Genomic DNA, 130,367 nt, shown 5'->3' with positions numbered 1-130,367 from the left:
TGGAACACACAGACAGACAGACAGACAGACAGAGTGACACACAGACAGACGTTCCTTGCATTAATAGATAGATACAGTAGCCACGTGTTTCATATTTTGTATTCTTCATCATTTACCTTCATGAGTCTGCATAGATTTTGGCATCATTAAAGACAATTTAATTATTATAAATTGAATTGAGTTGGGAAAAACAGCCAAAAAGTGCTCAAAATGTATGGGAATTCCTTCAAGACTATTGGAAACCCTTTTCAGGTGACTATGGGCCCAACCCCAATGTCCGGACTCACGGACTTTGGTGCGCGTTCTCACAAAATTCGTTAGGGCTCAATCAAGTTGGTTGAGAGACTGCATTAATTTACTATTGAGACCTTTTCCAAATGCATGTACAGTATGTGTTGAGCATCAGCAAAATCATCAGTGAATATTAGCATAGCACTACAGGCTTACAGAACCATAACATCAACGGTACATACTGTACCAAATCGTGAGTTTTGTGTACTGTTACATCCCTATTAGCTACGGTATTCTCTATAGTGTTAAGTAATTCTAGTAACAATACTTAGATGAGTAGAGTCCAGAGGGATCAAATTAACCTGATTTTGACTCTCCAGAGGAAGTGCTGAGCTTCCACTGCTTAATGAAATTCTTGAATTTCCCCTTGGGGATCAATAAAGTATCTATCTATCTATCTATCTATCTGAAATTTCCCTGGTCTTAATCCTTGAGCAATGATGCAGCTGTAAAGATAGGCAGTCACTGAAAACAAAAGAAAACAATGTGTACAAAGGCAGTGAAGAAAACCAGGTGAATACAGGGCTTGCTGAGTGTGAGACAGGAAGTTTAGGCGGAGGTTGACAGTGTGTGTGTGCTTGACTGTGGTTTTGTTGTACGTGACCTCTGAGTGTCATGAAAAATCGTGAACTTTTCAACTAAGGTTGTGTGTGTGTGTGTGTGTGTGTGTGTACACATGTCTGTAGGCATGTGTCCGTATTTAGTTCTATGAACATGAGTCTGACCTCTTTTTCAACCCTGAGCTTACAGACTCTGGATGCCTTAAAATGCTCTTCTACTTATTTTTTTGAGTGTTTTATGCCTTTTCATTAATAGTTGCAGTACAGTGGAGAGTGACAGGAAGTGAATGGGAGAGAGAGCGTGGATGGGATCCGGAAAGGACAATGGGGCGGGAATCGAACCCGGGTCAACGGCATACGGTGCAGGTGCCCCAGTCAGTTGCACCACAACTGGGGCCTCTTCTACTTTTCTGACTCTTCTTAATCTGTGATGTCTCGTTGGTTAGGATGATGTATAATGCTATAATGCAATAGTTTTGGGATCTTCAGTGTCTGCAGAGTCATGTGTTCACCTCTAACCAATTAGTTATCCTTACGGAGTCAAGGTTTAAATTCAATATAGTCTATTATTATTTTTTCTATTTTCAAAACTGTTTCTGCTAAGAGACTTTAAACATACAGTAGTCTATAAACATTCTTGAAAAAAAAAAAACACAAAGAAAACATCCAGTTTTAAAATGAAACCATTGGTTGTATTACTTTCTCTTTCTCTATCTGGTTACTGACAGTGGTAGCAGTGGGTTGTTTAGTCAATTCCACTGTTGCAAATCCTGCTTCCTAATTCAACCATAATTTACTATTGTTGTAGTTACCATTCAAAAGAGTATTGATGGAGCAGATTACACCAGATCTACCTCTTAGCTGTCCAGAATTAATAGCCACCTTACCAGCCAATCAGAAAACAATCCTTTTTGTCTCCAAGGGAAAAGTGTTTATAATGCTGTTGAGGAAGCTCTTGGCAATGAATTCATAATCAAATCAGTAATTGTAGGCTATACAAGGCATTGCCACAGGCACTCACTCAAATGTGATCAATGTTAAATTGTTTCTTTTGTTACTCACTTGGTCAAGTCTTGGATCTTGGTCCTTAGGTGAAGATTGTGGCTCAGTAACCCGTTGGAGTCTCCACTGATGGCTGCAATGGCCCTGATCTGGTCTCACTCTTGTACTCTTATACTGTGTGCTTGATACTGAACTTAAGTAGAGGACAGTGTGTGACCAAGGGTGTGAAAAGGTAGTTGACAAAGGCAGAAAAGGCGCGAAGACATGAGGAGAAAGAGTGAGAGAAAGAGGAAGATAGAGAGAGAAAAAAATGACAGAGAGAATGTTTACGTGCAGGTTTATAGCGCTGAATCTGTGTGTGGTTTTGAGGTCTATGTGTGCTCTGTGAGTAGAATATTGTGACAAGAACATGTTAGCAGTTAGAAATGATCTCTAATGGTCTGCCTGAAACAAGGTACACAAGAATGAGAAAATACTCAGCAAGGTTTCAGTAGTGCAGTTTATTAAAACAAAAATGGCTAAATGCAGAAATGCTTCTAAATGCAATACTTATTGTCTACGAGGGACAAGTGCTTACAATGCAGTTGTGGAAGATCTTAGAGTATAGGAATGAATTAACATCAATAGTTGTCGGCTATACTGGAACTTTAGAAAAGCATAACCATGTGCGTGCATGAATCTACATGTAATACAAATGCATCACACTCAAATGTGATGGTGGGGGGCTTAGGGCGAGCCTGGGGGTCCAGCACTGATATTGGGCCCCCAGATAGACAGATGTGGGAGTGCAGCCGGTGCAGTGTACCAGGGAGCTCACCAATGCATGGACTCTTTTCCGCCATTGCTTGGGCCCATCTCTCAGCATCGTGATCCAAGATTAAATGTTAATAATAGCTCTCGAATTTCTTTTTTTTTTTTCGCCTTAAAGGTAATGTGGGGTTTTGGCAGTTGTACCACTCTCTTGCCCTATAGCTAGTAGTCGGTGACCTTATTTGTATGTGTAATTTATTTTTTGTGTTGTGTTTAGATTCATTCAGATGTTACATGCAACATATAATGTCATTAGTAAATAGAATATACCTGCAACTTATTGCATTTCTTTTTTTACTGTCAATTTTAGATTTTTACTGTCAATCAATCATATTAGTTTCAAGATTCAGTTTGATGGCTAATGTCGCAAAGTTAAGTCAGAGTCTGCACAGTATGATGGGAGACAAACTGAAAAACAGTTTAATTTGAGTCAGTGCCCTCCCACCGAAAACAATGGAGTCTGTTTGTCCATTTATTTTGCTATCTATGGAAGTAGTAGGCTGTGGGGTGCACTTTCTGTGACGCGTTTGTGGAAAGTCTGACGGCTGCGTAGCAATGTTATACCCTTATCAAAAAGTCAGAATTTGGAATAAATAGGAACCTAGGATTGGAATCTTGACAATCATATCATTCCAACCAGACTTAGATTGTTTTTGGGTGCAATCCTATAGCATTCATAAATCCTATAGGATTGTTGCTATTGGAATCCTATAGGATTTTGGTTCCAAAATCTGATTGGATTCCAAGAGGACTTTTTGATAAGCAATTGTGTGGTAATTTTGTGTAGGTGCCACCAGGTATTTGCTGTTTTGGTTGATGCTTTTCTTGATTGCTGAATTCTTTCACACCAACATATGGGCATTTGGGGGCGTTTTGGGGAAGAAGCCTAACCAGGTAGGCTATGGCATGTTGTTGGAGGTACAAACAAAAGCTTTATGAGATCACAGCAGGAGCTGGCTCAAATGTTATAAAAGTATTTTGTCGTGTTTAGTTTTATAATTAAAGCACAGTTTTTAGCTATTCATGTGTGTTCACTTCTGGCTCCTTGGCAATTATGTAGCTATAGGCTATAAGGGGTTCGTTGACATCTTTAGAACACTAAACATTGGAGGTATCAAATATTGAAAAAATGGAGTCAATTTTTTATGTTAATCACTCCTATGATGTATTTCTATTGTATATTCCAAGCAAAGTGTTTCGAAATTCACTGATGGTCAAATCAACCAAAAATCCGATATTGTTTGCACCTCCAAGTGGTCTGTGATGTAAATTTGTGTGAAATTATTGTTCTGTGGCTATATGGTATCTGTGTTTCGGTTTCGGATGTTGTGGGTATTCAGAGGTGGTATATGACGCTCTGCTCTGGTTTTGTGTGTACTTGCGGGTGTGTTTATGTGTGTGTGTGTGTGTGTGTGTGTGTGTGTGTGTTTGTGATGCGGGGGATGGGGGTGGTGGTGGTGGGTAGATGGGGGGTGTTACGATATGGAGGGGGCTAGTTGACAAAGGCAGAACAGGTGCAATAGACAAGAGGACAGAGAGTAAGAGAGAGGAGGAGAAAGAGAGAAAGAGAAAGAAGACTGAAAGAGAGAATATACATGCAGGTTTATAGTGCTGCATCTGTTTATGGTTTTGAGCTCTACGTGTCCTCGTGAGTGGAGTATTGTAGAGGGGGAGTGGGGGTTAGTGGACAGTGTGTGGCAAGAGTCGTTGAAAATGTAGTTGACAAAGGCAAAACAGGCGCGAAAGAGATTAGGACAAAAAGAGACAGACTATAAGAAAGAATGTTTACGTGCAGGTTTATGTGTGTGGTTTTGAGGTCTAATTGTCCTCTGTGAGTGGATTATTGTGACAAACCAAGAGCATGTCAGCAGTTAGAAAGTATCCCTAATGCATTTGCATTATCAGGTTGACACAATAGAGCGATTTAGAAAATATTCAGTAATGTTTCAGTAGTGCATTTTATTAAAACAAAAAAAGCTAAATGCAAAACATGCAAGCCAGGAGCCAGGACTTTGTATGAAGACATGTTTTTATTTTTCGTGTGTACCCATACAATAGACCTCTGAAGTTTGGAATCGATTACAATTGCATACAGAGCTACCTCTAGGGGTACAGTGCACCTTCATTTGGACTATATTTCATGTTTTATGGCTGATTTCCCCATAATCTGCAGTACAGTACATTTAAACTTATGATGTCAATTAATGACATATCTTCTGTTTACAGAACATATAACAGCTACATGCATTTTGAAACGTATAATTATAGGCCTACATGTTTCAAACATTATACATTTTCCCTAGTGCATAATCCTTATTGAGTATAAACATTTCCTTAGCAAGTCTAATTGCAAACTGCAAAAACTTTGCAATTGGAATTCAATTTATGATAGCATCATCACAAACTAAACTATTTGGAACATAAGTATACAGTCTAATACGATACAAACTGGACAGTGGACACTTTATGCACTCTTTACAGATGCAAAATCCATGACATGCAACTTAGCAGCTGCAATACCCCATCTCAGCTGCATCACTGACGACTTGTATCTGAAGAATACATTTACTTACACTTCTTCAGATTGATAGAAAGAAAAAACAGAGCGCGAGAGAAAGAAGAAGACTGAAAGAGAGAATGTATACGTGCGGTTTATGTGCTGCATCTGTGTGTGGGTTTGAGCTCTACGTGTCTCACAGGCAGAACAGGCGTGAAAGAGATGAGGACAGAGAGTTAGAGAGTGAGGAGGAAACAGAGAGAAAGGAAGACATAGAGAAACCATTTATGCTGCATCTGTGTGTGGTTCTGAGGTCTACGTGTCCACTGTGAGTGGATGTATACAAACCAAGAACATGTCAGCAGTTAGAAAGTATCCCCAATGCCATTCTCAGATTGACACATGAGAGCTGCACAAGAATGAGAAAACACTCAGCAAGGTTTCAATAGTGCAGTTTGTTAAGACATGAACTAGAAAGCACAAACCTCCGCCAAGCGCAGCAAGCTTCCTGGATCCAGACGGCTCATTCCCAAAATGGAATTGTTTCTTCCTTGGGTCATTTCGAAAATTTCATCGAAATCCATCCATAACTTTTTAAGTTATCATGCTAACAGACAAACCCCGGTGAAAAACATGACCTCCTTGGTGGAGGTACTGTATAATAACTAAAAAATGCAGCAGGAGACAGGCCTGTGTATGACCATTTTTATTTTAGTGTGTACCCACAGAATAGACCTCTGAAGTTTGAAATCGATTACAATTGCATACAGTAGTATACCTCTAAGGCTAGCTAAAATGTCCGAACAGAAGCACCAGCAAGTGGACTGGCCCTCACAACACAACCGGCATTCCGAGACAGCCATCTGCTGCTCTGAAGAGGGGAGGAATGGCAGTGATTTCCTGGTAGACCTTTTCACCAGTGCACAGGTTTTGGCTGATTCCTGATACTTCTGGACCTTAGTGCGGTCTTTCACACAATTGATCATTGCATACAGTTAGACTGGCATTGGGTGGGATTATCTGATGCACTAATGGTTTACATCCTACTTGTCTTAACAGAAGGTTCTGTGTCTCTTTGAACAACTATGGGTCTTCATTTTCTTATATGGTGTATCACAGAGTTCTGTGTTGGGATCAATTCTATTTTGCTTATTGATACTCTCCCTATGGTCACATATTCCAGAAACATGCTGTGTCTTTTCACTTCTATGCAGATGATACACATATTTATCTTCCACCTACATGTAGACCCTCAGATCAGGCTTAACTCACTGAATGACTGCCTTAGTCATCACTGAAGAAGTGTACTGTTGATATGTTGGGGTGGGTATGTTGCAGGTCATCAAGCACAGGCTTGAGGTGTGCCCAGATAGCAGGAGGAGCCTTGTGCCTTGATGGAGATATGGTGGTGAAGCAAGTTGGTTGCTGGTTCTGTCCAACGTAGAGGACACCTGTGTGGAGGACGGCCTGTTCGTGAGATGAGCCAAAGTGAACAGACTGTATCTCTGCCCCATATCTGCAGGTGAAATATTCTGAAAAATCAATATGGATAAGACACTCCTCTGCAGACATGTTTTTCTTGAGCTCACGACAGTAAGCATACTGCTGTTTGATGTTGAAGAGATGTCTCCGAAACCTTAAGAGGAGTGAATGAAACTCCACTAGTTGTGTCCTGCGTCTTGTTAACCTCATCCTTCAGAGTGACTTTTACTGTTTGACCTTCCTCATTTTTTCTTGGCTTTTCTTTGACCATCCACTGGAGAAAGACAACGTTTTCATCTGCAGCATACAAACTTCACATGGGAACTGTTTGGTTCTTGCACAGTTCACATTCACCGTACATACACTGCTTATTCAAGGAACTACAACACAAACTTTTGACTAAATCTTCAAGCACTGACGATTCAATAAGCTTTATTTGTTTCAGCTTCTCTGCGACAAATGTCAGGTTTTCGTGAAGCTTGCATATACAAGTGTCCCGATCAGCAAGGGAAGGGTGAACCACCCAGAAAGGACGGAGGCGGCAGAACATGGAGTATGACAGCTATTTTGTGTTCTCTGCAAGAAATGTCCTGTGCAGATTTTTTAACGTGTCAAGGAGGAACCTCTTCTGCATCTTCTGTTTGTTCTTTGTTTTAGTTTGCCTTTTGCCAGTGGTCATTCTACATCACGTGTGAAGAAATCTTTAAAAAAAAACAAAAAAAAAACAGATTATTTCTTAACAATGTTACCTGCCACTATCTAGATATCATTTGCCTCTCTCTCTCATTTTTTGCCTTTTTATAATGTTCCTTTATTTGAGCAATGAGTGCTGTGTGATGCAGTACAGATCTTCTGACATCACTTGGTACAGCTGTAGATTTGGTCTTCTTTTCTAAACGTTGCCGCCTTTTTTTGTACTTTTCTTTGGCCCGCTTCTCTTCATTAAGAGATTTCTGTAATTCAGCTACCTGCTTTCTCAATTTGTCTTGATTTTTTCTTCCCCTCCACAGATTGTCTAAAACAAACATATAGACACTGTCAGTTTATAAGCAGTAGAAATACATAAATACTAAGTAGTTGTTGAAGAAAGAGTGTAGAAAGTTACCCGAAATGATCATATTTCTATGCACTATTGGGGTCTCTCTCTCTCTCTCTCTCTCTCTCAAATCTACAATCACTCACACTCTCTCAAGCACATAGACACACCTGAAAGCTAATTCCACATGATACATATCTTTTCCTAACCTTGTGGGCTCATGCGATATCAAGAAGTCAATGACCTGCTTACTCTCCAAGACTTATAACTGTATAGTTTTAATCACTATGTAGTAAAATTAACATGAACTTGTAAATACTACTCCTAAATATGTCAGTGGGCACCGGAGAAAAACAAGATCATTGTCAATTTTTGAAACTTTAACATTTGAAAATTCCTCGTACTTTTAGTTGATAGGCCTACTATAAAGCCGTAAACAACAAACATTTACATCAACAAGAACATATGATTGGTATTTCGCAATATATATTAAATATGACTAAGATTTAATAGCTATTCAACCCTGTAACAGCCATTCAACCCTGTAACATTGAAAAATGTGATGGGGTTGAATGTGATAGGGTTGAAGATTTTGTGCTAATCTGTTGCTAATTCGGGATGCTAGCAGCTACAGTACCAGTGTGCCACATGGCCTTATTCATTTAAACATTGTTATACTTTATAGCTATAAAAACATTTCTTTATAAAAACCCTAAAAATATGTGAAACTTTGACATGTTGTCATTTGTAGTCAGTAGTTTGATAAATGTTCTGAAAGGTTAGCCTAACAGTAGTACATCTTGGGACACTAGCACTACTTAAATGGCACCGAATCTGTAGAATGACTCATATACGTCATGCTTTTTACATTTTCATTATTTAAACATCTAAATCAATGCATGTATTTATACATGATATTGTGGCAGATCTGGGTGTGTAAATGGCACTTACAATGACCAGGATAAATGCTTCTAACTAGAGGTAGTGAAAATGCCCTTAAAACAGCCAAGGGCTCATAGGGTTAAATGTACCTACATCACGTCGACGTAGCCTACGCCACATTTGAGACGTCATTGTTCTGCGACGATGACATGTGTCCCGCGCACAAATCAAATGCGTGTGTTGTTCTACTGCTGGCTCTGCTTATTTGTGCAAAAGCACGTTAGCGAGGTGGCGTATTTAGAAACATAAAGTAATGGATTTACCCTGCCCAGACTGGATCAGGCACGCGGAACAGATTTGGAGTCAGTTGGATCCTGAGCAACAAAAAAAGTTATCCGTCCTGTCCGACATAGACGAAATATTTGTTTTTGGACAGTCACAGACAACGTAGGTTGTTACAGTTTCAGCCTCAGTGACAGTGCTCATAGTTTCCTCCGATGCTGAGAAAGACCAAACAAACTTTTCACTTATCGTAGGCTAGTTATACAGAAATGGCATCTACTAGTAGGCTAGTGTGTGACAGCTAACGTTATTTTGGCGATGAGGATGCTGTTTGTTCTCTTGTTTATAGGCCTATTCGTATTTTGAAAGTGTTTAACTCGAATTTATTCGCCAGCAGACTTATTTAATTGAATCTTTATATTTAGATCTCCTTTATCTTCTTGTACCTGAAAACTGTTATCTTGTAACTTATCCAGGGTCGAGGATGTCCAGGTCCTGTCCAGTATCAGCATCACCTACCCCGTGCAAAAGTGCGCTCAGAGTGCTGGGCGGTGTAGAGAGAGAGGCAACAGCAGTTTCAAAGCTAAAGACTACATGGCAGCTTCGCTACACTACTCACAGGTAGGCCTATGGTTGCTCCTTCCCAACACACTTGTAGCAATAAACACCGGCACGCATCCTCTGAACCTATAAGACTCCTCTAAATGTAAGCCTATGGATGAATGTATGGATATCAGTCACTTTTCAAGCCTTTTTTGTGTGTTAATATATGAATACTAGTGGGGGGATGCAAGTCTTTAACTTTGTTACAGCTACAGTTTCATACCCAAAGACCCATTATGTGTAGGCCTGCTGTCTAAAGCATTATCAGTTTACTGGAAATACATATAAATGTTTTACCTCCAAAACATGTCTGCCATCTTCCTCCTGTGTACCCTGGTGAACTGCAGGGTTTGTGCCACGCCCCGGAGGACTCTGAGCAGCTGGCACTGTGCTATGCCAACCGATCAGCTGCCCTGTTTCACCTCGCCTACTACCAGGTGGGTACACAGTGACCTGTATGATGTCATTGGTCCGGACTCCCCAGTCGAGGCAGGAAGCAGTTGATGAGGTAGAGAGATGGAGAAACCTGTGCGGTCAGCACACCATAACACCAGCACACCATATCACCATATCCTAAGAAAACCCACCGTAACACCACCTCTTTAAGACAACATACAGTATGTGGTCTTAACACCATATCCTCATATCCTTAAGACAACTTGTGTGGTTATAACACCATAAACCCATAAGACAGTATACAGCATGTGGCCATACCACCATAACACCATAACATAACATCCTAAAACGACATGTGGTTATAACACTTTCAGAACACTGTAGCACTTTCAGATTCTCTTCAGCTGTATTTATATAGCTCCACAGTGTAGCAATATATCTCATAACACATTAACACCTTTCACTGCCACCAATTCCTTGTCTCAGGAATGTAGAGAGTGCTGTTGAGGTGTATGGTTGAATGGTGTTGTTTTGGCCTTCTTAGATTTGCTTTTACATTCTGCCACTTAGTCATTACACCATCCAATGCTTACGGCTTTGTTACACCACCTGCAGTATTATGACTCCTGATGAAACACTCAGGCCCATTGGTTTGCTTCGTAGTGTTGTAATTTAAGTACATGATCACAGATTATCCTCTTAGAGAAATATATTTTCTGTGTCATGGGTCCATCACAAACTTGAAGAAGAGTAGCTTTGCGCACATTCCACCTTGCAGGAGCAGGACAAATGGAGAGTAGCTTCAAATATACTTTCAATGACTTGCACACACAAAAACAGGTCTACCGCTTAGCCGCTCTTGCGCGTGCCATGGTCAAAGTTGAACCATGTTGAACTTTGACTGCGGCGCAATGTAAATCAGAACACCTTAACCAAGAGCAACCTAGCGGTGAGAACAGCGCATGCCGTATGCAGTGTGGTCGGGCCTTTATGTATTTTGTGGTGGTTGTGCAGGACGATGTGTGTGGTTTCAAGTGTGTGGTGTCTGAGCGGAGTCTCTCCCTGTGTGCTCTCAATTTTGTTATTGATATTTTAGGCAGCACGCGACAGTAAACAATTTGACTACGGTGTCTGCGTTGTCCAACTCGATAGCTCAGTTGTTGGACAGCGCGATGGTCTCTGGTTATGTTAGCGCAGATTGAATAGGTGGTGTCGGCCAACTCGATAGCGCAGTTGTTGGACAGCGCGCGATGGTGTTAGGTTAGCGCAGGTTGACTCAGTAGCGCAAAGTGCAGCTGAATGGGTGGTGTCTGTGTTGGCCAGGCTTTTGATTTGTTTTGGCTCTCCATACTTGTCTGCAGGAGAGTCTGGAGGACATCGAGCGAGCGCTGGCACACGGCTACCCCTCTCAGCTACAGCCGAAGCTCCTCACCAGGAGAGAGCAGTGCCAGGCCTCCATACGGGCACAGCCGCAGCCTGGGCAGCAGCAGACAGGCATGGCGGCGCCAACCGTCATCGCAGCAGGAGTGAGTCTGCACGTCAGCCCGGAGAAAGGGCGCCATCTGGTGGCCACGGAGGGCAAGTGCGCTGGAGAGGTGCTGCTGGAGGACCAGGCCTTCAGCTGTGTGCTGATCCCAGGAGAGGGGCTCATGGGTGGGCCGGAGGGGAGGACCAAGAAGGGGACAGATGGGTCAAAAGGGGCATTTGGCACGGAGGACCGCTGCTGCCACCGCTGCCTGTGCCCGACGCTGTGCCCAGTGCCCTGCCCTAGCTGCAGTTACTCGCGCTACTGTGGGCAACGGTGCCAACAGCAGGCCTGGCAGGAGCACCATCGCTGGGAGTGCCCCCTGGGGGCAGAGCTGAGAGCCGTAGGCGTCCTGGCTCAGCTGGCACTGCGGGTGGCACTGAAGGGCGGCCTGCGGCAGGTCAAGAGGGCACGAGGGTCAGAGGTCAAGGCTAGAAGCCAGTCAAAGCAGGAAGTGCCTGAGGAGGTGAAGGAGAAGGAAAGTGATGATGAGAAAGAGAACACACACGCTCACGACACCACAGTGCCCTCTGCTGGACAAACCAAGCCAGTGCTGCCCAGCAGTGGCTCCATGCAGATGTCTGACCTCTGTGCGGGTTGCCATGGTGATGCTTATCAGCTTGTCTACAGTCTGTTACCACACATGGAGGGACACGCCCCAAGCCTGCGATTCCTTTACGCCATTACCGTAGCAACACTATCAATTACTGCAGCAGGCAGGGCCTCCTCCATACTCTTGGGGAGGCAGGGACTACGGGAGTGACAGCTCTGATAGCCAATCAGTATGTGAGGATTCTGCGGCTGGAGAATGGAGTCCAGAATTGAGCATGCTGGGAGCTACAGCTCTGAGACATCTCTTACAGCTGAGGGCGAACGCCCAGGCCATCATTACTGAGAGAGTATCAGGTGAGAACACACACACACTGCTGATGGCCATCACCACTGAGTGTCATGGTAAATAATCACACACACACATACACTCAAACATACAGGTACTGCCAGGAAAGTGTTTGAAATAAAAAAGCTTAGCGCTCTTAGACATCTCTTCTTTGATCTCTCTCTTTCTTTATTCCTCTCTCCCCTCTGATCTCTCTCTCTCTCTTCATTCCTCTCCTCCCTCCACTCTCTTCTCTGATCTCTCTCTTCTCTCACCTCACAGATAAGTGTGGAGCGGCGGTACAGGCCAGCCAAGAGATCCGCGTCGCTACGGCAATATTTCCGACTCTCAGCCTCATGAACCACGCCTGCCGACCCAACACCAGCGTGACCTTTGACCCGGGGTACGGTGGTGGGGGCGCCCCAGATGGGACCTCGTCCCTCACCACGTCTGCCACAGGGGTCTCCGTCACAGTCCGCGCCGCCAGGGACCTGACTGCTGGAGACGAGCTGCTGCACTGCTACGGTAGGGCAATTAACCACCAGGGGCAGTAGAGGGTAGGGCAATTAACCATCAGGGGCAGTAAAGAGTAGGGCAATTAACCATCAAGGGCTGTAGAGGGTAGGGCAGTTTATTATCAGGTGTAATAGCCGGTAGGGCAATTAACTACCGGGGCAGTAGAGGGTAGGGCAATTAACCATCATGGGCTGTAGAGGTTAGGGCAGTTAACCACCATGAGCTGTAGAGGTTAGGGCAATTAACCATCATGGGCTGTAGAGGTTAGGGCAGTTAACCACCATGAGCTGTAGAGGTTAGGGCAATTAACCATCATGGGCTGTAGAGGGTAGGGCCAGTAGTGTTTCTGTTAGGAGGATCATTCATAGATACATGGATGTTTCATAGCACCACACAGGAATGGTAGCAGTCAGAGCGCTGTTCCTCCTTTAAACAACCTGTATTGTCATCTTGTGGACATTCACTCACTGTTAGTTAACCCTTCGAGACTCAGGTATTGTCTCACTGGTACTTAAACCTCTGAGATCACCACCCCAGCCCTCCTTGAAATTCTCCTCTCCTGTCTGGTGCCTCTCAGGTCCCCACTGCAGCCGGATGAAGGTGCAGGAGCGACAGCGCCTCCTCCTGGAGCAGTACCGCTTCACCTGTCAGTGTGAGGCCTGCCTGCAGGACCTGAAGTCACCACCAGAGGGCTCTCTCACCACAACACATTACAAGTTTCCCATATGTGCCAAAGCTCTGCAGGTAGTTGTTGGGCTGCAGTGTGTATGTGTGTGTGTGTGTGTGTTTGTGTGTGTCTCTGTGGGTGTGTGTAGTAGGTTCAATGGAGATACAAAATACAAAATATTTTTAGCAAACTGTAAATGATGTTCATATAGTATAGTATAATAGTTTAGTGTTCTATCTTAACTTTATACTCAATCATAATGTTTTTTTGTTGTTATATTCATGTTGTTGTTGTTGTTGTTCCTGTTCCTCCTGCAGACAGGAGCTGGCGGTTATGTGTGTGTGTGTAAGGGCTGTTCAGGGCAGCTGTCCAGCAGGGAGGCGGAGCAGACCCTGCAGGTCATCACAGCACGGCTGGATCAGGCTCTGGAGCTGCTGGACCTGGACAGGCCAGGTGAGGACACACTACTGACCTAATTAATTACTGACTTACTTAACTACTGACATACTGTACTTAATTACTGACCTATTTAATTACTGACTTATTTATTTACTGACAAACAAATTACTGACTTACTCAATTACTGACCTATTTAATTACTGACTTACTTAATTACTGACACATGGGTGGCAGCAACACACAAACACAAAATTGTTTACGCATGCCCCATTTCAATCATCCATGTTCTCTCCTTTAACTTTCTCTCCCCCACTATCCCTCTTTCTGCCTTCATCTCGCTCTCTCTCTCCTCTATCTATTGCTCCCTGGTGTCTCTCTCTATCCCTCTCCTGTCTGTCTGTCTGTCTCTATCCCTATCCCTCTCCTGTCTGTCTCTCTCTCTCTCTCTCTCTCTCTCTCTCTCTGTCAGACGAGGCCCTCAGGCTTCTCCAGCAAGCTCTGAGTAGAGCAAAGCGCCACCTACTGGAGACACACAAACTGCAGGGGAAACTCTCTGATACCACTGCCAGAGCCTACGCAAGCATGGGTGAGTTACTTACACACACACACACATACACACACGCACCACACACACACATACACACACTCTTTCTGTCTCTCTCATACTCTCTCTCTCACACACACACACACACACACACACTCACACACACATTTTTTCTGTCTCTCTCACACACACACACATACACACACTTTCTGTCTCTCTCATACTCACACACACACACACAGACACACACACATTTTCTCTCTCACTCTAACACCAGGCTCGGACTGGCAATCTGTACAGTCGGGCAAATGCCCGGTGGGCCGGTGCACATGTGGGCCGGTGGACTCCGAGATTCTTTTTTTTTTTTTTTTTTTTTATGGCAAAATGTTTAAGTTATTTATTTGCGGCCCGTCATGTACAGATGGTACGGGTTGAGAATGCTCCTTTCTTTCCCGCACATCGGGACTCCCGAAGCATCGGGACTTTGTTTAAAACTGCAACCGCAAGGGGGCAACATAAGACCGCCCTAATAAAATGAAGGTTCGGCTCATACCGGAAAACACGGAAAAACCCGAAGACAAGCGGAGAAAAGAGACATCACACTCGGCATGTCAGATTGCAGTTTCAGAGTTTTCGAATGTTTTACAGCCATACCTCACAGCTGGCTCTCTCACTCAACATAGCCTATAACTCAGTCAGTCCAGCAGAGATGCCAGAGCAACGTTTGGGTCATTCGAGAGGGAGAGAAATGCTCCGCATATCCGTCTCATTTAATCCGTCTCATTTAATCATTAAAATGAAGGTGATGACTGGCGAAATTATAATCAAACGACGTTTCAATAAACCATTGTTGAAATTAATGAAAATGGTTTTAGACGCCTTCAATTCAACCTGAAAGACTCGATAGGCACTTAGATTAATTCATTAATTCATTACGGTTACAAGACCGCATTTCCGTGAATAGGCTATTATTGTCAAGGCGAAGACGAAAGAGATGGACAAGATGGACATTTAGGCTACATTTATGCTAGGAATACTAAGAAATGTGAAGGCCTATGCTATTTTAAAACGGAGGCATGTTCATTTTAACCGGCGACGCTGGGTAGCTTACCCAGCACTTGTTATCACAGATTTTGTCCCCACCACTTTTGACAACTGAAAATAAAATGTATTTAACAGAAATATCTTTAATACATGCCTATCATGTCACTTTACTTATAACCGTAGGCTACATGCATGGAGAAGATCGCGCATTTTGTAACATTGTAACAATGGACGGTCAGATATGCGATAGGGCAGTGAGGGTGATTCATTGTAACCATCGACTAGTAGGCCTAGCTCCGCAAAAGAAGTTTCTAGCAACTTAGAACTATATGGATCTCGTAATGCATGTTCATGTTGATTCAGAGATAGACATAGACTACCGTGGGCTACTGTGCGTCAATATAACAGCATTTTGTCATGTGGTGAATTAATGACTAACGTCAGTTTAACATGTCAGAACTTTTGATCGGCGTTTCAAGTGCATGCCACGAATAAATGAACTCGACTGAATCCTTTATATTTCTTGGCTAAGCGCGAAGGTAATGACACTCGAACCATGGCGTAATTGGTTGAGGCATTTTTATCACACGTCAGCGACCGGTGCTCAAATCCTACTCCACGAACCACTCCGGAACCCATTAAGACAATAGGCGTTATTTTATATAAAAAAAGAAAGTTTTGCGATTTTTTTATGATTGCGATGTCTGCTGAAAAGAAAAGTTAATATGTGAATTCGTGGTTCAGCGCACACACACACACACAAATTTTTGCATTTACATAATAGGGCTCGGGCACACGCCTTGCATTCTAGGAATATCGCCGCCATTTGGTAGCGCACTGAACGTAATATCCATTCAGAATTCAGATGCACAAGACAAGAAGCAGAAATATAGTAGTCTAGCGATTTATTCTTTTCCTCTTGCGATCGTGGGTTGCACTGTTACACCCCACTACACAGCAACATACGACCAAGAAGGCAAAAACTAAGTAACAGGAACACACGGCGGGAGTAAATCCATAGTAATCCATAGTAAACTAAGGAGTGAAGCTGCCAATGTGGCTGTGCCCGCGAAGTTTTGATGTCATGATCCCGAGCCCTAGTGTCAGGAAGTGTCTGTCGAGAGAGAGGGGGAGGGAGGCAATCGTCCTCAATGCCGTATAGGTAGGCTATAATGTCTAGTGAACTGGTTAGACAAGTGTGGGGGAGGGGGAATGATCGCACAAGACAATTGCTCTTCATGAAATGGGTAGTCTCACAGGTTACGGGCTGATGCGAGCAACCCCATACAAAAGAAGGCCTTAAGTTAACGGACTGTAGGCCCGTTTACATGTCAAACATGCATTAAATCTAAGAAACGAAAAACACAAATATCATGGTTTGTGTCGTAAACAGTTAATGACTTCGTGGCCACTATGCGCAACTGCATCGCGCAGTGAGCTGAAGGATAGGAGGACCGACACTTATTAACACAAAGCTTTGTAAAGCACTAACAACCACCCCTCAAAGTTCATTGTCCATAAGTCCAAACAATAAGCATAAAAATCCGACAATCCAAAACGATAACGAGATCTCCCAGAAACGAAAAACAAGTTTGTTGAGTAGCCTAGTCCTTCCAACAATCTCAGCTTTTGCGTTTGTTAGATAAAAGGCATCCTGTCCTGCTGTATTCCAATGAGGAAAAATCATCCACAAGGTAGGCTAAGGGTCACGGTAATGCAGCATGCAGGAATCTATATACGCACAAAACGAATGAATGGGTTATATCGCCCAAAACGAATGAATGGGTTGGGAGAGTCGTCTGGCTGTGTCAGCAGACTGCAGTCGGTCTCGAGGGGTTACATAGCGCACGTACTTGAATTTTAATCTGAAGAAGACCACACGGTCGAAACGTCATTCCTTTGTGCTAAAGAAAATAAAATCAAATCAAAAAAGAAGGATTTCAAGTGTGCGAACCTTTTTCCATTTTTTTTATGATTTACTCTTGTTCTGCACCTTGACCGGGGATGCACAAACTTTTTTACTACACTTGAATTTTAAACCAACTCTTCTCTAGCCTATATCCTATAGCCATACTTTAATAATCAGATGTTATGCTCATTTTTGTAGGCTACACCTCACCGGCAAGCACGCACGCAAATGCTGCTTTTGCACATCTACAATATTGGCCAGGCTATATAGAATGGGCTTTTAGGACTGTATTTTGCCTTCGTGCAACTTTAGTTGTGCTCAATCTAAATTATTGTCAGTAAGGATAGGAAAAATTACCAAATGGCGAACCTCGAAAATTATTTAGGATATAGAGCCGTGTCCATTACGCATGCAGTTATTTTTTAGGCTATTGTTTTATTTGAGTGTTTTTGTATACCATGGCAAACATAGTTGAAACGTTCGCTCTAAACTTATGTATTTCCAATCGGCTTTCACAATTAGCTACAGCTGCGCGGCGCGGCGCAGATGATCTCCTTGAAAACTTGTAATGTCTTTACAGAACTGCTTTCACTTCCCCGAGTCGCGAACGCAACATGCACAACAACCGATATTTAGCAAACACATGTATTTCCAGCTCTCAAAACCGATGAGGTCCAGATCTCAGTGGCCTCATAGCTGCCTACAGCCATGCATAGTAAGCCTAATGATAGCCTAATAGTTATGACATTAATAGCCTATTAATGACCTCATGTCGGAATGGCACGTTGTTTGAAAAAAAAAAAGTTAAATAGGCCTACCGCCGAGTGGGGATATGTCGGAATGAACAGCGGATACCGGCTGGGTTGTAAAACATTCGAAAACTCTGCAACTGCAATCTGACATGCCGAGCGTCTGTTCAATACGGAATAAGACTTTAACGTAGGCCTACTACTTAGCCGAAACGTGAAGAAAAAATACGAGGACTGACCATCTCGTTTCTCCGCGTTTCCCCCAATAACAAATTTGCCAAACACAATTCGGGAGAAGCAGCGGACAGGAGCGCCACCACAAGCAAGCACTTCTAGCCCAAATTAACATGGCAACGTTGCCTATGACTAAAGTGTCTAAGTAGGCTAGTCCTACTAATATTACATTTGATTGGTAGCATGTTTGTAGCGCGCCAGTTTACCCATCCCCTACATCAAAACAGCTTAGAATCAATCAAAGAATCAGCTGTGTCGGCGTTAGGCTGTAGGCGATTTTCTATAACCATTTCAACTGTCAATTTCAACAATGGTTTATTGAAACGTCGTTTGATTAATTTCGCCAGTCATCACCTTCATTTTAATCATTAAATGAGATTAAGGAGTCGACTATTGACGGATATGCGGTCTTCATCATTAAATGCAGCTGAAATACGGGATGAAACTTTCTGCCACCTGGTGGTTGTTTGGGTACATTGCCTTAGCCTCGAAAAAAATCGGCTTGACAGCCTGCGGGATCTCTTCGGGAGTCCCGCGGGAGAAGGTGCATTCTCAACCCGTACCCACTGTATAAATTGCTGTAGCCTAACATCATTGCTATGTAGTCCGCTGACAATTATGGCGGGGTTGGTGCTTCTTTCATTCATAGGTAGGGATGTAACGATACACTCAACTCACGATTCGATATGATTCACGATTTTTTGTTCACGATACGATTTTATCACGATTTTTTTAATTTTTATTTTTTTATCAAAATGAGCTACAGACAAATTATGACCAGATAAAATGATCTTTTATTCGTAGGAAAAAAATCTTAAAGGTGCTTTCTTTACAGAAACTCTGTAAAACAGTTTGTGTCCTATTTGTGTTTGTGCTACAGAGACTTTGCATCATCATCTTAAACAACAAAACACATGAAAAATATCTCCTTTCTTTAGAAACAGTCTCACAAGTAAACTAGTGTTATTCAATATCTTAAATAACAAAAGAATATAAAATCTTGACCAAAAAAAGAGGTCCTTTCTTTACAGAATCACAGTTTTTGTGTCTTATAAAACAAAGTGCAACTGAGGTAGTTATTCACTTAAAAAACAAAGAATAACTGGATCCCACAGTATAATCCCACATCAAAATAATAACATCAAAACATAAAATCTCTTTAAATAAACTAAGACTGGCTTGTGTAGCTTCAAACTTTCAGGTTTCTCTTGAGGAAAATCAACATGTCAACATTCTCAGGCCGAAGCTGAGATCTCTGTGAGGTTACAACATCCCCAGCGGTCGAAAAGACCCTTTCACTAGGGACAGAGGTGGCTGGTGTGGTGAGGTAAGCCTTTGCTAGAGGTGAAAGCAGTGGGTAAAACTTACTGTTCTCCTTCCACCATTTGAGTGGGCAGCTTGTGAGGGAAATAGACATTTCACTTCTGTACCTGACAATTTCTGCCTCAATCCCACACATGTGATTGGTCTGTGCTGCCCCTACACTTTCTGTGAAAGTCCCTTCTAGGAGATCTTCCAATGCAGTCTTCTTGAGAGGTGGTTGTTGAAGGTCTGCATCCACCAGGTTTGCCTGGTCAGCAGGCAGCTCTGCTGCATGTGTAGAGGCATCGCTGTCTGTTACACCTCCAGTTTCCTCCACAGGGGAATTGGTCTGTAAACAGCAAGACAAGAACTTAGTAATATATATATTATATTATTCATATGCACAATTACTTTAAAAAATAATATATGTAGGCTATATGTTTAATGATATAAAGGCAAATAATTGTGCAGGAGAGGAAAACAACCCCACAGGGCTTATATAAATTCCTCCCCTCCAATACAAAATAACTTAAACAGATCAACCATTAGAAAAAGGAAAAGAAGCAGAAAGGGGAAAGAGACAAGGAAAAAACACAGGAACTGAAACACAGACCTGGCTTTAACGCAAAAGCAACACTAGTACTACTATTAGTAATTGAAAGTAAAATAAATAAGTACCTGGTGCATCTGCACAGCTTTCTCCTTCACCCTCTGGTACACATGCTGGCGCTGATCTTCGGTAAGATGAGGTAGAGAGCGGAATCTGGGGTCTAACGCAGTGCAGTCCAGCAGATGGTTGTCCCCAGGCCCAGTGTATCTGTCTGATAAATTGTTGAAGATAGCGTTCTTCATCATGCTCAAAGTGATGGAGTCCTCCTCCTCAGGCAACATGCTCTGCTCAATCGTGTGCTTTAAGGGCACAATTAGAGACACTGTTGGGTTTTGTTCATCACTTAGCACGGTGGTGACTGTCTTCAAAGGTTTGAGAAGTTTCACGATGTCCTCGGCATCACGGATGTCCGAGTTTTCCAGTGTGTCGATTTCGCGGGCGTTACGACGGACTTCTGGGCTAAGCAAAGCAGCAGCCACAGCCGGTTGCAGGTCAACATATCTTTCCAACATGTCCAGGCTGCTATTCCAGCGTGTGCTAACGTCCACAATTAGCTTGTGCTCATCCGGGCCTAGCAGTAGTTTTTGCTTCGCAGCCAACACAGCAGTGGCTGTCGGGCTTCTGTGGAAGAAGTTCACAATCCGCCGGATCCGACCCAGCAAGCGCGCGACGCGCGGCACCTTCAAACCAGCCTGGGTGGCTAAATTTAAAGTGTGAGCGAAACACTTGATGTGCGGTGCCAGCCCGGCTTCCCTCACTGCCACATCCATGTTTCTTGCATTGTCGGTGACTACAGCGATACCTTGTTGTTGCCTTTCCAGCTGCCATTCCGCCACCGCCCCCTTTAGCACTTCAGCGATGTTAGCCCCTGTATGTGACTCCAAAAGAGGTCGCGTCTGAAGCACAAAGCCAGCCAACTCCCAGTCGGCATTGATCACATGAGCAGTTATAGTGATATAACTCTGCGTGGCTCTAGATGTCCACCCGTCGGTTGTGATAGACACAGTATCAGCCCTCCGGACAATCTCAACCACATCAGCTCTTACCTCCTGGTAGAGTTTTGGCACGACCACCTGGCTGAAGTGCTGTCGTGACGGGATGCGGTATCTTGGCTCCAGCGTGTTCATCAACAGCCGAAAGCCCTCATTTTCAACGACGGAAAACGGCCTCAAATCTTTTCCAATAAAATAACCAATTGCCCTGGTAATTTCTTGTGCTCTCGCGTTGTTATGGGGGAGAGGAGATGCAAAGCCTCTCGTCAGGGTGGTTTGCCCCCTCGGCAAATTTGGCAGCAGTGGCGTAACGTTACTTAGCTTCTCACTGTGGTGGCGGCTAATATGCTGCTGCATGTTGGTCGTGTTGCCACTATATGTTAGCAGTCTCTTGCAGTATTTACATGCTGTTTTGGTTTTGTCTGTCCATTTCTCACCGGTGGTCTTAGTGTATATAGGGAATCCAAAATGCTGCCACGCAGGTGATTTAAAGCCACTCGGTGCATCTTCTAATTCGAAGTTGTCTACCGTCGCCATGTCTTCCCTCGTTCTGTCAGGCCTACCTACGTAGTAACGTAAGTCACGTGACTCGCATTCGCGAATCGCGATTCATTTTTTCTATCAACCGGTGCGAATCGTCACGCATTTGTATCGATTTTTAATCGTGTCACGATACATCGTTACATCCCTATTCATAGGCTATCACTCATTGCAAACTTTGTCCGTTATCTAGTGGATTTCATTGAAAGTGAAAGCAGACTGGTTGATCTGCGTTCTGAAGAATGTTTGATGCAAGTGTTCGATGTGTGTGATGCACTAGGCTATTTGTTTCTTAGCAGAAGCCATGAAACGTTAAAGGTCAAATTATTTATTTAAAAATACATCATTTAGGAAGTTGTTGTTTTTTTGTTGGCTTTGCTCGCGTTCGCGTCCAGTTTGACTTGTCAGGATTTTCCGATAATGACTACAATCTCGTGATGCTGATAGCCTATATTGACTTTTATTTTCTGTGCGTGTAAACTATAGTGTAGGCTACTGTGCTTGAAACTGTGGCAGACTAGCCTAGGCCTATTGGTTTTCATCATTTTAACCACAAAGCCTGTCTACAGGTATACTAAATTGTTTAGCACCTTGTCATTTCGCGTTTGTCCAGCCGTTCACCTCCGTGCGCCCCATGTCATTCAAAACATATTTCGGGATAGTAGTAGTAGGCTACTATGCGAAAACGTATGATGATAGTAGGCTACTAAGAGATTAACACTTTGGCATGCTTGGCAAACATCAGTCTTGTACATAATATTGAGATAAAGTTTTTAGTGGAAAAGTAGCCTCGGTCCAGGAGAAAAATGGCAGGGCCCAATTTTGTTCCCAATCCGACCCTTTCTAACACTAATGTCCTTCTGCAGGTAACTGGTGTGAGGCGGCGTCCCACCTGAGCCGCAGTGTGTCGTGGGTCCGCGGGCAGTTTGGAGCGGACAGTGTGGAGGTGGGACAGCAGCTCTTCAAACTGGCACAGCTGCACTTCAACGGGTCAGCGAGTGTTTTAGCCTGGGAGGGAAACAGCTGATTTCCTGGTAGGTAGCAACTTTGAGTCCTGCTTCGTTACTGTTTGCTTTATGGCTGGCTCTAATTGTGTATTTTATCATGTTTTGTAGATACTGTGGGTTTGGGGATAGCGACCACTGCTGTTTTGCCACGCTTTATTATCTTCACGACGAACACTTTGTTTGCGTTTGTAACACGCTGACCGTGAGGACGCCGACAACTCATTTTAAAGGGCTAAGTGCCAATTGTCTTTTGTCTGTGTGTTTGTGAATGTGTGTGCATTTTACCGTGTGCATTAGTGATGCGCGGGTTAAGGATTTTTTAACCCCGCACCAACCCAACCCATCGTGACAGCCAATCCGCCCTGCCCGACCTGCAAAATTACGCTCTGATTTTGAACCCAACCCGACCCAACCCGCGAAATGGGAGAGAAGATATTCTCATAACATTGTAACCTAGGAACTATTAACGAGGGATTTTGCTAACCTTGTAGGCCTAGGCTACTGCTGTTTGATTGTCCCAAACTTTTATGCATAGGCTAGCTTTGGCATTCACGGAATCTCAATCATGGAACGGCAAAATGTTCCAAACAACATGTTTTTACTCTAGTTGAAATACAGAGGGAAAACAACCTCAACATTTTAAACGTGTATACGTAGGCTACTACATATCCCCTCTTCTTGCTCTCCATCTCCACCTCACACACACACACACACACACGCACACACAACAGGCGGCCACAGCTGGCCACATGATAAAGCCCGAGAACATATAGACCACCACCAACCAGTGGCAAATGCTGCTCTTTGGAAAAGGGCAAGCTCTGATAAAAATGGTAAATTATTAAATTAATATTATTAAGGTGCTATATTGATATATAAAATGGCTTTTAAAATTCAAGTAAACATTAGCATAATATAGACAAGCTACACAGTTTATTTAGCGAGCTATGCTGCTACAATTAAGCCGAAACGGAAACAAAAGCAACAAACTCTAACTCTAAAGTGCAGAGGCTACCATGTGACACACACACTTTCAGGAAGTGGACCCCAGGAGCAGATGAGGCTTTGAGAGACTGTTTTGAGTCCACTGACTGGAATGTACTACAGAATGGTGATTTGGAGGAGGCCACACATTGCATGACTGACTACCTGAACTTCTGTATGGATGTTGTTGTTCCCACAAGAACTGTGCGCTGCTTTCCAAACAACAAGCCTTGGATAACCAGCAATGTCAAGGCCCTTCTAAATAGGAAAAAGATGGCGTTCAAAGAGGGGAACCAGGCAGAGCTGAGGCAAGTGCAGGGGGAGCTCAAAGTCAGGCTGAAAGAGGCCAAGGAGGATTACAGGAAGAAGGTAGAACAGAAGCTGCAGGAGAACAACATGAAGGAGGTCTGGGATGGAATGAAGACCATCACTGGACTTCAGCAGCTCTGTGGAGGGCGATCTGGACAGGGCGAACCAGCTAAACCAGTTTTACAACAGGTTTGATTGCCCTGCTTCAGTGGACAATGGTCGTCCACCATCACCATCACCAGCACCATCAACTGCTTCAGTGGACAATGGTCGTCCACCATCACCATCAACATCACTAGCACCATCAACTACGGACACTGCTCTTGCTGGCTTAACTGCCCAACTCACACCTCCCCCCTCACCCCCAGTGCAGCACGTCCCCTCCTCCCCTACCCCCCGGAGTGACCAAGACCTTGGTAACTCCTCACCCCCTCCCCTCTCCTCCCCCCTCATTATAACGGCAGATCAAGTTAGAGGACAGCTGAAGAAACTCCATCCCAGGAAAGCAGCCGGACCTGATGGACTGTGTCCAAGACTGCTCAAGGCCTGTGCTGCTGAACTGGGAGAGCCACTGGAGCATATCTTCAACCAAAGTCTACGTCTCGGGAGAGTCCCAACACTGTGGAAGACATCATGTCTTATCCCCATCCCCAAGAAACTACATCCACGTGAGCTGAATGACTTCAGGCCAGTTGCTCTCACATCACACCTGATGAAGACCCTGGAGAGACTGGTTCTGGGGATACTTAGGCCACAGGTGCGCCATGCACTAGATCCGTTACAGTTTGCATACCAGGAGAAAGTGGGCGTCGACGATGCAATCTCCTACCTCCTACACAGGACACACTCTCACCTGGACAAGGGGAAAAGTGCTGTGAGAATCATGTTCTTTGACTTCTCTAGTGCTTTAAACACCATCCAACCCCCCAGATTGAGTGACAAGCTCCTGCAGATGGGTGTGGATGCTCATCTAGTATCCTGGATTGCAGACTACCTGACAGAGCGGCCACAGTTTGTCAGACTGGACTGCCTCTCCAACACTGTAATCAGCAGCACAGGTGCTCCACAGGGAACGGTGCTCTCTCCAGTCCTGTTCACCCTTTACACGTCTGACTTCTGCTACAACACGGAGTCATGCCACATGCAGAAGTTTTCAGACGATACTGCAATTGTGGGATGTATCAGGGATGGGCAGGAGGAGGAATACAGGAGCCTGGTGGAAGACTTTGTGCAATGGTGCAGACTCAACCACCTACAACTCAACACGACCAAGACCAAGGAGATGGTGGTAGATTTCAGGAGGTCTAAGCCTGCTCTGCTGCCAGTCACCATTGAGGAGGTCAATGTGGAGGTGGTGAACACATACAAGTACCTGGGCGTACATCTGGACGATAAACTGGACTGGTCAGTCAACACTGAAGCAATATACAAGAAAGGGCAGAGCAGGCTGTACTTCCTGAGGAGGCTGCTTTCCTTCAATGTCTGCAGCAAGCTCCTCTGGATGTTTTACCAGTCTGTTGTTGCCAGCGTCCTCTTCTATGCTGTGGCATGCTGGGGAGGAAGCACTAGGAAGAGGGATGCTGGGCGACTAGACAGGCTGGTAAGGAAGGCTGGCTCTGTTGTGGGAGCTGATCTGGAGTGCATCACTTCAGAATCAGACAAAAGGACCCTGAACAAGCTACACAGCATCCTGGACAATGACTGTCATCCACTCTGCAGCACTATCATACAGCAGAAGAGCTTGATCAGGACTGAGGAAGTCATTTGTACCCAGGGCCATACAACTGTACAATGCTTCACTGAAGGGAAAAGGAGAGTTGGACTTCTATGCATAGTATATCTGCACCTCCACCCTCTTATACACTTACATGGCATGGCTTACCCCATACGGCCATGTCTATTACCAATTGATCTTAATGCCTTAAATGAAACATTGAGGAAATATTCAACCTTTAATGACATACATTTTCTTTGTGAATGAATAATGTATTGTACATAAATAAATGTTTTCCTTAAAATATAGGGGGTCATAAGTATTGGAACGCCCATGTTAAATTCCCATAGAAGATTTTTATTTTTATTTTTAAAGGCCAGTTATTTCATGGATCCAGGACACTGCACCCTGATAAAATCCCCTTGGCCTTTGGAATTAAAATAACCCCACATCAAACCATACCCTTCACATACTAAAAGTTTGGCATGCTTAATGTCAGTTATTAGCTGTTAAGTAATTAGCTGGTTTGAATGAAAAATGAAATTAAGCATGTTTTTCAATACTTTTGGAGGGCACTGTAGGCATATAATTGACTCTTTTTATTTAACAGGTTGATACAAAAAGCAATATTTATTAATCAATCATGGGAAATCATGTTTGCTGTGTAGGCTAGTCTACAAACAAAGATGAGCTCTCAAAATGAGCTCACCCAATAAAGTACAATCTTGGGTTCAAGGTCATCACAACCAACTAGAATGCATTTTCCCGGTGGGAAAGTGCGAAGTGTGCTTGCTCCGACGCGCCGCGACAGCTTCCCGGCAGGAGACGCGACCGCTCGCCCTCAGGTCAAAGCGCCAAAATTTGGCCAAGACGTGAAGCTGCTTCGAGTTTGGCGGCGTTGCCCTCGATTGCCGAATTCTTACACTGACGTGAAGGGTTGCCTAGGTTCATCAGTGGTATGTCCCACAGCACCTCCAATGTAAAAATGTGGATGTCATCCCAAAGACGTAAAGAGATATGAGACAAAATGCATTTTTGCTAATTGCGACGCCCCCTAGTGGCCAAATTACACCAAATTTACTGAGGCTACTGTGGATGGTGTCCAAAATCATCCCACCAAATATGGTCTTGACACCTCAAAGCGTTTCCGAGATTTGACCTCACTTCCTGTTTACAGGCTTCGCCATCGAATTTGATTGGCTGCCATGGGGCGAACGCTTTGATGCATGGAAATTAAATGTACACCTCTAAGGTCTGTAGACCTTGTGTTGAATTATGTATGAGTTGTTCACGTGTAGCCAGCATGAAACACGTAACCACTGAAAGAAGGGAGGAGCCTAAGGAACTAGGCATGTTTCTAGAACAAATACGAGTAATGTTAGGAGTATTGCGGGAACATCTGCTGTTTACTCACTGTTGAGTAAGTTGCAATGTATTATAGCCTCAAATTGATGGTAGAATAAACAGGACGACTCACCTGTTCAAATGGTGTAATAGGATCAAATTTGGTGTTGATATGTCAAAGCGACCAGGCTGTTACTGTTTAACGTTTCTGAATATGAAATTGATTTTGGATTGGTTGCATGTGATAAAAGCTATGCCATTTCCTGTCCAGACAGCATTCATATTCAGAAATACTGTACACCGGCAACAAGGCACACAGACACACACACACAGACACACACACACACCTCTTTCAAACAGAAGCGTCAGTCCGTTACATCTGCCTCTTGTCCACAAACTGCATGTTGCTGAGTTGACCCACAACGGCAACGAAGACTTTCACACAAACACACACACACACACACACACACCACCCCCTCAAACCCAAATATCTGTGTGTTACGTCTGCCTCTTGTCCACAAACTGCATGTTGCACAGTTCACCCACATCTACCCACAATTCTTTGATTTATAAATAATCCCTGCATTAAAAAACTGCAATGTGTCAAATCTTAATATATATATATATATATATATATATATATATATATATATATATATATATATATATGTGTGTGTGTAATACTGTATGGGCAATTCCATGCAAAACTGTCAAGTCCATAACCCCACACAGCGTCAAACTATGATGTGGATGATGATTTCTTAAAAGTTTACCATTTCGCTCTTCTTGTTTGTACAACATATTCAATGATATTGTTAACTTAATCATTTGCATTATATAAATGTAACCTATTTTTCCACCCTTATGTCTCAACATATACTGGAGTCACATTCATAAACATAAACAGGATCCTAGGTTCTCAATTTGCTGGACTCGCTGTCTACCATAAAGTTAAATAATAGTAATAACAGAAGAAAAGGTAAGAAGATGTTGATAGCGTGATTAACTAGTGTGGTGCCTCCACTGAAGAATGTCTTTACCACTGCCCTGGTGGAAATATGTAAATCCTCAGAAATGTCAAGTGACTAGAGTTACTTCTACCGGCTTTGATATAGCTTATCCTAAATGAAATACTATGCATAATGCAACCATCACAAAACATTTATTGTATCCTTTGTTTTTAACTCTTAGAATTCAGTTCAGTATGACATAATAAAATGAAAGTACAAAAATAGTTTTTAAACCCCTTTTTAAAAGTTCAACCTATCACTTTCAATGAAATCTCAATTAAGGATTACGTAGTTCTAAATAGTAACTGTGTGGTAATAATTCACCTATACCACCCATAGCCTAAATTAATTAAATGTTTACCATGAACAATAGTTAAATGAAACACACAGTAATACTTTCTATAACACTTTGTGTTGGATGTAATTAATTGGACCTAGAATTGTTAACTGCTATAAGTGGGCCAAACTTCCCAGTTGGTCAGATAATGGAGAGCAATCATACAGTCAAAGGAGAAAAAATAGATACTACTCTGCTGTGAGAAAAGACATATGTATTTACATATAAACAATCTCAGAAGCCTAATAATACAGAACATGCTGACTTAATGTAAATAATAAGTTGGAGAAGTTATGTGGGGATCTCTATGTTTAAGAATTGTACCCTATATTCCTGCATATATACAGTGCCCTCCAAAAGTATTGGAAAACATGCTTAAAGTTAAATATAAAATCATCTTTTGGAAATTGATCTTAATGCCTTAAATGAAACATTGAGGAAATATTCAACCTTTAATGACATACATTTTCTTTGTGAATGAATAATGTATTGTAAATAAATAAATGTTAAATAGAAGGCCAGTTATTTCATGGATCCAGGACACTGCACCCTCATAAAATCCCCTTGGCCTTTGGAATTAAAATAACCCCACATCAACACCATACCCTTCACATACTAAAAGTTTGGCATGCTTAATGTCAGTTATTAGCTGTTAAGTAATTAGCTGGTTTGAATGAAAAATGAAATTAAGCATGTTTTTCAATACTTTTGGAGGGCACTGTAGGCATATAATTGACTCTTTTTATTTAACAGGTTGATACAAAAACAAACCAGGAAACATGACTGGTTTTCTAAAGATACAAAGCTTAATGCTAATCGGTGAAGTGTCCCTTTAACTGAAATGCACTTTATTTTCATTAGCAGCATAAGTACACTTGTTAGATATTTGCTGACCTCACCACGGGACACAGCATTGAATGAAGACATAGTGACAGAGTTACAGTAAGGCCTAGCACACCAGTGCCTGTGTATTGTTGGAAGAAGCTGAATTCCATCACAATTCTAACTGCTTAGAGGAGACAGTGCAGGACACACTGGAGTGATGAGGAGACTCAAAGAATCCTAACTCAAATAATCGTCTATAGCTTAAAGTTGGATTATTTTGTGACACCAATATGGCAGTTGTTTAGCCATTTTAACACTTCCACCCTTTGCTAGCCAGATAGTGTCAAATGCCAAAGCAATATTTATTAATCAATCATGGGAAATCATGTTTGCTGTGTAGGCTAGTCTACAAACAAAGATGAGCTCTCAAAATGAGCTCACCCAATAAAATACAATCTTGGGTTCAAGGTCATCACAACCAGTTATGGTTGATAAGATGTACTGTAACTTCCTACATAGGCATATAAAACACAAACAGTGTTATAAAAAAGCAAAGATATATGCAATGCTATCATTTATTTTCTAACTGGGGTTCTATACCTTATCTAAAACCATGAGATTTATTCCCCTCAGAAGTTACTGATCAACCTCTGGCTCAAGAAAGACTGATTGTCAGGTTGGCATATGCTTTTTTTTTTTTTTTTTTTTTTTTTACTAAAAAGCATGCCCTCAATTTGAAATCCTATAATCCTTCAATTCAAAATTAAAATGTAGTACAGCATTGCATTGTGATAGGCACTTTGCATATAACTGTAGACTCGTACAGCATACACAGCCCGACAGGTCCACATTTTGCACTACACATGAGAATGCATGCTTATTATATGGTAAGTACAAAGTAGAAATTGCAGTCTACAATAATTTAGTTCATGATGTATTTCTGCCTCTGATTAAATAAATGAATGTATATTCCATAAGTGCTGCAGCTTGGGGCACTATTTTCCCCCAATAAATCAAAAGAAATGTAATGATATAAATGTAAATAATGTTCATGCTTCCTTGAGAACATGTTTAACATGTACTTACACTTTGTTACAGTAGGCAACGTCTCAGCATGTGTGTAGTCAACTAAAGCCTTTTTTATTTACAGAATGCCTACAGCTGTGCATGTGTGCATTAGTTACATAAATGATCTGCTCTATGCAATATTGTATAAAAATAACAGGCACTATTTTCACATAACTTGACTGAGAAGCATAGGCCAAGGAAAACCCATTCATGTTTTGGAAAAGTTTCAGGGTCGCTTTACCTCTGCACCTCCCTTCACCAAACAAAGACGGCATGTAGGTTTGCCTTTACAAACATGTTGGCATAAAATGTGATCTCTTTCCAAAAGCAAATAGGCTAGATGTTTTCTCTTTTGGCAACATCAGTTCAGTAAACTATGGTGATGCAAGATGCAAGGATGGGATGCCATTAAGACTCAACACTTTTGATGACTGCCCTGACACTGTTCAACATGTGTTCCTGGCATATAAGGAATCTTGGTGAATCCCTATAAACCCTTCAGTGTTCTTATTTTACTGATGATTCTTAGCCAGCTAAAAGTACCTCAGAAATTGTTTTTGTCTAATAATGGTTACAAAACTGTAAAAATATGAAAATTCTGCATGAACATAGACATGACCTCCGTTTAACACCTGTGGCAGAGGTCCTTTATTTGCAATCATCTCATGTCATTTTCATGATTCATTAGATGGTCAGATAATGGAGAGCAATCATACAGTCAAAGGAGAAAAAATAGATACTACTCTGCTGTGAGAAAATACATATGTATATACATATAAACAATATCAGAAGCCTAATAATACAGAACATGCTGACTTAATGTAAATAATAAGTTGGAGAAGTTATGTGGGGATCTCTATGTTTAAGAATTGTACCCTATATTCCTGCATATACAGTGCCCTCCAAAAGTATTGGAAAACATGCTTAAAGTTAAATATAAAATCATCTTTTGGAAATTGATCGGTAACACTTTACATTACGGCTCGCTAATAAGGTGGTAATTGTATGGTAATTTCTATGTAATTTCATGGTAACAATCCCTTGTTACCACTTATTACAAGTAATTTCCATGCAGTTTCTAGTGCAATTACTCTGCAGTTTCTAGGTAATAGCAATGCAAATAGCATTAATTAAGGTGGTCATTTCTATGGTATTTTTTATGTAATTTCATGGTAATAATATTTTGTAGCCCCTTATTACTAGTAATTTCTATGCAATTTCCAGTGCAATTACTCTGCAGTTTCTAAGTAATAGTGATGCAAACAGCTTTCATTTTAAGTTTAATAAAATGGTAATGATTTAACACTAGAAGCGCCGCGCCGTTCTGATTCACTTATACCTAGAAGCGCCGCGCCCCGGTCATTTGACCGCTTTGACGACCTACTAGAAGCGCCGTGCTGTTGTGAACTACTTAAAGCGCGGCGAGGCGGTCAAATGACCGCTGAGTCCTAGACTGGGAGTCTTTTACTTACACATAATGATCGCTAGATGGCGCTTCGTGCACGAATGAAATCCTTTGGTCATAAATTCAGTTTGCACTAAGCCATGTGTCATTCGTGTCAGACCGTGTTGTTGATAATCTGTGGTTGTTTGTTTCATTATGACATACAGCACGTTTGAGTTATCTGTTCATGTATTTGTGTTGATTTGTGTTGTTTGAGGTAAAAACTTTGGAAGAGTTCTTGAACAAACCTTAAGCAAACTTGACTTTCAACTAAAATGCTCTAAAAGTGAATGTGGCTAGTTCTAATTCACTCTCCAAATTCACTTCTATTCATTTAATAGGTAGCCTATATGTTCGCGCTGCAGAAAATGATCGGACCTGGTCACCTGGAACAAAGAGCCTAACAGTCTGGTTTCAATTACACAGTAGCCAGGATTTCATGCCGCATTTTACAGGCTACCGTGGCTACTTTCTAAAACAACTTTCATTCATTTAGGGAGAAGCATCTTAGGGTCTAGGCTAGCTACCTCGGAGGGAGGGAGATAGAGAGAGCTATGCTGAGCAGGCATAGGCGTGAGAAGTAGCATAATTTAAAATAATGAGTGAATGATAATCTCAGTTTTGCGAATGTGCAGGCTATGTTTGCGATGTCTGCTGAAAAAAAGCTATAGGCCTATCGTTTCTACAATTTAAGCTAACTTCTATGTGAATTCGAGATTCAGGATTGAAACACACATTTTCAAAAGTGTGAACAAACAGGGCTGTAGCTCAGTGGTTAGAGCTTCAGCTTGAGCACCTAAGGATTGCTGGTTCGATTCCCATCATATTTATGGCGGAAGTCCTTTTGAACAACGCATCAATAAAGTAGGCTATATTCTATTCACACACGCACGCTGGCGAATTCGAACATTCTGAAACGCGCATTTGCGATGAAACATTGCGCATTCTTCCACGAGTTAACAGCCAGCCTACAGCCTAGTAGGCCTATGCAGGGGACAGATAGATGGGGTGGGGGTCGGGAGGCAGTTAATTGTCCTCAATGATGCCTCGGTGATGTCTGTAGACTAGCCCTATCTACCGCTCTGGCCTAGCCTAGACTACCTCTTTTCGACCAGGGCTGTGCCGGTGCTGGTGCCGGTGCTGACGTTGAGCTGGTTCTGGTAAAGCACCGGCACCAGCACCGGCACGCATTTCCATAGGGTTCAGCACGGAGCAGAATGTTAATAGAGTTGAGTGTTACTATGCCGACGCACGTCTGAATCAGCTGCACTGTAAAACCCAATTTGCTTGTTTGTTTTCCTAACTAAGTTTTCCTTTTCAATACAACACAGATTTGTGCAAAAAGTTGTTTTAACTTAAAATAATCAATTGAAAACGTCTCAACTACATGGAAGTTCACTCAATGAAAAGCCATGCTATGTTAACAATAAATGTCAAGTTGAGTGGACTACTGCCAACTTGTGCGGCATCACGTGTAGCACGTTTTGCGTCTTGCGTCATCATTTAGTGTCTCCCTGGCGCGCGTTCATTCGGTCGGTGCAGAAGGAAATGGATGGAAATTCGTGGAACAACACCACCAGAGACTGATACCCATCATCGTATTTTTGCAAGGTGAGTGTAAATGTTAACTTGCAAGTAAAACTTTACACGTTTTACGTTTTTTACTTGATGAAATTGTCATCCGTGTTGCTCGTTGAAAACGGAACAGCAAAACGTAGACTGACATTCAAAGTATAGCTAACAGCGTAGCAGATCGAGTTAGCTGCTCTAGACATTATTCGTCGAACGATTTTGAAAGGAGAAATCATTAAGCCCAGGGCAGGATACCGTTTATTTAGTTTACATGCGGTTAGCTTTCTTTAGGACACGGTTAGCTAGGCCTGAAACATGACGCTCGGTGTACTTCAGAGTGGGATATTCGCCAGGTGGCACATGCGTTTCAGCCACTTCACACGCTCGGTCCTCAACCGATAGGGTCGCCTGCAGCGTTGAGCAAGTTCACACTTCAGTTCAGTTCAGTTCGTTCAAAAGAAAATTAACGAATTCACGTTCATATTTCACCAGTTCAGTTTTGAACTAGTTCATGTTCAATTCATTAACAGTTTCGTTTAGACACCGAGGAAGTCAGGGAGTGAGTTCAAGTTCTTTAGTTCAAAATTATGTTAAGTTCAGTTCAAAGTTGATAGATAAATTAACTAGTTCATGCTCAACACTGGTCGCCTCCTCGTAGAAAGCATGGGGGTAATATAGTGCATTTTTTCTGTGTTATTTTGTTGTTTGCTTGAGGAAAATATAACATACTAAACTATCATGCAATATCTCCATCCTAATTCTGTCTTACTTATCTTTTTTCAGGTGTACAAGATCAAGTTACAAGCGTGAATGCGGTGGACTTGTAAGTTGTGTACCTACTACTCAGGAAATCACAAAAGAATAATTGAACATTATAGAACCAATCATGGGCATTATGGAAGAAATTGTCCTTTGCCCTGTATCTACAGTGACTGTCCTCTAGTTTTCCGATCACAGGAATCCCTTATTAAAGCTACCTGGGTATTGCTTGCAGGAGGTTGGATGGTGGTGACATGACCAGTATGATAATGCATGATAGCTGTGTTAAGCAACAATTGCTAATGAACAAATGCTAATGAATTTATAGTCATGAAGACTATAAAATGATAAATATCAGTGCTATTGAATCCCTCGGCTTGTTATTTGCTTCTTTTATGCCTACTAGAATGAAGCCGAGTTTGCTCGCCTCACCACTGTTGACCTGAAAGGCTGTCTCTTTGCTGGCCTGGACAAGTATCTGCAGAGGTTGGTGTGGTGGAGCTGAAGAAGCTGACAACACTGGATACTGATGTAAGTAGGCTTGCGTGATATTTTAAACAATATGTTTTTCTGTTTAAACAAAAGTTATTATAGTAAATATTACTACATGGTGTTGGTTCAGTAACAGGCGTTGGTTCAGTAACAGCCAGTTCCTGTCTTTCCAACTCTTTAATAAACAGCATATGTATTTTCACACGGGTCAAAGGTGTCATCCAACCAGAAAAAAAGTGCTTTATCAGTTTCAAATTTATAGTTTTCCAATTTTGTCTGCAGCTTTCTTTGTTTCATGACTTATAATTGCACTAGTTTATCCTTGTTTATCCTGTATCTGTGTCAGTATTTAACACTTACACACACACACATACTTTATTTACTGTTAAATACTCTCTTCTGATGCTATCTGATTGAAGCTGTTCCATTGATTGTGTATTGTCAATTGTTTTTAGTGTTCCAACCAATGGAAAAGGACCGTCGTGCTGATGGGGCTCCCCCACTACCTCAAAGATGTTGCGTCCAACTTTTACAAGAAAGTTCAGGTATATTTTATATTTTCTGTCAATGCAGATCATCCCCAAATTCTTATGGATTTACCCTTACATGTACATATCCTGTATTTAGGACCTAAACAGCGGGTTGGGACCAATCAGGAGTAAATAGCCCTAACCTAATAGCGCTAATGTGTATATGTCCATACCAGCATGGCCTCAATGTCGTTGTCCAGGCTTCACATAACTTCTGTGGCACATAAATTAACTCAGTAGCTGGCTTCAGGTCGTCGAGCCAAGTGGCCTAACATTTTGGGTGGGCCAGAATTTAGGGGTCTATAGCCCCAAGTGGCACCAGTTAGCACCCACACCTGAAGGTGCGAAAGGAATTAACATCGGCAATTTGCTTGGCTTTGGCTCGATCATCTGAAGGGGGCTAATGAAAGCACTGCTCATTTCACACTGGGCGTTATTTGTTTTGTTTTTTAAATAATTGCCTTTTAAAAATAGGTTTTTAAGTACTCAATAGCTCACGTTGCGCTTTTTTATTTATTTATTTATTTTTTATCAATATTGTGAAGTGTTGTGAGCTTGCAGGTCAGCTATTTTCACTAGTTTGGGTTCCGGGGAGAATGTTTAGGAACCACTGGTGTCTCATGCTTAATGCCGTTTTGGCCACAACAAAATAATCAATGAAGGTTTATTTTATCACATGTTTATCCATTTTTTAGGCCACAGTTGCTGAGGAGGACAAAACGAGAGGAATGACAGTGGGCATCCTCATGGTGGCAGATGGGAATGATACTGTTGGTTTCGCTGTGGTCATTGAGGAAGAAATCATCCTTCCGTCGCTCAGTGATTTTCCAACAGCAGCTGTGGCACTTCTAATGGGTCTGCTCTACGCACTGAACATTGACTACCCCAAAGATACAAGGTACACATTTGAAGTCATTCAGAAGGTGCTCATGGACATTGGTGGAGGCCATTGCACTGCGTTGGTTCATGGCTTGAGAAACAGACTCTTCAGGAAAACCATGTAAGCTTAAAGCAGAGTTTAAGCTTTGGCCAAATGTGAACAAAATGTGAACTTGATTGAGAAATGGACTCTCTTGTTATTTTTGTTAGATGTCTTATAGATTGTGTACTGCAATTGACAATTTAATGACTTGTGATGCACTTTTTTGATGCACTTTTTTATTCTTTGGTTAATTGCTCTATTTGTAACTGGCTGCACATTGTTTAATGCCAAAACATTTGTTTAAGATGTCACCAAAATGGAAAATGTTGCCTTAAATTTATATTACTTGTACAATGCAAGATACTTTCATCACCTGGCCTTGTGCCTATGGCTGAATGGATATGGCTATACCCCCAGTGTTACTATTTGTTAAATTAGTGTTTCTTTCAATATGCAATGGAATGGTTATTTGTATGCATTCATTTGTAACCACCAGATTGTCATTACACATGCTTTACAGAGGTCGTTAAGCTGTTTGAGGGCCTACAGCGGAGGGTGATGATGAAACTGGAGATGATGGAGGATAAACTCACCAGGGTGGTCAACCTTCTTAACGAATGTGGACGGGTGGGGCCAGTGGGCGTAGAGGAGGATCCCCTGGATATCTTCCAGCAGCCACTGGAGACAGTAGAGGGTTTGGACCAGTTGTGCCACCGTCTGCAGGAGGGCACTTTTAGAAAGAAGACAGTGAGCAGATTTTTTGTTTGTTTGCTTGTTTGTTGTTGACATTTCCTTACATGACATGATATTTATTCACATTACAGGTGTTTCCCATCTCACAAATGCTTTCATTTCTACAGATTCAATATCTAAGCTTGCAGGCTGGTGCCACTCTGGGGGAAGGTGTCCGGAGGATGCTGAGGAAAATTGGCACCAACTCCCTGTGGGCACAATTTTCATATAAGGGGAGAAAGGGGAAAAAGGCCTTTCAGCCCCTCCTTATAAACGAGGCCATGATAAGTAAGTATTTGCAAGCACTACTGTACTTAAGTACTAATGCTGTATTTATGTACTCTACTGCACTATTATTTTTCTCCACTTCTAATTCAGTGCATTTTTTGGATGAGTTTAGTACTTTTACTCTGATACATTTATGCAAAATATAGAGCTGGAAAAGAGCTTTCAAATGACATAGGAAACATTTCTGTGTGACTTACAGTAAAGGAGATACAATCAGCCAAATGTGGTGCCCGCCCCATACAACTTTCTTAGTCTGAATCTCCCTTAATATGTATGCAAGAAATGTGCCTATTCATTTCTGTGGGTTTCTCATTTGACTAAATCAGCATGCCAGTTTCGTTAAAATCCGTGACGATGAGGTCCGAAAGTGTCCTGATTTGACACGGAATCACCCATGTGAAAAGTTTTAGACCATAGGCTTACCAGCTACGACGTGACTGAGTTATACAACACATAATTTCGAGCAATAAAAAAAAACACCAGAAAAACTAAGAAACAAACCTACAGTAGCCTATTTATTTCGAACATTTGCACACTAATAACGAAACAATGATCATTACCATATCTGTTACCATTGATGACCCTTCCTGAAATGTAGATGTAATGTCTTTCCAAATCTAAGCCCATTTTATGCGGAAAGTTGCCTAGACTGCAACACGATAAAACCAATGGATGTAACAGCGCACTTCCAGATTGTAAAAGACGCACCGACCACGCTGTGACCTCGTGCCAAATGTTTTTATTGGTTTATTACCTAGCCTAGCCTACAAGCAGGCGAGTTATGAAAAATTGAGTGTGAGGTATAATTAACTTCACGCAAAAAAAAAAGATCTTCTTGGAATGAGATGGCTAGCTGTAGTAGCGTTTAGTCCACTGTCTTTAGCCTAATTTAAAGATGGCTCTTTCTTTTTTTTTTTTTAACCGACTAGCGACAACTTTGGTCGGTTAAGGTGGATACGGTCAACCATCGGTCAAACAGTCACCGGTTAACATCCCTACTAGCAACCATGTAAATGTTTAGATTATAGCGATTACAGACATTTCTAAAATAACATCCAACTAATGATCTATGAACCTATGTAATTATTTCAAAACAGTGAATGGATACATACCAACGATGCTACTCTAGACATATGTAACAGAGGTCGTCTCTCCCCTCCCTCGATCACTCTGCGTTGTATGGCGCGAGCCAGGCGCATCACAGCTCCTGGACAGTTGCAATAGAGCGCACGACCAACAATTAAAGTTGCACGGTTTACAATGTACAGTTTACATACAAATATTCAAACAATTATACAATAAGCTATATGGCATACCTGAGATATTGGGAAAACAAGAAATTAATCAGGCATGGAGCTAGCCAGGCGCATCACAGCTCCTGCTGCCAAACAGATCAAGTAAACCACCTGTCTCAGCTACTGCAGTAGCACGCTAACCAGCCTACTACACCTGCAGCCCGCTAACCGGCTGCAGCGATAGGACAAATATAAACGTTGCAAAGTGTGCACGGTCGGGACACATTAATATGCATGTCATCTCATGTCTCATATATAATAAACATCACACTATGATAGATGCATAACAGAAAATTGGAAAACAAAAGACAACGCACACATGAAACTTCAATAACACACATACCTCTGCCTCAGGACAGTTGCAATAGAGATTATACAACTTAAAAATAAAGTATAATTAACTAAACTACAAAATAAACTATAGTTTTAACAGCTTATTTCAAAACATTGACCGTAACATGAATATACAGTTAAAAACACTTTTAACAAGCAGTGTACGCATCATCATCATCTTAATCATTACACAATGGTTAGTGTAGGCCTATTTCTTAATTTGGCATCTGGGGCATAATTTTGGGATGATAGGATGGCTGGACAAGTCATTTTAAGGTCTGCTTATGAAGGGGTTCTCTTGGTTCCATGGTTGTCATGTTTGCTTGACACCAGCTTGTGAAATAGTATTAGAACAATAGGTAATAGGTTTGGCTGCCCATTGTTTCATGTGTTACTATTCTAATATGTGTTGTTGTAATGTTGTCTATATTACAGAAGCATGCAATAAAGTCCACACTAAGACAAGGACCCGGCTCATAGAGGACTGCATTGCCGTTGCCTTGAAGCACGCCCCAGACTGTGTGCAGGGGCATAGGAAGGTACGTTTGTAACAGTTACTATCTAGCGGTAATTGTTCACTTAGCCCTGCAGGTCTTCGCGTTAACTTGTTTGCCTTTGAAACACAAGCCCTGCAATTCGACGTGGCCTCTAATAACTAGCCTATAGATACTGTAACCTATGTGATGTCGACAAGCATGCTTTTCGGAACAACTTTCTTTCACAGCGTGAATATTCTTACCTTTTCAATGACTTCTGATCCATCTTTTTGAATTTGTGTAGAAGCCATGTGCAGGTCGCCAAGAGGCCCGCCACGAGGAGGAAGACGGGCAGCAACAAGAGGAGGAGGAGGAAGAGGAGGAGGTGGAGGACGACGACGATGATGACGACGACGTCACAGATATCGAGGCTGGGCGCCAGTCCAATTTCTCCTTCAGTTTATTTTGAATGTAGCTACAAATAAATATTGGGGGACAAACTACATCTGGACTGATTTCTTTAAGGCTAGCGAAATATTCTGGCTACGGATGTATTTGTAAGATAGCCTAGAGGTAAAATAAATAGCCTAACTGAAGTGCTATATAAGGCGGCTTAAAATGCCGTCAAAAGCACATATTCCTTTTGAATTTAAAGTCACACAATAACATTACGGTGACAACTAAAGGACGTCACCGTCACGTCGCCAGTAAGTCATTTGAACGTCCTACATTAACGTCACAGGGACAACAACAAGACGTCCCCTAAAAGTCTCTATAATGTCCTGGGGACGTGCTGTTGACGTCCCGAAAAAACGTCCGCGGGACGTAACGCGAACCCTACACATTTACGAGGAGGCGACGTTCGGCGGGGACCTGTAGGGGACGTCGCCGGGACTTTATTTTGTTTGCTGGGAGGGCCTTCAAGGCCTTCTCTGAAGGCCTAACTATTTCCAAACGAATGAAAAATAGTGTCTTTAATAACATTTTACTTAACCATTTATTATGTGCTCCTGCTTCTCCTTCCCCGATCGTTCTCGACTACTACCGCTGTCGGCTGTGTGATTTGATTGACAGACTGTCTGAACAAATAGCGAGAGTGTGCGATATATTTTCATCCAATCCCATGAGTTCCCTTGTTAAGGCCCGCATCAGGCCTTCACAAGGAATCACTGCGTTTACGGTACCTAAGCAACCATTAGAAATCATATATTTGGATTCGGGTTGATTGATGGCTACATCTGACTAATTAGCCAATCAAATCGACCTATTATGGCGAGGTAGGCAGGTCTGACTGCAGCTAGGCCTGCAATGTTCGAAAAGAATACCCGGAATCGTTCATCACAAATGTTAACGCTGTTTGAGGCGTTTACTGTCTATGGCTTGACGTGAGGAACATCTTGTGCCAGTGTCAGAATCAGACTGGACTTCAATGGATAAATAAATGTGTCATACTGACATGACTATGGTTATAGTTATGAATAGTAAATAAACCATCATTAAGCAAAAATAATATATAGTGTCAGCTGGACTAGCAGATATCGATAGTGCTACACATAACGTCAGCTATAACTCTGCACGTAGCTGGTCACTATGCAGGAATTGGTAAGTTTTGTTTCATGTTTATTTCATAACATAAGACTTGAAATAGATGCTTGTTATCTGGCCCTTTACTATATAACAAACGTGTTTTAGTGCTGCTTGGTTACGACTAGATTGTTAGCTTGGTACGACTAGATTGTATGCTAGCTTGAAGTTGTGTGCGAGTTGATGAGACTTTGGTGAAGCTGTCGGGATCGGCATGTCAAACTGTAATTTGGTTCCCTGCTCTCCAAGGTCTGGTTTACTGCCAGTCTACTGCCCTGCTAGTTTAGTCCGACTTTTGATCTCTTTGAGTTTTGTGGAAATTATTGGTGACTGTAGGATAGCCTAGCCCTGTAGTTCCACATGACTAGCTTTTGAGTAATCGGAGCAGCAGCGAAGCAACCTAAAATAATTGCACTGTACACGCTAGCTGCTACAGCTAAATAGAAGAGCTCTACAAACAGTCTGAAGCAAGTAAGCCGATAGCCTAAATATTTCAAGTAGGGCATAGTCTGCTCAAACCCATGCTGCTGATAAGGATAATGGCCAGGTCCCAATAAAGATGTTATGTTTACCAATAAACAATGCGGAATTCAGCTCGGACGTATTTGTTTATGTAACGAAAATAGTGATACACCGACTCGCGTTAGAAAGAGAAAACGTTTCTCTCCCACTGTGAAATGCAGGGAAATTGCACATTTTAACCTTGTAATGTAAAAAAAAATCTCCGGGGGTATCCCCCCGTAACGCCCCCCTAATTTATTTATTTTTTGCAAAAAATTAGTCATTATTGAAGGCCTAATTGCTGAACTCACGGTCCGCCACTGCATTTGTGTGACGTTATTTAGCTTGGATTTGTCTAAAGTAGATTGAAAATAAACTATTTACTATCTGGTTATACCATTGTTGTACCCACTAATAACGTCTGGTCTGAGATATTAGCTGTCAGTGAAACTATTTTATACCGTTAGCCTGCTAGCTTACGTAGGCTAATTTAGTTTAACGTCGGCTTTTGCTAACGTCATTCCGTAGTGTTAACCAAAGATTCTAGAGTGCTACGCTCATTTTTAAACGACAGTTCAGTATATTTACTGTTACCATGGTGCCACGACCCTTATTACGTAACGGCCCCAACTCTGGGACCAGCAATTTCACGGTGCCGTGCCGGTGTTCTGTCAATCTGAGCTACTTGTCGAGATGAGCTACCGCGCAAGCGCACTTGAAAAATCCGTCAAAATCGAATGTAAACAGCGAGGATGTGGATAGTTAGTCGACTCAACATGTATAAATGTCTACTACGTCGTCGTGTAACGATGATGTAAAAATAAATAGCGAGGTAGGCGATTATTTAAAATAAATGACTGATTTCCCATCGTGTAAAATGTGTTCTTGTTAGCTAGCTAAACTAATCGGAATAACCCATCATAACATTGCTAAAGGCAGGGATGTCGTGGAAGATAAACGCAAGTAGCAGCTAAACGTAGTTTATCCACAATTTCAGAAATAGTTTATCCACCTGTTGTTGTTTATCTACCTCTCAAAATAGTTTATTCACCAATTGCAACTTTTCACATTCAAAAATCACACTGTGTTATCCACATTAACAATATACATTCATATATTTTATTAATCAATACCACGTGGTATTGTTATAAACATCGAACAATAACCTTCATCAAACATGTTCTGAAAGCCTTTTATGAAAATCTGAGCCTACCACATGGCATAGTCCACCTTTCCATGAGAATTCATAGTTTACCCACCTGCATTTTACCACCACACCTTTGGCACCATGCATCGCAAAATGAACTATAACCTACCTTACATTTACAAGATTTGGGAAAGATTATTGAAAGATTGTAGTCTTTTGAGCAAAGCTTGAAAGAGAGGTGTGGCAAAGTGGATGGTTTTGGTATATTTTGCTACATGTCGACTACGCCACCTGAGGCCCTTCCCCTCAGAATATAAATTCTTTGAGACTGGTTACTACTATGTTCAGCTACCAGGCAACACAGGTTCGGGGTCACAGAAAACCAGAGAGGCATGTGTTCCAAAAATAAACTCTTATTTATTTACATTAAAAAACATGAATGAGTTCTCTCCAGTGTGGGTTCGCTCAAGTCAGTAATACGCTCCAGTGTGGGTTCGCTAACAGCAGTAGTAGGCCTACTCTCCAGAGTGAGTTCGCTAAAGTCAGTAGAGGTGACTATTCAGGGAATGAGACACTCGTGAATAAAGCACGTCAATGCACAGCACTCAGTTGTCACAGCAAACAGTGTAAATCACAATCACTACACACAGGAAAGGGTGACAATCACGACACGCAGTGAAACGAGCTGGAATAGCCTCCGTAACTGAACTGAATTCGTAGTCACTCGGTAGGTAAACAGCACACACCTGTCGTCACTTCAGTTAATCAACTTCGTGGCTTAACACAGCCGATGCAACAAACGGAATGAAACAAACAAGACAAACGCAAAACAAAACAAGACAAAACAGCAGCGTTCGTCGTAACTGGGACCAAGACGCCTTGATGTTGCCGCTCCCTGTTACGCCCGAGATCTGCTACACAAAGAACATACGATTAAACCCACACAAGTTCACATATTACTTTAAAACGTTTAACGTGACCTACCGCTCTGCTGTGGTCCGTCATAAGGCCCATATGTTCAGCGACTAGCTGCACTCCTAAACCCCAATGTTTGAGTTAGCCAACTGAATAATAAATAAACATAGCCTACTACAAACACACTGCCAATGACCTACCAGGAAGTCGGTGGAAACACAGAACCGGCCAGAGGAGAAGCCAAGACAGGGAACGGTGAAGGCTGGAGTCAGGAAACGATGTAGCTACGACATCAGCATTCAAAATAAAAGCTAAAACTTTATAGCCGTTACCCCGTGCTGATTGGCTCACCTCCAATTGCCCAGAGCCACTCAGAAGGGCACTGGCAAGCTAACTTAAAGGGGCATGGACCTAGTCCTGCTACATTCTACCTGGGCTTCTTGAATCGTCGCCCCGACGATTAACCTAAAATAAGATGTACCCTGCACACCTTGGAGAAGGGGGGAGGGGACCAGGAAGGCAACACGACCAGGCCCCGCTAATGGCTGTCGCCCTCATGGCGACCCATGACCCAAAGGCGTAGGTGGGGAGCTACCCTGGCTACAGCGCTGCATCGAGCCACACGCTGTACAAAATTTGGGAGGGGGAAAGGAGGAGAGGGGGTACCAGGAAGGCAACAACACCAGGCCCCGCTAATGGCTGTCGCCCTCATGGCGACCCATGACCCAAAGGCATAGGTGGGGAGCTACCCTGGCTACAGCGCTGCATCGAGCTACACGCTGTACAAACTTGGGAGGGGGAAGGGAGGAGAGGGGGTACCAGGGAGGCAATAACACCAGGCCCCGCTAATGGCTGTCACCCTCATGGCGACCCATGACCCAAAGGCGTAGGTGGGGAGCTACCCTGGCTACAGCGCTGCATCGAGCTACACGCTGTACAAACTTGGGAGGGGGAAGGGAGGAGAGGGGGTACCAGGAAGGCAACAACACCAGGCCCCGCTAATGGCTGTCGCCCTCATGGCGACCCATGACCCAAAGGCGTAGGTGGGGAGCTACCCTGGCTACAGCGCTGCATCGAGCTACACGCTGTACAAACTTGGGAGGGGGAAGGGAGGAGAGGGGGTACCAGGAAGGCAATAACACCAGGCCCCGCTAATGGCTGTCGCCCTCATGGCGACCCATGACCCAAAGGCGTAGGTGGGTAGCTACCCTGGCTACAGCGCTGCATCGGGCTACACGCTGTACAAAATGGGAAGGGGGGGGGGGGGAAGGAGGAGAAAGGGCACCAGGAAGGCAACGGGGGACGGGGGACAGGGGACACACAACCCAACCGAAACTGGCCATGCACCAACCCGAGCCTACCTGACTCCTTCTTGGTCCAACAAACAGCTGCTGTTTTGTCTAAGAAAAAATAAAGATAAACCAATAGTAATACGACAAAGCAAAGACACAAAGTTACATAAGACAGAGAAAAAAAAACACTGGAACACACGTCTCTGGCTTTGCTATGTGATCCTCTGCCAACTACGCCAAATGTGGCAAAGTGGATGGTTTTGGTATATTTTGCTACATGTCGACTACGCCACCTGAGGCCCTTCCCCTCAGAATATAAATTCTTTGAGACTGGTTACTACTATGTTCAGCTACCAGGCAACACAGGTTCGGGGTCACAGAAAACCAGAGAGGCATGTGTTCCAAAAATAAACTCTTATTTATTTACATTAAAAAACATGAATGAGTTCTCTCCAGTGTGGGTTCGCTCAAGTCAGTAATACGCTCCAGTGTGGGTTCGCTAACAGCAGTAGTAGGCCTACTCTCCAGAGTGAGTTCGCTAAAGTCAGTAGAGGTGACTATTCAGGGAATGAGACACTCGTGAATAAAGCACGTCAATGCACAGCACTCAGTTGTCACAGCAAACAGTGTAAATCACAATCACTACACACAGGAAAGGGTGACAATCACGACACGCAGTGAAACGAGCTGGAATAGCCTCCGTAACTGAACTGAATTCGTAGTCACTCGGTAGGTAAACAGCACACACCTGTCGTCACTTCAGTTAATCAACTTCGTGGCTTAACACAGCCGATGCAACAAACGGAATGAAACAAACAAGACAAACGCAAAACAAAACAAGACAAAACAGCAGCGTTCGTCGTAACTGGGACCAAGACGCCTTGATGTTGCCGCTCCCTGTTACGCCCGAGATCTGCTACACAAAGAACATACGATTAAACCCACACAAGTTCACATATTACTTTAAAACGTTTAACGTGACCTACCGCTCTGCTGTGGTCCGTCATAAGGCCCATATGTTCAGCGACTAGCTGCACTCCTAAACCCCAATGTTTGAGTTAGCCAACTGAATAATAAATAAACATAGCCTACTACAAACACACTGCCAATGACCTACCAGGAAGTCGGTGGAAACACAGAACCGGCCAGAGGAGAAGCCAAGACAGGGAACGGTGAAGGCTGGAGTCAGGAAACGATGTAGCTACGACATCAGCATTCAAAATAAAAGCTAAAACTTTATAGCCGTTACCCCGTGCTGATTGGCTCACCTCCAATTGCCCAGAGCCACTCAGAAGGGCACTGGCAAGCTAACTTAAAGGGGCATGGACCTAGTCCTGCTACAGAGGCATTAAAATACAATCTTTCCCAAATCTTATCAGTGTAAGGTAGGCTTAACTTCTTGAGTTGAGACAAGAAAATGGACTCGATGACAGTTAATTAATACAATTTTATTGCACTCTTTAAGTGGTACAACATCTCGGTAAACCAGCTCAAATTTGCCAAGATCATGGAGCCTAATGGGTGTCATACTTTTGAAGATGCTCTGCAACTTCTGACTATAAACACATCTCAGTGATAGGCCAGAGATATTCACCTTTAAATGTTGTAGCAATACCTTCACTTTATCATGAGTAGATACATATTGTATTACTACATTGGTACGATCTTATCCAAATAACACTTCACTTGATGAGTTAAGCATGGCATGCTTTATTTCCACGTCATTTGTGTGTTTGTGTGTGTTGTATTGATGAACTGCCTCAGCAGCCTCCATCTGAAGGAAGGGAGGCATCATCATCACCACATAAATAAAAATAATAATCTTAAAGTAGTACAGCAATTCTTTGAAACCTATTGTGAAATAACTCAAATTAAACAATTATGAAAATAGCATAATCAAAATATAATCATTATTTTGCAACATTCAGTTTCATTACAATGCTCTCCTTTTGTCTCAAGTTGTCTTGTGCATTATCTTTTTACATGTATTTTTTCCTGTTGGATTATATTTAAAATTCAACTAAAACATTTTTAAAAATTGCATTTTGAATATGGATGATAGTTCCAAAATCACTGAGTAATCACATCTAATAATCGTGATCTCAATATTGAACAAAATAATCGTGATAATGATTTTTACGATAATCAAGCAGCCCTATAGAGCGTAGAGCAATATATTTCATCACTTAAGATTTCTTAAAAAAATTGTTAAAATATTGTTATACCGCTAACTGACAGCCATGAGTACCTTGACGATTTGGTGCAAGACTAAAAACGTTTATTAGACTATACGTTTCCCCTCCTACCGAAGCAAGTAGGACACCTTTTGCACTACTTCTGCTTGACCTATCCTTTGGAAACTTAGAAATCTAATGTTAAAACTTGATTTAGAATTTCGCATTCATCTCCAGTAGGGTTGATTACTTTTGTTTAATGGGCTTTTCCATTTGGTATGTCTGGTCCGAGTCATCATCTACTTCTTTGGCTTCATGTTCTGAGTCCTTGGGCTTTTCTGTGAAAGAAAAATATACAATTGGTCACCTTGAGTGGAACATTTTCAAGCTAACTCACTTTATTTACACCAATTTGCTAAAAGTCTTTATGGAGTAGTTCAACATTGATGGTGACACCAGCTACATTAAAGAACTGTGCAAATAAACTTGCTCCAACTCACACTAACATCTTCAACTTGTCTCTTAACAGTACAATGGTACCTGCATGTCTTAAATCTGATCATCCCAGTGCCCAAGAAAACTAACATAACCTGTCTTAATGATTATAGGCCTGTTGCACTCACTTCTGTTGTCATGAAAATCTTTGAACGTCTAGTAGTCTAGTCATTTTGCACACATTTCATTCTACAGCATCTTGATACTTAGTCCACCTATGCCTGTGTACTGTTCATTGACTTTAGCTCAGCTTTCAACACCATCCTGCCTGTCAAACCTTCCCATCTCCATTAATGGCCAAGTAGTGGGTCCCCTCCTTCCATCAGAGATTACACTTCCTCCGCCAGCTGAGGAAATTTGGGGTCGGTCAAGCAGGCGTGATCCACTTCTATCAGGCTACCATCGAAAGCGTACTCACCTTCTCCATCCTGCTCTGGCATGGTATGGTAGTGCCACCACCAGCCAGGACAAACAACGGCTTGAGAGGGTAGTACACAGGGCCTCTAAAATCGTTGGCTGTAGTCTGCCTTTTTTTTCTTTCCAAGAAAGCCGTAAACATCATCTCTGACCTCTCCCATCCAGCACACCATCTATTCACAGTCACCCAGGGAGAAGGTACAGTAGTATCAGATGTAAAACATCACACTTTAGGGATAGTACCTATTTACAAGCTATTCTTCACCTGAACATGCACTAAGCACTCACTTCATAACCTGGTCTTCCTCACTTTACACTTTTTGCACAACTGAACCTCACTGCTGCTTTCTCTGTAAACCATGCACTTTTCTATGTGTGTTAAGTGTTGTTGCTCCCTGCTATACTCAATAGCATTGTGTTCGGCTGAGCAGCCACATCTAGGAAGACTGTTGGTTGTTCCAAAATGTTCCAGTTGAGAATGATGGAGGCTACCATGCCCTTGAGCATTTTCGATGCTGTAGAATTTTACATCTTCAATATGAATCCTTATATAAAGATATGGCTGCCTCTCCTAATAATGGGCAATGAATTCATTTAGGCACAGATGGACTCTAGTCAACTTATGGAAGCATCTCAGGGACGATTGATAGAAATAAAATGCACCAGAGCTCAATTGCAAGTGTCACAACAAAGGGTCTGAATACTTTCCGGTTGCACTGTATAATACTCACCATTTTCAGACGAGGGCATAACAACAGTCCATCAGTTTTCGGAGCACATGGAAACCTGAGGAGGGGTGCTTCTTGTTTTCCTGCCATTTGCCTTTGTCCCCCTCTCAGGATTAATACCCACAAGACACCTAAAAAGATGAACACCAGATATATAAATCTGTACAGCATAATGGAAGGGAGTTGAGACTAAGCTGGAATCAATTGGAAGTGAATTTGTAATGTTAACACACTTCTACACAATAAAATGAACAGACATTTTAACTGCATTTATGTTTTTGAAATCAGGGTTGTATGAAGTAGAAGTATTGTGTTGTGTAGTACTATGCAGCACTACGTAGTTATAAGCAGTACTATGCAGGATAGTACTGCTTATAAATGTATACTGCACAGTACTACACGACACAATACTTCAACTCCATACAACACTCATTAAAATATAAAGGATAGTACTGCTTATAACTACATATTCCTGCATAGTACTACAACACAATACTTCTACTTCATATAAGACTATACTACACTGCAGCAGCATCATGTTCCCCACGACATCTCCAGACCCTTTCATGTCTGTCACATGTGCTTAGGGTGATCCTGCTCTCATCTGTGAAAAGCACAGGGCTCTAGTGGCAGACCTGCCAATTTTGCATTCTATGGCAAATGTCAATTGAGCTCCACGGTGCTGGGCAGTGAGCACAGGTCCCTCTAGAGGCCATCGGGCTCTCAGGCCACCTTCATGAAGTCTGTTTCTGACAGTGTGGCCAGAGGCATTCACATCAGTGACCTGCTGGAGGTCATTCTGTAGGGCTATAGTAGGGCTCCTACTGTCCCTCCTTACACAAAAGAGCAGATACTGGTCCTCCTACTGGGTTAAGGACCTTCTGCCACCCTGTCCTGCTCTCCTAGAGCAACTGCCTGTCTTCTGGAATCTCTTCCATGCTCTTGAAACTAAGCTGGGAGACGCAGCAATCTTTCTGGCAATGGAACAGCTTGGTGTGCCATTCTGGAGGAGTTGGACTACCTCTGTAGGCTCCAGATATTGGCTTATGCTACCAGTAGTAACACTGACCCTATCCAAATGCAAAACTAGTGAAACATCAGTCAAAAAGGATACAGATGAAAAAATTACCAGTTGCCACCACCTGTAAAACCATTCCTGTTTTGGGGGTCGTCTCACAGTTGGCCCTCTAGTACACCTGTAGTAAATGTTGTTGACATTAAAGCAGGTCAACCTGATTCACAACTACCTCTGTTGCATAACTGGCCAAATCAATATCCCACAAGTGTGACTGACTTGATGCTATACTCCTATGAACAAGTGTTCCCTTTATTTTTTTGAGCAGTGTATATTATAAATATATAGAATAGTACACTATATATAGCACGCACACACACACACACACACACACACACACACACACACACACACACACACACACACACACACACACACACACACACACACACACACACACACACACACACACACACACACACAGGTTTGAAAGTGTGACATGAACTCACCTATGGATGAATTCATGGGAGCACTCCTCTTGATATTGCAGATTCATAATGTAAATTATGTAAATGATTCATCTGAGAAAAAGAATGCATCATATATTCATACAATAGATGGAGATAGAACCAATCACATTTCTATGGTTTCTATGTGCACCTTAAGACTTGCATGTCTTAATTCATTTGCCTATCTGGAAGCACAGCATGGAAGGTCTACATTGGGTATGTCGCCATGCATTTTGGTATGACTCACATAAGAAATAGACGGGGTATCTGACATGTAGCCTAAACATCTTTCCTGTTGCATGCCGCATGAGCTCAGGATACCATACACATTTTATGCAACCACCTCTGCGAAGGAGAGCCAGCTAGGCTACTAATAGCTTTACCTTTCTAAGCTGTCAACTGAAGGACTTCAAATAAAAATAAAATAAAAACAAGGGGGAAATGCATGCATACGATCAACACAGCATCAGACAAGATCCGTTTGTTAATTTGACCTCTGGTTTAGTAGGCTACTGATGAGGGCTAACGTTTTGGGCATAGGCTAGCTTTGTTTACACGTGTCAGAGTAGCTAGACGCAAGTCTACATCATTATTACCCGCTTTGTGATACTGAATTAAAATGTCTAACAGCTACACTTAACAACTACCCATACATTTAAATAACATCGGGTTGCACTGAAGAAACAGAAAGTTTGATCGACAAGTGAATAACGATAAGGCATGGCTTAAGAAGAGCGCGGTCTTGGCTAGCTGAAAGCTTCATTTCAGCAGGGCAACATTCATTCAGAGATGTTGTAAACATGTCCAGTGTGCTTTGAAACGGTGTATTATTTCTGGTTAAATGACGGATAAGCTCACCTGATGCCTCGATGTCGTCGTTTCCAACAGATCGTTTAAGCAGCAAGTTCCACAGCTTCCCCAGAACCAAAGCCATCGATATCTCATGGCTTTGCCAAGAATGAACACAGATAACAGGAAGTAGGCTAAAATACTGTACATAACGTGGTAAATATCAGCGTTAGAGGTTATGGTTGGAGCCTGATTTAACACATTACTACCAATGACCGGAAAATCCTGTTTATTTGTAAACGTGCATTTTTAATGTTGGGGTTTGGGTGTAAATGTACATAAAACATATTATATTATTATATAAATGGCCCTAAATCGTTTGAAAATACGAAATGGCAGTGCCACTACTGTAGGTAGCACAACTTGATAGGTATTAAGGTAGCTGTGGTGGAAAATTCCACGCTCCTGGACTTCTCAACAATTAGCACTCTGGAACCAATTAACTCTTGTAAAGAAACCAATTATCACTCTGGACCAAGCATCCGAAGGAGACCACGTAGACAGAGACTTCCCAACACTGAAGATCTTTATTCACTGTATCACAATGATATTACAATCCAAACAATGTCTGAACTGCACTACCAAGCAATAGAGTGAAGGCGGCGCTACCAGCTGGTACCTCGACGAGATCGATCTGAAGCTCTGGCTGCTCTGCTCTCCCTTATATTCTGTTCAGAAGCGCCTCCTTCTGAGAACGTCACCAGATCTTGTTTAGCCAATCAGAAAGGGCAGAGAAGCCAAAGGATCCAATCATAATGGTGGAAAGTTTCACCCTCCTCCATTTTAAAGAATATGAGCACACCCCTCATTAGGTCACTATGTTGAGTCATAGTTGTTTGCACTCTTTTGCTATAGTTTGGGTTTTCTGGTTCTTTCCAGTTTTCCAGTTTGCATCTATTTTACCCTTTCAACCAGCTGGCACATTGCCCTCACTCCTGCTTGAGTGGAGAGTCCCCTTTCTTCTGTTTCACTCTCACCCAAGACACGTCTGTACATGTCTGGACATGCCTGCGCATGCCTGTACACGTTGTTCCATGTTGATCCTTTGTTTATAAGTATATGGTATTAAAGGTTATTAATGTATCTTATCACTCTATGTTATTCAAACAATATAAAAGGAAAAAACACCACATATTCCCCCCTTTGAGGCTAAATTAGCCTCACCCATGAACTATGCAGCGAAGCAGATTTAAACATATGGGCGTGTCGTGAGCCTTTATATGGTCACGGCGCCCTATGACTAATTGCACATGAGCATGTTAACAATAACCACACCATTTACGTTTTACCTATGCAACGAGCAGTTGAGTATATATGCGGGCAAACAAATGGAGTAAATATGAGTATAACTGAGTATATTGGTGTGACTATGTGAGTGCAGTTTACATGTAGAATAAATATCCAGACAGAGCGACAGAGGAGACCAATTGCTACTATAGATATAAGGCTAGGGCCCGAGACGGTTTTCGCCCCTAGGGTAACCACCAGACGTGATTCCCTAACGCCTACGGGTCAGACAACCCAATGTAAACGCAACGGCCATCATGCCAAATAGGAGATATATTGCAACGTGCTTGGTTCTGCCACCAGGCTTTGTCTTTGTTCACATAATAGTAATAGGTTATAGACAGACTGCTTTACAGGAAGCCAGCCATTGCTGGTCGTCTAGCCTTCCCTGTACACTGACCCAGCCCCTTTGTGGACACCTCAGTCAGGTGCAAACTGGTCCCTTCCGGACCGCGTGTGCGTTACCGGCCGCAAGTATACGCCACACTGGGGTGGGGCGCTTGTGACGATACCCTGCCTTAGGTTGCCCCTGCTGGCCATAAGGGTCTTACCCGTCGTTGGATATCGCCTGGGCCACTCACCCCGCCACGCCCTTCGGGCGGGCCCAGGGGTGGTCTGTGACAAATGGGCAAGGTTACAGACATCATGAACAAGCAGTACTGTTATGAGCAAGCATCTATCCAGGGTTTTCCCAACGTTGGATGGCCTTGCGGGTGAGGGCTAATCCTCTATTACGCTAAGTTACCTATGCTAAGCTATGCCTTATGGGCGATATTGTGTCGAGCGATATTGTGTCGGGCGTATTTATGTCAAAGAAAATCTTAAACCCTCAAACTCTCCCATTCGGGAGATGGCCATGGTGGGGGTGGGGGATAGCCGGCCCCACCCTCCGTCTCGTAGTCGGGCAGTATGAGCATCTCGTACTCCTCCTCCTCCATTCCCTGGACGAGGAGTTGTTTGGCAATGGCTTTGGAACAGACCCTGCTGCAACACTGCGTGATACAGCAGAACAGTCCCACTACCAGGGCTATTCCTAGCAGTACTTTGAGGAGGAACGCCACTATAGTGCCCCCTATTGACCCGAAAGTGTCTTTGAACCATTGGTCCACGGATTCAAAGAAGCCTGTTATATCCGAAAGTTCAAAGGTGGGCCCTTTTCCTGAAATGGAATGGGCCTCCGTACTCAGATTCTTAAGTCTTGCTAGCGCGTTGTTGAAGTCTGCAACTTCGTCGCCTGGTCCTGGAATGTATGTGCAGCATGAGTCCTTTCCTACAATTGCACACACACCACCATCTTTGGCTAATATCCAGTCCACAGCCATTCTTGTCTCCATGGCCATCCTTGCTGTGGCATTCAAGCGGCGTTCCATTGCATCCATCCTGCGGCCCATGAAACGCATCCAGGGAGACGTTCATGAACCGTAGGGAATTATAGTTGATCATGTTAATCCATTCTGCGTTCTTCGCCACTCCAATAGCTGGTATAAGGGCTTCAAATCCTGCCACCACCTCATCCCTCACCTTGAATTTCTTGGGAATGTTTTTAGGCTGACCGAATCGGTCCAGGTACACTTCCCTTTTTCCTCTTCTTGGTGGTCCTTTTGTTGGCGGTGACATGCTGGGTTGTTCGGAGTCCCTCTCTTTCCATGGAATGATGTGAGTTCGCTGAGCTAGCTCCACCCTAGCGCATAGTCCCCGCCATAGTTTTGGTAGGGTATTACGTATCCCCCACTTCTTCCCGCATGCCCACCACGAGCCTTCCACCGGGATGTCCTGGCCAACCATAAGCAGGAATGTACTCACGTCTTTCTGGGGCTTAGTGCCGTCACTCCTCCTTTGTAGGTGGAAGTCATAAGGATGCTTTGAGCGGACCCATTTCGTTGCACAGAGTCCCTCAAACCTCCCCACGTCTTCTCCTGCACCTATGGGCCATCTCAGTTCCGGGGAGCTCTCCAGAGAGATGATCTCATTTGACTTTGGGTCCCTATTGTTAATTTCAACAGAGTATTTTCCTATATCTTGATCGGTTAGGTTGGTTATGGTGAGTACACCAGACGTCAAGTTCAACATTGTTCGTCCTTTGCAGGCTCCGTAATACGTCACTTCTCCAGGTTCTTCATTCTCGAGATAGTGCGCTGCGATTACATGTTTTCCGAACTTCCATGTAATGCCCCTAATTGGGCCATGTCTTCCTACGGGGGTGAGAGTAGCATTTCCGGATAGCTTCCCACCCTCTTGAACTATCTCTCCTCCTTTCCACATGCTTTCAAAACATTCGAACTGTACTCCTTCCGGTATCTCATAGGACCAGTGAGTCTTTTCCGTCGTTCTGAATCCCATGCTTGGGTATTCCCGTTTGCATCTTTCCGAGTTGTTCATGCGTGGCTCGAATTGTCCCGTTGTCATGTCTACCCCACGCCATTGGCTGCTTCCCATGTACATGTAGCACCTGAATGGGGACCATAGCACATTGGCAGGCGGGTTTCCTCCAGGCGGGTAGTCTTCTTCGAGCTTGGCGGATGCTGGTACAACTGTTATTTTGGGCCGGATTGCCGAACACACATAACACTGTCCTTCAGGGTGTATCGACTTTCCAGTGAATTCAGCCCATTTCATCCAGGCATTGTTCTCGAAGGCCTCGTAGGTGTTGCCAAGCGACCTCCTCCGTCTTCCTTTACCCTGCTCTAAGGGAGCCAGTGTACTATCAGTTATGGGTGTGCTCCCTATATTAGGTGTGTCTCCTGCTTGTATATATACATCGTCTCCTGACCCCTCGTTGTGCATAATCACTGTCCCATTATACCCTTCCGGGGTATTTCCTGACTCATTCGTATTCGGGAGGTTTATTGATCTGTTACACAGTTCTTTGTACATTATATCATTCAGTCTTTGTTTTCCATTTGGACGAAGAGGCAGGGAGCCTCCTCTCCGTCCCCTTCTTTTATTCTTCCTCTTCCTCGTCTTCCTCACTTCCTGAGAGTCGAGGGAACCATTCACCTTCATATGGATCGTCGTAATTACCCCAGTCTCTTCCGGGATAGCTGTACCGGTAGAGTTCTGTGTCTTCCTGTCCAGTGTTTCCACTGGTGTCTGGATACCTGTAGTTACCGTAGGGGTCACCTCGAGAGGGGCGATCTCGGTTGGGTGCATCTCCAATAGGGCTGAGTAGGAAAGGGGGTATCCAGGCCAAGACGTCGTCAAGGACATCCTGGACCTCGGTTCGTTGCGTCGTGCCGTCCATCCTCGGTTCTTCCTCAGCTGGGACACTGGTACTGGGGCGAAGGTCTTCCCAGTTGATAGTGCCGTATTCCTCGTAGTACAGGGGTAGTCCGTGGGAGAAGGGTGGCGCTGTTTCTTCTTCCCCCCTCTGCGGCTCTTCCTCGGCTTCGGCGTAGCCTCCTTCGTCAGGCGTGGTGGCTGGGGAGTTGGTCGTGGAGCTGTCCGTGAGGTCAGCGGCGGGGCGTGCTGCTGCTCCTCCAGATACTTGGGGTTGGGAAGCGGTCTCAGCCTTGGGTGGTCGCCGCTCGCCAGGCCCCATCCTTCGGCTTGGTCCTGGTAGGTTCCCATCAGCGTCACCACCTGCAGAGACTGATAGGGGAGAGAAAACAGCATCCCTCCCAGACACATCAGGCCCAGGGCCATGGTCAGGAGCCGGCAGTGTCCTCCTCGTCGTACTCCCACTCGTACTTGGTTCTCCCCTGGGCGGCCCACCACCATCATCCTCCCCTGGGGGGCTTGGGGGTCTCCCATCTCCATCGTCACCTTCCGGTTCTCCTGCTTCTCTCGGTGGAGGTGCCCTGTAACAAGAGTTAAGGTGATACCATAAATCTGACCCCTCCACCCTTACTGACTTTGGAGTGGTGTGAGTCACTTTGTATGGTCCCTCTGCCCTGGGGTCGAGGCACGATCTCTTGAACACCTTTAGGTACACCCAATCTCCCACCTGTATGGGTCCCCTTTCCGCCTCTCTCTTCAATCTCTCCTCTCTCTTCCGTTGTTCCTTGTAAATTGCCCTGTGAACTTGAGAGAGTTGTTTAATGTAGTTGCCCACTTCTCCCTCTAGTATTGCTAGAGGGGGTCGCCCATCCGTATGGTATCGTGGAGTGGGCATTGCCCTTCCTGTCACCATCTCGTGTGGTGTCAGGAAGGTGGTTCGATTTTTCTCACAACGCATTTTCATCAGAGCAATGGGCAGTGCATCCACCCAATTTAGCCCTGTATGCTGGCAAATCTTGCAAATTTTGTTTTTCAACGTTCCATTTGCCCTTTCCACCATTCCCTGACTCTGGGGGTGGTAGACGCACCCAAACCGCGTCATGATTTGCAGTTTTTTAGCAATTTCTCTCCATGTGTTAGCTGTGAATGCTTTGCCATTGTCACTGCTTATTGTTTCTGGAACGCCAAACCTGCTAATCACTTCCCTTGTGAGGAAGCGAATGACAGTTGCCTCATCCTGCCCACTGGTTGGACAGGCTTCCACCCACCTTGAGTATCGACATACTACGACCAAGACATGTTTGAACTTCCTAACTGTTTTGCCCATGTCAATGTAGTCCATCACTAAGTGTTTGAATGGGCCGTCTGGGAGTGGGATGTGTCCCAGAGGTCTTGGTCCTATGCCTTTTCGTATGTTATGTCTTGCACAGGTGTCACAATTTCTGAGTACAAAACTAATACGATCCTGCAGTAGTGGTGCCCAGAACCCCATATTAAGGATCTGATCCTTGACTTCCCCCCTTGCGCAATGATCAACATCATGCGCATCCTGAATGAGAAAATCAAGCAAACGGTTCGGGGCCACCACTCTGCCATCATGGGCCCTCCAAAGGCCGTCTCCACCCAGTGTCGCTCCCCTATCTCGCCATCTTTGTTTCTCTATGCGAGGGGCGTTTGTCTGCATTTCCTTAATGGTGTTTAATTGGTGTATGGGATTGAGTACCACTACCCTCACCTCATCTCCCCCTGGCATTGCCGCTGCGGCCGGGACCATCATTCGCCCTACCTCAATGGCAGGAGCCTGCAGTGCCATCCTATTGTTCTGCTGTAATACCAACTTGTCGTATGTCATGATTCGATCCATCAGTCCCGCTGGGTACCTAGTGGCACAGGGCGCATTCCAACAGATAGGGCAGCTCGCCCTCTGACACAGAGCACAGCAAGAGGGGTCTGGCTGGTGGTGATGCTCAGGGTCGTACCACTGGGAGCACCACAGGCACTCCATGTAGGGATAGGGGCAGGGGGCGGGGCATGGCATTGGCCGTGGCCACGTGCCATGGCCTACTCTGCTGAGCATCACAGTGTGAGGTTCATTTTCCTGAGGGGTCTTTGGAGCCTTGTTCTGAAGCCTAGCCTGGAAAGCTGCTTCCTTTGCTACCTCATCTGCCTTGGCATTACCTAGGGTAATATGGTCCTGCCCCTTACAATGTGCTTTGCATTTGCATATTGCTAGCTGTGTCGGTCGCATCATAGCTGCTAGGAGTAGTTGAATTTGTTCCAAATGTTGGATAGGTCCTCCATCTGATTTTTTGAAACCTCTCTGTTTCCACTGTGCCCCATGCACATGGCAAACGTTATGCGCATAGGCACTATCTGTGTGTACTGTTGCTTCCTTCCCTGCTGCAAGTGAACATGCTGCTGTGAGAGCTTTGAGTTCTGCCAACTGGGCAGAACAGGGTTGCACGCATGGTTCGCACATGACTGTGACGAAGTCTTTTGGTCCTAGCATTTGTACTACACTGAACCCTGCATGTGTTTTGTTGTCATAGTTATGACTTGATCCATCTACAAAATAAGTAACGCCCTCTGACAGGGGTTCACTCTCTAGGTCTTCCCTAAGTTTAGAGAACGCTATTGAGTCTGTCACGCATTCATGTGGGCTGCCTTCATACTCGAGTGGTATGAGGTCAGCTGGGTTTCCGGCGGTGTCGCATGTTTTTATTGTGACGTCAGGACAGAAGGATAGGTTGTAGTATTTGAGCTGTCTTTGTGGAGTTAAGCAAAACTTTCCCTGTTCAGCTAACTGAGCCACTGCATGGCTGGTGTAGATTGTCACAGGCCAACCCATCGTTATGCCAGACGCTTTGACATAAGCTAAGTATGTTGCCTCTAGTCCCTGAAAACATGGTGGGTAGCCTTGGGCTACTGCGTCCAGCTTGGAGCTATAGTACGCCACTGACTGCTTCCTTTTTCCATGGCATTGTACTTGAGAGACAATGGCTGCCATGTATGCGTCCTGTCCTGGTTCCTTCTTCACTGTCACATACAGATGGAAAGGCTTGCTGTAGTCAGGTAGTGCCAATGCTGGCGCCCTCTGCAGCTCCTTTTTGATTCTCTCAAAGGCTTCATCTCCATCTAAAGTCCATGTGACTCGATTCTTGAGGCTGCTGGTCCCTGCTCTGACGATCATAGAACGTAGGGGAGCTATCTTCTGTTCATAGCATTCCACCCAGTCACTGCTGAATCCTATGAGACCTATGAATGACATCATCTGCTTCACTGTGTTTGGTTTCGGGGCCTTGGTGATAGCCTCAATGTGTTCGGGGGCAATGCCCTTGTGTCCATGGGTGATTATTCGCCCCAGGTAGATGACCTGGGGCTGCGCAAATTGCAACTTTTTCCTTGACGCCTTGTACCCCCCTTCGGCCAGGACGGTCAGTACAAGGACGGTGTCTTTTTCACATGTTTCCTGGTCTGGTGAACATAGCAAAATGTCATCCACGTATTGTAGGATCGTACTTTGGCATTTGACATGTTTCAGATCCTCCTTCAAAGCTTGGTTGAAAATATGTGGGCTGTGTTTCATTCCCTGTGGAAGGCGCGTGTATTGGAACGTTTTCCCTTGGTATTGGAAGGCAAAGAGCTCTCTGCTGTTTGGTGCCACCCTTATGGTGAAGAATGCCTGGACCAGGTCAATGGCAGAGAACACTGTTGCATCCGGTGGGATGTTGGTCATCAACACATTGGCGTGTGGAACTTCTGCTGGGTAGTCTTCAATCCGTTCGTTCACAGGCCTAAGATCCTGTACCATTCTCCATCTTACTCCATCTGCTTTCAGTACTGGGAAGATAGGCGTGTTGCATCTCGCCCTTGGGACTTCCTCTAGAACGCCTGCCTTCAACAACTCCTCAATTGTTCCTCTGATTCCTTCTGCTGCTTCTGGTGATATTGGGTACTGTGGCTGGAACGGCAGTGTGGCTCCTGGTTTTAGTCTGAACTCCACAGGGCTTGCTGATTTCACCAGCCCTATGTCTCCGTCTCCCTGGGACCACACTGAAGGTGGGACTTGCCCTAGTATCCTGTTGGTCCTTTCCTCGGTCGTCTCTGCTACTTCCTGTATTAGCATTATTTTCCAAGACCGTCGGTATTCCTCTTGTTCTGCGCAATCGCTCACGAACCTTTCCCAGTCCGGGTCAGATATGGTGAGAGGTACATGATTCTTCTTATCCCAGCATTTGTATCCTGCTCCTCCTATCAGGCCACGCATGCAGTACGGATTACCGTATGGACAGTTCTTTACATAGGGTATGTTGGCCACACCCTGTAAGGTCTGCTCCTGCTCTGTTAGTTCCTGTTCCTCTGCAATAGGCTCTGGCCCTGTAAGAGGTGTTGAGTCTTCCTTTGAGCGCCATGACAGATGTTGTTTGTATGTTTCCCACTCAATGTCTTCACTGCTGAAAGGCTTGTGTCGTGTCTTGTCCCAACACCGTCGTCCTGCTCCTGGGAACAATCGCCACAGGCAGAATTCATTTCCGTATGGGCATCCCTTCACGTAGGGCACTTCCTTCTGTTCTTGGCACTCTGCTTCTGTTATCTCAATCACCTGTGGGACACCCCACACCGTGATTGGGTTGTCCAGTTTTATTCTGAACATTGGGCCGCTTCCGGGATCGATGGCTGTTTGGAATCGGTCGTTCATGGTGTATTTCCATTTAGCACATCTGGCCCTAAGCATTGCTGGGCCCATTTGTCTTGATCTGTACCCTACTGCCACTCTCAGGGTGATGTGGGGCATTGTTCCGGGCATGTCAAAGTGCACGCCCATGTCCCATCCTTCCACAAATTTCACTTGTGCAGCCACTCCTTCCTTGGCTACTATTATTGCATGTATGTCCATTGGAATACGTTTCCACACACCCACTTCCTTGTTCCATTTCTTTTCTCTTTCCTCATTGGGTGTTGCGTCGAATTTTACTGTACAGTGGAGGGGGCACCTCGGTGTCCTTAGGCGACCATGGAGGTCGCTGATTTGATGTCCATATTGTGCAAAGATTCTTCGTTCCAGGTCTGGTTCCAATTGCCCAATCCAATAGACCTGTTGCATGTCGCTTTGTGGGGGTTCACTTATCATTAAGGCCATTTGTGTGGCCAATCCTGTTATCTCCACTCCATGGGGAGAGCATTCAATTTGGAGTTTCAGGTTGCACAGGGCGTCTCTTCCTAGTAGGTTAACAGGCGTATGCTCTGCTACCAGGACTGGTATTCTAATTTCCTTATCTTCGATTTGAATTGACACTGGTATCGTCATTGGAATGAGCTGCGTTTGTCCCGAAAAACCCACTGTCTTCATAAACTTTCCTGAAGATCTGGGGAGGTGTTGGGCATCTTTTGGGTGAAGACAAGTGTACGTTGCTCCTGTGTCTACTAAACATCTAACTTCTTTGCCCTGTATTAGAACCTGCAGCATTGGTTCCTTATCAGCTCCCCTCGTTAAGATGGGAAACTGACCCTCCCCTGGGTTTTCTGGGCCTCGTCAATTTTGGTAGAAGCCCCCCCCGTAGGGAGAGACTTGCATCTGTCCCTGTGGTTGAGCTCCTCCCTGTGTTTGTCCTTGCTGCGGTGGCATTGCACCACCTTGGCCTCCTCCTTGACCTCCGTTTTGGGGTCTGTTCCGGCAGTCTCTTGAGATGTGTCCTTCACCCCAACACACCCAGCACCTGTTATCCCTTTGCTGGTTTTGGTTTTGTTGTCCTCTTCCATAGCCTCCTCCTCGTCCTTGTCCATATCCTCCTCGACGAGGTCCTCCACGGCCTCTTGGTTGGTACCACTGTTGCTGTGGTGGCTGTTGTTCTTGCCCATACCATCCCCCTGGTCCCTGGAGTGTGGGCATCATTGGTGGCACTGGTTGGGGCTGCTGCATGACCACAGGTTGTTGTATTACTGGTGCTGCCATCTGTACTGGTGCTGGGGTTGGAGCTGGCATTGCTGGGGCTTGGACTGCTGGCATTACTGGAGCTTGCGTGGCTGCCTTCTTTGAGCCTTTTACCTCCTGAATTTGCATCTGGGTCAGCTTCCGCAGGGCTTCCTTTTCTTGCTGTTCTTTCTTGTCCTCCCCTTGTCTGTACATTGTCACGTGGTGGGCAACTGCCTGCCTAAACTCGTCTTTCGTCATGCAGGCCCACCTCCAGTCGTTCTCCAGCTGTGTTTTCACTGGTCTCGGCAGTGCATCCATTACTGCCTGCCTGAACTGTACTGTAGATGCGTATGACTCTTCTGGTCTTTGTTCCATCCTGGCAGTCCAGTCCTGGGCTGCCTTTTCCACAAAGGATGCTGGATTCTCATTGTCCTTGAGTTTTTCCACGTGAACAGCTGTGGGGCTATATTGGTTAGGATAAGCTGCTCTCAGAGCCTTCCATATTGCATTTCTGTACAGGTCGAAATGGTGGTCATCGTTGTGTGATGTTTGCATCAGTTTTCCCAACTTTTCGCGTTCCAACACTGTCTCGGTTTCAGCTTTGCCCAATATCATGCTGAGCACATATTTTATGTCCCCCACAGCCAGAGTCTTCCCCTGGGTTTCGTTTTCGAAATGCGTCACCCATCTGCCGGTCCCCTCGTGTAACACTGGGAGCCTTGCCAAGAGACCACTCACGTCTGAGTGGGCCCAGGGCTGGTAGTGGTGATTGGTACCTTTGAATATCAGTGGGGCCATTATTGGTGTATCCTCAGGGTCTGATTCTTCTCGGATGTCCTCCAGTGTTCTTCCCTTCTTTCTAGCTTTCTCTCTCTCCTCTTTTCTCTCTTTTTCCATTTTTTCCAATTCCCTCCTGCTTTCCTTCAGGCTTCTTTTCACACCTTCTTCAATTTCGTCCAGTCCTTTCTTCATTCCTCGCCGAATCTCATTCATGCCTTTTTCAACTCCCTTCTTTACTCTGCCTATCCCCATCAGTCCAGTGGTTATTACTCTGGGTGGGATCAACACTGGGAGTTGTAGTGCTGCTCCCTTGTCTTTGCACTTACTCTTCTTCCTGGTCTGGTGGACCCTTAGGCCGTGCATTCCCTTGTATTTTCCGTGACAGCCTGCACACACTTTTTCGTCCCGTATAATTTCCTCCAGGCGTGTCCGGTCCCCAATCGTGTTCTCATGTAGTTCCCTTATGCGTCCAGCCCTCTCCCTTTGGTCTTCCTTTATAGCCGTGTGGTATGCCTCCTCTAGCTGGCCTGCAGTCTGTTCGACTAAGTTCAGGGACCTCTCCATTTGTTCCCGTGTCTTCCTAACTTCTTCTTCTTCTTCGCTCTCACTTTCCTCTGTGTCTAATTCTGCTATGATTCGTAACTCAGCCATTTCTCTTTCCTTTTCCCTTTTTTCTTGGATTTTCAGTGCTCTCGCTTCCTTTTCTCTTTCAGCGTAGACCTGTCCCAGCCTCATGTGGGCCTCTGCCGTAGCCGTTTCCAGATACGTCGGGTAGTGTGTCATATCTTGTCCCTCCTCTTCTATCCTGGTTCTTATTTCCTTTATCTTGCCCAGGATGTGGTGGGCTTGTATCTCCTTCTTCTGTCTTTTTATTCCTGGGTCTCCTAGTTCCATCAGATTCTGTTCTAGCCATTCTTTTTCAGCTTCACGCTGTTCTTTTATTCTTCCTTCTCTCTCTTGCTCCTGGCTTGTCTCACCTTCTCGTTCTGTCCAGGCTGGCTCTTTCTTTTCCAGGGGACTGGCATGTCTCAGGCCTCCTTTGGCTTCTTCCTCCACCATCCTCAGGAACTCTTGGTATTCTTGCCTGTATTTTTTGTGCTCTTTTGTGCTGCCCCAGCACCCATCTCCTGCCCACCTCTTCATTTTTTCCACTTGGTTCAGAATGCAGTAGACTAGTTCCCTCCTTTCTCCTTCCATGCCCTCTGTCTCTCCCAGTTCTTTCAGTTTTTCATCCAGCCACTTCTTTATTCCTTCACCCCATTCCTCAGCTCCTCTTTCCTTTTGTACCTGTTTCCTATATTCTTCTTCCCTCCTTTCTTCATCCATTGATCCCTTAATGCCTCTTTCTCCCACACCTGGGGTGCTTGTCCAGTGCACTCCCTTTTCCCATCTGGATTCCTTTGTCCATTCCTCTCTTATTTCTTCTGAAGCTGTCGCATGTCCTTCCTCCATTGCTCTGTTTCTTTTTACTCCCTCCTTTGGGAATCCAGATATCATGGGGGCGGAGGGCGACTCTGGGGACGATGGCTGTGATGACTGGGGTGATCCCTGTGGAGACCCATGAGGGCTGATCCTCCTCAGCTCCAGCATCCTCATTGCTTCCTCCATTACCTCGTCACGAGATCCTTTCATAATGATCTCCCTTAGCATCAGGGCTGCCTGTATCGCCGGGAGTGTGGGACTCCCGACCTCTTGGACTGCTTGCAATGCTGGAGTGTATGGACCTCCTGTTTTTATGTGTTTGATTGCCTCCTGTAGGCTTGGAACTTCTGGGTATAGCCTTTCTGTGTCAGAATATGGCGGTGGTCTCTCTTCGAATGGTGGTGCCTCTGGAGCTGGGGCTGGGTCCTGTGATGTCACTTCCTTCTGGGTTGGTTGTGGATAGGGCATCTTCTCTTTTTCTCCTGGGTTTGGTACATGGTCGGGAGTGTTCTGCTGATCAGCCTTTTCCTTCCTTTTCTGCTCAGCTATCTTTGCGAAAGCTTCCCATACTTGGAGCTCAGTTTCCCTCTTTTTTTCTCCTTTCCTCTCCTTTTTTGCTGCTCTTGTAGTTCATGACCTTTTCTCTCATCTGGGTCAGGACTATGGGGTCGAATGTTCCCCTTTGCGGCCACGGGGAGGCGTCTGATTTTGTCCGGCTGGCCCATTTCTGGCTTACCTTCTCAATTTCTGGTTTTGCTATCTTGTTTTCCCTTACCACCTCCTCCAGTGGGGTTGGCTGTCTGGTTGTCATTTTGTTGACTTTTCTTTGTTTTTCTTGCTGATTTTCACTGTTCTTTAGGATCTGCTTTGTCACCTCCTTCTTTGGGTTCCTGATCCCTGCTTTCCCTTAGTTCTGGATATGACACCCACGTGCGGATGTTGGGGTATCCCACTTCTTCCCACTCTGGCAATTCCTCTGGTTCTTCCTCCTCGGGCACGTTGAACCCTCCTCGTCTGGGGTAGCGCTTACACTTGTATGTCCCTTCCTGGACCTCCTTTATGATGCTGTCTGCAGTGTGTATAGAGCCTTCTCCCCTATTCAGGCCTGGGATCCACCCAGTACGGCTCCCTGGGACCCAACCTCGGCGTATGGCTTCCTCTACCTCTGAAGGGTCTGTTTCTCCTTTGTTGTATTGTTCTAGGGCAGTGTCGATATCTCTGTATAGAAGATCTAATTTCCTTTCTTCTTCGTATTCCTTCTGATATTTTTCGTGATGTAGCTTGTAATCTCCTCTACTATACGCATATGATTGTGTCTCTCTCTCTGGGCGACGCTGTCAGCCTTGTATCTGCAGCAAATGTTCTTCTTATCCTCTTCTAGTTCAGCCTGGCGAACTTTTTCTTCTATGCTATTCCTTCGTAGCTGCTTGGCAAAGCTCTCGTAGCGTGTCTCCTCCTTTTCTGAGCTGTCTTCTTCTTCTGACTCGTCCTGCTCCTCAGGCTCTTCAGAGTGAGCCCAATCTGGGTACAGATCTCCTACTGTGTATAAGACGGCGTCTATCAGGTAACCCCAACTCTGACAGTGGGCAGGAAGTGACACTCTTTCTCCTGCAAAGTGTTCCCCTTTTTCGTTTGTGACGTGTAATCTCCACCTCGTCCCTGTTCCCTGAGTAATTTTTAATGTCCACTCCCTTCCTTGTTCGCCTTCTGCCATACGCTTCCTATATTTATCTTATCTTGCCCTTCTTATTATATTATTTTAATTATTTGTTTATTCCTTATGTTTTACTTTTTTAGTCTTATTTAATATTGTTTCACTATGTCCATACACACTTCTGACTCAAAGATATAGGCTTCTTCTACCAGCCGCGCTACTTTCTGTGTAAGTTCTGTGTAACTGCTGCACACAAATATCCCACAGCAGATGTCTGCGCTATTTCCTATCATCAATTGCCACTTTCCTCCTGGCTGTCGGGTGAATACTATGGACCACTTATCACTCAGGTCCATGTATTATAGTTCCACGATTATATTTTCGGTTGTTTTTGTTATTTTGGTTGTGTTTTCTCTCTTTGTCCACTAGATGTCCTTCTGTCCTTATTTATGTCGCCTAAGGGGTGTGTGGGCGTGTAGTCCCCTTTCCCCCACTTTGGCCGCGTCTTCTACTCTGTATGTGTGTGAGACTCCTGGTGCTTTGTGGACGTGTTTTCTTTTCGTCTCTATTTCCTTGTTTTCCTAATCTGAGGTAAGTCCTAATTTTTTACAGGTAACGTTAGTGGTCTAGCTGTTTCTTCTGTGTCGTCCTGACTGCCCTTTTCCAGTTCTATGTAGGCCTTAACCCCTTCGTATGTTTTAAAATTTATGTTGAAATCTGTGCCTGTGTCTCGATCCTTCACTTCCACGAGGTACTTGCTACCCTTTTCAGTTGTTTTTTCAGTGACGGTGATGGTTTTTGCCTTAACTTGTATTTCTACTCTCCCAATATTTATAAATGCCTTCATATATGTTTCTTTTTTGTTCTAAGCTATGTGTCTTTTAGACTGTATGCGGGTAAAGAGGAAGGGGGCCACTTCTCCCTTTTTCTGGGCAGTCAGCCAGCTCACTTCCTGTTCTCTGTGTCTGCTTTTAATAACTTTCAGACTACGGCTCTGGTTTCTCTTTCACTCCTTTATTTTATTTTGCAGTTTTAACATTCAGCAATTACTTTCAGAAATGTTGTATTTATTATTTTATTCAAGCAAACAGTTTATTGATTATATAATTTTGTTCAGCAAAGCGGCTGTATTACCCTTTATTTTGCAAAGCACTTGTAAGGTCCTATCAGGTCCAACACTCTCTGGCTCTCTTTCCCTGTTCTGCTCTAACTCTCCTCCCACGCTTTCTGCTCTCGGGCTGCAGTCTGAACAGTTGCTCAACTATAGGCTGGAACTTGTATCCCACAAACTGAGATGCTTGTTGGATCACCTCCTGCACTACTAATGGCTCTGCACCTGTAAAAATTTTGGACGAGATTGTTCCACTTTTCTCCACTACTATTGTGTCAACCTGAAATCCCCCTTGGTGTGGCTGACAAATTGTTATTTCTAACACCTTCTCTATACACCTTGGCAATGGGCGGGATGTTCTTGGGTCTGGCCGTCGCCACTCACTAGAACGCCACTCTGTCCACAAGGACCTCTCTCTCTCTCGGTCGTCTGGGACAGTTGGGGAGTAGTCTTCTGGCTCTGGGGGTCTATAGGGGTGTTGTTCTAACTCGTCCTCACGTTCCTGCTCAAAGTCTGGGGTCTTTGGGGAGTAGATCTCTTCTGAATAGGGGCTATAAGTATCTGGGTTGTGACTGCTATTCCAGCTGCAGCCTACGTCTGAAGACTGAATTATCTCTTCCTCTTCTGCCTCAGACTCTGACTTTTGTTCCTCTTTGTTTTCACTGTCTGTCACCGGGTCTGCTAAGTCTGACACTTTTGTCTCCCCTCCTGCCTCTATCCACCCTGGATCCTGACTAAACCCACACTTCCACTGCTCTTCTCCCTCTTCTCCTGTGGTTCTTTTAAAGTAGATCTTTGGGGGTGGCTCTTTTATTTGAACATGGGGACACTCCTGTCTAGTAAATGGATCACCTTCTTCTTCCCAGAAAGCCCCTTGATTGAACGTTAATATTTCTATCAACAGGTTTACATCTAATGCATGTGATGTCTGCAGCGATTGGACCACTGCTCCCACTGCTGCTTCTATGGATGTGCACTTCTTCCCCAGTTCCTCTATGTAGACCTCCTGCTGGTTCCCCAAGCTTTCCACAATCCTCAGTGTGTGTGTGCACTCTGGCATCTACATGGGCCCACGCCCCACAACAGAAACAAGCAAAGATGGTATGCACTCAGTATTTTACCCAATTATTAAACAGTTTAAAATAAAAAATATTATATGCCTCTTGTATAGCTCGCAGCTATTTTTTTTTCACGGTTTTAGTCGCACTTCCCGTTTTCTCTGTCGCACAGAGTTAACACCTTTAACATACAGCTGTATTTATATTCAGTTGTCATACAAAACCACCATAAGTGTCGCACACTTTACAGACTAGTTTCCTTACTATCTGTCTTCTCTGTCGCACAGAGGAAATACCATATACCTATAAACGCAAACGCTTTTAAGATCAACAGTATAACCCAATCTCTGTCTCTGTGTCTCCACTATTCTTTGGAGAGTGTTAGGTGAGACAACCCGTCCCAGGCTACCCACCAGCCCCAACAGCACAGTTCTCCCTAAATATAAGCAAAAACTGCTTACCTTGGGCCCGTTGGAGAACTGAACTGCCGGAACCTGCTTCACCCGGGGCGGAACTGCTCTCCTGGTTGTCTTTCCTCAAATCTCGGTAGGAACCTCCAGATCTGTGGTGGAAAATTCCACGCTCCTGGACTTCTCAACAATTAGCACTCTGGAACCAATTAACTCTTGTAAAGAAACCAATTATCACTCTGGACCAAGCATCCGAAGGAGACCACGTAGACAGAGACTTCCCAACACTGAAGATCTTTATTCACTGTATCACAATGATATTACAATCCAAACAATGTCTGAACTGCACTACCAAGCAATAGAGTGAAGGCGGCGCTACCAGCTGGTACCTCGACGAGATCGATCTGAAGCTCTGGCTGCTCTGCTCTCCCTTATATTCTGTTCAGAAGCGCCTCCTTCTGAGAACGTCACCAGATCTTGTTTAGCCAATCAGAAAGGGCAGAGAAGCCAAAGGATCCAATCATAATGGTGGAAAGTTTCACCCTCCTCCATTTTAAAGAATATGAGCACACCCCTCATTAGGTCACTATGTTGAGTCATAGTTGTTTGCACTCTTTTGCTATAGTTTGGGTTTTCTGGTTCTTTCCAGTTTTCCAGTTTGCATCTATTTTACCCTTTCAACCAGCTGGCACATTGCCCTCACTCCTGCTTGAGTGGAGAGTCCCCTTTCTTCTGTTTCACTCTCACCCAAGACACGTCTGTACATGTCTGGACATGCCTGCGCATGCCTGTACACGTTGTTCCATGTTGATCCTTTGTTTATAAGTATATGGTATTAAAGGTTATTAATGTATCTTATCACTCTATGTTATTCAAACAATATAAAAGGAAAAAACACCACATAGCCCAACTTGATAGGTAGCCCATCTCAACAGATACGTTCTATCGAATTCTGCTACGGTAGCTCATCTCGACGAGGCAGCCCAACTCGACAGAACACCGGTGCTGGCTTTTTGGCACCAGCACCTGTCATTGTTCGGTCGAAACACGCAGAACCAGTTCGAGATTGGGCACCGGCGCGGCACCAGCACCGGCACCGCTGCGGTCGAAACGAGGTAGACGAGTGTATGGGGGAGGGGGGATGATCGGTTTCAAATAGGCTGCAATGGATAGTGTTATGTAGGCCTATAGACCCCGAAGCCATTTGCTTTGAGAACGGCTGGCTGATGAAGTTGTTGGCTGGCTAGCTGGCTCAGCCAAAACCTTAATGCAGCCGCCACAGTTTTCATGACACACAATGTTATTGTATTGTTTTGGACAACGTTCTGCACGTTTCACTTCAATGTAGACTGCATGCGTTCATTGCGTTGTGAACAGAGCAGCAAACTCTGGAAAGGAAACGGTGGAAGTCGCAGCAGTAGCCTAGTAGCCTATCACCTGTAAATCCATCTGTTCCAGAATATTTGGTTCATATCAGCAATCTTTGGTTTTGGTGTTTGTGCAACCGGGCCCTGACGATTTAACAAAAGTCTGAGTAGCCCTACGTAGGAATTAGGAAAGTATGTAAGGTGAGATCAAAATCAGGCTACTTTGTTAGCTTCTTTCCCCCATGTCATTTTGTCGTCAACTCACTGTGAGTCCTGTGTATCGTAGCAACGAGCACAATTACTGATGTGGTGTGTCCAGTGGGAAAATCTCATGCAGGCCCAGTTTCTAAGCCATCGTTTATTTTTTCGCGTGTCACTATGATATAATTATTTTTAGATGCAAAAAGTCTAACTGGCTTAGTCAAAGTTTGTCAGATGGCGGCAGAAAATGATTGGCTGGCGAAATTATTTTTCGTTAATGGTAGGCTAGGCCTAAACATATTGTGATTCATCCGTTTATTTCAGATAGGTTGTTATTAAAAACCACTAACAAAAAATAATTGTTCATCGACGTTGAAAAACAATCAGACATATATAAACGATATGTTTTATGGTAAAATATTATTCTCATGCCCGACTGACAGGAAATCCTTGCGACATCTGCTGTGAGAAAAGAGAATAGCAGCCTGGACAAAAATGGCCGAACGCGAGACAACATAGTGTTGTCACATAAGTGAGCGCAAAATAGCTCTAAACTAGCTTGTACCGGTGTGCTTTTGATCATGTAAAAATTCTGGGTGACAAAACACGCGTATTTAGGAAAAGTCGTGAACGTAGGGTCCTGGAATTTAATCGAGTGAAAAGATTTTTTTTTTTTTGTAATCGCTGCGGTCAAATGACCGCAGCCTGGCAGTTCTAGGTATATCTAGGTCAAACCCACACGGCGCTTCTAGGAATACGCGTCAGCGGTCAAATGACCGGCGCTTGGCGCTTCTAGTGTTAAAATGAATCTAGTTCTTGAAATGATAGTCCAGGATTTACTTATTGTTTTTGTTTAATTACCTGAAAAACAAGGAGGTAATTTCCAGGAAAATACACAGCATCAGGGCCGTAAAATACACTATCACTTATTTCCACTAACACTAAAAATTTCATAAGGATAATTGATGGGTTTATCAACACATCTAGATAGTTAAATAGGAAGAGGCAATAGTGCATTTTACAGCTCTGATACCATATAGTTTCCATAAAATTATTTCACTTGTTCCAGTTTAGTTACAGGCACATAATATCTTCTTTACCAGCTTACTACGACAATGACTTGGTTTGTCTCTTTCTAAGTAGGCTAATAACTAAGTAATTGGGTGGAAATAAGTGATAATGTATTTTACGGCCCTGACGCTGTGTATTTTCCTGGAAATTACCTCCTTGTTTGTCATGTAATTAAACAAAAGCAATAAGTAAAGTTTCAAATAATTACGATTTTATTATACTTAAAATGAAAGCTGTTTGCATCGCTATTACCTAAAACTGCAGAGTTATTGCACTGGAAACTGCATGGAAATAACTTGTAATAAGTGGCTACCAAGGATTAACACTAGAAGCGCCAAGCGCCGGTCATTTGACCGCTGACGCGTATTCCTAGAAGCGCCGTGTGGGTTTGACCTAGATATACCTAGAACTGCCAGGCTGCGGTCATTTGACCGCAGCGATTACAAAAAAAAAAAAATCTTTTCACTCGATTAAATTCCAGGACCCTACGTTCACGACTTTTCCTAAATACGCGTGTTTTGTCACCCAGAATTTTTACATGATCAAAAGCACACCGGTACAAGCTAGTTTAGAGCTATTTTGCGCTCACTTATGTGACAACACTATGTTGTCTCGCGTTCGGCCATTTTTGTCAGGGCTGCTATTCTCTTTTCTCACAGCAGATGTCGCAAGGATTTCCTGTCAGTCGGGCATGAGAATAATATTTTACCATAAAACATATCGTTTATATATGTGCAATATGTAGTATATATGTGCTTTATTTTAATAACTATTTTTCATTTACATGGCATAGTCTATGGAGGCGATTTACAGTGGTAAAATGCGAGTTTGTTTTGAAAACTTTGCGACAGGCCTACATGTGTAAAACATATTTTCGTCGTAGCCTACTTATGTACGTAGGGCGCGTATGCCTACGTACATTCATAGTTGTATATCTTATCTTCTATTTGTAGGCTATCTTTTAAAGCTCAGACTAATGTATAAGCATTTTCTTACATATTTGCTGGACTGACTGAGTTACGTCAAGTCAAACACCTATCCTAACACAGTTTTAGTATAATGTCAAGTGGCGCAGCGTTAACACTCCTGTCTGCAACGCCGGGGACCCGTGTTCACATCTCGGCAGGAGCGAAACGCAGAATCATATATCGATTGTATTTTCTGATTGTTTTTCAACGTCGATGAACAATTATTTTTTGTTAGTGGTTTTTAATAACAACCTATCTGAAATAAACGGATGAATCACAATATGTTTAGGCCTAGCCTACCATTAACGAAAAATAATTTCGCCAGCCAATCATTTTCTGCCGCCATCTGACAAACTTTGACTAAGCCAGTTAGACTTTTTGCATCTAAAAATAATTATATCATAGTGACACGCGAAAAAATAAACGATGGCTTAGAAACTGGGCCTGCATGAGATTTTCCCACTGGACACACCACATCAGTAATTGTGCTCGTTGCTACGATACACAGGACTCACAGTGAGTTGACGACAAAATGACATGGGGGAAAGAAGCTAACAAAGTAGCCTGATTTTGATCTCACCTTACATACTTTCCTAATTCCTACGTAGGGCTACTCAGACTTTTGTTAAATCGTCAGGGCCCGGTTGCACAAACACCAAAACCAAAGATTGATGATATGAACCAAATATTCTGGAACAGATGGATTTACAGGTGATAGGCTATTAGGCTACTGCTGCGACTTCCACCGTTTCCTTTCCAGAGATTGCTGCTCTGTTCACAACGCAATGAACGCATGCAGTCTACATTGAAGTGAAACGTGCAGAACGTTGTCCAAAACAATACAATAACATTGTGTGTCATGAAAACTGTGGCGGCTGCATTAAGGTTTTGGCTGAGCCAGCTAGCCAGCCAACAACTTCATCAGCCAGCCGTTCTCAAAGCAAATGGCTTCGGGGTCTATAGGCCTACATAACACTATCCATTGCAGCCTATTTGAAACCGATCATCCCCCCTCCCCCATACACTCGTCTACCTCGTTTCGACCGCAGCGGTGCCGGTGCTGGTGCCGCGCCGGTGCCCAATCTCGAACTGGTTCTGCGTGTTTCGACCGAACAATGACAGGTGCTGGTGCCAAAAAGCCAGCACCGGCACGGCACCGTGAAATTGCTGGTCCCAGAGTTGGGGCCGTTACGTAATAAGGGTCGTGGCACCATGGTAACAGTAAATATACTGAACTGTCGTTTAAAAATGAGCGTAGCACTCTAGAATCTTTGGTTAACACTACGGAATGACGTTAGCAAAAGCCGACGTTAAACTAAATTAGCCTACGTAAGCTAGCAGGCTAACGGTATAAAATAGTTTCACTGACAGCTAATATCTCAGACCAGACGTTATTAGTGGGTACAACAATGGTATAACCAGATAGTAAATAGTTTATTTTCAATCTACTTTAGACAAATCCAAGCTAAATAACGTCACACAAATGACATTTCAACCGATTCAGCAGTCATTTACCGATATCGGCAGCCATGGGTTTTTTTTGTTTTCACAGCTGATTCAGACGTGCGTCGGCATAGTAACACTCAACTCTATTAACATTCTGCTCCGTGCTGAACCCTATGGAAATGCGTGCCGGTGCTGGTGCCGGTGCTTTACCAGAACCAGCTCAACGTCAGCACCGGCACCAGCACCGGCACAGCCCTGGTCGAAAAGAGGTAGTCTAGGCTAGGCCAGAGCGGTAGATAGGGCTAGTCTACAGACATCACCGAGGCATCATTGAGGACAATTAACTGCCTCCCGACCCCCACCCCATCTATCTGTCCCCTGCATAGGCCTACTAGGCTGTAGGCTGGCTGTTAACTCGTGGAAGAATGCGCAATGTTTCATCGCAAATGCGCGTTTCAGAATGTTCGAATTCGCCAGCGTGCGTGTGTGAATAGAAAAGAATAGAATATAGCCTACTTTATTGATGCGTTGTTCAAAAGGACTTCCGCCATAAATATGATGGGAATCGAACCAGCAATCCTTAGGTGCTCAAGCTGAAGCTCTAACCACTGAGCTACAGCCCTGTTTGTTCACACTTTTGAAAATGTGTGTTTCAATCCTGAATCTCGAATTCACATAGAAGTTAGCTTAAATTGTAGAAACGATAGGCCTATAGCTTTTTTTCAGCAGACATCGAAAACATAGCCTGCACATTCGCAAAACTGAGATTATCATTCACTCATTATTTTAAATTATGCTACTTCTCACGCCTATGCCTGCTCAGCATAGCTCTCTCTATCTCCCTCCCTCCGAGGTAGCTAGCCTAGACCCTAAGATGCTTCTCCCTAAATGAATGAAAGTTGTTTTAGAAAGTAGCCACGGTAGCCTGTAAAATGCGGCATGAAATCCTGGCTACTGTGTAATTGAAACCAGACTGTTAGGCTCTTTGTTCCAGGTGACCAGGTCTGATCATTTTCTGCGGCGCGAACATATAGGCTACCTATTAAATGAATAGAAGTGAATTTGGAGAGTGAATTAGAACTAGCCACATTCACTTTTAGAGCATTTTAGTTGAAAGTCAAGTTTGCTTAAGGTTTGTTCAAGAACTCTTCCAAAGTTTTTACCTCAAACAACACAAATCAACACAAATACATGAACAGATAACTCAAACGTGCTGTATGTCATAATGAAACAAACAACCACAGATTATCAACAACACGGTCTGACACGAATGACACATGGCTTAGTGCAAACTGAATTTATGACCAAAGGATTTCATTCGTGCACGAAGCGCCATCTAGCGATCATTATGTGTAAGTAAAAGACTCCCAGTCTAGGACTCAGCGGTCATTTGACCGCCTCGCCGCGCTTTAAGTAGTTCACAACAGCACGGCGCTTCTAGTAGGTCGTCAAAGCGGTCAAATGACCGGGGCGCGGCGCTTCTAGGTATAAGTGAATCAGAACGGCGCGGCGCTTCTAGTGTTAAAGGATAAAATGATATCAAAATACCATAGAAATTACCACCTTAATTAATGCTGTTTGCATTGTTATTACCTAGAAACAGCAGAGTAATTGCACTAGAAACTGCATAGAAATTACTGGTAATAAGTGGTAACAAGTGGTAACAAGGGATTGTTACCATGAAATTATATAGAAATTACCATACAATTACCACCTTATTAGCGAGCCGTAATGTAAAGTGTTACCAGTTGATCTTAATGCCTTAAATGAAACATTGAGGAAATATTCAACCTTTAATGACATACATTTTCTTTGTGAATGAATAATGTATTGTACATAAATAAATGTTTTCCTTAAAATATAGGGGGTCATAAGTATTGGAACGCCCATGTTAAATTCCCGTAGAAGATTTTTATTTTTATTTTTAAAGGCCAGTTATTTCATGGATCCAGGACACTGCACCCTGATAAAATCCCCTTGGCCTTTGGAATTAAAATAACCCCACATCAAACCATACCCTTCACATACTAAAAGTTTGGCATGCTTAATGTCAGTTATTAGCTGTTAAGTAATTAGCTGGTTTGAATGAAAAATGAAATTAAGCATGTTTTTCAATACTTTTGGAGGGCACTGTAGGCATATAATTGACTCTTTTTATTTAACAGGTTGATACAAAAAGCAATATTTATTAATCAATCATGGGAAATCATGTTTGCTGTGTAGGCTAGTCTACAAACAAAGATGAGCTCTCAAAATGAGCTCACCCAATAACGTACAATCTTGGGTTCAAGGTCATCACAACCAACTAGAATGCATTTCCCCGGTGGGAAAGTGCGAAGTGTGCTTGCTCCGACGCGCCGCAACAGCTTCCCGGCAGGAGACGCGACCGCTCGCCCTCAGGTCAAAGCGCCAAAGTTTGGCCAAGACGTGAAGCTGCTTCGAGTTTGGCGGCGTTGCCCGCGATTGCCGAATTCTTACACTGACGTGAAGGGTTGCCTAGGTTCATCAGTGGTATGTCCCACAGCACCTCCAATGTAAAAATGTGGATGTCATCCCAAAGACGTAAAGAGATATGAGACAAAATGCATTTTTGCTAATTGCGACGCCCCCTAGTGGCCAAATTACACCAAATTTACTGAGGCTACTGTGGATGGTGTCCAAAATCATCCCACCAAATATGGTCTTGACAGTGGCGGACCGTGCATTTAGTGGCTAGGCCTTCAATTCTGCATATTTATTGTCATATACCACATTAAAAGGGGGGCGTTACGGGGGGATCCCCCCGTAGATTTTTTTTACCATTTCATCGCTTAAATGTGCACTTTCCTTGCATTTCGCGGTGTAAAAAAGTCACGATTTGATTCTTACCCGAGTCTTTGTAGCGCTCTAAAAACGCCATCGTCATACAAACAAGTAGGCTGCTTGTTCCGATACAATAGGTCTCCGAGCAGAAATCTTCATCACTTCATCAATTAGGCCTACAAACACCTTTATTAGGCGAACAAATGCAAAGAGGGCTAGGTTACTTACCTCCAAACATTCAGCTTACTGGACAGCAGCGGCGATTTCAATGTTTAAACACCAAACGCACTCGGCAGTGCAAACACGTCTCAATTAGGCTTGTCTCGCAATGCACGCTTTTGTTTGACCCGTTGACACGTTAAAGTATTTTCATTTTTCGATGATGGGGAGAGCAATAGAGATGCATTTAAGACGATAATGTTATTTAACCTTAGACTTTTATGATTCAGTGTACCATAGGCTAAAGTTGAAATAAAATGCAATAACAATGAAAGTTCTATAATTGTTCATGATGTTCATGTACTTTCATTAGGTCTGCTACATTATCAGTCAGCAACTACTTAAGGTGAAATGACACAGCAGAAAATAAATTTGATATTAAAATCAAGGAACATTTATTTATTTAACTAAGTGCAGTAAGTTGATCTTCATGGGTGTTGACTTCTTTCTTCCACATCTTCCACTTCACTGGGTGGTCTGTGTTGTTAAGATACCCTGAAACATACATAAACAGAATAATATACTTTAGCTGAACATGTTCTTTACAATACCTAACATGAAATAAGATGTTAAACATAAACAGAATAATACTGTATATACTTTAGTTGAAAATGTTCTTTATAATACCTAACATGAAATGAGTCAATGTTATAATTTTTACAGTGTTTGCACAAACACTTTTACTTTTATACCAACATGTTTACTGTTGAAACATCTATCTTTATCACAGCTACTGTGTTCTCAACTACAGTTGTGTTAGAGTACTTACATTTCACTGGCACAACTGGACTGATATCCAGAAATGCTGCCAGGAGCTGATATGTAGATGAGGGGAGAACAGCCAGAATAGAATTAACAGGAATTAACTGGAAAATACAGGAAAAACAGGTATTAAATAACACATCATGATACAACAGATTGAATAGAATATTAAAACTAATAACCAAAAGGTACTTATCTTATTGAACGATGTTTCAGGAAATAGGCCAGGGTTGGTGGTATTTCATTGGCGCTCTCTGAAAAGTAATAAAAACAAAAGTACAAATATACTTACCTGCAATCTACTTACCTGAAAATATGGTATCTTCTAGTGGCTCAGCTATACCCATGTCCCACAATGCAGACTCTAGATATGCCAAAAATCAAGAAGACAAAATGCAGTATGTATGCCAACTTTCTGAACATGGCAACATGGCATTTAATTTATTTAAAGGTGAAATCCAGCCGCCGTTCCTTCTTTGTGAATGATGAAATCACACGTTCATGCAGAACATCTCTAGCATTTAAATTCAGAAGCAGCTCTGTCTCAATGGCCATTAGCGCAAGAGAGGATAGCCGTGTCTGTCCTGTTGAGTTCCTGGAATACGTTTTAATTCTTTTCAGAGCTGAAAAGGATCTTTCCACTGAAGCAGTGGACACAGGAATGGTAACAGCCAAGCAAGCAAGGGCATACAGCTGGTGCATGCTCCTTTCTAATCCATTCTGCTGGAGGTACAGACAAACATCAAATGGGCTCTTACCTTCAAAGTCCGCCATGCCATACATAACGCTGAGCTCAGATCTTAATCGGGTCATATCGAACAATGGTCCATGGCTCGCCCTCAAGCTGTCAAAAACTGCGTCTGGAAATGTTGCTCGATAAGCTGCAAACTTTGAGGCATCAAGAAGAGAGAGGAATGAAAGCCTCTGATGATCCTTGAAACGAGAACTTATCTGCATCACGATGCTGTCAAGAATCTGGACATGGAGTTGTTTATATCGGCCGCGAACATTCTCGTCTGGGTGACCTCTGCGCGTTCTCGGTGCCCCTACCTCACGCATAGTGGATGCATATATGCTGTCGAACCTCTCCTTCTCAAGTTCAACAAAGCCACAAAACTCATTTACCCGGTTAAGACAGAACTGCATGTCCAGTGTTTTGGTCTGCAGTATGTCAAACAGAACGTCGGCATGGGTGAACACACCAGAGAAAGTGGAAAGCATGAAACAGAAGTCAAAGCTGCACAGAAGACTAACATATCCATCTGCACTCCGCACAGCATCTTGATCATATTCATCATGGTTTTCAAGAATGGTCTCGAAAACTTCCAGAAGAGCTTCTCTTTTCTCCAGTACTGTCCCGACCAATCGGGAGTTGTACTGCCATCTCGTTGGTGCCACTCGAGGAAGTCGCCGTTCGCAAATCTCATCAAGTAACTCTGTGCGTTTTGGAGATCTAGAGAAAAACGACGCCAAGCCAGAAAGATGAGAGAAGAACACGTTACATTCTCGGATCTTTGACACCCCCTGAGTCAAAACAAGGTTAAGCGTGTGAGCATAGCAATGGATGAACAAAGCCATTGGAGCTTGCTCTCTCACTTTAGCCTGAACGCCGTTAATGCCAGATGCCATTACAGCAGCACCATCGTAGCACTGCGCTACAACCTTATGCATGCAGTCATACTCCTCTAAGAAGTTAAGAACTAGGGGGGCGCTGTGGCGCAGCAGGCTACAGCGCTCGTACCATTTACGGGTCCGAGTGCCCACGGGGACCCAGGTTCGAATCCGGCCTGCGGTCATGTCCCGATCCCACCCCATCTCTCTCTCCCACTTGCTTCCTGTCTACCACTTCACTGTCCTGTACTAATAAAGGCAAAAAGCCAAAAAATATACTTTAAAAAAAAAAAAAGAAGTTAAGAACTAGAGCAGCGATGTCACCTGCCCTCTTGCCCCGAGTCACATCGACATACTTCATGAAGCGTTCTTTCACACCGGTATCTGTCACGTAACGGAGGACCAGAGACATCTGCGCAGCATTGCTTGCATCTGTGGTTTCATCCACCATCACAGCTATATATGGAGCCCGACTGATCTCCGACCGAATGTCATCCAACATCACTAAAGCAACATCCTGAATCAAATCATTCTGAATCTTACCTGACGTCCCCGTGAAAACTCTGTTGGTAGTGAGATGGTGTTGCAAAACAGGATCGCGTTCCGCTAAAAAAGCCAGGAGCTCAACGTAGTTACCACGGTTAGTAGAGGTGGTGCTCTCGTCATGACCCCTGAAAGACAACTCCTGTTTCCCGAGGAAAACAACACAGTCAATAAGATCTTTCAGGATCTTCCGATTCTTCTTCACCTGAACATTATGCAGCTCAGTAGCACGTCGCCGCTGCTCATCAAGCTGCAAATCAATCCTGCTATTTCCGAATGTAGCTGTCGAAACTGTAGCCTGAATATGGCTAGTTGTATTCTGGTGTCTAAGCGCTGCCTTTGTAAGACAACTCAAATTAGAAAAGCCTAAACAATTCCAAACACCACGGTCACTGGAGAAAAGCAAGCAGTCGAAGCAGTACAGTCGATTATTGTACGTTGATCCAGTAAGCCACGGGTAACGTTGGTAGTTACTTACCTGGAAATGTCTCACACAGTTTTTACTTACCTGGCTAAGTGCTAACTGAGGCATCGGTCGACCTTTTCTCACAATATCCATCTTCTCAGTGAAATCTCTCCTCGAAAATGGTGTTGAGAGTAAGTCAGAAACTAAATCACACGTTTCTCTTGTAGATAGCGCCATCGACCTGTCAAATTGGAAAATTCACCTAGCGGGTGCGAGTTGAGAGATGACAATGAATGACACACACACACAGTACCTGTGGATGTCTGACAGAAGATACTCGCTCGAGCTCTAAGTCGAACGTCAAAACAAATAGTTCTAGCGGCAAAATTCGTGATGACTGACAAACTGTTCCGGGTATTCTTTTCGAACATTGCAGGCCCACCAGCAGTCAGACCTGCCTACCTCGTCGTAATACATTGTTTTGATTGGCTGATCTGTCAGATGTAGCCATCAATCAACCCGAATCAAAACATATGATTTCTAAGGGTTGCTTAGGTACCGAAAACGCAGTGATTCCTTGTGAAGGCCTGATGCGGGTGTTAACAAGGGAAGACATACGATTGGATACAAGTGGATATCACACCCCCTCGTTATTTGTTCACGCAATCTGTCAATCAAATCGCATAGCGGACAGCGGTAGTAATGGTTAGGCTAGTCGAGTCGAGAACGATCGGGGAAGGAGAAACAGAAGCAAATAATAAATGGCGATGTAGAATATTATTAAAGAGTTATTATTTTTTATTCATTTGAAAATAGTTAGGCCTTCAGAGAAGGCCTTGAAGGCCCTGACGGTCCGCCACTGGGTCTTGACACCTCAAAGCGTTTCCGAGATTTGACCTCACTTCCTGTTTACAGGCTTCGCCATCGAATTTGATTGGCTGCCATGGGGCGAACGCTTTGATGCATGGAAATTAAATGTACACCTCTAAGGTCTGTAGACCTTGTGTTGAATTATGTATGAGTTGTTCACGTGTAGCCAGCATGAAACACGTAACCACTGAAAGAAGGGAGGAGCCTAAGGAACTAGGCATGTTTCTAGAACAAATACGAGTAATGTTAGGAGTATTGCGGGAACATCTGCTGTTTACTCACTGTTGAGTAAGTTGCAATGTGTTATAGCCTCAAATTGATGGTAGAATAAACAGGACGACTCACCTGTTCAAATGGTGTAATAGGATCAAATTTGGTGTTGATATGTCAAAGCGACCAGGCTGTTACTGTTTAACGTTTCTGAATATGAAATTGATTTTGGATTGGTTGCATGTGATAAAAGCTATGCCATTTCCTGTCCAGACAGCATTCATATTCAGAAATACTGTACACCGGCAACAAGGCACACAGACACACACACACAGACACACACACACACCTCTTTCAAACAGAAGCGTCAGTCCGTTACATCTGCCTCTTGTCCACAAACTGCATGTTGCTGAGTTGACCCACAACGGCAACGAAGACTTTCACACAAACACACACACACACACACACACCACCCCCTCAAACCCAAATATCTCTGTGTTACGTCTGCCTCTTGTCCACAAACTGCATGTTGCACAGTTCACCCACATCTACCCACAATTCTTTGATTTATAAATAATCCCTGCATTAAAAAACTGCAATGTGTCAAATCTTAATATATATATATATATATATATATGTGTGTGTAATACTGTATGGGCAATTCCATGCAAAACTGTCAAGTCCATAACCCCACACAGCGTCAAACTATGATGTGGATGATGATTTCTTAAAAGTTTACCATTTCGCTCTTCTTGTTTGTACAACATATTCAATGATATTGTTAACTTAATCATTTGCATTATATAAATGTAACCTATTTTTCCACCCTTATGTCTCAACATATACTGGAGTCACATTCATAAACATAAACAGGATCCTAGGTTCTCAATTTGCTGGACTCGCTGTCTACCATAAAGTTAAATAATAGTAATAACAGAAGAAAAGGTAAGAAGATGTTGATAGCGTGATTAACTAGTGTGGTGCCTCCACTGAAGAATGTCTTTACCACTGCCCTGGTGGAAATATGTAAATCCTCAGAAATGTCAAGTGACTAGAGTTACTTCTACCGGCTTTGATATAGCTTATCCTAAATGAAATACTATGCATAATGCAACCATCACAAAACATTTATTGTATCCTTTGTTTTTAACTCTTAGAATTCAGTTCAGTATGACATAATAAAATGAAAGTACAAAAATAGTTTTTAAACCCCTTTTTAAAAGTTCAACCTATCACTTTCAATGAAATCTCAATTAAGGATTACGTAGTTCTAAATAGTAACTGTGTGGTAATAATTCACCTATACCACCCATAGCCTAAATTAATTAAATGTTTACCATGAACAATAGTTAAATGAAACACACAGTAATACTTTCTATAACACTTTGTGTTGGATGTAATTAATTGGACCTAGAATTGTTAACTGCTATAAGTGGGCCAAACTTCCCAGTTGGTCAGATAATGGAGAGCAATCATACAGTCAAAGGAGAAAAAATAGATACTACTCTGCTGTGAGAAAAGACATATGTATTTACATATAAACAATCTCAGAAGCCTAATAATACAGAACATGCTGACTTAATGTAAATAATAAGTTGGAGAAGTTATGTGGGGATCTCTATGTTTAAGAATTGTACCCTATATTCCTGCATATATACAGTGCCCTCCAAAAGTATTGGAAAACATGCTTAAAGTTAAATATAAAATCATCTTTTGGAAATTGATCTTAATGCCTTAAATGAAACATTGAGGAAATATTCAACCTTTAATGACATACATTTTCTTTGTGAATGAATAATGTATTGTAAATAAATAAATGTTAAATAGAAGGCCAGTTATTTCATGGATCCAGGACACTGCACCCTCATAAAATCCCCTTGGCCTTTGGAATTAAAATAACCCCACATCAACACCATACCCTTCACATACTAAAAGTTTGGCATGCTTAATGTCAGTTATTAGCTGTTAAGTAATTAGCTGGTTTGAATGAAAAATGAAATTAAGCATGTTTTTCAATACTTTTGGAGGGCACTGTAGGCATATAATTGACTCTTTTTATTTAACAGGTTGATACAAAAACAAACCAGGAAACATGACTGGTTTTCTAAAGATACAAAGCTTAATGCTAATCGGTGAAGTGTCCCTTTAACTGAAATGCACTTTATTTTCATTAGCAGCATAAGTACACTTGTTAGATATTTGCTGACCTCACCACGGGACACAGCATTGAATGAAGACATAGTGACAGAGTTACAGTAAGGCCTAGCACACCAATGCCTGTGTATTGTTGGAAGAAGCTGAATTCCATCACAATTCTAACTGCTTAGAGGAGACAGTGCAGGACACACTGGAGTGATGAGGAGACTCAAAGAATCCTAACTCAAATAATCGTCTATAGCTTAAAGTTGGATTATTTTGTGACACCAATATGGCAGTTGTTTAGCCATTTAAAACACTTCCACCCTTTGCTAGCCAGATAGTGTCAAATGCCAAAGCAATATTTATTAATCAATCATGGGAAATCATGTTTGCTGTGTAGGCTAGTCTACAAACAAAGATGAGCTCTCAAAATGAGCTCACCCAATAAAATACAATCTTGGGTTCAAGGTCATCACAACCAGTTATGGTTGATAAGATGTACTGTAACTTCCTACATAGGCATATAATGTCAGTTAATGTCAGTTATTAGCTGTTAGGTAATTAGCTGGTTTGAATGAAAAATGAAATTAAGCATGTTTTCCAATACTTTTGGAGGGCACTGTAGGCATTTAATTGACTCTTTTTATTTAACAGGTTGATACAAAAACAAACAAATCTATGCAATGCTGGTTCAGGACTAATTGTCAGGATGACTCATGCTTTTTTATTGAGCAGCATGGAATGTCAACTCTAGTCTAATTACAACAGGTCTTATTTTGTCAAATCCCTGTTTGTTGTATTAATTAACAAAGTAAAGCAATGCTAATCTGCAGAATTATAATAATATTCTGTTCAAGTAGAACAATGCTAATCTGCATAAATGGAACTATTGCATTGTCAGAGTGTGTGCAAATCTGTGTTTTGAACTCTTGAAAAGGCCGCAACACACACATTTGTATAGACCCGTCCCCTCCTTCCTGAACTATGCCACCACTGAGCATCTAAGCTTTATGTAAGGTACACCATGGAAATGGACCCATATATGGTTAGTGTTGTCAAAATGAAACTGAAAATTACAGCCTGATTTCTTATTTAACACCCAGGCTGCTTACATTAGATTCATTTCCCCTGGAAGGAGGACAACAGAACAGGAGAGACAGGTAATTGTTTTACTTCAATTTGCCTTTTTAGCCGTAACAGAAAGTTAATATTGCAAGTCAGTTATTTTTCTACATTTAGTCAGTGTTGTCAAAACGGAAACTCATAATAAAATGTTTGTGTATCCTATTTGATTCCTCATGTGGTTTGATTCTAAAAGGTGTATGTGATTTTCTTTTTATTATTTTGCCCATTGTCTTAGAAATCATATTTTGGTTTCTTTCTGCCTATTAAATTCAGGATTGGATATTCTGAATGTCTTTGCTGTGGTAACAGAGCAGAGCTGAGATTAAAGAGGCTGTTAATTACATCATCCTTCACTTCATATAGGATCATATTGGTTAATTTCCTCTCTCCAGAGCCACCCTGCCCTGTCACTCTTGTGCTCGAGCTGATCTATTCCAAAACTGCCACATTTTCTTGGAAGAACACACATATCTTTGAAGGTACATTTCGTGGTTGTTGCCTCAAGTTTAAAGATGTATTCCTTGTATTGGTAACAATTTACATTACAGATCACTAATAAGGTAGTAATTGTGTGGTAATTCCTATTTAATTTCATGGTAACAATCCCTAGTTACCACTTATTGCCAGTAATTTCTATGCAGTTTCTAGTGCAATTACTCTGCTGTTTCTAGGTAATAGTAGTGCAAACAGCATTAATTAAGGTGGTCATTTCTATTTATTACAATATTATTTCTATGCAGTTTCCAGTGCAATAACTTGGTAATAGCGATGCAAACAGCTTTCATTTTAAGTATAATAAAATGGTAATTATTTGAAACTTATTGTTTTTGTTTAATTACCTGAAAAACAAGGAGGTAATTTGCAGGAAAATACACAGCATCAGGGCCGTAAAATACATTATCACTTATTTCCACCCAATTACCGTAAAACTTCAAACAATAGCCGAGTCCCAAATAGACGCATGTCTCTTTTAAACGCCCGGTGTGACTACAGATTTGGGGTTATAGGCCGGTCTCCAACAGAAGCCTGGTCTGTTTTTTTTTTGTTTCGAGTTGTATTTATTCTTCTTATACCCGTCAGATCGTCTGGTGGTGGTGATCATCGATGGTACAGATTGCGCACACTAAATTTATAATTGCATGACTGCGGAGGTGAAAGCCAGCTATAGAGTTCCAAATTCTTAACTTTTTTCGACATTGGCCTATGTCCTGCATTATTTAATTAATGCCATTTTGTTAAATTTGCGCACTAGACAACATATTCTATCACAAACTTTCTTTGTTTAGTTTCACTTTCTCTCGTTTCTCCACGTTTCTCTCAATACCATGGCGGAAAAGAAAAAGACTTGATTTAAATGACATTTAAGCTGACAGTTGTCAAATTTGCCTAACAAAATTCGGGAGAAGCAGCGGCAAGATATTTCTCGGTTGATCCAAAGAGGGTGCGTAAAGGCTGAGCTGTAACTGTCTCCAAAGAGGGAGAGCCCTGCGCATCTGGTCGGGAGCTGCGCAAGCAAGGCAGGCAAGTGGAGGAGAGCGACGAGGAGGAGGAATTCGCAAATCAACTTGTAACGAGGTCGAGGATCACGGTGATAGCGATTAATAGGATCATTTTTAATCACACGATTGCAGTTGTTTTACAGGGTAGGATTCATTCTTTATTGTTGATGTATTATCAGGGGCAACACGTTCACAGGCTCGATGGTAACTTGAATTGTTCAGCCCGCTGTCACATCGTTTCGTTATTTTAAGCTGCCAATAATTTAAGACATAGCCTATTATAGTAGGCTAGTTCTAATATGATCTGATTTGTGAAACACATTCGAATTATAGGCTAAATAAAGTAGCCTACCCTACTATAATGTGGTAACCTCCTGTTGTCATGCTTTCTGTCTGCTTATGCTATTGGGTAGTTATTTCTAATCCTACAATAAACCTACACTCAACTAACACCACTAAATTAAACGCCTGTCTCATATAGACGCCTGTCTCAAATACACGCCGGTGCATTTTGGCGATTTGGCAAAATAAAAGCCCGGGCTATTGTTTGGAGTTTTACGGTACTTAGTTATTACTAAGAAAGAGACAAACCAAGTAATTGTACTAGTAAGTTGGTAAAGAAGACATTATGTGCCTGTAACTAAACTGGAACAAGTGAAGTAATTTTATGGAAACTATATGGTATCAGTCAGAGCTGTAAAAGGCACTGTTGCCTCTTCCTAGTTAATTACCTAGCTGTGTTGATAAACCCATCTATTATCCTTATGACATTTTTAGTGTTGTTTTTGCTTAATTACCTGAAAAACAAGGAGGTAATTTTCAGGAAAATACACACATTATCACTTATTTCCAGTCAATTACTTAGTTTTTCCCATCTCTGATCTGACACAAACCACATGTTGCGCAATCTTAAGAGTCATTGCATGAGAAAACCAGGCAGAGGTGGGAAGATGGGGGTCGGCCAAATCGGCTCATACTTTGTATATGTGATAAGTATGTGGAACTATGAACAGCCATATACTTAAAACCCTCCAGCTGTTTTTTGTTATGGAGTTCTGGGACACCTCTCAGAGACCCTCAAAAATCCAACAATTCATGGCTGAAAATGACTGAAATTGCCTTTTCTACCCTGATTATCCTGATAAAGATATGAACATAAGCTTTATATTTCCATAGAGCCCAGGTAGCATAGTTTTAAAGACCAAAAGGTGCACCGAGGGGTTATCTACAGTCTACACCACTGAAAGCAGAATTTTCCTCCCTCTAAATTTCGGTCATTTTTAAGAAGCATTATCTCGTATTCGCAGTGGCTTTGGTGGATGGTTTTACTGTTGCTGGAGAAAGGAACATCTACTGATTCAAAAACAATTGTCGTCTAATTGGGCCACACATAATGTGTGCCGTGCCAGGAGGGTCTTTAGCAGGATTTTTCGTGTTTTGGCCTATGATAAACCATATTCAGATCGCCATCACATGGCCATACCATGGCATTACATCACAAACAGATGTAATGCCAGATGTTTGCGGTGTAATGGCATGGTATGGCCACTCGGTGGCGATCTGAATAGTCTAGTTTCAAATGTATGACAACCAAGAACAACAATGCATGCAGAGGTCTGCACTCTTTGAGTGCTTTTCTAGTTAATTAAAGCTTTCTTTAACAATTTGTCATACAGTGACACAAAAATTGACCATAAATTACCCTATAGTGAGATATTATTACCTGGTTTATTATACTCCAAAACCCGAAAACCCCCCGTAAAGACCCTCCTGGCACGGCGCACATTATGTGTGGCCCAATTAGACGACAATTGTTTTTGAATCAGAAGATGTTCCTCTGTCCAGCAACAGTAAAACCATCCACCAAAGCCACTGCGAATGTGAGATAATGCCTCCTAAAAATGACCAATTTTAGAGGGATGAGAATTCTGCTTTCAGTGGTGCAGATAACCCCCTAGTGCACCTTTTGGTCTTTAAAACTATTCTACCTAAGCTCTATGGAAACATAAAGCTCAAGTTAATATCTTTATCAGGATAATCAGGGTAGAAATGGCAATTTCAGTCATTTTCAGCCATGAATTGTTGGATTTTTGAGGTTCTCTGAGAGGGGCCCCAGAACTCCACAACAAAAAAGAGTTTGAGGGTTTTAAGTATATGGCTGTTCATAGTTCCACATACTTATCACATATACAAAGTATGAGCCGATTTGGCCGACCCCCATCTTCCTACCTCCTGCTGGTTTTGCCTGGTTTTCTCGTGCAATGACTCTTAACTTTGTTCTGCAAAAAGAAAAGAAAAAACATTGTTTTCACATATTTAACATGTTCTGCGATAATAAAAAAACATTCTGAAAAACGGTAGGCTAAATATTTTATACACTGTAATAATAACTACAGAAAGAAATTCAAGGAAATTACGAGTGCATGACAATGTATAGTTTAAATAGTCAAATAGGGAATTATGGTACTGATTACTTATTTTAAAACAGTTGTGGACAGAGGAAACAGGTGGTGGGAGTCATTGATGACAACTGGCAAGTAAAATGGCTGTACAGTTAAATAGTTGAGTAGTTTAAATGGTGAAATTATTCAATAATGAATTATTGTAGTGAGGACTTTTATTTTGAAACAGTTTTGGGCGGAGGAAACAGTTGGCAGGAGTCATTTGATGACAACTTGCAGTTAAATTGCTGAAGATTTAATTAGTTGAGTATTTTAAATGGTTAATTTATTTAATAGGGACTTATGGTACTGATGACTTTTATTTCGAAATAGTTGTGGGCAGAGGAAACAGTTAGCGGGAATCATAGTTTTAACTGCAAGTTAGACTGTATGCTTACAGATGAACTGAACTGAAATAATTAACGTTGATGAAGTGTTGGTTACACAATTGCAAATAGATTACAATACACATTTTTATATATATAAAAAATCCATACATAGCTTTTTTTTAAGCAACACAAAACATGCATTTTTTTCAGGAATGCATGTTGAACGGCAGGCTACAGAATAAAAAGTTTGAGAAGCTTCAACAATACGCTACTCCTTTATCAAACTGCTATATGATGACGAAGTTGATCATCTGTATTTTATTCTCTCTACCCCCTGCCTTGTCAACAAAATTATTCTAGTCGTGATTTCTGTTTAATCCTAGATATGTTGTATTATAGCACTTATCGGCGCAAAGTGACAGGACTGTAGGCAATAACATGCGTCTGACTGCGGGCTGTTTACATGTCCAACATGCATTAAATCTAAGAAACGAGAAACACAAATATCACACTGTATTGTGTCGTAAACAGTTAATGAGTTCGTGGCCACCTAGCGCGCAACTGCATTGCGCAGTGAGCTGAAGGCGCGACACTTGCTTATTAACATTTGTAAAGCACTAACAACCACCCCCCAAAGTTCATTGTCCAGTCCAACCAATAAGCATAAGAATCCGACAGTCCAAAACGATAACGAGATCTCCCAAAAACGAAAAACAAGTTTGTTGAGTAGCCTCAGCTTTCACATTTGTTAGATAAAAGGCATCCTGTCCTACGACGGCGTATTAGGGCCACATATATATTTTTTTCCAGAGGTGGGGGGGCAATATTCCGAGAAAAAAAAAGTGGCAGATTTTCCACTTTATAAAGTGGCAAATTTGCCAATAAAGTCGGAAATTTGCGGATCAAATGGGAAGCTAGGCTATAAGCCAGGCAGGGTTTTTGTGTTTAATTGGTCGAATTCATCTCGAATTCCTATCGAATTGTATACTTCTAATGTATTTGTTCGGGGTTAATTTGCGACTTTATAAAGTGGCAAATTTGCCACTTTTTTTCTCACAAATTTGCCACTTTCTTCTCGGAATATTGCCCCCCCACCACTGAAAAAAATATATCTACGTGCCCCTAATATGCCGTCGTACTGTCCTGCTGTATTCCAATGAGAAAGAATCATCCACAAGGTAAGGGTCACGGTAATGCAGCATGCAGGAATCTCTAACGCACGAAACTTTGTTAAGACGGCTCCATACATAACAATAGCTGCCGCGCGCTCTCCCCGCGCCTCCAGGGCAAACCTAAGAGCAAAACTAAGGGCAAACCCATTCATTCGTGCCCAAAACGAATGAATGGTTTGGGAGCGTCGCCTGGCTGTGTCGGCAGACTGCAATACAGTCGGTCTCGAGGGGTTAAATAGTGCACGTTACTTGAATTTTAAACCAGCTCTTCTCTTACCATAGCCTATATCCTATAGCCATACTTTAATAATCAGATGTTTTGGTCATTTTTGTAGGCTACACCTCACCGGCAAGCACGCACGCAAATGCTGGTTTTGCACATATACAATAGGCTATTAATTGGCCAGTCTATATACAGTATAATAGGCTTAGGACTGTATTTTGCCTTCGTGCAACTTTAGCTGTGCTCAATCTAAATTATTGTCAGTAAGGATAGGTCATATTACCAAATGGCGAACCTCGAAAATTATTATTTTGCCCATTATATTAGAAATCATATTTTGGTTTCTTTCTGCCTATAAATTCAGGATTGGATATTCTGAATGTCTTTGCTGTGGTAACAGAGCGGAGCTGAGATTAAAGAGGCTGTTCTAAATGACATCATCCTTCACTTCATATAGGATCATATTGGTCAATTTCCTAACATGTTTTCCTCTCTCCACAGCCACCCTGCCCTGTCACTCTTGCGCTCGAGCTGATCTATTCCAAAACTGCCACATTTTCTTCGAAGGACACACATATCTTTGAAGGTACATTTTGTGGTTGTTGACTCAAGTTTAAAGATGTATTCCTTGTATTGGTAACAATTTACATTACAGATCGCTAATAAGGTAGTAATTGTGTGGTAATTCCTATGTAATTTCATGGTAACAATCCCTAGTTACCACTTATTACCAGTAATTTCTATGCAGTTTCTAGTGCAATTACTCTGCTGTTTCTAGGTAATAGTAGTGCAAACAGCATTAATTAAGGTGGTAATTTCTATGGTATTTTGATATAATTTTATGGTAATAATCCTTTAGCCAATTATTACAAGTTATTTCTATGCAGTTTCCAGTGCAATAACTTGGTAATAGCGATGCAAACAGCTTTCATTTTAAGTATAATAAAATGGTAATTATTTGAAACTTTACTTATTGTTTTTGTTTAATTACCTGAAAAACAAGGAGGTAATTTGCAGGAAAATACACAGCATCAGGGCCGTAAAATACATGATCACTTATTTCCACCCAATTACTTAGTTATTACTAAGAAAGAGACAAACCAAGTAATTGTAGTAGTAAGTTGGTAAAGAAGACATTATGTGTCTGTAACTAAACTGGAACAAGTGAAGTAATTTTATGGAAACTATATGGTATCAGAGCTGTAAAAGGCACTGTTGCCTCTTCCTAGTTAATTACCTAGCTGTGTTGATAAACCCATCAATTATCCTTATGACATTTTTAGTGTTGTTTTTGCTTAATTACCTGAAAAACAAGGAGGTAATTTTCAGGAAAATACACACATTATCGCTTATTTCCACTCAATTACTTAGTTATTCCCATCTCTGATCTGACACACAACCACATGTTGCACAATCTTAACTTTGTTCTGCAAAAAGAAAAGAAAAAAACATTCTGAAAAACGGTAGGCTAAATATTTTATGCACTGTAATAATAACTACAGAAAGAAATTCAAGGAAATTACGAGTGCATGAATATGTATAGTTTAAATAGTCAAATTATTAAATAGAGAATTATGTTACTGATTACTTATTCTAAAACAGTTGTGGGCAGAGGAAACAGGTGATGGGAGTCATTGATGACAACTGGCAAGTAAAATGGCTGTACAGTTAAATAGTTGAGTAGTTTAAATGGTTAAATTATTCAATAATTAATTATTGTAGTGAGGACTTTTATTTTGAAACAGTTTTGGGCAGAGGAAACAGTTGGCAGGAGTCATATTTGATGACAACTTGCAGTTAAATGGCTGAAGATTTAATTAGTTGAGTATTTTAAATGGTTAATTGTGACCCTGTAAAGCGGAACCAGTCGTTTCGGTAAAATGTACTAAATTAAGTTATTGTGCTCACGTGAACGGCCATAAACCAAGCTTTCCAACGGTACAGTATGTATATCAAGGGTATTACACAAACTATCGCTAAGATAACCGCATCCAAAGTTGACATGGTTCTCCTGTCACAATATGCCAGAAGAGGAGAAATCAACTTTTTAAGCGGCGCGTGCACAATGGGAATGACAGCAAATGTGTTGAATCTTCGCCGGGTTTAACAGTCAAAACTTATGTTTTTCCGTGAAATGTGTTCACGATATGAAACTGTAGACTGTATACAGTCAAATTATGTGAAAATGTGAAATTCAACATTTTAACCCGGAAGTTTGTTATTGTTGATTATCTCAAAATAACATTGTGCGCAAAACGACTGATTTCGCTTTGAATGGTCACAATTTATTTAATAGGGAATTATGGTACTGATGACTTTTATTTCGAAATAGTTGTGGGCAGAGGAAACAGTTAGCGGGAATCATAGTTTTAACTGCAAGTTAGACTGTATGCTTACAGATGAACTGAACTGAAATAATTAACATTGATGAAGTGTTGGTTACACAATTGTAAATAAATTACAATACACATTTGTATATATATAAAAAATCCATACATAGCTTTTTTTTAAGGAACACAAAACATGCATTTTTTTTCAGGAATGCATGTTGAACGGCAGGCTACAGAATGAAAAGTTTGAGAAGCTTCAAGAATACGCTACTCCTTTATCAAACTGCTATATGATGACGAAGTTGATCATCTGTATTTTATTCTCTCTACCCCCTGCCTTGTCAACAAAATTATTCTAGTCGTGATTTCTGTTTAATCCTAGATATGTTGTATTCTAGCACTTATCGGCGCAAAGTGACAGGACTGTAGGCAATAACATGCGTCTGACTGCGGGCTGTTTACATATCCAACATGCATGAAATCTAAGAAACGAAAAACACAAATATCACACTGTATTGTGTCGTAAACAGTCAATGAGTTCGTGGCCACCTAGCGCGCAACTGCATTGCGCAGTGAGCTGAAGGCCCGACACTTGCTTATTAACATATGTGTTATTAGGGCCACATATATATTTTTTTTCAGAGGTGGGGGGGGGCAATATTCCGATAAAAAAGTGGCAAATTTTCCACTTTATAAAGTGGCAAATTTGCCAATAAAGTCGGAAATTTGCGGATCAAATGGGAAGCTAGGCTATAAGCCAGGCAGGGTTTTTGTGTTTAATTGGTCGAATTCATCTCGAATTCCTGTATTTGTTCGGGGTTAATTTGCGACTTTATAACGTCGCAAATTTGCCACTTTTTTCTCGGAATATTGCCCCCCCACCTCTGAAAAAAATATATATACGTGGCCCTAATACGCCGTTGTACTGTCCTGCTGTATTCCAATGAGAAAAAATCATCCACACGGTAAGGGTCACGGTAATGCAGCATGCAGGAAACGCACAAAACTTTGTTAAGCCGGCTCCATATGTAACAATAGCTGCCGCGTGCTCTCCCCGCGCCTCCAGGGCAAACCTAAGGGCAAAACTAAGGGCAAACCCATTCATTCGTGGCCAAAACGAATGAATGGGTTGGGAGCGTCGCCTGGCTGTGTCGGCAGACTGCAATACAGTCGGTCTCGAGGGGTTAAATAGTGCACGTTACTTGAATTTTAAACCAGCTCTTCTCTTACCATTGCCTATATCCTATAGCCATACCAATCAGATCTTATGCTCATTTTTGTAGGCTACACCTCACCGGCAAGCACGCACGCAAATGCTGGTTTTGCACATATACAATAGGCTATTAATTGGCCAGTCTATATATAATAGGCTTAGGACTGTATTTTGCCTTCGTGCAACTTTAGCTGTGCTCAATCTAAATTATTGTCAGTAAGGATAGGTCATATTACCAAATGGCGAACCTCGAAAATTATTTAGGATAGAGCCGTGTCCATTAAGCACTACAGTTATTTAGGCTATTGTTTTATTTTAGTGTCCACCATGGCTTGAAATTGTTGAAATAGTTGAAATGTTCGCTCTAAACTTATGTATTTCCAATCGGCTTTCACAAGCCAATGATCACCATGAAAACTTGCAATGTCTATACAGAACTGCTTTCACTTCCCCGAGTCGCGCACGCAGCATGCACAACAATATACCGATATTTAGCAAACACATGTATTTCCAGCTCTCAAAACTGATGAGGTCCAGATCTCAGTGGCCTCATAGCTGCCTACAGCCATGCCTAGTAAGCCTAATGATAGCCTAATAGTTATGACATTAATAGCCTATTAATGACCTCATGTCGGAATGGCACGTTGTTTGAAAATAAAGTTGAATACCGCCACTGCGACCATGAAAACAGAAAATGCCGGAGTGGTGGGACCTTTCCCTTAAAGAGACATGTCTCCACTACGACAATTGGACGTCAATGTCGGAGTATATGTCAGAATGAACGGCGGATACCAGCTGAGTTGTAAAACATTCAAAAACTCTGCAACTGCGATCTGAGATGCTGAGCGTCATCAGTGTTGTGCCTGAACGCGTTCATTGAACGAAAGTTCATGAACTCGTTCATAATTTTGGTGAACGTGAACTGAACGAACTGTATTTCTGCCTGATGAACGATACCGTGAACGAGTTCATTCTGGTGTCCGTGAACGTCACGTTCACTCTTTTTTAATTTCGTTAGGTTCAGGGCAAAAAACACACCGTCACTAAAGTGTTGCCCAACCGTTGCGTGTGCTTGTCTATGCCAGATTCTATGTCTGAATTCATATTTCCGTATACTACCGGATTTTTTCCTGCTGCCGACCTATGTTTCCGTAATGTTGCCGCCACAGCTGCTATAGGCCTATGCATGCAATCGCGGAAAAAATCGCACTTGATGATCAAGTGAAGTATTAGGTACGTGTAGCCTTTGAAAGCGCCCTATGTCAGTGGACAGTTCCATCTCTCACGCTGCAGCTAATGCAGCAAGTATCCTCCTCTCCCGGTGTAAAAACTACACTCTTGACAGCGCGGCCGCATTTCTGCCCAGCGAACCAAAGCCAAAGAAATTCTACATTAGATGTGAACAAACGGAGGCCGTATACATTTCGCATGCTTCATGTCTGAATTTCCGCTCTCGTCAGAAATGCGGCAAGCAATTATAGCAGAATGTGCGTAAAACCTGTCTGAAAATGGCTATTTCATGTTAAACTAATGAAATATTTGCTGGCTGTGGCAACAATTCTGAAAGAGTAGGCTATGGTTCGCAACATATTGAAAAAATGAACTGAACTAGTTCATTTTTTGGAGCTGTGAACTTCGTTCATAATTTGGAATGATGAACTATGAACTGAACTAGTTCATTTTAAAATTTGTGAACGATGAACTGAACTAGTTCATGTAGAAAGTGAACTTTCCCAACACTGAGCGTCATGCCTCTTTTCTCCGCTTGTCACCAGCGTGGTGTCTTCGGGTTTTATCGTGTTTTTCCGGCATGAGTCAAACCTGCATGTTATTGGGGCGGTCTTATGTTGCCCCCTTGCAGTTGCAGTTTTAATTACAAATGCTGCACCCTTCCGGATTCCCGATGTGCGGCAAAGACAGGAGCATTCTCAACCCGTACCATCTGTACATATACCCAGCATCCCCGGTTAAAATGAACGCATGCCTCCGTTTTAAAATAGCCTATAAATAACATTTCTAAGTAGGCCTAGTATATAAATGTAGCCTAATGTCCATCTTGTCCATCTCTTTCGTCTTCACCTTTACAACTATAGCCTATTCACGGAAATGGGGACTTGTAACCACAATGAATTAATTAATTAATCTAAGGTTGCCTATCGAGTCTTTCAGGTTGAATTGAAGGCTATTTCCTTCTGATAGGCCTGTAGGCGATTTTCTAAAACCATTTTGATTCATTTCAACAATGGTTTATTGAAACATCGTTTTATTAATTTCGCCAGTCATCACCTTCATTTTAATGATTAAATGAGATTAAAGGAGTCGACTTTTGACGGATATGCGGTCTTCATCATTACAGTTTTTTTCCAATCGTTTACACACTAAAATTAAGATTATCAGACAGTTAACAATACTTAACACTTAAGAAGCAAAACACCTGCGCAGAGTAGTACAACAGTAAGCACAAATTCAGCTTCACACTTTTTGCAAAACATTACACACAGTGAATGTCAAAACGTAAAACACATTTTCACACCTAAAGGCTTGCTTACATTGTATGATTTTGGTCTGTTTTAACAGTCGGCGACTAAATTTCCAAAACCGCGCTCCCGTCAACTAAATCGTTTAGTAGGCTATAAGGTGCCAATCTTAGCGGTTTTAAGTCCGTCAGAGTCAGTCTTTTTCTAGTTTTGCCGTTACGACATTATCAAACATGTTTGATATTATCGGAAGTCTTTTCAGTAGTGGCTCATGCAAATAGTGAAGTGAACATTAAAATCCAATAGTGACATCGCTCCAACACGAAACAGGAGGGGGCAAAATAGGCGACAGCTGTTAGTTTATATGATTATTTGTTATCTCATTTCTTATAAATTATTAGTCTAATTATTCTACGTGACAGAACAGCTCTATATCTGTTACCCCGCATTCACACTGTCTCCGTCTGTCGACGGATCTCATTCACTTTGCATGGGGCAGACTCGAAATGCATTGTGGGTCCGTCCGTCACTTCAGCTCCGTTGCCTCCGTCAAGAAAGTTGAGAAATGTTCAACTTTTCAGGCAGCGACGGATCCGTCAGCCAATCAGATCACGTGTATGCAAATACACATACGGCAGATCCAACCTCCGTGATCCGTTGACGGACGGAGACAGTGTGTACGCGGGGTTAGGGATGTCACACATGAAACAATGCTGCAGAAACGCGAGAAAATGACTTTGATATGAGTAGGCTATCATATGAGTTCCTGTTGATGATGATGTAGCCTAGTGCACGATGGAAATAATTTGAAGGAATCTAGTTGCAATCTTGTAAATAGCGACCCACAGTCTTTGCAAAATCCTAATCTGAGACTGGCCTGTGACTAGACTGTGACTAGAAACTCAATGATTTGTCTTTAGATGTGAGAGGGTCTGAGACTGTAGTCTTTAAAAAATCTTTTCCAAATTTTTACAAAGTCTGTCAATGTAAGGCAGGCTTTAGGCCGCGTTCAGACTGCAGACAAATCTGATTCAAATCTGATTCCTTCTCATATCCGATTTCTAGGGCTGACTGTTCACATTGCCTTTAGCAAGTGTCCAAATCGGATATGGCTCTGTTCAGACTGGGTCACATCTCTGACAGATCTGACAGGTTGCTGTACTTGCAACTTCCATGAAACAGAGCAGAGACTGTATAATGCTATATTTAGCATTGAGTATTGTGAAGTCACATTTAATATAACATGGTCAAAAGACATAGCCATAACGTTGCTCCACAACTCGAAATAGGTGGGCAGTCACGCACGTAAAGTCACATCACAGACAGTCAAATCCGATCTGAGTGTTGGGAGCTGTTCAGACTGAGACGCATCTGTCCACATCCGATACGAATGCGAAATGAAACTACCTCCTGGATGTGGTTTGCAACCGTTTCGCAAAAATCGGATTGCATGTGACCGGTCACTGTTCAGACTTCAAAAGTGACATCCGATACAAATCTGAATGGGCTAGAAATCGGATTTTGGCTGGCTGTCTGAACGCAGCCTATGACACAGATAAAGATTGTTAGGTACTTCCTTCTCATTACGAAAACTGGCTTGCCAATGACCACACTAATGAACAAATTGAATAATTACATCCACCAGGTGTGTAAGCACACATGTGCAAAATTGAAAACTCAGCACTCAGGTGTGTAATGCTCGATCCTCGAGGGGCGTTCCCACTGATCTATAACTAACACTGGATAGACTATCCCATTGTTTTTGCCCCATCATTCTTTATATCGATCAGTGAGGAATCAGGATCGAGGCCCGAGGAGCGAGGGAGGATGTATAAAAGCCCAAATGAGAGGCACCCATAGTCTGTGATGTGGATGAACTCTTATGGCCTGATCCAGCTAGACGGAGAGATGATTAGAATATTACGTATTGTTGTTACTTGTTTGTATTGTTGCTTTAGTTTTTCTTCAGTGACTGTACAGATGGTACGGGTTGAGAATGCTCCTTTTTTTCCCGCACATCGGGAATGCCTAAGGTGCGGTATTGTAATTAAAACTGCAACCGCAGGGGGGCAACATAAGACCGTCCTAATAACATGCAGGTTCGGCTCATGCCGGAAAAACACTGGTCAATGGAGAGGGAGAGAAATGCTTATTAGGCCTACCTTCTTTCAATGAAACAGCAGTGTCTGCTCAACTTATCACGGATATGCCTCATAGGCTAAGTCACAAAAACGAACCCAATGTTAAGGACAATTAGCTGAACGGGAATGCCTTTGCTATCCAAAAAGTAGGCTAGTTATTTTGAACATTTCCATTACGTTAACTTTCTAAAGCATGCAGTTTAAGAAGGCTTGTGCGTGTTACATCTACATAAAAAGTGCATGTTACATTTAACCCCGCGCTCTGCTGCGCTGTGAAATCGTCTACTCTACAGCATTGCCGGGACATTCTAAAACATGAAAAAGCTTAACGTGAAAATTAAGATAACGTCCATAATGATTGGAATTTGGATTCGATATTTTGAGAGTTTTATGTGCTTATGAGAAGTAATATAAGAGAGAAATTTGGTGATCATTGGTCGTTGTTTTCCAAACGTATTCCACGTTAAGCCTTTTGGTAGGCAGCAATATGCTTGTAAAAGAAGAGGAATGCCGGTGCAACGCAGATGTCTTCTTTTGTATTTATTTAAAAGGTACAAAACATTGACTACATTTCAACATAACAAACGTCTTCATCAGAGTCGTATACATAAGTTGTTCATCAGAGTTGTATACTTCTGTCCTGGCCTGGTTGCACCAGATTGTCGCACAACAGAAGCATGGAGAACTTTCCTTTGTAGGCCTATGCTTATGTCAGATAACATTGACGTGCTTATGAGAAGACAGTAATATGATAGAGAAATTTGGTGATCAATGATCGTTGTTTAGGTGCATTAAACCACGTTAAGCTTTTTCCTTTCAATAGGCGTCAATGAGACAGAAACGTTTAATGTCAGATAATGTCCATAATTATGAGTTTGGGTTCGATATTTTGAGAGTTTTATGTGCTGAGAGGTAGCCTAATATGAGAGAGAAATTGGGTGATCATTGGTCGTTGTTTTCCAACCTTATTCCACGTTAAGCCATATAAGCCTATACAATGCTTAATGTCAGATAACGTTCTTAATTATTGTAGTTTGGGCCCAATTTTTTGAGAGTTTTATGTGATTATGAGAAGTAGCCTAATATGAGAGAGAATTTTGGTGATCACTGATCGTTGTTGCATTAAACCACGTAAAGCTGTTTCCTTTCAATAGGCGTTAATGGGGCAGAAACGCTTCATGACATATAACGTCCATAATAATTTGAGTTTGGGTTCGATAAATATATAGTTTAAAGTGATTATGATGAGCAATACAAGAGAGAAATTTGGTGGACATCTTTGTTTAGATTTAAACATTAAACCAAAGCCTTTTTCTCGCCATAGGCACCAATGAAGAAGTCAACGTAGCCTAAATGTGAGATATCTTCTATAATCGTTGGATTACGGTTTAGTTTTTTGACAGGTTTAAGTGTCCATGACAATATATGGTCATGAAAAATTTGGTGATGATTGACCGTTGTTTTCCGCCCTTAAGCCACGTTAAGCGTTTTAGAATGTCCCGCATAGGGCATGACTTGACGTTTCATAGGGCTCAATCTAGCTCACGTTCAGAATGATAAATTCGAAATGTTGCGTGGGAATGAGCATATGCTGTTGTGTGGTCGTGTCTTAAACGAGGGCCTTTTTACCCGCGTTGCCTTTTTAGCATGTGGCTTAAGGCCTAGATGAAGATGTTAAAGTTGGTTCGTTATAATAAAAAGTTTGGGAATCGCTGCCTTAGGCTTTCACTATATCCTTTCACCCGGTATCCGCTGTTCATTCACTCCGACATTGACGTCCAATTGTCGTAGTGGAGGCATGTCTCTTTATGGGAAAAAGTCCCACCACTCCGACATTTTTTTTTTTTTTCATGGTCGCAGTGGCGGTATTGAACTTATTTTTCAAACAACGTCCCAGCAAGCAAATAGCGTTCTGCTAACTTTAAGTAACGTTAGCTTTTGGTTCCCCTATGGTTCGTTTTTCAGCAACCTACTAATAATGTTTAGAGAACGTTATCTCCAGGTTGTCAAAACAAATAACGTTCCCCTAACGTTTTTACTACTAAAAAAACAAACGTTATATTTTGGTTGAATCCCAGCAAGCAAATAACGTTAGCCGTTGGTTCTCCTGTGGTTAGTTTATCAGTAACCTTCTAATACCCTGGAGAGAACGTTAGCTCCAGGTTATCAAAGTTCCCCGAACGTGATTACAACTAAAGAAAAAAATGTTATAATTCTGGTTGCATTTCTCTTTTCACACAACGTTGCTACTTAGTTGTTTTTTGGTATCTTATTTGTATAACCATATCGGTATTTTCTGGTTATGTGCGTGGGGTTGATTATTGTTGATGAAAATCGACAATTTGTTGGATTGATATTCGGCCGACCAGAGCCAGCCCGTCAGCTAAGGGGCCAGCGCGAGAAGAGCTAGGTTGAGAAACTTCCATCTCGGGTCCGTGAAAAAAACAGCCAGGTCTGTGTTGGTGTGTTAGCAGACTCAACCTCGCTAACTTTAAGACATTTGGATAACACAGAGATAAAGTTACTCACGTAGGCTACTGGCTGTATGGTATCGATCACATTCTTCACATCGTTCTCCATGCACTTGTTCCATTAAGTCCAACAGGCTTTTAAAAAACACTCTACAGGGTAAACCGGGTGGAAGAGCTAGCTAGCCATAGTCCCAGGCAGGCACACAACGATTTCATGCTAACTAATCTGACGAATAGTGTTGGATTAATCCATTATCGATTAGAGTGGCACCTGAAATGCATTCATGTTTTTAAAGCTTTATTTGTTATGAAAATATGATGATGAGGACTCCAATGAATTCTTTCTCAAACGTTGAGACTGCATCTTAAACAGCACAATGTTCCCGGGGGAGAATTGTTTTATATTAACACGTAGTCCAAGTTATAGCCTATGTTTACTGTGCTGTTCACTCAGCCTATCCCACAATTCCCAGTCCCAATTTAAAACAAAATAAACCAAAATCCATCATAATTCTGAACCGAGGACTTTTAATGGCATACGATGCAATAAAAACAGCCAGTTTTGAATTTTGAAACAGTGTGTTAGGCTAGCGCCTGCTCTGCTGATGTTTTGATCTGACTAATCGTTTATTATAGGAAAAAGACACCGTAGACAAGAAAGTATTAGACCTAACCGCATTTAAATACTTAGCTGACACATACCAATATTAACGTGCCGTATTCCTCGCAGTTCAGCAAGCAACTAATGGTAAGTGAAAAAACATACGTGTAGTATATTGTCATTGCCTTAATCATCAGAGACGTTCGCTCTCCCAGGTCACAGATAGCCTGTCGTCGCAGCCGGCGAGTGTACAGCGGAGCCATACCTGGATGTCACAATAAATGTACATATTTTTTTCCCCTTTACACTTTGTTGCTGGGAGGTTAGGGGAACGTTAATGCAACCAAATATTGTAAAGTTCCCTAAAGGGTAGGAGAACGTTCTGCTAACCAAAATAAATAACCAGAAAAAAACGTTGTATTTTCGTCACGAAAACTTTCCTGGGGAACCTTGTGGCAACTTTCGCAACTTTCAGGCAACGTTCCCCTAACCAGGAAAAAAACGTTCTAAAAACGTTCTCCTAACCAGAAATTGTTAGCTGGGGTGCCATTCTGACATGAGGTCATTAGGCTATTAATGTCATAACTATATCCAATTGTGTAAAATAATAAAGATTCACATTTAAAATGTCATTGTGAAGACTTCTTCATATGGTTATGTGTCTGTTGCGTGCGCGACTCGGGGAAGTGAAAGCAGTTCTGTATAGACATGGCAAGTTTTCATGGTAACCATCGGCGCAGCTGTACCTAGCTGATTGTGAAAGCCGAAAAGAAAAAGGCCTAAGTAATGGCGAACGTTTAAACTATGTTTGCCATGGGTAGTGGACAAAAAGCACTGAAATAAAACAATAGCCTATAAATATATGCGTAATGGACACGGTTGGTCATTAAAAGTTATTTCAGCAATACAAACATTTATCGTCGCACTCCGCATGCAGTTCAACCTATTCAGTAGTAGACTAGGCCTACTGGTAAGAATAAAAACTACTTTTAGCCCTGGACCTATAGGGGATTGTTTCCCCCAATAAACTGTGGGGAAACATATAAAAACTGACATGCGGTATCTAACTTAGGATAACTGCATGACATAGGATTTCCCCCCAGCGCTTTAGGCGCGGCCTTGACAGTAGCCTACAACACCTCCCGCATTGACTACGTCCCCGGAAAATAAATAAATAAAACCGCCCAAAGCCAGCAGTTTTCATAGATATAAGTCCATTCTTCTCTGTCTCATTATCAGTGGCGGTTCTAGACTGAATTACTCCCCGGGCGAGATCCCCCACGAGTTACTGCATTGCAATGAACAAAGTAAAGGCAAACAAATGTGGATGCAATATGAGTCTTGAATTGGATACCATATATGGAGTTTGCTAGGATCTCAAAACCGTATGAACATGCCTTGCCATAGAGAAACACATGATAACGTTGGATCATGAACATAGGCATTATGCCACACAAAATCATGGGGTAAGTGGAGCTAAATGAAGTGATAATTTTGCTATCACTTCGTCTGTTGAATGGCCTAGAAGGTTGTATTTGGTATCTGTGGATAGCTCTAGCTCTCCTCTTTCATCTGCCATGTGTGCCATATCTTTTTGACTGATTTCACGAGTAAATCAAACGAGAGTAAATGGTAATGGTAAGGCTAATGGTAGCCTAAGCTATATGACATTATTCGGTTACATGTCGGCAGTCCGACATCCTGCCAGTCCGATATCCCTTTCGTCCGACATGCCGCTATTCAGACATGGTGTTATTCCGACATGCTGCCAATCTGACACATTTTAGTACCCCCATTCCGACAGCTTACAAATCCTATTTTTTTCCACGTCAATTTAACGGACCCTATGAGCCCGACGGACGCAAAGTGCGTCAAAAAACACACCCATTCTTCTCTGTTACATTGCTCCGCGATTATTAGCCTAGTCACAGCAAGATGAGACCTATATTGCATGAAAGAACTTTCCAACTAGACTATGCACGTGTCTGTACGATCAATTATGAAAATGAAAATAAAATCATGAATTTAAATGAAAGTAGGCTATATCATTACAGTTTATATTGCTCTGCGTTCACCCACGCAGCCACTGCTCTCGCTTGAATTATTCCGGGACCAGGCATCGCACAGACAGAACACGCATATCAAATGAAAGAGGAGAAACAGAGCTTTCCATTGATACCAAACACAAAACACAACAACACAATAACACCTCGATCCTTTTGTGTTATAGAAACAGACGAAGTGACAAACAAATAAGAATCATATAGCTTCGGCTACCGCTACTCGTTTGATTTACTCGTGAAACCGTGGTTAAAAAGATACGGCTTGCATGTCAGATAAAAGAGGAGAGCTAGAGCTATCCACAGATACCAAATACAACCATAAAACAGACGAAGTGACAGTAAAATAATAACTTAATTTAGCTCCACTTAGTCCGCGAATAATGAGACAGAGAAGAAAACTTGCCATGTCTAGAACTGCTTTCACTTCCCCGAGTTGTGCGCAACAGACACATAACCATATCAAGAAGTCTTCACAATGACATTTTAAATATGAATCTTTATTATTTTACACAATTGAATACAGTTATGACATTAATAACCTAATTATGACCTCATGTCGGAATGGCACGTTGTTTGAAAATGTGCGGTTTTAGGTACGGGCGGTTTTAGGCACGGGCGAACCGGGTGGTCACTTTGCGCATCCAGCACTCTCGCTTGAATTACTCACGACACCGGCATCGCTCAAACATGCCACGCATATCAAATGAAAAAGGAGAAACAGAGCTTTCCATTGTTACCAAATACATCGATCCTTTTGTGTTATGAAAACAGACGAAGTGACAAACAAATAATAATGACGATATAGCTACTTTGATTTAAATTCATGATTTTATTTTATTTTCATACTTGATCGTATAGACACGTGTCTAGTCTTGTTGGAAAGCCCCGGTTCTGCTCTTTCATGCAATATAGGTCTCATCTCGCTGTGACTAACAATCGCAGAGCAATGTAACAGAGAAGTTTTTTGACACACTTTGCGTCCGTCGGGCTCATAGGGGGGGTATTCCATCAAGCGAGCTAACCGTAAATCGCGGCTAACTTTGATAAGCCTCGCTAATTTTAGAGAGAGGTCGGTTCCATTACTCCCGCTAACAGGAATCTCAGCTGAGTTGCTGGGGTAACATATGCTTCTGAGCTAACCTGGTCGGTGGCAGGCTAACTGCCGAGCTAAATTAATCTGTGTTGCAAAAAAAAAACACCAGTAGGAAAACGAGTCCCAAACCGTTGGTTCCGTCAACCTACAACTTAAAAAATAGAAGGAGAAACTTTTTTCCGACAGTGTTGTAAGCATTGATTAAGGCTAGGCTACCTATTCGCTAGTTTCAAAGAATTTCTGAAAATTATGCAACTTACATTGTTTGAACTTGATCTGTGTGTGGTCCAAGGAATCTTACGGCTCTACGAAAATTACGTCTTTTGTGGTGTCATGCGCAGCGTGACAGAACTAACGTCGTATGTTTTGCGTGTTCTCGGGTTCGGTTCCCATGCGATGAATTTGTAAGCTATGTTAACATACTAATATTGCCATGTTTAGTTATACTCTTTAATGAAAGGCATCACTATTTATAAAGGGTCATGTACAGTAGCTTGTTCAGTGACAGCAGGCAGGCTGTCAGTGGGCTAATACGCTATGCTGGCTATACAAGCCAGCCTATAGCATAATTCTGTAAAGGCTGTAATAATTAAAACAGCTTCATATAGTCTATTGATTAGGCATAGAGTTCGGATATCAAACCAACTGTATTACACAAATTAAATATGAAATGACATATTGAAAGCCAATATTGCATTTCAGATAATTATATTTCACAAACACTTTGGCAGAACTATATGCTTATGGGAGACAATAGGCTAGGTTTTCTCCCAATACTCCCAGGACAATAGGCTACTAATTTATTTTATGACCACCGAAAAAATATTTCAGAGTGAACCCTTTTAATCTACAAACGTAGGTTATCTTTATTGTTGAATAGCCTATGCCAAAGTTGTTTTGAGAATAGCCTGCTTATTCACTCGTTTTGTTCAGAGTGAAGACAATCAAAGTCACAATTTACAACATCATAATTAGGCTGTTTAGCGATTTACAGTAGGCTACGATTTCGTTATTATCCTTTTCTGTAGGCAACTATCTATTTTGTTCACTCGGTGTTCAATTTGATTACTTCCGATGAAAACCCTGTAGATGGCGCTTGTAAATCGAACTGAAATCATCTAGTTTGCCTTAATTTTACGACATATATCCTCTTTTCGTCAATCTACGGTTTCGGTCTACTTTTCCACCTCGTGCACGAGCAGACATGAAGCTGATTTAAACCTTGTTTGAATAAACGAGACCAAGATGCAGCTAACATAAGTTAATGGAACGGCTTCAGCCCAAAGTAAAAGTTGACGCTAGTTCAAGCCAGGTTATTTTTGTTAAGCGCTGCCTTTATAAGCGACGTTAATGGAATACCCCCAGGGTCCATTAAATTGACTTGGAAAAGAATAGGATTTGTAAACTGCCGGAATGGGGATACTAAAATGTGTCGGATTGGCAGCATGTCGAAATAGAGGCATGTCTAAATGGAAGCATGTTGTAGTGGTGGCATGTCTGAGTGGCAGCATGTAACACTTTCACCCTGAGCAGTGGCATAGACTTTGTGTTGAAACATTTACTTTTGTACCACTCCATCCCAGTTATTTTTGTACCAACTTTCAGTCTCCATCGGATTCGGACAAAGACGCTTAAAGACGGTATAGGCCTACAGACGGCCGATGTCGGCGCAGCACTTTAGGCCTACAGACTACAGTACATAACACTATCCATTGTAACAGCTTCATGAAGAGCAATTGTCTTATGCGCTCATTCCCCCTCCCCCACACTCGTCTAACCAGTTCTTCACCTATGCGCATTGAGGAAGACTGCCCCCCCCACTTATGCCTACTTAGTATGCTTTCGTTTGCAGAGTAATCCTCATGAAAATGTAGGCTATATGCCTACTTTCGCGGGGGGGCATAGACATTTTTCAAAGTTAATTCCTAGGCCCTCTACAAAAAAAAGTAGCTTACAAAGCTTAAATATTTTAATCTCCGTGGCTATTCGAAATTGCGCTGTGAGCAGCGGAGGACAGTGAAACTAAATATTGGTCGTTTATCCGGTCGTATACCATGCCTTACCAGTGCATGGCTTTGACTATATTAACTGTTGCCAACAAATATAGGCCTAAGGGATTCAGCCAGTCGAGTTTATTTGATATTCGCAGCATGCATTTGAAACGCCGATCAAAAGTTCTGACATGTTAAACTGACGTTAGTCATTAATTCGCCACATGATAAAATGCTGTCTTAAAGCTTGACGCACAGTAGCCTACGGTAGTCTATGCCTATCTCTGAATCAACATGAACATGCATACCGAGATCTATATAAGTTGCTAGAAATGTATTTTGCGGAGCTAGGCCTAGGCTACTAGTCGATGGTTAGGCTACAATGAATCACCCTCAGGGCCCTATCGCATATCTGACCATCCATTGTTACAATGTTACAAAATGCGCGATCTTCTCCGTGCATGTAGCCTACGGTTATAAGTAAAGGGACAAGCCTAGGCATGTATTAAAGAGATTTCTGTTAAATACATATTATTTTCAGTTGTCAAAAGTGGTGGGGACAAAATCTGTGATAAAAAGTGCTGGGTACATGTACCCAGCGTCACCGGTTAAAATTGAACGCATGCCTCCGTTTTAAAATAGCCTATAAACATTTCTAAGTATTCCTAGCGTATAAATGTAGTCTAATGTCCGTCTTGTCCATCTCTTTCGTCTTCGCCTTGACAACTATAGCCTATTCACGGAAATGCGGTCTTGTAACCGTAATGAATTAATCTAAGGTTGCCTATCGAGTCTTTCAGGTTGAATTGAAGGCTATTTCCTTCTGATAGGCCTATATAGGCGATTTTCTAAAACCATTTTCATTAATTTCAACAATGGTTTATTGAAACGTCGTTTGATTAATTTCGCCAGTCATCACCTTCATTTTAATCATTAAATGAGACGGATATGCGGTCTTCATCATTAAATGCAGTTGAAATGCAGGTTGAAACTTTCTGCCACCTGGTGGTTGTTTGGGTACATTGCCTTAGCCTCGAAAAAAATCGGCTCGACAGCCTACGGGATCTTTTTGGATCACATTTTTCATTGCATCGCCTTTAACACTAAAAGGTCACCTTTTTATCGCTGTCCTTTCATATAATGAAACAAGCCTCGAAAAAGCTTGAAACACAATAAAAGAATATTTTCTTTACAAAATTATTTATGTAAGCCTATTCTACAAACTGAAATTTCTGATATTCATGACAGCACACTTTATTCAGATTGTAGCCTACTATTCATATTACAACTCTGCCTCTTTAAACCTGGTGGTTGTTTGGGTACATTGCCTTAGCCTCGAAAAAAATCGGCTCGACAGCCTACGGGATCTTTTTGGATCACATTTTTCATTGCATCGCCTTTAACACTAAAAGGTCACCTTTTTATCGCTGTCCTTTCATATAATGAAACAAGCCTCGAAAAAGCTTGAAACACAATAAAAGAATATTTTCTTTACAAAATTATTTATGTAAGCCTATTCTACAAACTGAAATTTCTGATATTCATGACAGCACACTTTATTCAGATTGTAGCCTACTATTCATATTACAACTCTGCCTCTTTAATTCAGCTGTCTGCTTGAAACCTCAAAATGTAAACAAAGTAGCATAGTTGGCTAGTTTATCATAGTTTACTGGTTGGACTGTTCAGTTTCCCCACGTGTGTTTAGCCTACTGTAAGTTTCAATGTGGGCTAATACTTTCTCTCCTGAGGAGTTTTGGAGTTGGAAAACATTGGTATTGAGATTATCAGTCAACTCATGCAAGAGTGACTTGAATGTAAGAGTTTTAATCAACTTTCTGCAGCAATGATGCTAACCGGAATTAATATTAAGCTTTAGCTAACGTCTTCTCTATGCATCATTGCTTTCACGATTGTGAATGTTTAATTTGGATTAAATGTGCATGTCGAGGGGCGGATCGCAGGTGTCCATTGAGCGCGCACGGGAGAGTGAGGGAGAGGGAGAGCAAGAGAAAGCGGGCCAAGGAGAGGGGGGTTACTTCTATACTGTTTGGTAAAGTTGCACGCATAGTCTACAATGACAACTTGTGAAAGAAAGCAGCCGAGCAGCGTCAGGTGCACCAGTGCGACCTAGACTTGCGGCTATAGACCCAGCTTCCAGCCCAACTTTGAGAATAGATTAATGCCGATATTTTTTTTATCGCCCGATAAGAGTTGCACGTTAACGCAGTACGTTAACGCCGATAACGGCCCACCATTAGTACAGATTTTTTATTTTTCTACACTTTACAGTAGTAAGAACTATCATTTTGCCATTTTCTGTTGATTGACTTGTCACTGTAACTGAACATATGGTACAGTGAAAGAAATAAATATGGTCTGCAGCATCGGTTTTGTGCATTGCTTGATGAGGGTGCATCAAAATATTTTTGTCATCTAAATTATCCTAATGCTCTCAAACAATATGTCTGAATAAGATCCATATATTGGAAGAGGGTTTTTACAGATGTGTTTTGAATTTATTGTGTTGGTGTGTATAAGATGGAGACAGTGTAAAACATCCTCCGTTGTGACGTGTTTAATTATTTAAAGACAAGAACCATTTTAAGAATGTATGTAGACAACAATCTGTAGCCTTAACTACATTAACATTAGCTTGATATTGGTGTTGATACCTTAAATTGTAGGCCTAGCTGGTTAACTTTTAGCCTTTGACTCAGAATACCTTTCCCATTCAATCGACAACGGAAGTGGAGCGCATATACATGCTGCTCGCACACATGCAGAAAAAACAAGCTCGCTCGTCTGGTGTAGCAAATGGAAGCATGTCTTCGCGAAAGTTCTGTGCCCATTCCGTGTTTGTCCCATACGGTTCGTGCATGATTGTTCAAGGACTGAAAAACGTTTGCTTTACTGTAGCGCACGGGCCTTTTCTCCTCCGTGTAGTGCTGGAAATCGTGTGGCATGATCCAATTAACCTACCGGGCGCAACATGTTGTCAGATCATGGAGACGTGCAATAACTATAAAAGGCGTCTTCATAAGTTAGGGAAGGTGGTGTTGGTGATTGCTATTGAAATGTAAAAAAAAAAAAAAAAAAAGAGTTGTCCACTGAAATCAGAACTTAAACAGCCTCAAAATTCTTAATGGTGAGTAATGCCTTAAAAATGTAGCTTACCTAAATTATTTTGTTGTTGTTGTTAAAAAATAAATATTAGGTTCCCCATGCAAACTTTGAAATTAACAAACTGAACAAGATGTTGGTCGTGTTGCATATTGATATTAAAATATTGAAGAATCAGATGAAAATACAGTTGTTTAAAATATATATAGGCGTATGGGCCTACAGCACATAATATTGATAATTTTACATTGTAAATCACCCACTATTTAGGAGGGTTACCCTCACATAAAAGGTTGTGAGGGGCTGTTCGCTTCAAATGGGTAGCCCTCCATATGATTTCGAGTTCTTCCGGTAGCCCTCACCCCCAAAAAGGTTGGAGACCCCTGGTGTAGAATCATTCAAAGAATGTGTTAATGATATGAGAATAGTATAAGGTTTTTATCAATGTGTGTATTGTTTTGACAGAAATATTCCATTTTGCTAACAATCTGTTATGTTCTGCTGATTGGGTGTGGTGTTTGGTTAATTGTGTGATGCGTTTAGACAAAAAGAGTGTGTAAACGATTGGAAAAAACTGTAAATGCAGTTGAAATGCGGGTTGAAACTGTCTGCCACCTGGTGGTTGTTTGGGTACATTGCCTTAGCCTAAAATAAAATCGGCTTGACAGCCTACGGGATCTCTTCGGGATTGCCGCGGCAAAAGGTGCATTCTCAACCCGTACCCACTGTAGCTAGACTGCCCCGCCAGCCAAATTACATTTGCTGCCGCTAGGGGCGTCTAGATTTCTTGGCTAAAGATTTGGGACTTACTTGTGAATTGCCAAATAGTGACTTGGTCTCACCTCTGATAAACAGAATCGGCGTACAGTAAAGAATGTATGAGAGCCTACCTTTGCAAATATCAGCAATATTTGCAGCAGTCATTGCTATTACTGTTGACCACAGCCACTTCTGATTAAAACCATAAGTTCATCTACTCTTGTTACATAAATGTTTCAGAAATGAAATAGTTTAATATACAGTATATGCATTTTGTTGAACATGTCACATTTTATAACTTTGTAAACCTAGTAATTTCTGAATTTATTTTGTTCCTCCAGGAGAAGAACACCGTCATTGTGGGAGACACACTGATTGACTTTCCATCATATTACTTTTTAAAATCATACTTGTGGTATGAACATTTTAGCAATATTAGAGATACACAATATAAAGCTTGGGAAACAATGTTAACATACCCCCAATGTTGACAACATGGACAAATAGTGACCACAGTGTAGTACTTGACTTGAGTGAAATGAAGATAGCATTGTGACCATCTTCAGACATCTTTGAAAAGATAAGAGAACACTTTAGTATAAGAAGATGGAGCCATTAAAAGAGAATATGTCTCAAGTTAAGGAACATCTAATGGATCTTGAAAATTTGTTCAAGGATGGTAAAGATCGAAATGATGTTCAAGTGAAGGAGATGGAAAACCAGATCTGCACTGCTTTAGATGTCCCAAGGGAAAGCTGGATGAACACTAATCAATCTTTAAAGGATGTCATAGAAAGCTTGCATAAACATCTGGACATTGTACAGAAGTCAGCACTCTCATCTGAGATGATTCCAGATAAGGATGTTTTGAAGAATGCATCTGGGGGTCTGGCTTTAGAAGGAGTTTACAAAACCAGGAACCCTGAAGACATGCTAGAGAGAAGAGAGAAGCTCATTGAGATACCAGATTCATTTTCACTCACTAACCCAATACAAACTACCACATATGAGCAAAGGGAATTTTCATCTCACAAATGTGAAACAGCTTATCACAAAGTCATGGAGAAAATGGGCTATAGCTTTAGCAGCTCATTCAACATTGGATTCAAAGGCTTTGGCTTTGGTTTTGGAGTCGATAAAAATAGATCTAATGAGAGTGAGGAAACAAGTTCAAATTCACAAGAAGAGTCCTATATCCTCCACACCAAGTACAACTACATCCCACTTGCATGTGGTGTTTTTCAGAAGGATGAACTGAGGCTTTCCTCTGGAGCTCTTAATGCCCTTAAAGAAATTGAAATGATAAGTTTGTATGAGGATGGCAAACCACAAACCAACAAAATAAGATGCTTTTTTGAGAGGTATGGGTCCCATGTGAACCAGGGCCCTCTACACTTTGGTGGCATTTTTTGGTGGAGAGCATCTGCATCAGGCTTCAAAAGTAATGATCGGACAGAGGTGAAAAGGCTGACTTCTGAATCTCTGAATGTTTACTGTGGTGGCGGATTGGGCTTTGGTGCACTATCCCTTTCAGGCCAAGTAGCAACATCCTCCACACAGCTGAGAGGATATCTCACTGGAAAACACAGAGAAGACCTGATGAGTCAAGTGCAGTTGTCAGTCAGTAAAACGGGTGGGCCTGCTGAAATTGATGATTACTTGCAGTGGAAATCCCATCTTACAACAAATAACAGAACCTGGAGTATTATTGACAAAGGCACATCCCTGATTCCTGTCTGGGAAATAGTAACAGCTTCTCACAGAGATGATTTCAAGAATGTGTCCAATTTAAGCAAAATACTGATGGATGCACACAAAGATATCACTGGAAAAGATGAAGAAGAGGTGTGGGGAGAGAACATTCTTTCTTATGTGGAAAAAGCAGAAACACTGATTCAGTCAGTGAAGACATGGCGTGCCACCGACTATGAATCGTACTTGACAAAGTTATTGAACTTCAAAAACAGCCTCTATACGGAAACAGGATCCCACAGAATTTGGCATCTGAAATGTCTCTCAAATGACATACTTCAAAGTTATCTATTGAAAGTAGCTAGTGAATCCACAGCTATGAATTTGAGATTTCTGGTGCGCTTTTTGTTGGAACCTGATCCTTATGAAGTGGAAATCTTCCCAAATCTGAGTGAACTTGTGAAGTGGGCATACCAAACTGAGGAAGACTCAAATGAACATATTTCTGTGTCTGATTTTTCCGAACTAGACAGAATCTTAAGATGTGCCAAAAAAGAGGTGGAAGATAGCAGATATGCCTTCAATTCTTCTGAAGAGGAACACAATGCTAAAGTGAAGGTTACAATCACTGTAAACCTTTCACTGAATTCACTTTGTAAGACATTGGGAGACAGTGATCATGAGGAAGCAAAACTGTTGATCCTATCAATAATCACAGTTCTCGGATACAGTATTGAAAGTAAGACATTTAATCATCTTCTGGGTATAAATGACATTGCGTTCTTGCAGTCTGAACTGCATCATGCATTTAAGAGGTACTCCTCTCTAAGAGAACAGTGTCCCGTTAGGGGCCAGGCCTACCTGTTGTTGACAGCATTGACTGTTTCCACTGACAAATACATGAGAATTCCACCTAGTGAAAGAGGAAAGAGACTGCAGCTCATACAGACAGAATTGAAGGACAAGCTTTCAAGAACCATTACATCAGTGGTTGAGGAAATGCAGAATGACTGGGAATCGCTGGAGAGTGAATTGCATTCCATCATTGAGGGTAGGCTGGATGAAACAGGCAGCAGGAGGAGAAGGGATGAGGAGGTAGCAAGCCAGCTGAAAGATATACTAGCGAAAAGAGTGGCACCTTTACATGAGCTTCCAAAAACGCATGAGCACAAGTTATCAGTGAATGACAAAGATGAAAAGGGTAAAAGCTTTATGCATTTGCTTATGAAATTGGGTCTACAAGACTCCTACCCCAACAAGATGACAAGAGCCAGTGTTCTTGTTATAGACAGTTTATCCCTGAGTGTAACAGAGCCCAAAACAGAGAACGATTTGAGCTCCCATTATCTATACAAGCTCATGACACTGGACTACAGAGCCAGGAATCTGTTTCGAAAACTGGAGACCATCAACTTGGATTCTGAGGAGGATATTGCAAATGATGCTGATGATGGTGATGACTTCTTTGGTTGTGATACTCAATCAGATTTGGTGGAAAGCAGTGAACACACACATGTTCACCCAATGGATATGCACATGGCTATTTTCCATTGTTCCAATGACTTTTTGCGACAGTACATTTACACAAAACTCTCTGCCTGTCAATTTAGCTTACCCCTCTTGGTGCCCAACCCATGTACACATAAAGTGGAATTCCCTCTCTGGGCACTCCGACAGATCAAAAAATCATGGCATAGCAAAACACAAACTCCATCAGACTCCAGTGGAAAGTATCATAACAAAGAAATGTTCAATACTCCAGTGCCAATTGTTTCATTTATTAGACTGGGCACTTCTAATTCCAACTCAAAATCTCAGATACTAAATGATGTCATTAACAAACAAAAGCACCCTGTGTTTTTTACCCGTCATTGCAAAGGCAGCACTCCAAACAGCCTGCTCATGAATGGAGTTGTGGAGATTGCGTGGTACTGTCCCGGAGGGAAGAAAGATGACATATTTGATGACTGTGTGGCCTTTCTGAACCTTCATGGAGATACAGAGGAACATCCAAAACAACTTGAGTTTCTTCAAGCAGTGAGTACGGTCAATGTACTTCTCCTTTCAGAGCATCATCCCACGAGTCCAAAAGCTAAAGAGATCTCCCAGAAGTTGTCCGAGTCTCCTGTCCCCTTGATTTGCTTATTCTCAGGCCATGACAAAATCCAACGGGGAAAAAACCCTGTGAAGGTGCGACTGGCTGCAAAGAACAGGAACCAGGCTGATTTCTCAGAGGAACTGGTTTCAAGTATCAAACGGTGTATTAGTGAACATGACCGCACTGCAAGCATTGAGAGGTGCTGTGAAGAGGCTAGAAAACAACACTTCAAAGTGGATGAGGATGAGCATTCAAATAAAGAGGGGCATGCAAATGCCCAGACATTAATTGCTGTTCTGAAAGATTTGAGTGTGAGAGATAATATGAACGATGATTTACCCACCCTGAAGGAAACCATTTTACCCCTGCAAGGTCCATTGTGGCATGGCTGGTGCACAAAAAACAAAGAACAATATCGACTTACAAGCAAAGGAAAAAATGAGAGTATTCAAAAGCATCAGAGTGAAATCTTATCAGAAATGGAAAAAATACGGCATAAGCAACTACAAAATGTCAATCCTCTCAATGACTTCTTGAGATCTTTCTTAGAATGTTTGACAACACCTACTCGGTTTGAAGACACACATATGTACATGTTGCAGTGGCTGAGAATCTTGCTGGATGATCTGACAACTCCTGCGCTGGCATCACTTGAGGAAAAATACCGCTCAACTTGGAGAAGAATGAAAAATATGCCCAAAGATAAAGAATCCGATGTAAATTTACTGCAACAAGAAATGGACAAAATAAGTAACAAAATGGCTGCCACTACAGTTGGAATTCAGCATATTATGAGAGAAGTCAGTCAACTCTATGAGGCCATTCAAAGTTCCTCAAAAGCCAGTGGAAACATTGCATATCCAAAAATAGCAGTGAACATGCTGATTTCTGGGTATCCAATTGAACTAATGGATGGAGATGCTGCCCATGTTCCATCAGTGTGGATTAATGCTGTCCTAGATAAGCTCATCAAAACACTTGGAGACAAAAAGGTGTTTGTTCTGTCAATTCTGGGGCTTCAAAGCTCTGGAAAATCCACACTGCTGAACACTATGTTTGGCCTTCAGTTTGCTACAAGTGCTGGAAGATGTACCCGCGGAGCCTTCATGCAGCTTCTAGAAGTGGACACCAACATTAGAACTAAACTTGGATATGACTTTGTCCTCATTGTGGACACAGAGGGCCTCAGATCTCCAGAGCTCAGTACAAAGATAACACTGAACCATGACAATGAGCTTGCCACTTTCATCATTGGAATTGGTGACGTGACTGTAATCAATATCATGGGGGAGAACCCTTCTGAGATGCACGACATTCTTCAGATTTGTGTGCAGGCCTTCTTGAGAATGAAACGGGTAACATTCACACCAAGCTGCATGTTTGTGCACCAGAATGTTGCAGAATCATCAGCTGGAGATAAAAACATTGAGGGAAGGAGACGTCTCTTGGAGAAACTGGATGAAATGGCTCAGATGGCAGCAAAAGAGGAGAATGTTGAGGGAATCACTTGTTTCAGTGATGTTATACACTTTGACATTGATACTCAAGTGTTCTACTTCAAAAATCTTCTGGAGGGAGACCCTCCCATGGCTCCAATTAATCCTTCTTATAGCCAGAATGTTCAGGAGCTGAAGACCAAGCTTCTAACATTTACAGCAAGGCAAAACAAATGTAAATCCCTGTCAGAATTCAAATGTCGAGTTTCTGACCTTTGGTCAGCACTCCTGCAAGAGAACTTTGTGTTCAGCTTCAAAAACACAGTTGAAATGGTGGCATACAGTTCTTTGGAGCATAAATATGGAGTTTGGTCTTGGGAACTGAGAAAACATTCCCTGAGCAGTCAAACTAAACTTGAGAATAAAATTGGCAGCAACTTGATTCAGGAAGTGTCCTCAAAAACTCTGACAGAAGAGTTTGACAAAGTCTACATCCCACTGAAGACTAAAATAGAAAGGTATTTCAAAGAAGACAAAAACAAAGAGACCCTCATAAAGTGGAAGGCTACTATTGACATACGCTTCACAAACCTAAGGAAAGAGCTAATTGAGGGAGTTATGCAAAAATGTCAGGAATTACTTACTGCCCAGCAAAACAGGTCAGATCTGGACCAGAAGCAATCCCAATACATGGATCAACTGACCAAGGAGAGTAAAAGGCTGGCATCTAAACTTAAAACACAGCATGCGACAGATGATAAAATGAGAGAGGAATTTGACATACTCTGGGTTGACTGGACAAGTGATGTGATGGATCGCCAGCCTCCTGAGAAACCACTTAATGTGAAAGCATTAGTAGAAAATGTCTTGCTTGACAAGTTCGAGAATCACGCAAACATCATAGAGAAAGTAAAAACTGGAACATTTAAGTTTGATCCGAAGAATCACATTCAGAAAAAATTCTGGGATTGGATATGTGGCAGAGACAGTTCTGACCGCAGCATCCTAGTTCTCTGGGAAAAGGCTAATTATAAAGTAAATGCATACATCACTGCCAAGGAAAATGATGGGAAGGATTTTGATAAAAACTTCATCTATGAAATTCTAACTGATATTTCAAAGACTATTGATGAATTTGAGAGCACACCAGAAAACCCTAAATTCTCGAATGATTTTAAGACGGACTTGTCTGTCAGCATTTGCCTGAAAAATGTTCCAAAACTTGAGAAGATGCATACAGATTTCAGGACAGCAAACCAACCACTAACATATTTACAAAGCCAGAGGGAAACATATTTTCAGTCTTTCAAGAATTACTGCGAAGGTGCTAGTTCTGTGACCATATTTGTTGATTTTCTCTGTAAAAAAATCACACCAAAGGTTCTGAATGCAGCAAATAAAAACACCTGCCAGGGAATAGCAGATATGCTGGAGGGAACCAATCCTGCTCTCAGAGGCAACCGATCAAATCTTGAGTTCCATATACTGAAAGATCTGGCAACACGGGAGAACTTCACCTCGTTTGAAGAGTATATTGATCACCCAAAACAATACTTGAACAAATTTATCCTAAAAAAGGTGAATGAATTTTGTTGTGATACTGAAAAGCTGCAGACAATACATAAGGACAATCTGAGATATCTATCAAATCAAATACTTATCGCAATCACAGAAGTAACTAGAGTAGTGCATGAAATGAAGGGAAATGCAAAACTGTGGCTCGACTTATTCTGCAGAAAGGTGGGAGAGCACATAGTAATAAAAAGGGATGAATTACGCAGTATTGAAAGTGAAGTCATCACTGACTGGCAGTTCCTTAAAGACACAATGACCAGTTCACTGGCAGAGATGGATAAGGATCAAATTCTGGATGTAGAAGCCATGAGAGAGAGACCTGCTACAATTCTGTGTCAGCAGCTCCAAGGATGCTGGGCACGGTGTCCTTTCTGCAGTGCCATCTGCACAAACACCATCCCCAACCATGATGGAGATCACAGCAACAAATTCCACCGCAGTATGGCAGTGAATGGAATACATTATTACAAAAGAGACATATTTTGCCTAGATTTTTGTACCTCATCAGTAGTCAGTGATGGAACTTTCAGAATCGGTGAGAATGATAGAAAGATCCCCTATAAGACATACAGAGACGCTGGACACCCTTATGATTCCTGGTGCATCACTGGAGATACCAGCTCTCAGTGCTACTGGAAATGGTTCCTTTGTAAGTTTCGTTCAGAGTGGCAGAAGAAATATGCTCTCAAGTTCAGTGACCTTGGAAAAATCCCATCTCAATGGGAAACAATCAAGAAAGACTCTGTTTTGGAAGAGTTGAATAAATTGATAGAAAAGAATCCACAATCTTAAATTTCAATATGTCTGTATTTTTGGACAGTGGAAAAACAGTTTTTTGGTGTTCATTAGAATCAATCAATCAGTTATTGATGGACTTCTCCTTATATTGATACTAATTAAGACAGCAGGGCACAGGCAACCATGGAACATTTTCAGTAAGACCTCTTAAATTCACTGAATAATACAAAATAAGTCATGGAGCAGAAAAAAATAACTGTGCAAAGTCTAATAGTACAGTAACTTCTTAAATCCAGCTTGCTCTAAATCAAGTAAAAATGTGTGAATGCGCTGCAATGATAGATAATATGTGTTGGACTACTTTAGATTTAAGATGTCTGGAATAAGTTTAAGGTGTTTTGTTTAGATTTAAGATGTTTTGAATCCCTTTAAGTTGTTTTGTTTAAATTTAAGATGTTTTGAATAGAGAAAATGTGATTTGAACAAGTTTAAGCAAAAGCATACAAACAGTAAGAAGTCAGCAGACACAGGAACACAACATAGAGAACCATTGCCGCATGTAAAGGTACATAGAGAGGGGTGCCCCTCTCGGGACGTAGAACAAGAATGAGAAAAAAAGAGCTACAAGAGTGAGAAGCAGGGCGGGAGCCCCTGAATAATCTGCATTTTTGTTAAAAAAAACGAATGTGGACCTGCCATTGCTGTCTAAGAAGAAACCTTGACTCCCTTGGAGAGAGTATTAAAGGTGTGTTGAAGTATGTCATGCCATTACTAGAAAGAAATACAATAAATACTCAAAGTAATAAAGATAAAACAAAGCATATGCCTTTTGAGATCCAATTTGATCAGTAATACCAACGTTGAGCTGACAAAAATGTGATTGAAACATAACCTTGCTTAAGCAAAATGTAATCATGCTATGAAAAATATAAACCCGCTTCAGTATAAAATGTATTTTTGCCATGAAAGTATCCATGCTATAAAAAAATGTTTCGAGTATAAATCATACATATGTTTGGAAAATAGTCATATTTCGAATAATAAATGTGTGTTGGAAGTTTCGCTTACTGTTTTTGCCTATTGCTTACACACGTTTTGCAGAATTTGGCTTATCATTTCACAACTCTACACACAGCGATAACACATAGCGGTAACACTTTAGAAATATAGCCGCAAGCGGCGATGGCGGGCCCGAGCACCTGCGGTGCGGAGACCTGTGACATTTCGGAATCTAACAAAGCAACATGAGGCGTGTTGGTGGGCATGTGCATGAGCAACACACATGGCCACCAAATTTGGTCAATTTTCTTGAATGTATGTGTCAACCACAACAGACAATGCGCTAGGTGGCGCTATAGAGTCCCTAAGCCACACCCTAGGCCAAAGCTGTTTTTCACTAGCGGCAGTAATAACACACAAGCTCATGAAATTTTATTCATTTTTGTGAATGTAAATGTCAACCCAAAATGGCTAACACGCTAGGTGGCGCTATAGAGTCCCTAAGCCACACCCTCAATAGCGATGGCAATAACACATGTGCCCACCAAATTTGGTTCATTTTCGTGAATGTATGTTTCAACCACAACAGACAACGCACTAGGTGGCGCTATAGAGTCCCTAAGTCACACCCTAGGCCAAAGCTCTGTCTCTGACTAGCGATAGCAATAACACATAAGTCCACCAAATTTGGTTCATTTTCGTGAATGTTTGTGTCAACCACAACAGATAACGTGCTACTAGGTGGCGCTATAGAGTCCCGAAGCCACACCTTAGGCCAGAGCTCTGTCCCTGACTAGCAGAAGCAATTCCACATGTAGCTGCCAAATTACATCCAATTTATAACCTATTTTCTGCTTATAACACCAACTTCCTGTTTCGTAATAAGACGCCATAATTCAAACCTTCGCCATTTCGATATGCTTCGAAAATTAAAAAATCTGTTCGCAATTCCTCTCGGGCAACCCCTTAAGATCCTTTTACTGCTCATATGACATGATTTCGATAAACCGTCTAGGAGAAGTGTTTCAAAATACATGATGTGCAAAAATCATAATCATAATCATAACTCAAATTTGTTTAAGATTCACTATGTAGTGTAAATGTAAAAGTTGTTTAGATTTATACAACACATCTGCCTACCAAATTTGGTTCATTTTCGTGCATGCACATGTCAACCACAACAGACAGCGCGATAGGTGGTGCTATAGACCCCCTGAGCCACACCCTAGGCCAGGGCTCTGTCTCTCAGTATCAAATGCAATTCTACATATGCCTGCCAAACAGGGCTCAAAATTAGCACCAGCCACCAGCCAAATGCTGGTAAATTTTGAAGTTGGCTGGTAGATTTCAGACAGATAATATGTATTTCCTATTGAATGGCTGGTGGATATCACCAGTTCATCTGTCTCTGGCTGGTAAATATTCACATTTCAAAAAGTTAATTTGACCCCTGCTGCCAAATTACAAGAGTTTTGGAGCATGCCAAGTTGGTGAAACGGCCAAACTGGCTAAGACGAAGAGAGAATAATAATATTGTGTGTGTGTGTGTGTGTGTGAGTGAGTGAGTGAGTGAGTGAGTGAGTGAGTGAGTGAGTGACCAGGAGTCCCTCAGCCACACGCTAGGCCAGGGCTCTGTCTCAGACTAGAGGTGGCAACACACAAGGCAAAGACAAATTTTTATGAGGATTAGAACTTGGGTCTTACTCAGTCAGTCCCAAAAATCACATCACAAAAATGACTTAACCTGAATAAAATCTTTATACACATGATCTTTTTTTTACCTTTTACTTTGCATCACACTGTCATTCTTGACTCTGTGTGTGTGTGTGTGTGTGTGTGTGTGTGTGTGTGTGTGTGTGTGTGTGTGTGTGTCTGTGTCTGTGTCTGTGTCTCTGTGTGGAGAGCGGGGGAGGAGAGAGAGACATCCAGCTGGGAGAGAGGGGAAAGTGTGAATAACTGTGGGGGGAAGGAAAGAGACAAGAAGGGGGAGAGTGGGTGAGCCACAGTGAGGGAGCGGCTAGGTAGTTCTGTGTGTAACACGCGCGGGCAGCAAGGAGTGGATAGGAGAGACCATAGTCATATGAAAACCTAAATAACTCACTTTCTGTTAATGTGGTTTACGTCGAAATTGCAGCATAGGTTGATATGATTATCATTATTCATCAACTCGCTTCAAAATATTTTAGCTAAAACTGTGTCCACCACAATCATTAATGCGCTTTTAAAAAACACAAACAACACCAAATTCAAAACTTTGTATATGACTGTCACTACAAACACACTAACTAATACTCCATCAAATTTCATCCAAATTAGTCACTGTTTTCTGCCTATAACACCAACTTTTTGTTTCTTTTATAAGACACCTAGATTCAAACCTTCGCCATTTCAATATACAGTGGGTACGGGTTGAGAATGCACCTTCTCCCGCGGGACTCCCGAAGAGATCCCGCAGTGCGTCAAGCCGATTTTTTTCGAGGCTAAGGCAATGTACCCAAACAACCACCAGGTGGCAGAAAGTTTCAACTGCATTTAATGATGAAGACCGCATATCCGTCAATAGTCGACTCCTTAATCTCATTGAATCATTAAAATGAAGGTGATGACTGGCGAAATTATTCAAACGACACTTCAATGAACCAGTGTTGAAATGAATGAAAATGGTTATAGAAATCGCCTACAGCCAGCGTTATAAGAAATATATAAGTAATAGTTAAAGTCTTCTTCCGTATTAAACAGATAGCCTATGGGACGCTCTTTGTTCCGTAGGCTATTTTAAGGAACTACTCAATGCACACACACTGGGTAAACTGGCGCGCTACAAACATTAAAATGTCAAATCATATTTATTTCTCTTTGTCGCCATGATATTGGGGGAAACGCGGAGAGGCGAGATGGTCAGTCCTCGTAAACTGGCGCGCTACAAACATTAATATGTCAAATCATATTTATTTCTCTTTGTCGCCATGGTATTGGGGGAAACGCAGAGAGGCGAGATGGTCAGTCCTGGTATTTTTTCTTCGCGTTTCGTTATAAGAAATATATAAGTAATAGTTAAAGTCTTCTTCTGTATTAAACAGATAGCCTACGGGACGCTCTTTGTTCCGTATTTTAAGGAACTACACAATGCACACACACTGGGTAAACTGGCGCGCTACAAACATTAAAATGTGAAATCATATTTATTTATCTTTGTCGCCATGATATTGGGGGAAACGCGGAGAGGCGAGATGGTCAATCCTCGTATTTTTTCTTCGCGTTTCGTTATAAAAAATATATAAGTTATAGTTAAAGTCTTCTTCTATATTGAACAGATAGCCTACGGGACGCTCTTTGTTCCGTATTTTAAGGAACTACTCAATGCACACACACTGGGTAAACTGGCGCGCTACAAACATTAAAATGTCAAATCATATTTATTTCTCTTTGTCGCCTCCGTTGGCCCTCTCTGCCACATTCGACAACAGCATTCAAGTTCCTTCTCAGCACGAAGACGTGACTTTGCTTGCTGTTGGCCCAGAACAACATGTTCGGATTCACCAACAGAGTCGCGGCAACGTTGGTAGATACGGATGCCTGCTTTTCAGAGCCATCACCACAAAGGAGCACTACAGAGCCTGGTGCAAAACCACCAACTGGGATGGATCGAAGGGCATATATAAGTAATAGTTAAAGTCTTCTTCTGTATTAAACAGATAGCCTACGGGACGCTCTTTGTTCCGTATTTTAAGGAACTACACAATGCACACACACTGGGTAAACTGGCGCGCTACAAACAGGCCATCCTTAAAAATATTGTTGTTTGCCGTAACCCGACCGACCCTGTCAATATAGGGCCGACTCAAACATGTATTTTTTTCCCCCTCTAGTCCGACCGACTTGCCGGTTGCAAATTGCGTTAAGACCGACTGATTTTTTTTTAATTCAAGGCCTATTCTTCAAACACCCAATACAAATGCAATACAATAATATTATATTTTCTTAAGTATTGTGAATACAAATTGCCTACATACAAACGTAGGCTGCGTTCTTTCTTCCAAATAAAAACCTGTGGCGTCATATGTTTGTTTGTCTGCGCTACAGGCGCATCCAGTCTCATTCACTGCCAGTGGTTCGCGCTTGACTGTAGCCTAATGGCTACGGCTGTAGCCAAGAAAATGTTCGTGGTCGACGTCAAAACTTATACTAGTTCGGGCACTATTATCCACCTGAAAACGCATTAAACACTTGAACATTTAGATGACTTGGCACGAAGTTATGTCCAGATATTTTCCCGGACCCATCCCTTCTCCCCATTCGTGTACGGTGACCGTGTCAACAGACTTAAATGAGACCTTAAGGTTTTGGTGGAAGAAACTCAAAAAATTGAGGACGTGCCAGCATTAAGTGGTTTCTTTTGGATTGAAACATTTAAGTGACCCGTTAAGGGATCGTTCTACTACAGGCTAGCAAGGACAGCTATTCTTCAAGTGGTTAAGAACTAGCTACTGGTGGAGAAAAGAAAGCAACGTAATGTCTCTGATTTGTAGGTTGCATTGACACGTCGTAGCGGTGGATGCAAGTAAACCGTATAATCTAGTTACCAGTAAAATCATTGAAATGAACATATTATTTTTTTCATAATAGATTTTCATATGATATATTTTTTGTTTACTTCTCTGACAGTAGGCTACAGAATATTTAAAGCTATAGCCTACTGTACATTTTAGTCAAGTCAAGTTTATTTGAATAGCACATTTTATACACAGAGGTAATTCAATGTGCTTTAGACACAAAGCAAATAGTAACAAATAAAAGCAGAGAAGGGCAATATAGTCAAAGAATAATTCAAAAGGTATAGATCATTATAAAGCAAGAATTTAAGCAAGAGTGTTTGTGTGTTGTTACAACAAATTGGATCTAGTCATAGGTGTGCAGATAACATACGGTTAATGCACCCTCTATAAAGTATGCTGATTTTTTGTTAAGTCACGTTCAGAAATATTACTATATTGCCAAAAGTATTGGGTCACCTGCCTTGACCCCCATACTGTATGAACTTAAATCACATCCTATTCTTAATCCATAGGGCTTAATATGACATTGGTCCACCTTTTGCAGCTATAAGAGCTTCGACTCTTCTGGGAAGGCTTTCCAAGGTTTAGGAGTGTTTATGGGCATTTTTGACCATTCTTTCAGAAACGCATTTGTGAAGTCACACACTGATGTTGGACGAGGAGACTGGCTCTCAGTCCCCTTTAATTCATCCCAACGGTGTTCTATTGGGTTGAGGTCAGGTGCAGGCCAGTCAAGTTCTTCCACACCAAACTCTGTCATCCATGTCTGTATGGACCTTGCTTGGTGCACGGGTACACAGTCATGCATATACCTTGTGGAAAGCCTTCCTAGAAGAGTTGAAGCTGTTATAGCTGCAAAGACTGGACCAACGTCATATTAAACCCTATGGATTAAGAATAGGATGTGACTGAAGTTCATATGGGGGTCAAGGCCGGCGGTGACCCAATACTTTTGGCAATATAATGTGTGTCGTGTGTGTGTGTGTATGTACATATATAACATGCAAATGTTTTTTTCATACCAACAAAATCGCCGTGACCAAAAATGTACTTTTTTTTTTTACCTTGAATCTTGAAAAAAAAAATATTTGCCTACCTACCGACCCAATTTTTTTGGGGGGGGGGCTGTTACTGCAAACAAAAATAATTTTAAGGATGGCCACATTAAAATGTCAAATCATATTTATTTATCTTTGTCGCCATGATATTGGGGTAAACGCGGAGAGGCGAGATGGTCAATCCTCGTATTTTTTCTTCGCGTTTCGTTATAAGAAATATATAGTAATAGTTAAAGTCTTCTTCTATATTGAACAGATAGCCTACGGGACGCTCTTTGTTCCGTATTTTAAGGAACTACTCAATGCACACACACTGGGTAAACTGGCGCGCTACAAACATTAAAATGTCAAATCATATTTATTTCTCTTTGTCGCCTCCGTTGGCCCTCTCTGCCACATTCGACAACAGCACTCAAGTTCCTTCTCAGCACGAAGACGTGACTTTGCTTGCTGTTGGCCCAGAACAACATGCTTGGATTCACCAACAGAGTCGCGGCAACGTTGGTAGATACGGATGCCTGCTCTTCAGAGCCATCACCACAAAGGAGCACTACAGAGCCTGGTGCAAAACCACCAACTGGGATGGATCGAAGGGCAAGCAAGCACTGCCACACAACGTCAAGACCTTTGTGTTGTCAACACTAAGCAGAAAGTTCCCTACGATGGGGAGAAGTGGCCGCAAGGACTGCATCGATAAGATCAACGAATGCCTTCGCAAGCCCCGAAACCCTGGCCATACATTTTCTTTCCTTTAATTCAATAAAACATTGTTTATCTGAAGAACTTTTCCGAGGTTGTCTTGTCTACCAAATCCTAAACTTAAATAGAGTAAACATTTTATCTTATGAAAAAACTCTTAGGGGGAACAGTTAGGCAGCCCTTCCTCCATTATCGTATTTATTAATTAATCAATTTATTAGAGGGGTCAAAAAAAACTCATAAAGTAGGCTAGACTAAATGTGTCACTTTAGTGATTGGCTCTTTCAAATGCAAATTAGGTGGATGGGATGGGATTGAATGGGCCTGCTGCAGGTGAGAGGACAAATCCTAAGAATTTATTGTTTTTAGAAAGTGCCATTATCATTGCCATATTCTCTTAAAACATAGGCTATATATTTGAAAACGAGTTGATTAAAGGCTTCTAATGGTGTTTCTATAATATGATAAAAGCAGAGATTGAGATGTGTGTTTGGAACAGTTTTTCAAATCCCCCGGGGGTATTTAGACTCCAGGGTGTTAAGCATTCACAACTGTCCCATCGCTAAATGCTCTCTTGTGTTGCGTGATCACACAAGTATACCTGTCGTAGTGTGCTTTTAATTTGATAGGCCTAATTATTATCTCCGCCAAGGATATAACAAAGTCTGATTTGCTATCCAGTAGCCTAATAATTAGGCTATGTGCCACGTCCGATTTCGCAAGTGGTGTAGTAGGCTACATTTAAAAATCGACAGCCGCCTGTGAGATTCAGTTCATGAAGAGCAATTGTCTTGTGCGATCATTCCCCCTCCCCCACACTCGTCTAACCAGTTCACTACATTATAGCCAGAGGGGTTACCAGGATGCAATCTTTGGGGGGGCATTTGGCTTACTTGGGGTGGCAACAAAAAAAGCACGATCTTTTAGCGCGTGGCCACTTGGCAGACTCACAGGGCCCATAGGCCCTAGACTAAACAATGTAGTCGTTGTTAAACCAGGTGAATAAATGTATGGGTTTCCCGATATCATTTGTAGTGGCGTTGTGACTGATACAACTCACATTCAATACAATAATAGGTAGGCTATACAGAATCATAGATGATCTGTAGCCATTCTATCTATCAATCTGTCTATCTATCTATCATGCATCAGCCAGGAGACATAGTCAATGAAAAATACACAAGACTATTAGTGTGTCACAATTGTTTTGATACTGATAATAAGTTAAGAATTTTGATACTTTCTTGATTTGATTTGGGAGTCCCACCACACCAGTGGAGATCAAAGACATTACAAGGCATATTCTTCCCCCAACACACTCAGTGAAAAGGTGGCTTTGTTTGTATTTCAAACATTTTGAAATTCATATTAAGTTTACATTATGATAGGCTAGCCTATGCGTAATTAGTTATATTAAGTTGACTATTTCATATAGATTTTTTTTATTTTGACTCACATTTTACATGATTGTCATATTGATTTACATGTATCTTTAATGTCATTGAGTGCCTGTCACTTTAAGAGAACGTGAGAGTAATTAGGCTTCAGTAATGATATTCGGCTAGTCTAAAATAGGCATAATGCATAGAAATATGTGGAAGCAATGCGTTGATTCTATGTGGTTTAAATAAACGTTCAAAAAAACAAACAAGAAGAGCACAATATGCATGCAGTGATTATTGTGGGGTGCTATTACATACAGAGCGAAGTTGGAGACCTGTGTATGTGCAATTTAAAAGCTGGATTACTCGGGAATGGCTTATTGTACAAATTAATGCTTTATAGCCTCGTAGTTGGTAAGGTCTGCCATTTGTTTTGATATGGTTTGCCACGTGTAGGTTGAACGAAGAGCTTGAGATATTTTACCGAGGGTAATGTTGTGGAGATGGAATAAAAACGATTACATTTCATGTAAATTCAGGTTGATTTTCTCGCGAACTGTGTATTACAACAACTAGTGTTTAATATCATCGGAAAGCTAAGATCGTGCTCTGTCAGGTGATATGCATATGATATCGGTGTGATTAGAACTTCGTGAGCAATCCAATACAGAAGAATGGGTGTGCATTTGGCACTTTTCGCAGATAATGCGAATGTTAATGCAGCCCTTGCCTAAATTCATATTGATTTTCTCGCGAACCGTTTTTACAGCAACTAAGTTCTTAATACCATCAGAAAGCTAAGATCGTGCTCTGTCAACAAGTGACACTATATATTAGTATGACTAGAACTTCGTGAGTAATCCAACAGAGAAGTGGGTGTGCATTTTCCATTTGTCGCCCGTCGCAGATCATTTCTCTGGGGTGGCAGAGGTTATCTTTGGGGAGGCATTGCCTCCCCCAGCCTCCCCCTAGACACACCCCTGTAGCCTACCTATATGCGGCACTGAGGACTACACTTGAGCCCGACACTATGTCAATGTAAAAATGTGCGTGAGTGCGCGCTGATCCACGAATTAACATATTAACTTTTCTTTTCAGCAGACATCGCAATAAAAAGGATCCTTTTTTAACAAATCGATGCATTTTGGTTTAATGGCTTCCGGAGAGGTTCCTCGACTGGGTTTCGAACCCCGGTCGCTGGCGTACGACACCTATGCTTCAACCACTTGCGCCACAGCTGGATGTGAACTCCAACAAGCTTTATTCGGAAAATGTACTTGAAACGCCGATCAAAAGTTCTGACATGTTAAACTGACGTTAGTTATTAATTCACCACATGATAAAATGCTGTCATATAGCTTGACGCCCAGCAGCCTATGGTAGTCTATGCCTATCTCTGAATCAACATGAACATGCATACGATACATACGTTGCTAGAAACTTATTTTGCGGAGCTAGGCCTGCTAGTCGATGGTTACAATGAATTACCCTCACTGCCCTATCGCATATCTGACCATCCATTGTTACAATGTTACAAAATGCGCGATCTTCTCCATGCATGTAGCCTACGGTTATAAGTAAAGTGACAAGCATAGGCATGTATTAAAGAGATTTCTGTTAAATACATTTTATTTTCAGTCGTCAAAAGTGGTGGGGACAAAATCTGTGATAACAAGTGCTGGGTACATGTAGGCTACCCAGCGTCGCCGGTTAAAATGAACATGCCTCCGTTTTAAAATAGCCTACACATTTCTAAGTATTCCTAGCATGTAAATGTTGCCAAAATGTCCATCTTGTCCATCTCTTTCGTCTTCGCCTTGACGTTGACAATAATAGCCTATTCACGGAAATGCGGTCTTGTAACCGTAATGAATTCATGAATCAATCTAAGGTTGCCTTTCGAGTATTTCAGGTTGAATTGAAGGCTATTTCCTTCTGATAGGCCTATATGTTTCTAAAACCATTTTCATTCATTTCAACAATGGTTTATTGAAACGTCGTTTGATTAATTTCGCCAGTCATCACTTTCATTTTAATGATTAAATGAGACGGATATGCGGAGCATTTCTCTCCCTCTCCATTGACCAAAACGTTGCTCTGGCATCTCTGCTGGACTGACTGAGTTATAGGCTACGTCGAGTGAGAGAGCTGTGAGATAGGCTGTAAACATTCGAAAACTCTGCAACTGCAATCTAACATGCCGAGCGTCATGTCTCTTTTCTCCGCTTGTCACCAGCGCGGTGTCCTCGGGTTTTTCCATGAGCCGAACCTTCATATTATTAGGGCGGTCTATGTTGCCCCCTTGCGGTTGCAGTTTTCCCGATGCTTCGGGAGTCCCGATGTGCGGGAAAGAAAGGAGCATTCTCAACCCGTACCATCTGTACTTTTGAAATTCAAAAATCTGGTCGCAATTCCTCTCAGGCAACCCCTCAAGATCATTTTAGTGCTTAAATGACATAATTTCGATAAACCGTCTAGGAGAAGTATTTCAAAATACATGATGTGCAAAAATCAGAAAATCTCACATAATTCAAATTCTTCTAAGATTCACTATATAGTTTGAATGTAAAACTTGTTCAGAATAATAGAACACACATGTCCACCAAATTTGGTTCATTTCCGTGAATGTATGTGTCAACCACAGTAGACGGCGCGCTAGGTGGCGCTATAGAGTCCCTGAGCCACACCCTAGGCCAGAGGTCTGTCTCTCAGTAGAGGCATCAATTCTACAGGTAGCTGCCAAATTTCAAGAGTTTTAGAGCATGCCAAGTTGGTGAAAAAGGGCAAAAAAGTTAAGGGTAAGAGGAATAGAAGTATAAATATAGCCGCAAGCGGCGATGGCGGGCCCGAGCACCAGCGGTGCGGAGACCTGTGAGATTTTGGAATCTAACAAAGCAACACGTGCGTGTTGGTGGGCATGTGCATGAGCAACACACATGCCCACCAAATTTGGTCAATTTTCCTGAATGTATGTGTCAGCCACAACAGACAATATGCTAGGTAGCGCTATAGAGTCCCTAAGCCACACCCTAGGCCAGAGCTCTATCTCTGACTATCGATAGCAGTAACACTAGACAGACACAGACAGAGGGGGTAGAGACAAATGGATCAATAGAATAGAATATACACTTTTTTGATCCCGTGAGGGAAATTTATTTCTCTGCATGTAACCCAATTTAACCAAATTAGTGAACACACACAGCACACAGTGAACACACAGTGAGGTGAATCACACACTGACCCAGAGCAGTGAGCTGCCTGCCCAACCAGCGGTGCTGGGGGAGCAGCGAGGGGTTAGGTGCCTTGCTCAAGGGCACTTTAGTGGTGGACTGGTTGGGGATTGAACCGGCAACCTTACAGTTACAAGCCCCAAGCCCTAACCAGTAGGCCACGGCTGCCCAGAGGGAAGGAGGGAGGGAGGAAAGAGGGAGGGTGTGTGTGTGTGTGTGTGTGTGTGTGTGTGTGTGTGTGTGTGTGTGTGTGTGTGTGTGTGTGTGTGTGTGTGTGTGTGTGTGTGTGTGTGTGTGTGTGTGTGTGTGCGTTTGTGTGTGTCTGTGTGTCTGTGTGTGTGTGTGTGCGCGCGCGCGCGTGCGTGCGTGAGAGAGAGAGAGAATGACGGGGGAGGGGTGAGAGAGTGTCTGTGAGTCTGTGTAGAGAAGTAGCAGGGGACGAGAGAGACATGCAGCTGAGAGAGAGAGCACCTACTCCTGCTCAGCTAAATGGATGGAGTATAAGACATATGCAAACACAAATAAACCTAAATACTCACTTGCTGTGAACATGGCTAAAGTCAAAATTTCAAAATTGCAGCATAGGTTGATATGATTATAATTATTCGTGCCCAACCAGCGGTGCTGGGGGAGCAGTGAGGGTTTAGGTGCCTTGCTCAAGGGCACTTTAGTGGTGGACTGGTTGGGGATTGAACCAGCAACCTTCCAGTTACAAGCCCCAAGCCCTAACCAGTAGGCCACGGCAGCCCAGAGGGAAGGAGGGAGGGAGGAAAGAGGGAGGAAAGAGGGAGGGTGGGTGGGTGGGTGGGTGTTTGTGTGTGTGTGTGTGTGTGTGTGTGTGTGTGTGTGTGTGTGTGTGTCTGTGTGTCTGTGTGTCTGTGTGTCTGTGTGTCTGTGTGTGTGTGTGTGCGCGCGCTTGGCGTGCGTGCGTGAGAGAGAGAGAGAATGACGGGGGAGGGGTGAGAGAGTGTCTGTGAGTCTGTGTAGAGAAGTAGCAGGGGACGAGAGAGACATGCAGCTGAGAGAGAGAGCACCTACTCCTGCTCAGCTAAATGGATGGAGTATAAGACATATGCAAACACAAATAAACCTAAATACTCACTTACTGTGAACATGGCTAAAGTCAAAATTTCAAAATTGCAGCATAGGTTGATATGATTATAATTATTCGTCAACTCGCTTCAAAATATTTTAGCTAAAACTGTGTCCACCACAATCATTAATGCACTTTTAAAAAACACAAACAACACCAAATTCAAAACTTTGCATATGACTGTCACTACAAACACACTAACTAATACTCCATCAAATTTCATCCAAATTAGTCACTGTTTTCAACCTATAACACCAACTTTCTGTTTCTTTTACAAGACACCTAGATTCAAACCTTCGCCATTTCAATATACTTTTGTATACTTTTTAATATACTATACTCAGAGCAGTGAGCTGCCTGCCCAACCAGCGGCGCTCAGGGAGCAGTCAGGGGTTAGGTGCCTTGCTCAAGGGCACTTCAGCTGTGGACTGGTCAGGGATCGAACCGGCAATCCTCCAGCTACAAGCCCCAAGCCCT

General features: G+C 42.3%; 2 protein-coding genes and 3 long non-coding RNA genes across 6 annotated transcripts; 3 read left to right on the top strand and 2 right to left on the bottom strand.

Annotated features, from left to right (window-relative positions):
• Window positions 1–8,809: 8,809 nt before the first annotated feature.
• Window positions 8,810–39,659, top strand: LOC134080872 (SET and MYND domain-containing protein 4-like). Its single transcript, XM_062537484.1, is given in 18 exon segments — window positions 8,810–9,007; window positions 9,319–9,463; window positions 9,793–9,882; window positions 11,203–12,062; window positions 12,064–12,272; window positions 12,526–12,768; window positions 13,337–13,503; window positions 13,744–13,879; window positions 14,295–14,411; window positions 22,616–22,739; window positions 22,865–22,958; window positions 34,529–34,612; window positions 35,070–35,159; window positions 35,840–36,083; window positions 36,587–36,813; window positions 36,927–37,086; window positions 39,150–39,253; window positions 39,495–39,659. Coding segments are annotated over 18 exon segments (3,393 nt in total). The 5' UTR covers window positions 8,810–8,873.
• A 3,652-nt stretch (window positions 39,660–43,311) lies between these two features.
• LOC134080644 (uncharacterized) lies at window positions 43,312–43,615 on the bottom strand. The gene is made up of 3 exons (XR_009939244.1): window positions 43,538–43,615; window positions 43,407–43,459; window positions 43,312–43,336 (listed from the first exon to the last, which is right to left on the bottom strand). It is a non-coding gene; the product is annotated as an uncharacterized LOC134080644 (long non-coding RNA).
• A 1,905-nt stretch (window positions 43,616–45,520) lies between these two features.
• On the bottom strand, window positions 45,521–45,824 carry LOC134079633 (uncharacterized). The gene is made up of 3 exons (XR_009939103.1): window positions 45,747–45,824; window positions 45,616–45,668; window positions 45,521–45,545 (listed from the first exon to the last, which is right to left on the bottom strand). It is a non-coding gene; the product is annotated as an uncharacterized LOC134079633 (long non-coding RNA).
• A 19,770-nt stretch (window positions 45,825–65,594) lies between these two features.
• Window positions 65,595–68,521, top strand: LOC134079632 (uncharacterized). Of its 2 annotated transcripts, none has more exons than XR_009939102.1 (3): window positions 65,595–65,680; window positions 67,105–67,301; window positions 67,644–68,521. It is a non-coding gene; the product is annotated as an uncharacterized LOC134079632 (long non-coding RNA). The 2 variants fall into 2 exon arrangements; XR_009939101.1 differs by having other exon boundaries at window positions 67,636–68,521.
• A 45,361-nt stretch (window positions 68,522–113,882) lies between these two features.
• On the top strand, window positions 113,883–115,555 carry LOC134080871 (interferon-induced very large GTPase 1-like). The gene is made up of 2 exons (XM_062537483.1): window positions 113,883–115,403; window positions 115,544–115,555. Exons 1-2 carry the CDS (start codon window positions 113,883–113,885, stop codon window positions 115,553–115,555), a joined length of 1,533 nt encoding a protein of 510 aa, XP_062393467.1.
• The last annotated feature ends 14,812 nt before the right edge of the window (window positions 115,556–130,367 follow it).

Source organism: Sardina pilchardus, chromosome 5, assembly GCF_963854185.1.
Source record: "Sardina pilchardus chromosome 5, fSarPil1.1, whole genome shotgun sequence".
Taxonomy (NCBI): Eukaryota; Metazoa; Chordata; class Actinopteri; order Clupeiformes; family Clupeidae; genus Sardina; species Sardina pilchardus.
Note: the sequence above shows the minus strand (reverse complement) of the source record. Positions and strands in the feature narration are given on the sequence as shown.

Excerpts from the sequence above, each read along its gene's own strand:
- LOC134080871 (XM_062537483.1), top strand. The coding sequence starts at position 113,883 with ATGGCTGCCACTACAGTTGGAATTCAGCATATTATGAGAGAAGTCAGT.